Source organism: Erythrolamprus reginae, chromosome 9 (genome assembly GCF_031021105.1).
Source record: "Erythrolamprus reginae isolate rEryReg1 chromosome 9, rEryReg1.hap1, whole genome shotgun sequence".
Taxonomy (NCBI): domain Eukaryota; kingdom Metazoa; phylum Chordata; class Lepidosauria; order Squamata; family Dipsadidae; genus Erythrolamprus; species Erythrolamprus reginae.
In genome coordinates this window covers 3,345,986-3,459,283 of record NC_091958.1, presented here as the reverse complement: position 1 = coordinate 3,459,283, position 113,298 = coordinate 3,345,986, and the positions used below count along the sequence as shown (strand labels likewise).

The following is a 113,298-nucleotide window of genomic DNA, read 5'->3' as shown; positions in this document are numbered from 1 at the left end:
CCTGATACGTTTTATGCTTAAGACCTTCCACCATTCTTGTAGCCCGTCTTTGGACCCGTTCAATTTTGTCAATATCTTTTTGTAGGTGAGGTCTCCAGAACTGAACACAGTATTCCAAATGTGGTCTCACCAGCGCTCTATACAGCGGGATCACAATCTCCCTCTTCCTGCTTGTTATACCTCTAGCTATGCAGCCAAGCATCCTACTTGCTTTTCCTATTGCCCAACCACACTGCAGCCTCTATGCTGCTTGAGGCAGGCAGGATTCCCTTGAGTACCATTTGTTGAGGGCCCAGGGAAAGGGAGGGTTTTGCCTTCTCTTTCTGCTTAAGATCCCCATGGACAATTGGTGGGCCACTGGGTGACACAGAATGCTGGACTCGATGGGCCTTGGCCTGATTCAGCAGGGCTCTTCCTAGGTTCTTAGGTTCGTATTTCATCCTCCAAGGTTTCCCTGGAGCCAGGGGAGGGTAAAAACACCCTCTCCCATCCCTCTGGAGCTTCTCTGGAAGCCAAAAACACCCTCCCAGATCCTCTGTACAAGCCAAAAATCAGCTGGCTGGCACACACATGCATATTGGAGCTGAGTGAGGGCAACAGCTTGTGTGCCCGCAGATATAGCTCTGTGTGCCACCTGTGGTGTCCAGGCCATAGGTTCGCCATCACTGATCTAGAGTATCTGCCCATAAATCGAAGATCCAGACCAAATTTCTCACACGTGCTGGAGAACAATATCTTAAAATGCAATCTTCCGCCCTCCTTTCCAATTAAGCGTATGCCGCCATCTGCTTTCATTATAACAAGCTGTGTCTTCTTCTTTGTGCATTATTTGCCGAACAAAGTTGATTGGGGGTGGGGGGGAAATTCAAACAGTTATCTGGTGCAGGAGATAATTTTTCTTTTCTTTTTTTGGTTCTCAACATTTGCGGGAAAAAGAACACAAATGCCTTTCCGCGAAAGGTTTTGTGTATTTTAAAAGCCGCCTGCTATTGAGATTGTCGGCTTTTGAAAGGTCAAAAAAATGTTTTTCTGCATTGGTTTCCCATTTTTAGATATTTTTTTCCCCACTGCCTTCTGTCACTCGGAGAATTGCAAATTTTGATTTGACGGCAGGTATTGGCCAACGTGCGTTGGGAGTCACAGAGACAGCCATAATGGGGGAACAAAAATGAGAATGCATTGAACCAGAAAAATGTGGTTTTGGGGGATGCCACCACCTAGCATTCATTTGCACAGGTACTCCTTCGCCCTCCCCAGGCTCTAAAGGCTTCCCTGGAGCCGGGAAGAGTAAAAACGCCTTCTCCCATCCCTTTTGACTCTCTGGAAGCCAAAAACGCCCTTCCAGAACCTCTGGCTGGCACATTGGAGCTGAGCTAGGGCAACGGCTTGTGTGCCAGCAGAAATGGCTTCGCGTGCCACCTGTAGCACCCATGCCATAGATTCACCATCACTGATCTAGTAGAAGAAAAGCAACATCTGTTTTGGAGGACCAGGAGTCACTGCTCACAGTCACTCATGCCCTCATCACCTCGAGGCTCGACTACTGTAACGCTCTCTACATGGGGCTACCTTTGAAAAGTGTTCAGAAACTTCAGATCATGCAGAATGCAGCTGCGAGAGCAATCATGGGCTTCCCTAAATATGCCCATGTTACACCAACACTCCGCAGTCTGCATTGGTTGCTGATCAGTTTCCGGTCACAATTCAAAGTGTTGGTTATGACCTTTAAAGTCCTTCATGGCATTGGACCAGATTACCTCAGGGACCGCCTTCTGCCCCACGAATCCCAGAGACCAGTTAGGTCCCACAGAGTGAGTCTTCTCCGGGTCCCGTCAACTAAACAATGTCGCTTGGCGGGACCCAGGGGAAAAGCCTTCTCTGTGGCGGCCCCAGCCCTCTGGAACCAACTCCCCCCAGAGATTAGAATTGCCCCCACCCTCCTTGCCTTTTGTAAACTACTTAAATCCCACCTCTGCCGCCAAGCATGGGGAAATTAAGATTTCTTCTCCCCCTAGGCCGTTACAATGATATGCATGGTATGTTTGTATGTGTGTTTGGTTTTGTATATTAAGGGGTTTTAATTTGCTTTTAGTATTGGATTATTATTGTATACTGTCTATGATTGCTGTTAGCCGCCCCGAGTTTTCGGAGAGGGGCGGCATATAAATCCAATAAAACTTGAAACTTGAAACTTGAAGAACGTTTCCCTGGCAAGCGCCTGGCCTTCTGTGTCCTCTCAACTAAGCAATCTGGAGGGACCCAGGTGAAGAGCCTTCTCTGTGGCGGCCCCGGTCCTCTGGAATCAGCTCCCCCCCGGAGATCAGGACTGCCCCCACCTATGTCCCCAGGCATGGGGAAACTGATATACCCCTTAGCTACTATGGTTTTATGTATGTTTTGTTTGGATTGTGTGATTATTTTTATAATAAGTGTTTTTAAAATTGTTTTTTACACATTGGATTTGTACACTGTGTATGGTTGTTGTGAGCTGCTCTGAGTCCTCGAAGAGGGGAAGCATACAAATCTAATAAATTATTATTCTGTAGAGCTGGAGCCGCCACAGATATGTACTTTTTAACCATTAGATTTGTACTATGAATTTTTGTTGTAAGCCGCTCCGAGTCTCTGGAGAGGGGCGGCATACAAATCTAATTAATAATAATAATAATAATAATAATAATAATAATAATAATAATAATAATAATAATAATAAATTATTAAGCCCACAGCTAGCATAAAGCTGCCTGTCAAAACAATAGTGGAAACTTCGCGTGGGAACCTACAACCTTAGAGCTTTTCTCCCGGGCATTCATATAAATTGTTGCTATTATCCAAAATGACAGGTTTTTTAATACCGTTAATCCAAATTACCTCCTGCGTGAACCAGCAGGGCCCAACCTTCATTGCTGAGCTTCCAAAGACGCCGTCCCCAGCTTCCTCCCTTGTAAACAGCCACCTTTGCACCAGCCCTGCAAAATCCCCGTAATTAAGAAAGCCCAAATTAAAAAGTAATAAAGATTAAACAGTTTTGTCCCCCCCTCTCCACCCTAATCCATCTACACTAATGCCAAAACAGCTCAGCGGAGTGGCCCGTAATCAATTCCGTATCTACAACGGGAGTTGCAAGCTGTGTATTTTTAGACTTCGTCCCTACTCTAGGAGGACATTGAAGCTCCTTCGGGGATGCCTTGATCTCCTCGGGCACCGTCTCCAGATGTGAAACACAATAAACCTGACACACATTTGTTGTTGATAATTAGCCCCACTCTGTGGAGGGCGAAACTAATTTTCTCCCCACTTTATTTCTCATCAAAGGGCACCAATTCTGGGATGCCTGGGGTTGATTTGTAGCCTGGCGTGTTGCGTGCCATATGGGGAGAAACTTGACATCCAGGCAAATCGGAAACCCGGCTGCGTAAATTGGATTGTCCTTGTAGACAGCTAAAAAAGAGGTTTGCAAGTGAGGTTGGCCCCTCTGGATTTAGGGATAGTGATTTCTGACAGTCTCAAAATGGGAGAGCAGTGTGGTCGGGCAGTAGGAAAAGCAAGTAGGATGCTTGGCTGCATAGCTAGAGGTATAACAAGAAGGAAGAGGGAGATTGTGATCCCCTTATATAGAGCGCTCGTGAGGCCACATTTGGAATAATACTGTGTTCAGTTCTGGAGACCTCACCTACAAAAAGATATTGACAAAATTGAAGGGGTCCAAAGACGGGCTACAAGAATGGTGGAAGGTCTTAAGCATAAAACGTATCAGGAAAGACTTCATGAACTCCATCTGTATAGTCTGGAGGACAGAAGGAAAAGAGAGGACATGATCGAAACATTTAAATATATTAAAGGGTTAAATAAGGTTCAGGAGGGAAGTGTTTTTAATAGGAAAGTGAACACAAGAACAAGGGGACACAATCTGAAGTTAGTTGGGGGAAAGATCAAAAGCAAAGTGAGAAAATATTATTTTACTGAAAGAGTAGTAGATCCTTGGAACAAACTTCCAGCAGACGTGGTTGGTCAATCCACAGTCACTGAATTTAAACATGCCTGGGATAAACACAGATCCATGCTAAGATAAAATACGAAAAATAGTATAAGGGCAGACTACATGGACCAGGAGGTCTTTTTCTGCTGTCAGTCTTCTATGTTTCTATGAATGGTGGAGAGAAAATCAGAATTCTTAAATTTAAGCCGCAGGGGAAGAGAGCAGCTAATTTGTTGGAAATCAAAGCAAGCCAAGATTTCTGCTTTGTTTATAGAAGGGGCCCAAATCCAGATGTAGCTGGACATTAGTGGAAGAAAAATCTGTATTTTAGACTAGAAAACTACAGGCCTGGGTCTTTTTCTGCTTTTAAATTAGGACTCCCCTTCCACCAAAATCAATTAATTAAGAAAATTAAGGGTGCCAGAAGCACTCATGGGAAGATCTACTTCCTCTGTGAACAATTTTCAGCTTTTTTTTTTGTTTCCTTGGGTAAAATAAAACTCAAATGCAAACTTGGAGAATGGTATCAAGCCAGCCTCTCAGCTGGATGTGCAGTTTTAACATTTAAGCTATCAATACCTTAAAATTACAAGCGTAAACTTTGTTGCTTTTTATATTTTCAACCTGAAAATATATAACTAATGCATTCCAGAAGTTATTTTTATAAGCAATGATAACACTCTGCGTGGCAAATGTGATTTCAAATGAATGAATGAATGAATGAATGAATGAATGAATAAATAAATAAATACTGCATCTCAGTCATTAACACCCTTGAAAATGTCCAAAGATACTTCACAAGAAGAGCCCTTCACTCCTCCACTCGAAACAGAATACCGTATAAAACTAGATTCACAATCCTGGGCCTAGAAAGCTTATAGCTAGGACGCCTCAAACATGACCTAAGCATTGCCCACAATATCATGTGCTGCAACGTCCTCCCTGTCAACGACTACTTCAGCTTCAATCACAACAACATAAGAGCACACAACAGATTCAAACTTAATATTAACCGCTCCAAACTTGACTGTAAACATACGACTTGAGTAATCAAGTTGTTGACGCATGGAACTCATTACCTGACTCTGTAGTATCATCCCCTAACCCCCAAAATTTTACTCCTAGAGTATCCACGGTTGACCTCTCCCGATTCCTAAGAGGTCACTAGTGTGCCTTCTGTCCCCTGTCCTAATATTTCTCTTATATTTCTACTAGCTACATGTATATGTTTATGAACTATTATTTCTTCCATATTATTCCTATGTCTTTTTTTCTATTCTCCATTGATATATTTTTACGATGATTATATCCTCTGAAAGCTACATAGAAACATAGAAACATAGAAGACTGACGGCAGAAAAAGACCTCATGGTCCATCTAGTCTGCCCTTATACTATTTCCTGTATTTTATCTTAGGATGGATATATGTTTATCCCAGGCATGTTTAAATTCAGTTACTGTGGATTTACCAACCACGTCTGCTGGAAGTTTGTTCCAAGGATCTACTACTCTTTCAGTGAAATAATATTTCCTCACGTTGCTTTTGATCTTTCCCCCAACTAACTTCAGATTGTGCCCCCTTGTTCTTGTCTTCACTTTCCTATTAAAAACACTTCCCTCCTGGACCTTATTTAACCCTTTAACATATTGAAATCTTTCGATCATGTCCCCCCTTTTCCTTCTGTCCTCCAGACTATACAGATGGAGTTCATTAAGTCTTTCCTGATACGTCTTATGCTTAAGACCTTCCACCATTCTTGTAGCCCGTCTTTGGACCCGTTCAATTAATTCATAATGTATTGAAAGTAAGTAAGTAAGTAAGTAAGTAAGTAAGTAAGTAAGTAAGTAAGTAAGTAAGTAAGTAAGTAAATAAATATAAAAATAAAATAAATAAGATAAATAAGATAAATAAATTGACAAACAAACAAACAAATAAATAAATAAATAAATAAATGTTCCCTAGTTGCGTCATGAAACTTCTACAAGGAACCAGCCAAGCTCGGAGAGCACCAAGGACCCACATTACAACCCCGAGGTAGTAATATTCTCTCCCGTTAGTACACAAGATAAATGAGTGAACTTGATAGCGTCTTTCAATTTTGCATCCTTGCCCTGGAGATACTTCTTCCAGCAGAGGGAGCTCAGCAACAATCCACTTTTGAGCTGTCATCACTCAGTAAGCCTGCATTGCATAAATATTTAAGAAAAAGCAACGTGTTTAATTCCTAGCAGAGCTCTGCGGTCCAAAGGAGTTTAGAATGTTTTCCTTACGCCCTGGATTAAATCCACCCTTCAGATGCAAAATGAAAACAGGAGATTTGCTTCGGCTGAACTCGTGTAAATCCCAATGGTTTGCAAAACACAGTTTAATGGCAAACCGGGTTTTTCTTGTTACGGTCTCATCTCAATATTCCCCTGAGGACCTCAACATGGCAATCCAGAAGGATACTCCTCATTTTATTCTACCAATGGCTGTGATCAGAAACACAGATAAAGACTTACACTTCAGAAAACATAGTTTTAACTTTTTACTGTTTAGCATATTAAGGGAATTCAGACTTTTTGACCAATGTTTTAATGTACTGTGTGAAGCCAGAACATGGGTTAAACTAATGAAGTATGGAATCTATAAAGTTGACAAAAATACGATTGATGGAGAGTTGCTTTACGATCTCAATAATCAAGAAGGAATTTGAACCTGGGTCTCCTCAGGTTGACTACACACTCTTCTTATTTACTCATCCTTGCTAAGATTTGGTCCAAAAAAAGCTTTGGCCATATGTGAAACCATTCATTCTTTGCATCATTATCTGGATGCTTGTGAACTAGCTGATATCTTGGCAGAATAGAATATAAAATATAATGGAATAGAATAGAATAGAAAAGAATAGAATATTTATTCGACTTCTGTACCGCCCAATCCCAAAGGACTATTGGCCAAGTATGATGGGACACACAAGGAATTTGTCTTTGGTGCATATGCTCTGAGAGTATATAAAAAGACAAGATACATTCATCCAAAGACGGGCTACAAGAATGGTGGAAGGTTTTAAGCATAAAACGTATCAGGAAAGACTTCATGAACTCAATCTGTATAGTCTGGAGGACAGAAGGGAAAGGGGGGACATGATCGAAACATTTAAATATATTAAAGGGTTAAATAAGGTCCAGGAGGGAAGTGTTTTTAATAGGAAAGTGAACACAAGAACAAGGGGACACAATCTGAGGTTAGTTGGGGGAAAGATTAAAAGCAACATGAGAAAATATTATTTTACTGAAAGAGTAGTAGATCCTTGGAACAAACTTCCAGCAGACGTGGTTGGTAAATCCACAGTAACTGAATTTAAACATGCCTGGGATAAACATATATCCATCCTAAGATAAAATACAAAAAATAGTATAAGGGCAGACTACATGGATAATGAGGTCTTTTTCTGCCGTCAGAAAAAGAATCATAAGGGACAATACTTAATAACGGTCATTATTAGAACATCAATAAACAATCTAATCATACTAGGAAACGATCAGTGTAAATCATAAGCATACAAACCACAAAATTACAGTCGTACAGTCAAAAGTGGGAGGAGATGGGTGATAGGAACAATGGGAAGATTAATAGTAATAGCCATGCAGATTTGTGAATAGTGTTGTCAGTGTTGAGGAAATTTTTTGTTTAGCAGAGTGATGGCGTTCGGGGAAAAACTGTTCTTGTGTCCAGTTGTGTTGGTGTGCAGTGTTCTATAGCGTCGTTTTGAGGGTAGGAGTTGAAACAATTTATGTCCAGGATGCGAGGGGCCAGTAAATATTTTCATGGGCCTCTTTTTTAATCCAATGGAAGGCAGGTTGGCAGTAATTGTTTTTCTGCAGTTCTGATTATCCTATGAAGCCTGTATCTGTCTCGTTTGGTTTCAGACCAGACAGTTATAGAGGCACATGATATCAAAGATATGGCCTCAATGGTTAAAGAGTTTGGGGAAAGGAGTGGGTTCACCCAGTTTTAAGCCATGGAAACTCCAATGTGGGACTTTGGGCCCATCACGTCTTGAGCACACCCAACTTCAGAAGTTGTCTGTGTTTGGAATAAAATGCAGAGGGATTCTTATACTAACCTTCTTGAGCTCTAGCAGGAAAGCTGAATTATAAACTGACCAACTAAATCAATCATTCAGTCAAGGAACAATTGAGAAGGCTGGTTCTTCTCCATTCCCCAGAGGGACGTGATGTAGCTGGAAGTCTTTATCATGGATCAGAAAACAAGCCATGACACAGTTCATTTTGTGCTGACCTCGTTATTATCTGCAGCTTTCTCAAGGCTGTGCCTTGAATGGCATTGGCGGTTGATTGACGCTTCTCTACACAAAAGCTAGGGTCACAGTGAGAGCACCCCAAGGAGAGGCAACGCCAAATGGACATCTCCATCATTTCGGGTGATGAGAAAAGCTGAACTCTGTTCTGCAGCTTTGAGGCCAACCTGTTTTGGCAGTTCATAACCTTGAATGGCAAAGACTTTTGAGTTGGGTTTAAGCAGACAAAAGAGCCAGACACTCGTCTGAAGGCCCCCAACTCTTAGATGGATGAAGACTGTGGGGATGAAGAATCACTTAACATTTGGTTTCTGGTGCCAACTGGAAAATTATTTTCATAAATGAAAACCCACACACCCTTGAGAAGAGGTCACCCTTCTCCTATGCAACTTTCAGCTCACGGATTGGGTGAGAATCAATGGGGGCAAAGCGCTAATGAACCTTTTCTTATTTGGTTTCTAAGGGATATAATGGTGGCTGTAACTCAGAGCAGTCCTTTGGCTCCAAATTTCCCCAAATGCAAATAACAATAATTGTTGTCCTCAAAGGTTCCAAATCCACATGGAAGAACGTAGGCAGTGGGGTACCACAGGGTTCTGTCCTGGGCCCTGTGCTCTTCAACATTTTCATCAATGACTTGGACGAGGGAATAGAAGGGCAACTGATCAAATTCGCAGATGACACCAAGCTGGCGGGGGTAGCCAATACCCTAGAAGACAGGCTCAAATTACAGAAAGACCTAGACAGGCTAACACAGTGGGCCCACACCAACAAAATGATGTTTAACATTGACAAGAGCAAAGTCCTTCACCTAGGCAGAAAAAACCCTGGACACACATACAACCTGGGAGAAACCCCTCTTAGCAGTAGCGACTGCGAAAGAGACCTTGGAGTCTTGGTGGATAATCAACTAAACATGAGCCAACAATGTGCAGCAGCAGCTAAAAAAGCCAACACAATCCTAAACTGCATCAACAGGGGAATACACTCCAAGACCCAGGGGAGTCTTAATACCACTTTACTACGCCCTGGTTCGACCACACCTGGAGTACTGCATTCAGTTCTGGTCACCACACTTCAAAAGAGCCGCCCTGAGTCTGCGGAGAGGGGCGGCATACAAATCTGATTAAACTTGAAACTTGAAAACTTGAAACTCTGGAGAAGGTGCAGAAAAGAGCAACCAAGATGATTAAGGGACTGGAAACCAAGACTTACGAAGAGAGACTGAGGGAACTGGGCATGGATAGCCTAGAGAAAAGGAGGGCCAGAGCGGACATGATAGCAGTCTACAAGTATACGAGGGGATGTCACAGAGAGGAGGGGATCACTTTATTCTCCAGGGCACCAAAGGGCCGGACGAGGAACAACGGCTGGAAGCTGACCAAGGAGAGATTCAACATGGAGATAAGGAGGAACTTCCTGACGGTCAGAGCGATCAACCAATGGAACAACCTACCAGCGGACGTTGTGAACTCCAACACTCTGGACATTTTTAAGAGAAGATTGAACTGCCACTTGACTGGTGTGCTATAGGGTTCCTGCTTGGGCAGGGGGTTGAACTTGATGGCCTTCATGGTCCCTTTCAACTCTTAACAATAAACAAACAAATAAATAAATAATAATGACTACATACGTTGTTAGTCTCTTCTGAAAAAAGAAAGAAGAAGTATGCAGGCCACACTTGTTATATTCTTCCAGCGTACAGCTGTTGGTGCACCATACCATGTGTTCCTTGGCTCAACTATAGGAAACACAACAGGAATGTGTTTTGTGCAGACTCTCTGTCTCCTTATACTTCACAAAATGTGTTGCAGGACTGGATGTAAGTTCCCTGCCAAGCCGCTGTATGTAACAATGCAACTGGATGGATGAATTTACCAACAGTTGCACGAAATCTCAACTCTGCATAAAACAGAACTCCAGATAGCTTTCATTTGTGCTTCCTAGGAACTAATATTATCTTGCCTATCCATATTGTTGGAGATAATATATAGTGCGGTGGTATCTTGTTTCTCAATTTCTTTGAAACTAATTGAATTTGGCACACACACACCAAATTTGTGTTGGTACTCGTTTGTTTAGTACTCAATGCACATGCTTGGACTTGTCGTTGCCTTGTGACTCATTATATTATTCCTTATGGGAACACATTGTTTGATAATCATCAGTTTTGTGAATGCTTTTGTGAAGTTGTGAAGGCTCCAACACTGGAAGTTTTTAAGATGTTGGATAATCATCTGTCTGAAGTAGTGTAGGGTTTCCTGCCTAGGCAGGGGGTTGGACTAGAAGACCTCCAAGGTCCTTCCAACTCTGTTGTTGTTCTTGTTGTTGTTGTTATTGGTAGTCATCAAGCCTCCCAGAATCGCAATAACACAAGAGCACGCAACAGATTCAAACTTAATGCGAACCGCGCCAAACTTGACTGTAAAAAATATGATTTCAACAATCAAGTTATCGAAGCGTGGAACTCACTACCAGACTCAATTGTGTCAACCCCTAACCCCCAACACTTCTCCCTTAGACTCTCCACGATTGACCTCTCCAGGTTCCTAAGAGGCCAGTAAGGGGCGTACATAAGTGCACTGGTGTGCCTTTCGTCCCCTGTCCAATTGTCTTTCCTTTCTTTCACCCATCTTATATATTTTCTTCCTGTCATATATCCTCTCCTCTAAGTTCACTTTCACCCTCTTTTATATTATCACATGTCTATTTTTCTTCCTATGTATTTATGTATTGGACAAATGAATAAAATAAAAAAAAAATAATAATCAATTAACAATGAGTACTGTACAGAGGTACCACTGTAGTAACCACTGATATGTGTTCGTCTGTACTTGGGCTACTTTATCTGCAGTACACAAATTAGGACAGATGGCACCTGATTGTCCACATTAGGCCTCTCTAAAGGATCCAAGTCTCACACCTTTTTCATGGGTGTTGCACACATTTAAAATGGGTCCAGTTTACTTTACAGTATTCCATTCCGGTCATGCAATGCCATATATTCACTGCTCTCAGGGCCTCTTTGCTGAAACGTGGAGGACAAAGTACTACGGACGAAAGGAAAATATAAAAATGATAAATCACCAGCCTTGTCAAGTGGCTACTTCTGCGAAAGATGACCTATCTCCAAGAAATTAATTAAGGAGCTTCGATAATGCTACCCGTGCAATGTTTTCCCTTGTTTATCTATTTCATTATATTTGTTATGGACACTAACTCCAGCGTCTCACAGAATCCAAAGCAGCTAAAAAACCAATAAGAAAATGAGATAGCTTGGACTCAAAATGAGAACAATAATAATAATAATAATAATAATAATAATAATAATAATAATAATAATAATAATAATAATCGGGCCTGGAGTCCATTAAACAGAGGTGTGGGAACCTGGGAAGATCTTAAGGACCTTCTGGAAGTCCCAGAAAATGGACACCAACTGTATCTCCAGGGAGATGCTCTTCCAGAGGATGGAGACTGCGACAAAGGAGGTCCCATTTCTTGGACCCTCAATATGATAGCCCAGAATAGAATTGAATGGAATTGAATGGAGTGGAGTGGAGTGGAGTAGAGTAGAGTAGAGTAGAGTAGAGTTCTTTCTTGGCCAAGGGTGATTGGACACACAACGGATTTGTCTTTGGTGCAGATGCTCTCAGTGCATATAAAAGAAAATATACATTTGTCAAGAATCAAAAGGTGCAACATTTAATGATTGTCAATAGTGTGCAAATAAGCAATCAGAAAACAATCAATATTAATATAAATCGTAAGGATACAAGTTACTGTCACATAAGTCAGGATTAGACAGATTCATGGATGCCAAGTGTATTGGTGGTTATTGAAACAGATGACCAAGTGCCACCTCTATGTTGGTTGAGGCAGGCAGGGTTCCCTTGGGTCCCATTTGTTGGGGGTCAGGGGAAAGGGAGGGTTTTGCCTTCTCTTTCTGCTCAAGATCCCCATGGACAATTGGTGGGCCACTGTGGGACACAGAATTTTTATTTATTTATTTATTTATTTTGTCCAATACATAATACACATTGAAGAGAAAGATATGTAATAATATAAGTAAAGAAAAGAATAGAAGAAAAGAACATACTTGAAAGGAAGAAAAGATAAATGAGATAAGGAGAGACAATTGGACAGGGGACGGAAGGCACACTGGTGCATGTATGCACGCCCCTTACTGACCTCTAAGGAACCTGGAGAGGTCAATCGTGGATAGTCTAAGGGAAAAATGTTTGGGGTTAGGGGTTGACACTACTGAGTCTGGTAATGAGTTCCACGCTTCGACAACTCGGTTGCTGAAGTCATATTTTTTACAGTCAAGTTTGGAGCGGTTAATATTAAGTTTGAATCTGTTGCGTGCTCTTGTGTTGTTGCGATTGAAGCTGAAATAGTCATTGACAGGTAGAATGTTGTAGCATGTGATCTTGTGGGCAATACTTAGATCGTGTTTTAGGTGATGTAGTTCTAAGCTTTCTAGACCTAGGACTGATAGTCTGCTCTTCTTATGTTCTTATGTTCTTATAAGTGGAGGAGATGGGTGATAAGAATGATGAGATGACTAATATGTCTCCGAGTCTTCGGAGAGGGGCGGCATACAAATCTAAGTAATAAAATAAATAAATAAATAAATAAATAATAGTAATGGTAATGCAGTCTTAATGAATAGTTTGACAGTGTTGAAGGAATTATTTGTGTAGCAGAGTGATGGCATTTAGCAAAAAACTGTTCTTGTGTCTAGTTGTCTTGGTGTGCAGGGCTTTATAGCATCGTTTTGAAGGTAGGAATTGAAACAATTTATGTCCAGGATGCCAGGGGTCAGCAAATATTTTCACGGCCCTCTTTTTCGCTCTCTTTGAAAGGAGCATCCTGTTCTTCCCAAATATATCAAGCCAACAGAAACAAACTGGGGTTGGTTGGACCTTCAGATAATCAGGCCATAGGCCATGGTTTATTCTGCAATGTAGGAAAAGGGATAAATTCATTTGGAGAGAAGTTCCTCTCTTCGAAAGACCACTCTTCCCATTTCATTAGACAAGGATCATGGGCGGTCTTTGAACAAATCCCCAACAGGCGTCAGTGTCCAAAATGCTTTGTCTTTGGTTACGGGTGACTGACTTGTGTGATGTTGTGAAGTCCTGACAGCAACGGTCTTCCTGTGGTGCTGCTGCTACTGCTGCTTTCTACACGAGGTGCCCAGAACAAGATGATGTTGGTGGATATCTTTGTGTTCTTTGCCGGGCATCCATATTTGGAGCCTGCTCGTGCTCCAACTATCACAACCAACCTAAATCCAGACATCAGGGTAACATGCCAAGGAAGAGTGGAAGCACCTGGAGGTGGAGTTAAATGAGGGACCAGCCTAGAATCCCTACATAGCCATAAACAAAATAAGTCCAAAGTCCCTTGAATTATGTAGGTCCATATCTAACACCAAGCAGATGCCAACTGTTAGTTGAGAATATTTCTATGCACAGACATCAGTGGTGGACCAGGTCTTCCCCATGTGATACAAATAGAAATCCAGCACAAAAAGATATTTTCCACTAGCTATTTATATGGGACCAAAATGCATGTTCTTCATCCACACCATGTTGCTTTGACGGGTAGATAGATAGATAGATAGATAGATAGATAGATAGATAGATAGATAGATAGATAGATAGATAGATAGATAGATAGATAAACAGTGAGAAGCAGAGAGGTAGACATAAATAGCAATAGCACTTATATACCGCATCACAGGGCTTTATGGCCCTTTCTAAATGGTTTTACAGAGTCATCCTCTTACCACCAACAATCTGGGTCCTCATTTCACCAACCTTGGAAGGATGGACGGCTGAGTCAACCTTGACCTGGTTAGGATCGAACTCCTGGCAGTGAGCAGTGCGAAAAACCGCAGTGATTCACTTAACAACCATGGCAAAAAAATGGTCCTAAATCTGGCATGACTCACATAAGAATTGCTTTGCTAAGCAACAAAAATACTGGTCCCCATGCAGGACTTCCTGAATTTTCCTTTTTTCAGATGTAAGAATCCTTTTTGTATTTCTATGCCAATTTATCCTTCCTGTAGGGTGCCTTCCTTAATAAGACACACATGGTTCGTTTCATGCAGTGCACAGTTGTGCAAAAAAAACCCTCTCAAATAAGGCCTTCAGTTTTCCTTTAAGTTTCAAATAATGTGAACAGTCGTTGTTTGAGAAAGAAAAGGCTATCAAGTTTATTAAACTGACTTCTATAGTGACCTATCTCCCCAGTTGGAGACAAGCAAAAGATTGCAGATCAACCAAAGGAAAACAACAAAAATAAGCAACAACACAAGAGCACGCAACAAATTCAAACTTAATATTAATCGCTCCAAGCTTGACTGTAAAAAATATGACTTTAGCAATCGAGTTGTCGAAGCGTGGAACTCATTACCAGACTCAGTAGTGTCAACCCCTAACCCCCAACATTTCTCCCTTAGACTATCCACGATTGACCTTTCCAGGTTCCTAAGAGGTCAGTAAGGGGTGTACATAAGTGCACTAGTGTGCCTTTCGTCCCCTGTTCAATTGTCTCTCCTTATCTCATATATCATATATCTTTTCTTCCCTTCATATATCTTCTCTATTTTTATACCTTTTCTTTATATATAATACTTCATGTCTATTCTCTTCAATATGTATTGTGTATTGGACAAAAATAAATAAATAAATAAATAAAAAGAAAGAAAGAAGGAAGGGAGGGAGGGAGGGAGGGAGGAAAGATAGAGAAAGAAAGAAAGAAAGAAAAGAGAGAAAGGAATAAAGAAAGAAGGAAGGAAGGATAGATAGATAGAGAAAGAAAGAAAGAAAAGAGAAAGAGAAAGAAAGAAAGAAAGAAAGAAAGAAAGAAAGAAAGAAAGAAAGAAAGAAAGAAAGAAAGAAAGAAAGAATACAATAACTCACTGATTAATAATGCAGGGAGTTCACACTAAGTGACCAAACTGGATTGTGACCAACAATTAGATTGTTAAGCTAAGTCATTGTTAAGTGAAAACGTGACAGTTCTTAGGATCTTACTACAGTTTTCTTTCACTTTATAGACCTGCCAAAGTTGTAAATCTGAGGATCGGTCACAAAAGGGGGGGAGGGATATTCCTCAGCGTCATCATAAACAGTTGCTACATAAGAATTGTCTGTATAAGGGAGACTTGTCCCTTGCCTGTCTAAGATATAGAGTTCCCATGACTCCTAGGAGGCATTAGTAAAAACACATCAGAAGTGCAAATAAAAAATACAGAAATCAACACAGTGCTGTTTGGTTTTAGCTAGGTTTGAATTTATCCCTGATTTTTTTTTTTTAGAATTGGTTATTCCAAACATTGCAGATTCTCTGGTGTTTTGTGGCCCAGTGAATGTAAAAATGAAATGTTACACATCTTGGTTGGACACCAGAAAGAAAGGAGGGAGAAGACTGGAAAGAAAGAAAGAAAGAAGGAAGGAAGGAAGGAAGGAAAGGAAGGAAGGAAGGAAGGAAGGAAGGAAGGAAGAAAGAAAGAAAGAAAGAAAGAAAGAAAGAAAGAAAGAAATAGGGAGGTAGAAAGGAAGGAAGGAGGGAGGAAGAAGGAAAGCAAGGAAGGAATGAAGAAAGGAAGAAGAGGAGGAGGAGGAGGAGGAAAGGAAGAAAGGAAGATTGGAAGGAAGAAGGAAGGGAGGAAGGATGGAGGGAGGGAAGAATAGAGGGAGGGAGGAAAGAAAAGAAAATTAGCAAGAAGAAAAGACCCTTCACAGCTGTGACAGACTTGCCTGGAAAGGCTGTTTGCTCCAACGTGTCTTTCCTATTCCTTGGAGAGCTTTATTTTTCTTCTTTCAATCACCTCCTTATTATTATTTTCCCAGCTTTCTCCTTTGCCTCCGCTCCCAGCGGCTGACATCCGATCCTTTCTTCCCCTCCTAATTTGAATGACCTCCCACCACCATCACCTCCTCTCGCTCTTGCTCTCATTCTCCTGCAGGCCGGTTTTAGGAGAGCCAGATGTGGAGACAAAGGTCTAAAAATAATCTTTTCGTCTATCTTCCCTTGGAAAGCCGGGTGGCCTGTGCGAGAGGTGGGGAATCCTCCACTTGGAAGCAATCGCAAGATCAGGAGCAAAGGCTCCAACTTGGAGCAAGGAACTTGTTGGCAACGCCGCAGCCTCCTTTCTGGACTCAAACTTGAACCCTTTTAAGGACAAACCGTCTGGGAGAGAGAACAGAATTTGACTTTGGACGGATTAGCTAACTTCCATTCCTGCCGCCTTCTTTCCTCCTGCAAAGAAATCTGAAGCAACTTCCATCTTCCACGGGGTTTGCAATTTTCATTTTCATTTTTTTGTTGCTGTTCTTCGTAGGCGCCCACAAAAACAGCTGGAGGAGGAGGTGGAAATGGGGAGCAAGCTGCATTTTTGCACCAGGTTCTTTACAACGACTTTATGCCTGGTGTTTCTACTCTACCCGTCCTGGAACTACGCCAGAAGGCGCTGGAGGAGACAACTGAAGGCTTCGCCATTGAAGATGGTGGAGAATTACGATGTAAGTAACAGCTGCAGTCGAGAAAAGGGTAGGGTAGAACTGCAACGTGTTGCAGGAATCTTTGGAGGTCACTTAGTCTGACCTTCTGCTGAAGGTGTAACAACGTGTATGGGATGTAGGGTTTATCGTTAGGCTTCAGGGTGGTTTGCTGGTCTTTGAAGGAAAGAAAACTCACAAGTCTTTCGGTTTTCTCTCCAGAGAATCCAGTTGGCTACGTTCTATCAACATCTGTCTTCAAAAGTTCAGATTCTTGTCATGGTTTCAATAGCGTTTCCATCCCCGTTTTCAAGGCTTTGCTCATCGTACATTTTCTCTGTGCTAAATTCCCCAAACCCAGAAAGTTTAAACAAAACTTAAATGCTTCTGGCTTGTGTTGAGTTTTGTTGCTTGGCACACAACTGGAGAAATATTCTCTGCCAAATGGGATGCGGTCTAATCAAGCAAAGACCCCCTTAAAAAGTGATTTCCCCCCCTTTTTCTTTCTATTCCATATTATATTCCCTATTCTATTCTATTCTATTTATTCCATTCTATTCCATTTTATTCTTCATTCTAATATTCTTTCTATTCTATTCTTTATTCTATTCCCTATTCTATTCTATTTCATTCCATTCCATTTTATTCTTCATTCTAATATTCTATTCTATTCTATTCTTTATTCTATTCCCTATTCTATTCTATTCTTTCTATTCTATTTCATTCCATTCCATTTTATTCTTCATTCTAATATTCTATTCTATTCTATTCTATTCTTTATTCTATTCTATTCTATTCTTTCTATTCTATTTCATTCAATTCCATTTTATTCTTCATTCTAATATTCTATTCTTTATTCTATTCTTTATTCTATTCCCTATTCTATTCTATTTCATTTCATTCCATTTTATTCTTCATTCTAATATTCTATTCTATTCTTTATTCTATTCTATTCTATTCTTTCTATTCTATTTCATTTCATTCCATTCCATTCCATTTTATTCTTCAAATATTCTATTCTATTCTATTCTTTATTCTATTCCCTATTCTATTCTATTTCATTTCATTCCATTTTATTCTTCATTCTAATATTCTATTCTATTCTTTATTCTATTCTATTCTTTCTATTCTATTTCATTCCATTCCATTCCATTTTATTCTTCATTCTAATATTCTATTCTATTCTTTATTCTATTCCCTATTCTATTCCCTATCCTATCCTATCCTTATCCTATTCTGTTCTATTCTATTCCTTATTCTATTCTATTCCCTATTCTATTCTATTCCATTCCATTGCATTCTATTCTATTCTATTCCACCACACCACACACCACTCCATTCTGCCATAGCCCGCTTTCATGTCTGCCGATAAAATTGTACTAAAAAGTAACAACTTTCCCAAATGCTGTTCTGAACACATGCAGGGATTTCATCTTGGAATTTCCCCAGCAATTTATTTTGGCCGTGGCCAAATAAATCTAATCTCCTTGGTGGGTTCCAGGCCAGTTGCTCTCATGGTGTGTTGAGATACAACTCAGCTCCTTTTCCAAACAGGCTCGGTGGTGTGTTCTTCACACGTCTTCTTAAAAGACCCTCCAACCAGATTCTGGAGGAACCACAAAGGAAGCCGTGGCCGCAAGCCAGAACTGTGGAATGTTGGGTGGAGGAGTTGGCTTCCCAAGAGAGGAAACCAACTCTGGGGCAGGTGGAAGTTGCAAAGGGCCTGGAGAATTGTTTCGAGGTAAAAATGTTTGCCAAAGTGTTTTTATCGCTGTTTCTTGGAAAGACCGTTTCCTCTCTTTGTACCAGGAAGTCCGGAGTGAGAAAGATTAGGATCTATTATTATTTTTTCTCTTCTCTCTCCCTTTCCCTGTAAATAATGATGAATATGGGATTTATAGAATGTTAGCTAGTGAGGATATATTTGGGAGTTTTGTCTCTTTTTCTTTGTTTCTGTTTGCAAAAGTTTAGTACTACTTATAATGTTGGCGAGATGGAGTTATGGGAGGGGAGGTAGGAAGTAAAGAAACTCCTTAAGGCACATTAATGATATGGACATTTGGCATATGTCTACGGTTGGATATTGATATTGTGTTTTGTTCTTTACATATGTTTTACCTTAAGGTGGAAAAAAATATTTAAAAAATATATTCTCCCTCTCCCCCCCCCCAAAAAAAAGGAATGAAAACTTTAAAAATAAGAAGGGTGGAAAGTGCAGAAATGGGTGTTTTCCACTAAACTAATGTGTGTCTTTAGATCAGCGGTTCTCAACCTGTGGGTCACGACCCCTTTGGCTGGCCAAACGACCCTTTCCTAGGGGTCACCTAAGACCATCGGAAAACACATATTTCTGATGGTCTTAGGAACTATGACACTTCCACTCCATCCATCTCCAGATGGGTTCACCCACAGGCAAAGAGATAGAGAAAAAAATAATTCTGTACTATGGGAACTTCTGAGCATGCGCAGAAGCTGAATTTACGACACTGCGCATGCGTCACCATCTTGTTTTGGGAGTTTTTTTCTTTTTGCAATTTTTCTTTAAAAAAAATTGGCACTGCTCCTGCGCACAGCACAGGAGGCAGCGAACAGGAGGTAAGTTAGAACCCACCCCTGAGTTTCCCAGTAATTGTATTATTTTGCGGTTGGGGGGCAGTGAAGGGCTGCAAAATTTCTAACCACCATGCTGTGGACGTGGCTTATTTTGTGGGTGTGGCTTGCCAGCCATGTGGCCAGGTGGGAGTGGTTTGACGATCATGTGACTGGGGGGGCGGCTTAAAAGTCATGTGACTGGCTTAAAGGTGGCCAACTTGACATCATTCACATCAAGGGTTAGGGTCAGGATGCCTGGCTTCTCCTCGCCTCAAAGAGATAAAATTCCCCCATTATTTACTATTACTGAAAATCCAAAATATTCTGTTTAATTCTATGTATATATGTCATATGTGTATATCCATATTACACACAGGCACACAAAAATATACATTGTCTAGTATATAAACTGTATGTGTATGTACACACACATACATACACAGCTCTTCTAAAATTATACACATTCAACCTCATTGGAAAAACAGACCCAGAGCCCAGAAGGGGAAAAAAAGAAAAAAAATTCAAAATTTTTCTACCGGTTCTGCGTACTTGACTGCATCTATAGGAGCCCAACACTGGTTGAGGGTCACCACAACATGTGGAACTGTATTAAAGGGTCGAGGCATTAGAAAAGTTGAGAACCACTGTTTTTAAATGGTTTATGGTTTAAACCTGGTTATTCTTCCCCTGCTTGTTTTCCCCAATATTAACAAATATGCAAAGGGAGACCCCTAGTGGCAGACTGTTGGGTTACCTCTCATAAATTAATCAAGTAGTTGGTTGGTTGGTTGGTTGGTTGGTTGGTTGGTTGGTTGGTTGGTTGGTTGGTTGGTTGGTTGGTTGGTTGGTTGGTTGGTTGGCTGGCTGGTTGGCTGGCTGGCAGGCAGGCAGGCTGGCAGGCTGGCTGGCTGGCTGGCTGGCTGGCTGGCTGGCTGGCTGGCTGGCTGGCTGGCTGGCTGGCTGGCTGGCTGGCTGGCTGGCTGGCTGGCTGGCTGGCTGGCTGGCTGGCTGGCTGGCTGGCTGGCTGGCTGGCTGGCTGGCTGGCTGGCTGGCTGGCAGGCCAGCCGGCCGGCTGGCTGGCTGGCTTCTTTCTTTCTTTCTTTCTTTCTTTCTTTCTTAGACTTCTTTGCCCTTCTTCTCAAAGGACTGTTTAGTTTACTTTATGGTCATTGCACCTGGTACAATGAAATTACCATATTTTTCAGAGTATAAGACACCTAGATTTTACAGGTGGAAAACAAGGAAAAAAGTATTCTGAACCAAATGGTGTAGTAATATACTATTTAATAAAATACCACTTCTCCAGCCTGTTTTACTCCAGGACAATGAGTTATAGGAAATTCACCCGAAGGGAAACATAGAAACATAGAAGACTGACGGCAGAAAAAGACCTCATGGTCCATCTAGTCTGCCCTTATACTATTTCCTGTATTTTATCTTACAATGGATATATGTTTATCCCAGGCATGTTTAAATTCGGTTACTGTGGATTTATCTACCACGTCTGCTGGAAGTTTGTTCCAAGGATCTACTACTCTTTCAGTCAAATAATATTTTCTCATGTTGCTTCTGATCTTTCCCCCAACTAACTTCAGATTGTGTCCCCTTGTTCTTGTGTTCACTTTCCTATTAAAAACACTTCCCTCCTGGACCTTATTTAACCCTTTAATATATTTAAATGTTTCGATCATGTCCCCCCTTTTCCTTCTGTCCTCCAGACTATACAGATTGAGTTCATTTAGTCTTTCCTGATACGTTTTATGCTTAAGACCTTCCACCATTCTTGTAGCCCGTCTTTGGACACATTCAATTTTGTCAATTGAACTTTGTCAAAGCACAGCGAGTGTGAAAACACTGTGTTATTTTGGATCTTACCTATATGTGCTGGGTAAAAAAAAACATCTGCTCACCTCACTTGGAGGAATGAGCCAATCTAATAGGAAAACTGTCCTTCTAAATTGGGTTTGTGTCCAGGCTGTGTAGGATATAATCTTTCTCATCTGAAAAGATTAGCAATAATCCTTTTGAAAGGATTTTTATTCCTAGTGGCGTGTCATCTGTGTATCCCCTGAGCTAGCAAAAAATTCTCAGAATGCCTCTGATTAATTAGAAGAGAATCTGGGCCAAAGTAGGAGAAGCTGGGAAGTCAAATTTAGTGACTTGACCTTGAAGATATGAGTGCCAAAGGATTTAACTTAGCATGACCTTTTTGCCACAAAAGAGGCCGGCGGACAAGTAAAAACTGACTGACTATCCATAGAACATCTGTAGCTGAAGGTTGAACTTAGGGGTTCCTTGGTGCTCTTTGGTTTTCTTGCTGACTCGTGACCCAGCTTGGTAACCCCATCAGTGATAGCAGGGAGTGTTAGCAGTGTTTGCATCTGGGAACAATGCAACTTGGTGGTTTTCCTACAGGTGTTTCTGCAATAAAATGTTACCAACTACGTAACATTATCAGCCCTTCGAGGGAATGGGGTTTGCTATGGATTTCCTTCACGTAAGCATATATAGGTGCTTCCTTGCTTTTAAAAAAAATAATCTTCATTAAATATATACTTTTAACAAACACAACAAAAGCAAGACATAACAAAGGTACATATAATGCTTAATATCATGATCATATGTGTCATATTAAAACAGAGACAGAAGAAAAGAAAGAAGAGGAAAGAAATAAAAAAAGATGTAGTGAAATGACATCATAGAGAAAGAAAGAAAGAAGGAAGGAAGGAAGAAAGAAAGAAAGAAGGAAGGAAGGAAGAAAAGGAAGGAAGGAAGAAAGAAGGAAGGAAGGAAGGAAGGAAGGAAGGAAGGAAGGAAGGAAGGAAGGAAGGAAGAGGTTATAGAAAGGAGACGGGGAGAAGGAGAGGATGCCGGCTATTTAGGATGCCAATTCAGTAATATACGACCTGTGATTTAAATGTGTAGTTGGAATAAGTTTCCCTTTGCTTTTATTTGCTTGTAGTGTAATGGTTCATTGCTTTATTGCATGTTAGCTTTCCTTTTTATTTTCTAATAAAAGAGGTGGAAGAGAAGAAAGAAGAGAAATGTGGGGTCCTTGGAGCTCTCTGGGCTTGGTGACCACGTATTTGTTACAAAGACATTTGCACCGGTAAATTCTTGTGGATTTTTGTGAGTGCTTGGTGCTCTCTGAGCTTGGTGGTTGGCTTGCAGACATTTTATTACCCAGCTCGGCAAAAACATCAGTGCTAGTGAGTGTGGAGTTTGCTCTATGTTTCGATATAACAACTTTTTCTGCCTGCATTAGTTGGGAGTTTGCAGATCATGTTCCATCTGTTTATTTGTTCCCAAATGCAAATACTGGTAAAAATGCATACATTTCCATTATCTCCTTCGGCAAACATATGAAATTTAATCGGCATCATATTCTGGTGTTTTTTCATTGCTCAAAACTGGTGGAGCCACCCTCAAGTAGAGGACTCTGCAGAATTGTCCTGGCCAGCCAGTGCCACCTTGTGGAACATCTAGGTATAATACACAATTCTCGAAAACTTTGAGAAGAAAAACATTGTCTCCTTGCAAGCTTTCCATTTCTCAGTGCGTGGAAACATTGAACCAGCAGCGGGTTGCAAACTGGTAGCAGCGGCAGTGATGGAGTCTCTGGCCACCTGTCCGGGATGCTTCTGCACACACACGAAACAGAATATCCTACGAGAATAGACTAACAATCCTGGGCCTAGATAGTCTAGAACTACGGCGCCTAAAACACGACTTGAGTATTGCCCACAAGATCATATGCTGCAACGTCCTACCGGTCAATGACTACTTCAGCTTCAACCGCAACAACACAAGAGCACGCGACAGATTCAAACTTAATACGAACCGCTCCAAACTTGACTGTAAAAAATATGATTTCAACAATCGAGTTATCAAAGCGTGGAACTCATTACCGGACTCAATTGTGTCAACCCCTAACCCCCAACACTTCTCCCTTAGACTCTCCACGATTGACCTCTCCAGGTTCCTAAGAGGCCAGTAAGGGGCATACATAAGTGCACTGGTGTGCCTTTCGTCCCCTGTCCAATTCTCTTTCCTTTCTCTCACTTATCATATATATTTTCTTTCTTTCATATATCTTCTCCTCTAAGTTCACTTTACCCTTATATATATTACTACATGTCTATTTTTCTTCCTATGTATTTGTGTATTGGACAAATGAATAAATAAAATAAATGATTGAATAAATAAATAAATAAATAAACACACGAGCACATGCACGAACTGGTAGCAACGGGTTTTAGAACCCACTACTGAGTTGAACTGTAGGTCAAGTTACAAAGGTGAACAGGTGGGTTAGTACGTTCGATAGAAAAGGATGGGAGAAGGTGTTTGAAAGATGCTAAAGGGGGATTGAGTAAATACGATCTACTTTCTTCCAGGATTATGAGGATTCTCTTCATCCCCATAGTGCACACTACCAGAAGAATGACCGGTGCCCACCTCCATCACAAACTTTACCAGAACGAGCGTGTGAGACGCCCAGCTGTCGATCAGACTCTGAATGCGAGAAACACAAACGTTGTTGCTATAATGGATGCATCTACGCCTGCTTGGAATCGGTGCCCCCTCCCCCAGGTAAACCAGCCCTATAATATCTCATTTATTTGTTTATTTATTTATTTATTAAATTTGCATGCCGCCCCTCTCCGCAGACTCGGGGCGGCTCACAACAGTAACAGAAAACAATATATAATACAAATTTAATAATTAGAAAGCTAAAAACCCATAGTTTAAAAAAAAACCATGCACACAACATACCATACATAAACAGTGTAGGCCTGGGGATGTTATCTCAGTTCCCCCATGCCTGACGGCAGAGGTGGGTTTTAAGGAGTTTGGGGAAGGCAAGGAGGATGGGGGCAGTTCTAATCTCAGGGGGGAGCTGGTTCCAGAGGGTAGGGGCCACCACAGAGAAGGATCTTCCCCTGGGACCCACCAAACGACATTGTTTAGTCGGCGGGACACGGAGAAGGCCAACTCTGTGGGACCTAATCGGTCGCTGGGATTCGTGCGGCAGAAGGCGGTCTCGGAGATATTCTGGTCCGATGCCATGAAGGGCTTTATAGGTCAAGACCAACACTTTGAATTGTGACCAGAAACTGATCGGCAACCAATGCAGACTGCGGAGTGTTGGTGTAACATGGGCATATTTGGGAAAGCCCATGATTGCTCTCGCAGCTGCATTCTGCACGATCTGAAGTTTCCAAACACTTTTCAAAGGTCGCCCCATGTAGAGAGCGTTACAGTAGTCGAGATGGAGATGGCCCATCCCTGCAACAGTTGTTGTATTCCCCAAACAAATGTCTTTAATGCAGTGTGATTTTTAAGATGGTCCTTTAAGACCTTCACAAGGATGGGTGTCAGATAAATGGAAGCGTCTCTTTAAGGTGGTAGACCTGGTTGATTCTCAAGATGCTATTATGGGATTCTACAACCAAGGATGAAAGGACAGGAAGCATTCATGTGGCATGGATTGTCGAACCATGGTTATGGCATGGTGGGACCCATTGGCATAGTCTCTTCTGTTCATCTTGAAGAGGCTTCTTCTTCCTTAGTGCTCTCTGAACTTGGTTGCTTTGCCCAAACTAGATAACATAGTAATAGCATCTGATATAATGCCTAATAAGAATAGTTCTGGCTTAAACTCTATATGTTGTCCAATCATTTTTTCTAGTATGTGAATTTGTATCCAAAATTTCCTTGCCTTTATACAGATCCACCACATGTGATAATATGTGCCAGGTACTTTGTTTGCATTTCCAACAGTTTGGGAACATATTGCCAGGCACAGATGCCACCTATAGAACATTGTATAGAGATTTCCCTTATATGATGTGACCATTGTCAGTTTCCGATTTCTCTCCCAAAGCTTTTGCCATTTATCCAAACCTATCTTATATCCAAAAAATTTGGCCCATGCTGTTATCATCTCTTTAACTTGCTTCTCCTTCATAATAAGAAATATTATTATTATTATGTCAGTACAACACAGCAAACGAGATCACTATGCTGGATTTCGTATTTCATCACCAGTCGGGCGCTTCCCAAGCACCTAGGACTGCGTGATGTAGCGGCGAATTATGTTTGCCGATCCCAGTAAAGCGGCCTTTTGCAATTGACAGATGGAGATTTTGTCAATTCCGATGGTTTTCAAATGTCCGCTGAGATCCTTTGGCCCTGCGCCCAGCGTGCCAAGGACCACTGGGACCACTTTCACTGGCTTATGCCAGAGTCGTTGCAGCTCGATTTTTAGATCTTCGTATTTCACTAATTTCTCTAGCTGCTTCTCCTCAATTCTGCTGTCTCCTGGGATGAAGATGATGATGATGATGATGATTATTATTATTATTATTATTATTATTATTATTATTAATAATTAAATTTGTATGCCACCTCTCTCTGTAGACTCGGGGTGGCTTACAACAATGATAAAAACAATATATAATAACAAATCTAATAGTTAGAGTCTAAAATAACAATAATACATTTAAAAAGTCTAAAAAACAAACATATTCTGTCTCCTTTTTTAAAAAAAGTTTTAGACTGGCTGATTCAGCCTAAACCTCGCTGGTTGGGGGGCAACGGCTGGCTCCTGGATGGACCCGAAGAAGTCCTACAAGGTACAGTAATTTAACTTAATTTATTAGACCTCTAAGCTGCCCAACTCCTTGTGGACTCTGGGGGGCGTAAAGTAATAAAAATAATATTGTACAATAATATACACAATAATAAAAAGACATAATAAAACAATGGTAATTTAAAAGTTTTAAAAAACCAAATAAAAACCAAATAAAAATAAAAACAGTAGCAGAACTACAGCAGTAATAGCTCCAAGGTGCCTTGAGGGGCTTTCGTTGAGCTCGAGATATTTGTTTTCGCAGCTGAAACATGCAGTACCACTGAGGATGGAGATGACCCACTTCATTGTCCAACGGGATTTGAATGCCACATCATTCACCCTGGCAATGCCGCTGAAGGCATCCCCAACCAGGGCCAGTGCATCAAGCTACGTGGCAATTCAGGTGAGTTACTGGTAGGAATGTGAAGCATTCGAGTTCATAAGTCATGGCTAGTGAAATCTACTTATCTTCGCTTACCGGTTTGGAAATGAATGCTTCATGTGCTTTCTCACTCACTTTCTTTCACCATGCTCTGCTCATTTGTGTGCTTTTTTACCCTCTATGCACGCGCATGTGCAGAGGGTTTTTAAAAAGAAAATGGCACCATCCAGGGAGGTGGGCCGAGCCTCGCGCTGCCACCGCTCATGGTTCTCCAAACCATTGGATGATGACGCTACCAGTACACTTGAACTGGCCCGAACCGGTAGCATTTCAGCCCTGGTCATGGCCATACGAGATAATATGTTAAAGTCACAGATAATGACAGCGCACTTCCCGCATGCACACATCCAGTGTGATTTGGCTTCTGCACATGTGCGGAAGCAAAAAAATCATCGAAATCTCTCTTGCACACATGTTCCTTCCCAAGACCAAAACACTCTGGGACGTGCATGCAACATGGTCATTTGTGAAGATGCTTAAGCTTAAGCTCTGATATTTCTTTTTCCTTCTCCAGATGGATGGAATCTAAGACCCAAGTACTACAAGGACTATTTTGGTAAGTTTCAGCACTCAAATAAAAGAATAAGAGATTGGAAGAGACCTTGGAGGTTTTCCATTTATAACTATTCATTGAATGTTTGACATCGAAAGTTATAACAATTTTTTGCTGAAAAAAAGTCCACATTGTGATTGGTCCTCTCATTTATGACCATCAATCATCCCCACGGTCAGTCACAAGTTGGGGGGGTTGGCAAATACGTCACATTTTTGACCCACCGCAGTGTCACTGGGTCACATGATCACGATTCGGCACCTTTCCTGGCAATTTTTGGCAGAAAAATCTTGTGAAAGGCGAGGAGGGTGGGGACAGTGCAAATCTCCAGAGGGAGCTGATTCCAGAGGGCCGGGGCCACCACAAAGAAGGCTCTTCCCCTAGGCCCTGCCAGACAGCATTGTCTGGTCGACGGGACCTGGAGAAGGCCGACTCTGTGGGACCTGATCGGAAATGGGGATTTTGCAGTAACCTCTCCCTGCCACGCCCACCAAGCCATGCCACACCCACTAAGCCATGCCCACAGAACTGGTAATAAAAAAAATGGAATCCCACCACTGCCCTTAATGACTGTCATAAAAATGATCCTAAGATTGTGTCCGACTCAACTTATGACCGCAACAACTTACAACAGAAACTTTGGTCCCAATTGTAATCATAAGTCGAGGCTCATCCTCCGGCATTCCATGTTGCCCTAATAAACAGGAAAAAGATTTTTGGGTAATGCAGAATACAGTAGTACCCCTAGATACGAGCATAATTGGTTCCATAGGGGAGCTTGTATCTCGAGGCAACTCGTATTCTGGAACAAATAACTTATTTCCCCTCCGAGATAACCAAAAGCAAGGATTCTAACCAAAAGCAAGGATTCTTGCGCCACCTAGTGGACGCTCGGCTCGTATCCCGAATTTCAGCTTGGGAGTAGAACAGAAATGTCTCTCCCCTCTTAGTTCGTATCTGGAAATACTTGCATGTAGAGCAGCTCGTATCTAGAGGTACTACTGTATAGGAAAAGATGAGCCGGGGTGGCGCAGCAGGTAGAGTGCTGTACTGGAGGCCACTGAAGCTGACTTGTAGATCTGAAGGTCAGCGGTTCAAATCTCATCACCGGCTCAAGGTTGACTCAGCCTTCCATGCTTCCGAGGTGGGTAAAATGAGGACCCGGATTGTGGGGGCAATAGCCTAGCTCTGTTTAAAAAAGTGCTATTGCTAACATGTTGTAAGCTGCCCTGAGTCTAAGGAGAAGGGCGGCATAAAAATTGAATGAATGAATGAATGAATGAATGAATGAATGAATGAATGAATGAATGAATAAACAAACAAACAAACAAACAAATAAATAAATAAATAAATGGTCTGGAAACAAGAAGCCAAACAAAAATGTGACAGGAAGCGAGATTATTTTCGTGGAAACAAGTGAGTTCGTCTTGCCATTTCCTAAAAAAATAATAATAATCTTAAAATTAATTTAGGTATACTATTTTTACTGCTCGTTTTTCCACCATTGTCTTGCAGGGCGCAGCTCCAGCAGCGTGGTGGGTTATGTGAAGCAAACGCAGAGACATCTTGGTTAGCTCAAGGAGGATTCTGCCGACCGGCCACGTGTGATGTCAAAGGGAAAAATGATAAATAATGTTGGACAGGCAAAGGAGAACCATAACCGAGGGAAAATAAACCAGGAGGACAAACGTTGTTAATCTGTTGGTGTCAGGCTAGTTTGAATTTATTTTCAATGCGCCTCATATAAACCTACTGCCAGAGAAAGGATGAGTCTTCAACTCTTATAATTAAAACCAGGATGGACAAGAATGGCCTCTTCTAATAATGCTACACTATAGAATAGAGTAGAGTAGAGTAGAGTAAATAATAGAGTAGAGTAGAGTGGATTGGAGTAAAGAATAGAATAGAATAGAGCAGATAGTAGAGTAAAGAGTAGAGTAAAGAATAGAATAGAGTAGAGTAGAGAGTAGAGTAAAGAATAGAATAGAATAGAGTAGAGAGTAGAGTAAAGAATAGAATAGAATAGAGAGTAGAGTAGAGTAGAGTAAAGAATAGAATAGAATAGAGTAAAGAGTAGAGTAGAGTAAAGAATATAATAGAATAGAATAGAGTAGAGAGTAGAGTAGAGTAGAGTAAAGAATAGAATAGAATAGATAGTAGAGTAGATAGTACAGTAGAGTAGAGTAGAGTAGAATAAAGAATAGAATAGAATAGAATAGAATAGTTGGAAGGGACCGTGGAGGTCTTCTAGTCTTCTAGTCCGCTTAGGCAGGAAACCCTACACTACTTCAGACAAATGGTTATCCAACATCTTCTTAAAAAATTCCAATATGGGAGCATTCACAACTTCTGGAGGCAAGCTGTTCCGCTGATTAATTGTTCTAACCATCAGGAAATTTCTCCTTAGTTCTAAGAAATCCTCCAGTGATGGTGCACCCAGAACTTCTGGCAAATTATTCCATTGTCAGGAAATTTATGAAACACTAGAGAAGTCTTGTCTTCAAGCATAGATTACCCTCCATAAAGCTGCTATTTTATCCCACATCTGGGCCAAGAATTCATCAACCGTACAATTTTCACACACGGATCTATGGACTGTGACACAACAATATTTGTTACAATTCGGAGGAAAGCCGTGTGAGGTTTTCGCTCTTTGAATTGAAGAAACCAATCGACCCAAGTCAATTTGATTTAGGAGGGTTGGGGAAAAAAGCACCGTTGGTTTAGCCATTGTATAAAGCTCCTGACGGAGCCTTTCCCATGGGGTAATTATGACCTCTAATTGTTCTGCGGAATTTTAGCCATGTGTGTTCTGCAAATACACATTGCTCGTGTAAACAGAGGAAATCTCTATGCAACAACTAACGAAAGGCAGAGTCATTGAACTTTTTCCTAAATGTTAGGTCAGCGTAGACTGGAATTTTTTGAAGGTCTTTTTTTTTTTAAGGTCTTCTCAAACGTGGCCACTTTAACTCAGGTGAACTTCAATTCCCAGCCAACATTGTTGGAAACATAGAAACATTGACGGCAGAAAAAGACCTCCTAGTCCATCTAGTCTGCCCTTATACTATTTCCTGTATTTTATCTTAGGGTGGATCTATGTTTATCTCAGGCATGTTTAAATTCAGCCACTGTGGATTTACCCACCACGTCTCCTGGAAGTTTGTTCCAAGCATCGACTACTCTTTCAGTCAAATATTCAGGAAACACTGGGAACATATAACAGCAACTGTATAAGGGCAGACTAGATGGACCATGAGGTCTTTTTCTGCCGTCAATCTTCTATGTTTCTATGTTTCAACTTCACAAACTCACAAAGGTTGAATCACCCACTTAATTTAGATGCTGGGGGTTTTTTTCATTTCTGAATTGATCCAATCCCAAATCATAAAATAACTTACATTGGGCTTAGAATAGACTAGACTAGAATTCTTTATTGACCAGGTGTGATTGAGCACATGAGGATCTTGTCTTAGGTGTATATGCTCTCAGTGTACATAAGGAGAATAAAATACATTAATCAACAATTAAAAAATTACAACCACTTAATGATAGTCAAGGCTACTTATAAGGTATCAAATTGTACTAGGAAACAATATAAATTGAAAGATACAAGCAACATGGTTATAGTAATAAGTGGGGAGAGTTAGATACTAGAAGAGTAATAGTAATGAAGTCTTAGTAAATTATTTAACAGTGTTGTGGGAATTAGCTATTAAGCAGAGTGACTCCATTTGAGTGATTGTATTAGAAACATAGGAACATAGAAGATTGACAGCCAAAAAAGATCTCATGGTCCATCGAGTCTGCCCTTATATACTATTTCCTGTATTTTATCTTAGGATGGATCTATGTTTATCCCAGGCATGTTTCAATTCAGTTCCTGTGGATTTACCAACCACGTCTGCTGGAAGTTTGTTCCAAGCATCTACTACTCTTTCAGTCAAATAATATTTTCTCACATCACTTCTAATCATTCCCCCACCTAACCTCAGATTGTGCCCCCTTGTTCTTGGGTTCACCTTCCCATTAAAAACACTTCTCTCCTGGACCTTATTGAACCCTTTCACATATTTAAATGTTTCGATCGTGTCCCCCTTTTCCCTTCTGTCCTCCAGACCAGTGTTTCCCAACCTTGGCAACTTGAAGATATCTGGACCTCAACTCCCAGAATTCCCCAACCAGCATTCACTGGCTGGGGAATTCTGGGAGTTGAAATCCAAATATCTTCAAAATGCCAAGGTTGGGAAACACTGCTCCAGACTATACAGATTGAGTTCATGAAGTCTTTCCTGGTAGGTTTTATGCTTAAGACCTTCCACTATTTTTCTATAAATTGAAAGATATAAGCAACATGGTTACAGTAATAGTGAGAAGAGTTAGATGCTAGTAAGAATGAGAAGAACAATAGTAATGCAGTCTTAGTCAATTATTTGACAGTGTTGTGGGAATTAGTTGTTAAGCAGAGTGACTCCATTGGATTGATTGCATTACTTGAAACAAGACCACCCCCCTTTATGCAGGCACACAAACACATATAAAAATACACCAACCACAAGAGTTTTGTCTGCAATTCCCTCACTACAGCCAAGAGTTGCAGAAGCTGGCTAGGATTACAATGACGCCAGGGTTGGAATTCAGCCCAAATTGTGACCTAGGGCAACGGAGAGGACTTTTATCCCCTTTGCAAACATACGCCGAGTTTCCCAGGACTTGGAGGAAGGCTCAGCCTCCACAGACCACACCTGCCCAGGTAGGTCTGCTGTTCTGAGCACTAATTTGGCCCCTCCCAGGGGCGGGCGGGGCATTGGCTGTGTGTCGGGATCAGGTAACACCCATCGGATCACCTTCCTTTGCACCTCCTGGGCTTAGGAGAGTATGTGTGCCTTTCAGCCAGGGGGCAGAAAAACAATAAGACCATTTGCAGAAGCAGCAGCTGTATCTGTAGTAGCTTGAGGTGCTGCCCCCCCCCTTGACCTGTGCTTGCCTAACCCTCACCAAGATGGGAGCAAAGCACTCCTTTGCTAAGTTCTTCCAGAATGGGTCCTCCTTCCTCCATCTGGGTCGGAAATACCAGTCTCTGGGCACCAAGGAGACAGGAGAACAGGTCAGGAGGTTTGCTATGGGGGGAATGTTGGGTTGGAATTGACCGTCTGACTTTTGTTAATCTCCAGGGAGAGGTTGTAGAGCAGGGGTCCCCAAACTTGGCCACTTTAAGACTTGTGGACTTCAACTCCCAGAATTCTGGGAGTTGAAGTCCACAAGGTCTTAAAGTGGCCAAGTTTGAAGACCTCCGCTATAGAGTTGCTCCGCCTTTCAGATCCTACTTGTCTGGTTTTGTTTTTGAAAGTGTTCCGCTTCACATCCAAGCTGCTTCTTTCAGCTCTGACCGGAGAGTGGGGAATGGAAAGATTTATAATAAAAAGAGGGGGGGAAGTCCAGTTGAAGCACCTTTGGGACTCCCAGGAGAGAGAGTTAAATGTGAGTCTTGCAAAACAGGGAGACGAGCCGGTGGGGTGGATCAGACCTGAGTTTGTAACTGGCTGCAAGGCTGGAGAGGGGCACAAAAGTGTTATTGTTCGGCTGATCCACCCACCTTTATATGGCTGGTTACGTCTGGAGTGGCTCTCCCTGTTTTCGCCCCCATTCAAAGTCTCTTAAAAGTAAACTTTTATCGTTCTGATGGCATTTGCACAGCCCTTGTTAGACCCTGGGAGTGTTCTTTCAACATCACCGCATGGAACGTCCTGGGAAAGTTCTTTCCGCCGCTGGTGTAAGAATGGGAAAGGGGGAGGATTGATGTAGGCAGAGAAGGACAGGATGAATGTTCAACTCACTTCAGTACTCTCAAACTTACTCCTACCTTCTGTTGCTGGGCTCACATACAAGGGGTGGACAAAAAAATGGAAACCTTGCAGCTCTTCCATGAAATCCAGATTTGTGAAGCTCCCTTCCAACAATTTTTGTGGAAACTGGGTTCTGTACGTGTCTATTGAGCTCTGCAGTGATTTTAGGAGCTGCGGTCCTGCGATCCGCTCTAACAATTCACTTTAGAGTCCGACGGTCTCTCTCAGACAACTTCGACTTTTGACCAGACCTGTGCTTGGCTGAGGATATTTTCTCTTCTCTTCCAAAAGCAGTCATGACTTTTGAGACGTTATCTCTTGAAGTGCCCAACATTCGGGCACTTTCTGTTACAGTAGTGCCTCCATTCAAGCCCCAAAAATTTGGCCTCTTTGAAAGTCTGAGAGGTCTGCCATTTCTAGGAGGTCATAACCAATTTCCTTAAATTGCTGTAAAAAGAAAAAAGGGAGTTTAAAAAAACATATCAAATAACAGAAATTTAAAAAATTAAAATGTGCCAAGTTTTGATTGATTTGAACATGTTTAAGCATTATGATGCCAAAAAAGTCAAGTATTTCCATTTTCCCCCCAACCCCTGTAACTCTCTAAGTTGCCCAAACCTGGCAACTCTAAGTCTTTGAGACTTCAACTGGGTCAATATTAAAGGGGGGAAATGACATTGCCATGGGCCACCCAACCAAACAGAGGAAGTAGATGAACTTTTTGCAGATACGTTTGTTACCCAAAAAGTAAAGAAGGGAACAAGGGGATCAGCGAAGTTGGACATAATTCTCACTAACAGAGATAGAAGGTGTTGAAGCTACAGGAAACTTTGGGGAAAGTGATTATGCAATATTGGAATTCAGCATTATGCAAACTACAAGCAGTAGAACAAAGTCAAACTAGAGTCTCTCTTTAAGAGAGCTAATTTCAACAAATTTAGAGAGAGCTTGGGAAGGATTCCATGGAGGAGAATCCTCAAGAAGAAAACAACTCAAGAAGACAAAGAATAAACAATTATAATAAATAATAATAATAATAAAGCTTGGAAAATTTTGAAATTTTTGATCCTACGCAGCTTCTGCTCAGGCAATCTCACACTTCTCACAAGAGCCTACAAAACTTTTGCCAGACCCATCCTAGACTACTGCTCATCTGTCTGGAACCCATACCACATCTCAGACATCAACACCCTTGAAAATGTCCAAAGATATTTCACCAGAAGAGCCCTTCACTCCTCCACTCGAAACAGAATATCCTACGAAAATAGACTAACAATCCTGGGTCTAGAAAGCCTAGAACTACGGCGCCTAAAACACGATTTGAGTATTGCCCACAAGATCATATGCTGCAATGTCCTACCGATCAATGACTACTTCAGCTTCAACCGCAATAACACAAGAGCACACAACAGATTCAAACTTAATACGAACCGCTCCAAACTTGACTGTAAAAAATATGATTTCATTTTCAACAATCGAGTTATCAAAGCGTGGAACTCATTACCGGACTCAATTGTGTCAACCCCTAACCCCCAACACTTCTCCCTTAGACTCTCCACGATTGACCTCTCCAGGTTCCTAAGAGGCCAGTAAGGGGCGTGCATAAGTGCACTGGTGTGCCTTTCTTCCCCTGTCCAATTGTCTTTCCTTTCTTTCACCTATCTTATATATTCTCTTCCTGTCATATATCCTCTCCTCTAAGTTCACTTTCACCCTCTTTTATATTATCACAGGTCTATCTTTCTTCCTATGTATTTTTGTATTGGACAAATGAATAAATAAAATAAATAAATAAATAAATAACGATATTATAAAAGCCCAATCTAGCACAATACTACTGAAGAAGAAAAATAATAGGTCTGAAAACAAACCAGCATGGCTGCATAAAGAACTCTCTGACACATTAAAAGGCAAAAAGGACAAGTATAAAAAGTAGAAAGAGGAGAAATGTGGCATTCAGTTTTGGTCACCACAATGTTAAAAAAAAGATGTTGAAACTCTAGAAAGATTGTAGAGAAGAGCAACAAAGATGACTAGGGGACTGGAGACTAAAACATATGAAGAATGGTTGCAGGAACCGGGCATGGCTAGTTTAATGAAAAGGGGAGACATGATATCAGTGCTCCAATATCTCAGGGGTTGCCACAAAGAAGAGGGAGTCAAGCTATTGTCCAAAGCACCCAAGGGTAGAACAAGAAGCAATGTATGGAAACTAAACCAGGAGGGAAGTAACTTAGAACTAAGGAGAAATTTCTTGACAGAACAATTAACCAGTGGAACAGCTTGCCTCCAGAAGTTGTGAATGCTCCAACACTGGAAGTTTTTAAGAAGATGTAGGATAACCATTTGTCTGAAGTAGTGTAGGGTTTCCTGCCTAAGCAGAGAGTTGGACCAGAAACCTCCAAGGTTGTTGTTGTTGATGTTGTTGTTAACTCCTAGAATTCTCCGGTCAGCTTTGCTTGCTGGAAGTTGAATTCCACAAGTCTTAAAGTTGCCAAGTTTGAAGCCCTCTACTCTAAGCCCACATTCTGGTGTAGCAAAACATGGTGGCCGGGTTGACCCCAACATTACCCCTAAACCAATGGTGGTTTCCTATTACACATTCACCCATAACCTACTCATCACCCAGTTCCCTATCCATGTGAGAATGCAATAACTGTTTCACAGGCTCAAATGAAAATTCTTCAGCACCTCCCAGCTAATTTACCAAAGGAGGGAAGTTAAACGGTCTTGTGCTTTTTCTCTCCAAATTTTCCTCATTTCCAAGGTGGGTCCTCATTTGACCCACCTCGGAAGGGTGGAAGGCTGAGTCAACCTTGAGCCGGTCAAGATCGAACTGCTGGCACTGGGAAGAATATACCTACAATATGACATTCTAACCAGAGGGAGGGAGGGAGAGAGGGAAAGAAGGAAGGAAGGAAGGAAGGAAGGAAGGAAGGAAGGAAGAAAGGAAGGAAGGAAGAGCAATAGCATTTAGACTTATATACCACTTCATAGTGCTTTTTTTATTATTATTATTATTATTATTATTATTATTATTATTATTATTATTAATTAGATTTGTATGCTGCCCCTCTCCGCAGACTCGGGGCAGCATACAGCCCTCTCTAAGCGGTTTACAGAATCAATCTCTTGCCCCCAACATTCTGGGTCCTCATTTGACCCACCTCGGAAGGGTGGAAGGCTGAGTCAACCTTGAGCCGGTAGTGAGATTTGAACTGCTGGACTACAGCTAGAAGTTAGCTGAAGGAGCCAGCAGTGTTACACTCTAACCACTGCACCAAAGGAGGGAAGTTAAATGGTCTGTGCATTTTCTCTCCAAATTTTCCTTTCCCAGTTTGTTCTTTTCCAATAAGATTTACACACGCCACCTCTGCAAGAAACTACGCTAATAAAACTCAGGGCAAACATATTTTCTTTTTGTTATGGGGAAACTCTTAAAAGTGCTTAATCCTCCAGTGCACCTGATTGCTGTCCTGATAAAATAGCTACAAGGGATACTTTTAGCATTGTGTGCCATTTCAAAAGCCATTAAAGGGGCAGGAAAGTTTCAGGCTGGTTACGTGTTTATTTAGATATTCAATACCTAAGAAATGAAATTTGGCATGGTACTTTTTTAAAAACAAGCGAACTGAGAAATAATGGTCCCTTCTTTTCCTTCCCCTTCGGGGCTGGAAATAGCCAGCTGGAAACCAGTAATAAGATTATTATTATTATTATTTATTAGATTTGTATGCTGCCCCTCTCTGTAGACTGGGGCGGCTGACAGCAGTAATAAAAACAATGTATAACAAATTTAATATTTAAAATATCTAAAAAAAACCTTATTTAAAAGCAAAACATACACACAAACATACCATGCATAAACTATATAGGCCTGGGGGAGATGTTTTGAGGAGTTTATGAAAGGCAAGGAGGGTGGGGGCAATCCTAATCTCTGGGGGAAGTTGGTTCCAGAGGATCGGGGCCACCACAGAGAAGGCTCTTCCCCTGGGTCCCACCAGACGACATTGTTTAGTCGACGGGACCCGGAGAAGGCCAACTCTGTGGGACCTAACCCGTTGCTGGGATTCGTGTGGCAGAAGACGGTCCCGGGGATATTCTGGTCCGATGCCATGAAGGGCTTTAGATGTAAGAAAATCAGAGAATAAAGGAAACCGTTGCAGTTTAAATCTCAACCCTTTTAAGAAAGTGTTCTCCACACCCTTCCCTGCACTAAATATTTCCTAGAAAGAAAGCAAGGGAAGGACAAAGTATTATTTAAAAATGGACATACTTTTTTTTGCCTAAAAGAGGGTGGAAATGTTGGTGTGTCTTATACACCAAACACAGCCACTTTTGACCACCTAAAGCCCTTCTCTGCATGAAAACAGGGCGCGCAGAGGGCTTTGGAGGTCTGCAGAGTGCTACTGGGGGGCCAGGAGAGGGCAAAAGTTATTTTTTTCTAACTGACATCTTCGAAATTTTGGTGCACCTTATAGTCTGAAAAATACGGTAATCTCAACAGCTCCTGGAAAATCCAATAAGCAAGGAATTTAATGCATCTCTTTCATTGGAATGCTGGTTTTTCTCAGCAAAAACCTACATCTGTTAGAATGGATGTTGATTAATGGTCACTAACCAGGAAAGGGAACTATTCTTTTTTTTTCTTACTTGAACTGTTCTTTTTTTTTTCTTACTTCTGCCAGAAAACAGAAGATTGTTCAAAGACCATACAAATAATCCTTGTCTTACTGCCAGCAACTGAGCCCAAAATTTATCTTATTAAGCGAGACACTTGTTAAGTGAGTTTTGCCTCGTTTTATGACCTGGCTGGCCACAGTTGTTTAAGGCAATCCCTGCAGCTCTTCAGTTAGTAATGTGGTTCTGAAGTGAATGGGGCTTCCCCGTTGGCTTTGCTGGTCAGAAGGTCACAAAAGGTGATAGAAACATAGAAGATTGACAGCAGAAAAAGACCTCCTGGTCCATCTAGTTTACCCTTATACTATTTCCTGCATTTTATCTTAGGATGGATCTATGTTTATCCCAGGCAAGTTTAAATTCAGTTCCTGTGGATTTACCAACCACGTCTGCTGAAAGTTTGTTCCAAGCATCTACTACTCTTTCAGTCAAATAATATTTTCTCACATTACTTCTAATCTTTCCCCCAACTAATCTCAGATAGTCCCCCTTGTTCTTGTGTTCACTTTCTTATTAAAAACACTTCCCTCCTAAACCTTATTGAACCCTTTAACATATTTAAATGCTTCGATCGTGTCCCCCCTTTCCCTTCTGTCCTCCAGACTATACAGATTGAGTTCATTAAGTCTTTCCTGATACGTTTTATGCTTAAGACCTTCCACCATTTGTGTAGCCCGTCTTTGGACCCGTTCAATTTGATCCATATCTTTTTGTAGGTGAGGTCTCTAGAACTGGACACAGTATTATTCGAAATATGGTCTCACCAGTGCTCTATACAGCGGGATCACAATCTCCCTCTTCCTGCTTGTTATACCTCTAGCTATGCAGCCAAGCATCCTACTTGATTTCCCTACCGCCTGACTGCACTGTTCACCCATTTTGGGACTGTCAGAAATCACTATGTGATCACATAACCCTGGGACATTGCAACCCTTCATAAATATGAGTCAGTTGCCAAATTTTAAACATATAAACATGGGAATCGCTGCCACCATTGTTAAGTGGGCAACACTTTTTTTTCAGTGTCGTCGTAACTTTTGTAAATTCATTCAAATTCTAGTGCTTACATGACTATAGCATTTAGCAATAGCATTTACACTTATATACCGCTTCATAGTGCTTTTACAGCCCTCTCTAAGCAGTTTACAGAGTCCACATATTTGCCCCCAACAATCTGGGTCCTCATTTGACCCACCTGGGAAGGATGGAAGGCTGAGTCAACCTTGAGCCGGTGGTGAGATTTGAACTGCTGAACTACAGCGAGCAGTTAGCTGAAGGAGCCGACAGTGCTGCACTCTAAGTACTGCACCACCCTGGCTCTTGAACCATAGCCAGGTTCTTGGCCGTGTTAGCAGAAATAGTTTGCTAATGTCTTGTAAAAATAGCCAGATGGCAGGCAATAAATTCTCTATCTTGGCTGTTATTTTTTTTTTTTGACCACACCCTGTGCATCACACCTCATTCCCATGGATTGATTGATGGGTTCTGTGGGCGTGGCTTGGTGGACATGGCAGGGGAAGGATTTCCAGTCACAATTCAAAGTGTTGGTTATGACCTTTAAAGCCCTACATGGCATTGGACCAGATTACCTGCGGAACCGCCTGCTACCGCACGAATCCTAGCGACCGATGAGGTCCCACAGAGTTGGCGTTCTCCGGCTCCCGTCGACTAAATAATGTCGTTTGACAGGCCCCAGGGGAAGAGCCTTCTCTGTGGCGGCTCCGGCCCTCTGGAACCAACTCCCCCCGGAGATTAGAACTGCCCCCACCCTCCCTGTCTTTCGTAAACTACTCAAGACTCATTTATACCGCCAGGCATGGGGGAGTTGAGATAGCCCTTCCCCCTAGGCCATTACAAGTTATGCATGGTATGTTTGTGTGTATGTCTGGTTTTATAATAGGGGTTTTTAGTTGTTTTTATTATTGGATTGTACATGTTGTGTTTATTATTGTTGTTAGCCGCCCCGAGTGCGGAGAGGGGCGGCATACAAATCCAATAAATTATTATTATTATTATTATTATTATTATTATTATTATTATTATTATTATACTGCAAAATCCCCCTTTGCTCCCCACTCCTGGGGGAAGGTTATTGCGAAATCTCCATTACCCACTCCACTCTGGGGCCAGCCAGAGGTGGTATTTGCCGATTTTCCAAACTACTCAAAATTTCTACCGGTTCTCCAGAACCTGTAAGAACCAGCTGATATGCAGTAGTGCTGGGATTCACATATTTTTACTACCACTTCTGTGGGCGTGGCTTAGTGGGCGTGGCAGGGGAAGGATACTGCAAAATCCCCATTTCCTCCCGATTGGCTGGGACTCAGGAGGCAGAGAAAAGATGGGGCCAATCAGAGGTGGTATTTATCAGTTCTCCCAAATACTTAAATTTTTCACTACCGGTTCTCCAGAACTGGTCAGAACCTGCTCAAAGGCCTGGACCATCCTGTGGTTGTAGCACTCCTTCAGAACTTGTGAAAACCTGAGTTGGGTTTTATCTCGTATCCCAAATATTGTCCAGTTCAGGATCATTTGTCTCCCCATCTGAATGGGTGAGTGAGTTTGACATTTTGGCTTTTAGTTCTGTGAAGTTGCTAACCTGTAGTAGACTCTGGTTTGAAAACGTATAGGTATTTGCAATAGTAAATGATGGGTGTGCCTAACTATAGTATGACATTTCCCATACTGCTTTTTCTGTTTCCTTCTTTGGGATATTTAAACTGCCTTCCTGGAAAGATCTTCTTTCTTTCTTTCTTTCTTTCTTTCTTTCTTTCTTTCTTTCTTTCTTTCTCTTTCTTTCATTCTTTCTTTCTTTTTCTTTCTTTCTTTATTTAATTCATATATATATATACCAGGGTGATCCAAAAAATTCAGCAAAAACATGTGATACACACACATATATATATATACATTGTATATGATGTCGTTTGGCGGAAGAGCCTTCTCTGTGGCGGCCCCAGCCCTCTGGAATCAACTCCCCCCCCCGGAGATTAGAACTGTCCCCACCCTCCTTGTCTTTCGTAAGCTACTCAAGACCCACCTATACCGCCAGGCATGGGGGAACTGAGACACCTTCCCCAGGCTTTTATACTTTATGTTTGGTATGTATGTTGTTCCCAAGGCGGAACAAAACTTTTTTAAAAATGAAAAAAAAAAAGGCACCCAGGACCAGTGTTCCCTCTAATTTTTTTTGGGGGGGGGCGGAAAAGTATAGTGTCTGAGCGGCAGTCCCTTCGGGACTGGGCAGCACAGAAATAATAAACAAACAAACAAACAAACAAATAAAAAACCCACCCTGTTTTGCCTCAGAGAATTTCAAAATAAAATACTGTACTGTGTGTCTATAACAGTGAGCTCATAATAGGGCAACTCTATCAATATCAAAATGCCTCTTAAATAGTTGAGCTAGTTTCAAACTAGATTTTGATATTTTTTTCTCTCTTCCTTACTCCCATTCTTTTTCTTTCTCTTTTCCTTCCTCTCTTTTTTCTATCTGTTTCTCTCTCTTCCTCTCTTCCTCTCTCTCTCCTTCCCTCTCACTCTTTCCCTCTCGGCTTCTGGGCAGGTTTGGAAAACTCTGAGTTGATGGTGATTTTTAAGTGAGCGATTGCTCACTGCTCAGCTTAGAGCTAACTATGCCCAGGACAGAAGATTTTAAAAAGGACCATTTCCCTAAATGAAAGAAAGCCGTACCTGGTTCACATCTGGCGTCTACGATTGCATTGCTCAAAGGTTTACAAGATTTCCGTCGCACCCATGAAGTCTATAAACCTGGTTTATTTGAACGGGGAAAAGCTGTAAAACACCTTGTGTCAGCGGTGTGCAACATTGCCACTTTACAACTTGAGGATTTCAGCTTCCAGAATTCTATATTGGCTGCGGAATTCTGAGAGCTGATGTCCCCAATCTTAAAGATAGCCAAAGCTGGACCAAAAGCCTTTGATTCTGATGTCTATGAACCTGAGTCAAATCTAATCCTACATAGCTTCTGCTCTGGCAATCTCACAATACTTACCAGAGCTTACAAAACTTTTGCCAGACCCATCCTCAAATACAGCTCATCTGTTTGGAACCCATACCGCATCTCAGACATTAACACCCTTTCAAATGTCCAAAGATACTTCACCAGAAGAGCCCTTCACTCCTCCACTCGAAACAGAATCCCCTATGAGACTAGACTTTCAATCCTGGGCCTAGAAAGCTTAGAACTAAGACGCCTTAAACAAGATCTAAGTATTGCCCACAAGATCATATGCTGCAACGTCCTGCCTGTCGGCGACTACTTCAGCTTCAACCACAGCAACACAAGAGCACACAACAAATTTAAACTTAATATTAACCGCTCCAAACTTGACTGTAAAAAATACGACTTCAGTAACCGAGTTGTCGAAGCGTGGAACTCATTACCGGACTCCATAGTGTCATCCCCAAACCCCCAACACTTTACCCTTAGATTATCTACATTTGACCTATCCAGATTCCTAAGAGGTCAGTAAGGGGCGAGTACAAGTGCACTAGAGCAGTGGTCCCCAACGTTTTTTCCACCAGGGACCAGTTTCAGCAAGACAATTTTTCTATGGCCCAGTGGGGGCGGAAAGGGGTGTGGTTGGGGGCGGGATTAAGCATGGGGGTGCTGGTCCTCCCCGCCCCTCTTTCCCACCATCGTCCTGTGGCCGGCAGAACCTGCCTCCCAAGCCCTCTTGCCCAGCGGGAGCTAAGCGCTGGAGAGAGGGGGTCAGGCTGGCCGTCCTGCCTCCCCCCAGCCAAAAACGCAAAAGCGCCCCGCGGCAGAAGCCAAAAGAGGCTTGAGCCTCTCGGTCCTTCCCGCCCCTCTGTCCCATCCATTGTCCTGTGGCCGGCAGAACCTGCCTCCCGAGGCCTCTTGCCCGGCGGGAGGCGAAGCGCTGGAGGGAGGGGGTGGCGGCATGAGGGCCGGCAGCTGCTGACTCCACGGACCGGTGCAACATGCCCCGCGGCCCGGTACTGGTCCACGGCCCGGTGGTTGGGGACCCCTGCACTAGAGTGCCTTCCGTCCCCTGTCCTATTGCTCTCCTATATCTCCTATATCTTTCCTCTATTCCTATATCTCTTCTTCTATTCTTTCATTGATATGTTCTATTACTATACCTTCTTTTCTATTATTTCTTAGATATATTTTACTATGAGTATCTCCTCTATAACCTTCATCATGTATTTGACTATGTGTATATAGATATACTGTATACCCACTAAAACCCTCACTGTGTATTGGACAAAATAAATAAATAAATAAAAATAAAATAAATAATCCTTCCAAGACTGGCCCCAAACAAAACATGTTTAACCCATTTGGTGTCCTTGTCGGCTTGATTAAAACTAATAATTCTGTTTCCTCAAGGAAAAAAAACAACCAACTTGTGATAGATGACCTGCCTGGTTTATTTATTTAGCTCGCCAAGGGTAAAGTTTTGCCCCTTGGCACCAGAAGTCGAATGCAAACACAAAAGTATTTCCATTAGATTTCCTGATGTGGGTCTAGTCTGGATCGCTTCTGTTAACAAAAAAAAAAAGGCATTTATTTGCTTCCCAGAGATTAAAGGGCAGTGTTTATTTTAATTCCTAAACTTGAAGTCAGAATGAACTTAATCAAAAGAGCAAAAAATAGAAGGCGGAAAAAAAAACATCTTAGAACCATCGCAAACAATCAGAGTGCTCATGTTCACAACTCAGGGCTTATGAAACTCCTGGCCAGGGATATTAATTACCATGAACAAAGAAAAGCCACATATCTGGAAGCTGCCTAGCTAGAGCCCACTGGAGCATATTTCACAACCTTGGTAGCTTTGTGATGATGGATTTCCAGCTCCCAGAATTCCCCACTAGCATGGTCTAGCGTTTGCCCAGGTTCGCCTGGTGCACCAGTTGCGGCCCTATTTGGATCGGGAGTCACTGCTCACAGTCACTCATTCCCTCATCACCTCGAGGCTCGACTACTCTAATGCTCTCTACATGGGGCTACCTTTGAAAAGTGTTCGGAAACTTCAGATCGTGCAGAATGCAGCTGCGAGAGCAGTCATGGGCTTCCCTAAATATGCCCATGTCACACCAACATTCCTCTGCAGTCTGCATTGGTTGCCGATCAGTTTCCGGTCACAATTCAAAGTGTTGGTTATGACCTATAAATCCCTTCATGGCACCGGGCCAGGTTATCTCAGGGACCGCCTTCTGCCGCACGAATCCCAGCGACTGGTTAGGTCCCACAGAGTTGGCCTTCTCCGGGTCCCGTCAACTAAACAATGCCGTTTGGCGGGACCCAGGGGAAGAGCCTTCTCTGTGATGGCCCCAACCCTCTGGAACCAACTCCCCCCAGAGATTAGAATAGCCCCCACCCTTCTTGCCTTTCGTAAGCTTCTTAAAACCCACCTCTGTCGTCAGGCATGGGGGAATTAAGATATTCTTTCCCCCTAGGCTTCTACAATTTATGTATGGTATGTTTGTATGTATGATTGGTTTTAAAATAAGGGTTTTTAGCTACTTTAGTATTGGATTGTGGCATGTTGTTTTTAGCACTGTTGTTAGCCGCCCCGAGTCTACAGAGAGGGGCGGCATACAAATCCAATAAAATGAAATGAAATGAAAACAGGCAAAGTTGGCTCTTCTATGACTTGTGGATTTCAACTCCCACAATTCCTGAGCCAACCATGCTAGCCCACATATCATAAAAGAGCCAACTTTGCCTACCGCTGCTCTAAGATACGTGGACTTCAACAACTCCCCAAAATCCCCAGCCAGCATGCTTTGAGATGTATGGATTTCAACTCCCTGAAGAATTCAGCTAACTGCTAGCTGTAGTTCAGAAGTTCAAATCTCACCACCGGCTCCAGGTTGACTCAGCCTTCCATCCTTCCGAGGTGGGTCAAATGAGGACCCAGATTGTTGGGGGCAAGAGGCTGATTCGGTAAACTGCTTAGAGAGAGATGTAAAAGCACTAGGAAGCTTTTACATCTTAGGTTTACCATGGTTGAGAAACACTACTCTATGGAGCAATGGAAAGAAACATGAGTGTATCCATAATCAATCCATAGCCCCATGAACCTCTACACCAGACCTGGGCAAGATGCGGCCCGGATGCGGCCCGGATGCGGGTCACCCGCTGTCTGTGACCGGCCTGCAGAGGGCAGACCAACTTTTCTAGATAAGAACCAGGTGTTCAAAATATAAGATATAATTATATATATAATAATGTATGATATGATATATGATATATATGATATATGATATATGATATATGATATATGATATATGATATATGATATATGATATATGATATATGATACATGATACATGACACATGACACATGATACATGATACATGATACATGATACATGATACATAATTATAATTTATAATTTATAATTTATAATTTATAATTTATAATTATAATATAATTAACTTAGTTCTACCCAATAATATACAGTATTGGGTAGAACTGTATTAGTCTGGCCCTCTAAAACCATCCCAATTTCTCATGCGGTCCTATGGCAAAATTAATTGCCCACCCCTGCCCTACACAATTTCCAAAAATGGAAGTGTGTTTTCTTGCTGTCTTAAACACAGAATGAATTGTCCTAGGGCACTTCATGAGAGGTGTAACCAACCAACGACCCATAATTTTACGGATCGGGTTTGAAAGGCCCAACCCTGATCAAGAGGGGGAACCTACAATGCCTTCCTCTTTGTCAAAGTGCATGTGATGTTTGTTAGCAGTGACAAAAGTATTGGCGTTTGGGGGTGAGACTGGGAATGTGGCCATCTCTCTACCCCAAGCAGTAATTTATGACAAGGAGAATCTTAACTGTTACCCCCCGACTAATGTTCCTCAATTTATCGCTTGCTTGGTGCAGTCGGAAGATGAATCTGAACTGAAGCTACTTCATCAAGAGAAAGAAATTGAGGCCATCCCACCCAAAACAGCTTGCCAATGTCAAGTAGAAGAGCTGTCCAAAACCTTGCAGGTAAATATCACCAAACTCTTAAAGGAAATGCTTTAGTATTAATGAAAGGATAACCATCCACGGCTTAAAAAGATCTGTTCAGAATAAGGTACATATTGTCTATCTGAAGAATTTTTTTTTATAAAGTGCAGGAATGTTTGCTAACCAGCTTAATAAGGTTCAAGTGAAAAATGTCAGCCAAAGAGGACTTGAAAGATAATATGGGGTTGTTTTTTCCCCACCAGGACACAATGTTTTCTCGCATAAGAAGACAATCTTCCTTTGCAAAGATTCAAGCTGGCGCAACTTTTGTGTGAATAAGGAAGTTTATAGGAATAAATACAGACTGTGGTTTTCCCCCCCTTAGTCAGTTGCTACAAACATTAAAAGGGTGTCCAGGAACTGAGAAGCCAACATTTTGATTCATCGCCTCTTTCTCATTTATCGTGCCGGGAAAAGAAAAGCAGTTTTAATTAACGGCACTCTTTTCTTTTGAATGTACGGGGAAAATAGCAAATGTGGAAAAAAAATGGCATTTCAAATCTCATTGCACACACAAACACACACACAATCAGCTCAGCTTGCAAGCTGGCCAAGTGATTTATCTAGGGCAAGGGTAGGCAACTTAAACACTCAAAGAGCCCTAACCGGAAGCCCCCCGTTCAATTCTGGAGCCGACCGGAAATCTGGTCACCCCCCCACCACCACCATAGTCATTTTCTAGCATAGCATCCTTTTTCCTCTGCCTGTCTTAACCAAAAGCCCTAACAATTGTGGAGCTGAGCGGCCACAGGGAGTTGCAGCAGAGGGATGAAAGAGCCACATGTGGCTCCCGCGCAGCAGGTTGGTGACTCCTGATTTAGGGTATCTCAGTTCAAGTGTTGGAATGAAGAGGCACCCATTGGCCCCAATCAGAATTATGTTAAGACACTAACAGATCAGATCTCCATTTACTTATCTCCCCTGCCTTCAGTGGGGTGGAAGGAGAAGGCCTCTTCTGTAGGATGCTATTTGCTTTGAATGTCTGATCCTCTGGGTCCCTAATTCCTGGAAGACGTTACTTGAAAAGCAAAAGTTCCTCATCTTGAAAAGTTCTCAACCTTTTTAATAATAATAATTAATAATAATTTATTAGATTTGCATGCCGCCCCTCTCCGAAGAATCCGGGTGGAGTCTTCCTACAGTTCCTCATGTTGTGGTGGACCCCAACCATAAGTCTAGCGCCAATTCTCCCAACAGAACTTTAAGATGATTGGCAGGAAGGTCAGAGGGACACCCCCATTGTAAACGCCTGATTGGTCGGATTGTAAAAAATATGTTCCAAGGCACCAGAATAGAAGCTTTAGTTCCTAACACCAGGGGAAATTTGTCTTTTCCCATGGACTTAGGTAACCCTGTGAAATGGTCCTTTGACCCCCCCCAAAGGGGTCCCAATTCCCAAGTTGAGAACCACTGTGAAGATCAGTGTTTTTCAACCTTGTCACCATTAAGATGGACGTCATCTTCAACTCGCAGAATTGGACGTCAACTCCCAGAATTCCCCAGCCAGCCAAGGTTGAGTAACACCCTTCTAGGTGACTGTTAATGGTGGTGGGGCCAAGCACTAGGAAACCCAAGTGTCAAAAAAGAGGATAACTGTCTAATCAAAGTCAGTTTCTTTATTGACAGAGATGTTCAGCTCCATTACGCCAACCCAAAGTCTTGACCCTACTCCTTTACTCGTTGGTGTCTCTCCCAGGTTGACTTAGACACGGGACTTTCGGAGTTCTCGGTGCTGCACCGCCGGGTCAAGCATGGCTGGAATGAACTTGTGGCAGATAATACTGAACCGGTGTGGAAGAAATACCTTGACCAGGTAGCACATTTTAGCAGAAGAAAAGGTGTAATTTCTGATGGCAAAGTGGTATAGACACTGTTCTGTCGGGCTCTCTGGTAGAATCCTCCCAAAAATTCACAGGTACAAATTTCAGACACACACACGTTTGAAAATTCAAAACAATGTTCTTTATAATGAAAAGTCACTTAAACCAAGCCCTCTTTTGGTATAGCAAAGAGCACTCGTCTCCAAACAAACTGGTAATTTGTACAAGTCCCTTATCAGTTCTGTGATACTTAGCTTGCAGCTGGGAGGCAATTCACAGTCCTTCTTTCACAAAGTGAAACACACTTAGCTCTGGTTTAGTTTCAAAGCGGGGAAAAATCAGCACACAAAAGGTCAAAGTCAGTAAAGCAGTCACGAAACACAACGACCAGATAATCCTCCAGGATGGCCAAACCCACAGGCTGCTCTTTATAGCAGCCTCACTAATGACCACAGCCCCACCCAACCACAGGTGGCCTCATTTTCTTTGATAATAATCTCTCAGTTGTTGCTGCCTATGCATCGCTCTCCACATGCGTGGCTGTATCATTAACTCTTTTTCTGAATCCCAGGAGGAGCTAGAGAATTGATCTCCTTCTGAGCTGTCTGCCCCACTCTCCTCCTCTCTGTCACTCATGTCTTCTTGGTCAGAGGAGTCTTCATCAGCAGATTCCACCAGTGGGGAGGGGGGCAAAACAATCCTTGGGGCAGGAGCTGGGCCAGAGCTAACCACAACAGACACAATATTTAATTTTATTATTGATTAGTTGATGAGGGACAATCAAGACTTTGTGGACTCTTGTCATCTTCTCTGTGATGACCTACCCCTAAACTGGTCCTTCAGCTCTTACAATGATGCACTCCTAACCCCTGGAATTGAATCCCTCTACCTTTCCTGTGGTTGTCCTCTTGTCCTTTTTTCTTCTACCATGCCCAGCATTACAACCTCTTTCAGAGAGCTGGCTCTTCACACAATACATCTAAAGTAGGATATTTTGAGCCTAAGTCTCGCAATAAACTGTTAAACCAAAGAAAACAAGAATGCCCTTCATCAACATCAACTCTTTCTTTCACCGTAGTTTAAGAATCCTCTCATCCTTTTGCTACTGGCTTCTGCCGTGGTTAGTCTGATTACTAAAGAGTACGAAGATGCCGTGAGTATTACTATGGTACGTGACTTCTCTCCAATGGAACATTGCCAAAGTACAGGTAGAAAAATCCAAAGGTTTCTTGTTAAATCTTTCCACCTTTTGCTTGTTAGATGGGTTGTGGGAATGATTTAAACACACGTGTATAGGGGGCGAATTGAGAATGTTTGCCACCCTTTTAAAAAAAACTGCAGTTAATTATTAGATCCAGATAGTTGAGATGGGATTTGCCTGAACAGTTTTCTGCAATTAAAAATGCTTCTGATTTATCTACCACCTTCATCTTTTCTTCCCCATTAGGCTGTCGTTATTGTTGTCACAGTAGCTTTTGTTCAGGTACTATGATTATTAATTATTTATTTATTTACTTACTTACTTACTTACTTACTTACTTACTTACTTACTTACTTACTTACTTACTTACTCACTTATTTATTGGATTTGTATGCCGCCCCTCTCCGGAGACTTGGGGCGGCTAACAGCAACAATAAAGCAGTGTACAATAGTAGTCTGATGTTAGAAACAATTAAAAAACCCTTCATATAAAAAACCAAACATACATACATACATACCATGCATAGAATTGTAAAGGCCTAGGGGGAAGAGGGTCTCAATTCCCCCATGCCTGATGGCAGAGGTGGGTTTTAAGCAGCTTATGAAAGGCAAGGAGGGTGGGGGCAATTCTAATCTTTGGGGGGAGTTGGTTCCAGAGGGCCGGGGCCACCACAGAGAAGGCTCTTTCCCTGGGTTCTGCCAAGCGACATTGTTTAGTTGAAGGGACCCGGAGAAGACCCACTCTGTGGGACCTAACTGGTCGCTGGGATTCGTGCAGCAGAAGGCGGTCCCTGAGATAATCTTATTACCTTGGATTATTATTATTAGTAGTAGTAGTAGTAGTAGCAGCAGCAACCACCATCAGTGAAGTCACATGAATTGTCCTTCTTTTCCTGCAGGAGTATCGCTCGGAAAAATCGCTAGAAGAACTTAACAAGTTAGTTCCACCAGAGTGCAACTGGTAAGTAGCATCCTTGGAAGTTATCTCAGTCATTGTGGTGTGAACTTCTTCCTTTCTGCTTTGGAAGTCTTCTGGCCACCACCTTTGTAGCAAAAAAATTCTGGATTCTGCTCCAGGAACTACCATATCAGCAAGAGAGCTTCTTGTCTTTAGCTGGCCAGCTACTCCAACTTCTTAACTTTGGATCATCCTCCCTGCTGGCTTTGTGCAACTAATGATGAAAAACTCCTACTTCCTTATCAGTATTGGTAATTTGTTTATGTAACCTGCATGTTGCTTACAGCATTACTTATCAGTTCTTGGATGGATTTCTATTACTGTGCTCAGTACAAGGAAAAACAACTTTGCCAGGGCAAATATTTAATTTATTTAACTTCTAAGCTGCCCAGTTCCTAGTAGACTCTGGGCGGTGTACAGAGTCAAAATCTATTTGAAGGTGTACATTTGGTCCAATCTGAGGTTGGCGTATGTGTGTGTATATATGTAATGAATATATAGTCCTGAGTCCTTTGGGATTGGGCGGCATAGAAGTTGAATGAATGAATGAATGAATGAATGAATGAATGAATGAATGAATGAATGTATGTATGTATGTATGTATGTATGTATGTATGTATGAATGAATGAATGAATGAATGAATGAATGAATGAATGAATGAATGAATGAATGTATGGATGGATGGATGGATGGATGGATGGATGGATGGATGGATGTATGAATGAATGTATGAACGAATGAATGAATGAATGAATGAATGTATGAATGAATGAATGAATGAATGAATGAATGAATGAATGAATGAATGAATGAATTCCATCTGTATCCAGATTCAGACCTTAGACATAGGATAACTATCTGTTTGGCTATACAGTAGTTCCATGAAGTTGAATTCCACCCAACAGATTCCCAGTGGCTCAATGGGATCATCCCTACAGAATCCCTTCCATCTTTCCTTCCCATCTTCCTCCACATTCCATTCACAAATGTGCTTTGCCATATGTAACACCTAGTATTTGTCTCTCTGAAAAATCCAGCTTGAGGGAAGGAAAAATGCAACACCTGCTCGCTCGAGAACTCGTGCCTGGAGATGTCGTCTGCCTCTCCATCGGAGATCGAATCCCTGCAGACATAAGGCTCACAGAGGTAATGCCTGAGGTCCCGAATCCCCCCTGCGCATAAGATCACACGAGACAATCAGCAGTGAAATACAACAGATAGGCCTATATTACTGATCCACTAAGAGTAGGTGAATTGAGAAAGTCCATGCGAACCTCTTGGATCTGTGTATCTGAGAAGCACCTTCAGAGTCCTGACTTCAAGATTTTTTTCTGTGGTTGGAAATGTAGCACATCATGGCCAAGGAAATGAGCTTCAAGGAAAAGGGACCCAGTTGTAGATTCCTTGATCGCAACCCGTTTGCTTGGGCATGGAAATTCTGGTGCCAAATGTGGCTCTAATTTGAAGATCACCTGTATGCAAGCTCACTTATTTATTTAGCTAATTTCTGTAGTCACCCATCTCATGCGCAAGTGACTGTGGGCGATTCTCCTAGTTTAAGGAAAAGAGCAATGTGGACTCAAATGATGTGGGGATCAAGTTTAGTTTAGTTTGGCTTGGTTTAGTTTAGTTTTAGTTTTAGTTTTAGTTTTAGTTTAGTTTAGTTTAGTTTTAGTTTTAGTTTTAGTTTTAGTTTTAGTTTTAGTTTTAGTTTAGTTTAGTTTAGGTTTAGTTTAGTTTAGTTTAGTTTAGTTTAGTTTAGTTTATGTTTATGTTTATGTTTATGTTTAGTTTAGTTATTAGACTTCTCATCCTGCACTCATCCTGATTTCCTTTGAAGGTGATAGATCTTCTGGTGGACGAGTCCAGCTTGACTGGTGAAGTGGAACCCTGCAGCAAGAACGATGGCATCTTAGCCACTTCGGGAGACATAATGACTCTCACCAACGTGGTCTTCATGGGAACCCTTGTGAGATACGGCAAGGCTAAAGTGAGTGGCTTTCCAGCTGTTAAATAAGAACGTAAGAACCTAAGAAGAGCCATGCTGAATCAGGCCAAAGCCCATCGAGTCCAGCATTCTGTGTCCCAGAGTGGCCCCCCAATTGTCCATGGGGATCTTGAGCAGAAAGAGAAGGCAAGACCCTCCCTTTCCCTGGACCCCTGACAAATGGGATCCAAGGGAACCCTGCCTGTCTCAACCAACATAGAGGCGGCACATGGACATCGTTTCAATAACCGCTGATACTTTGGCATCCATGAATCTGCCTAATCCTGCCTTGAAGCTATCAAGGCTGACAGCTGTCACGACCTCATTCCATAAACCAACAACCCTCTGGGTGAAGAGATATCTCCCTTTATTTGTCCTCACTTTCTTACCTATGAGCTTTAGGGAGGGCCCCCTCGTCCTAGGATTGTGTGATAGAGAAAGGGATTTTTCTCTATCCACCTTTTCTATCCCATGCATGATTTTATACACTTCGATCAAGTCACCCCTTAAACGCCATATTTCAAGGCTGAAGAGACTAAGGCATTGCAACCTGGTTTTATAGGCGCTGTTTGAGATCTCTCCTGTTGGACATCCATCCTAGCCTCATCATTCCATCGAGCCTTTGAGAGGTGGGATGACATCTGTTTGGTGGCTCTGCCATCTGAATCAGCTCTTCCTATCTTGAACCAAGAGAGCTGTCAAACAAGTTGAGCGTTCTTTCATTGCAATCATTCTTCTCTAACATGGTTGGGCTCCCTCTTGCTGTTGGGAATGTTGGTCTTTCCCCTGTCTCTGGCTTCTGGGATCTTTGCTGCTCTGAAGGGTGGGAACGCGGTCTTTTCTGGTTTTAAGACCATGGACGCGTTTCTGGACACAAAGGATGGCTCCAGCTTCGCCAGGTCCTGAGAGAACCCTCCAAAATAGTTGTCTGTTGAGGATGCTACATGGTTTCATGCTCTTGGGCTCGATGCCTTATTTATTTATTTATTTATTTATTTATTTATTTATTTATTTATTTATTCATTCATTCATTCATTCATTCATTCATTCCATTCATTCATTCGTCCAATACACAAATACATAGGAAGAAAAATAGACATGTGATAATATAAAAGAGGGTGAAAGTGAACTTAGAGGAGAGGATATATGACAGGAAGAGAATATATAAGATAGGTGGAAGAAAGGAAAGACAATTGGACAGGGGACAAAAGGCACACCACTTATGTGCGCCCCTTACTGGCCTCTTAGGAACCTGGAGAGGTCAATCGTGGAGAGTTTAAGGGAGAAATGTTGGGGGTTAGGGGTTGACACAACTGAGTCCGGCAATGAGTTCCACGCTTCGATAACTCGATTGTTGAAATCATATTTTTTACAGTCAAGTTTGGAGCAGTTCGTATTAAGTTTGAATCTGTTGCAGGCTCTTGTGTTGTTGCGGTTGAAGCTGAAGTAGTCATTGACTGGTAGGACGTTGCAGCATATGATCTTGTGGGTAATACTTAAATCGTGTTTTAGGCGCCGTAGTTCTAGGCTTTCTAGACCCAGGATTGTTAGTCTATTTTCGTAGGATATTCTGTTTCGAGTGGAGGAGTGAAGGGCTCTTCTGGTGAAATATCTTTGGACATTTTCAAGGGTGTTGATGTCTGAGATGTGGTATGGGTTCCAGACAGATGAGCAGTAGTCTAGGATGGGTCTGGCAAAAGTTTTGTAGGCTCTTGTGAGTAGTGTGAAAAGAAAATCCTTTCTGATCCATCCTTCTATCAACTGTAGGACCTACACATGGTGAAGAGATGGGCTTACTTCCTTCTCATAACAGAGCCTGACTAAATCAGCCAGAACTAAACCTATAAAACTAGAAGAGAATGAACGCACTAGAAATGGATCTCTCCATGTTCCAAAATTTATTCATTAGATGTTAGGTTGGTGGGTAGCGCTCCCAAGTGGTGAACCATGGAATTGCGTGCTTTTACAGCCCTCTCTAAACAGTTTACAGACTCAGCCTCTTGCCCCCCAACAATCTGGGTCCTCATTTTACCCACCTCGGAAGGACGGAAGGCTGAGTCAACCTTGAGCCGGTGGTGAGATTTGAACTGCTGAACTACAGCTAGCAGTTAGCTGAAGGAGCCTGCAGTCTGAAGTAGCTTGCACTCTAACCACCTGGCTCTTACTATAAATTCAATTTCAATTTTCAATTCAGTTTATTAGATTTGTATGCCGCCCCTCTCCAAAGACTCGGGGCGGCTCACAACCATGGTAAAAACAATATTATAATGGCACAAATCTAATATTAAAAGAAATAACTAAAACTAAAATTACATTTATAGTTGTTGCAGAACTTATATAGTTGCCCCCCAAATATTTTAAAAGTATACAAGGCGCTGGGGAAAATAGGATGTAAGGAATTCTCTACATTATTTCAGAAAAGTGTCTGCAACTTTGGACTGTGAATTTCCAGAATGCAAGCAAAAAGTCAGCTTTGGATGTACCGTTTTCTAACCTCTTTTTATTCTGCAGGGGATTGTTATTGGAACCGGTGAAAACTCACAGTTTGGGGAAGTCTTCAAAATGATGCAAGAGGAAGAGGTAAGATGACAAAGGCAGAGAAACAGACTCGGAGCATGTCGTGCTCAACTGAAGACCAAGACGTTCCTTTGAGAACCTGCCTTAATTGGTCCTGGGTATTAGACATCAGATGCCATTCAGGATGACCCGGTTGGGGAAACATTCATTGACATAGTTAGCAACAACACATGACAAAACATAAAAGGAAGCTAAAGCAATGTGGTGTAAATCTACTATAATATAGCCACAATCAAATAGAGTTTGCAAAGATTCAGGGTAGAGTGTTTGATTTCTGTGGGATCTAGAATTCCAGGTTCAATTTATTATTATTATTATTATTATTATTATTATTATTATTATTATTATTATTATTATTATTATTTATTGGATTTGTATGCCGCCCCTCTCCATAGACTCGGGGCGGCTAACTACAGTAACAAAAAACAGCATGTAAATCCAATACTAAAACAACTAAAAACCCTTATTGTAAAACCAAACATCCATACATGCAAACATACTATACATGAATTGTAAAGGCCTAAGGGGAAAGAGTATCTCAGTTCCCCCATGCCTGACGACAGAGGTGGGTTTTAAGAAGCTTACGAAAGGCAAGGAGGGTGGGGGCAATTCTAATCTTTGGGGGGAGTTGGTTCCAGAGGGCTGGGGCCACCACAGAGAAGGCTTTTCCCCTGGGCCCCGCCAAACAAGATTGTTTTGTTGACGGGACCCGGAGGAGGCCCACTCTATGGGACCTAACCGGTCGCTGTGATTCGTGCGGCAGAAGGCGGTCTCGTAGATACCCTGGTCCGGTGCCATGAAGGGCTTTATAGGTGATGACCAACACTTTGAATTGTGACCGGAAACTGATCGACAAAACCAATGCAGACTGCGGAGTGTTGGTGTTACATGGGCATACTTGGGAAAGCCCATGATTGCTCTCGCAGCTGCATTCTGCACGATCTGAAGTTTCCGAACACTTTTCAAAGGTAGCCCCATGTAGAGAGCATTACAGTAGTCGAGCCTCAAGGTGATGAGGGCATGAGTGACTGTGACCAGTGACTCCCGGTCCAAATAGGGCCGCAACTGGTGCACCAGGCGAACCTGGGCAAACACCCCCCTCGCCACAGCTGAAAGATGTTTCTCTAATGTGAGCTGTGGATCGAGGAGGATGCCCAAGTTGCGGACCCTCTCCGAGGGGGTCAATAATTCCCCCCCACCAGGGTGATGGACGGAGATATGGAATTGTCCTTGGGAGGCAAAACCCACAGCCACTCCGTCTTATCAGGGTTGAGTTTCAGTCTGTTTTAAGATGTTTGTTCTTGATGGACATACAGGTCTACTTTTAATAGACAGTTGTAATAACTGAATCTTGCAACTCTTGAATGTGCTTCCTGAGCGCTGATGATGTTGCCTAGTTGGTTAAAGAAACATCTACAAGGAAACAACCAAAGAGAGCACCAAGTATCCCACAGTTCAACCATGAGCTATAAATATCCTCTTCTATTGATACCGTCATCTCATTTAATGTAAATTAAAGAAGAGAATTCTCAAATTTCCCCAATTTAAAGTACTTCTATCTGATCTTTGCCTTGGTAGCAAGTCTTCCTCCTGCTCTTCAAGATATCCCCTCTACATTGACCCTGGTAGGACTTCAGAGATGACTTTGAGTTCCTCTTGGAAGCTGACTAGTAGCCAGTGATATTCTTATTGTGTGGCCAATTGGTTTGATAGATTTATTTCAAGTCTTGTCTCCCTCCATTTCTTCCTTCTTCCTGGTTTCACGCTTCAAGACTCCAAAGACACCTTTGCAGAGAAACATGGATAAATTGGGGAAACAACTTACTATAGCTTCCTTTGGAATCATTGGTAAGTTCTACTTTTTCTTTTTACTTTTCAAAAGCTTTGGAGATAGTGATGGGCTCCTAAGGATACTGTCAAGAACAACGTACCGGTAGCAAAATTTGAAGCTCCACCCCAGAGCACCCAATTTGCACTGAAAGAGGTTGAAACAAAATGCATAAGCCATGGCCAGAGTGTGGTAGTAAAAATGTTGGTAGCCCATCACTGTTTGGAGACCAAAGACCATATGGGTTGTTTCAGTCTTCCACTGTCCTCATTGATGTTTCTCAAACTCATCAACGTGAAGATATGTGGACTTCAACAAGGTTTTCTAGGGAATTCTGACAGTTGAAGGCCACACATCTTTAAGTAGCTTAGGTTAAGAAATGTCTGCATGAAATGTGGCCAACATAAAATACCTTGATACCCTCTTACAGATACTCATATGCATGGATATGAACAGGAAGTTGAGAAATGGTGGTCTACAGAAAATGAGGGGTCTTCCCCTCTTCAGATACTTATGTTTATGGGTATAATCGGAAAAATAAGTGATTTTATGAGCATGCAGAAGGCTTCGGTTACTTTGCCCGATCTGTGATGCAATGGAGTAAATAATACGGTGTCTATGTTTTTCAAGGTTTACTCATGCTGATTGGCTGGCTGCAAGGGAAACATCTCCTTGACATGTTCACCATTGGAGTGAGGTAGGTTTGAGGGAGATTTCTTCTGCATGTAGACATAGCATGTTGAACTATCAAAGAACGTGAAGTTGAGTTGCCATATCATGCCGAGACTTGGTTTATTGAACTATGATTAGTTTTTTAAAAAATTGTGATACTTGATTCTGACTTCAGCTAACCCATAATAGTTGGGATCACTGATCATGCTAGGTCAAAGCCAGATATACCACATCATTCATCCATCCATCCATCCATCCATTCCACTTCCATAATGCCCAATTCCAATGGGATTCAGGGCGGTTTACAGCAATATAAAAAGTACAGTACAATAATAAAAAGAAGTCAAATATTAAAATAATAAAACCCCATTATAAAAACCTACAAGGCAAGGAGTCCAATTAACCCACCTGCATACACAGTTGAGTCAATTATGAATCAGTATGATATGCACACTTTCTCATAGAGTCAAAAAGGGACATATCTTTTTTAAAAAAATATTATTGATTTTTAATTTCAAGACAAAACAAAAAGACAGACAAAACACACAACATAAAAAAGGAGCCAAAAGTGCTCCATTCTTCTCAGAAGTCTCGGAGGATTTTATAAGTCATATTAAGAAAGAGAAAGAAAGAAAGAAAGAAAGAAAGAAAGAAAGAAAGAAAGAAAGAGAGAGAAAAAGGTAAATCGAAAGGAAGAAAAATATAAACTATATGTGTTAATTACTATTTACATAATTTACATAATTTTATACCATCTGATATAAAATATACTGTTGCATAAGTATTCTTTTGTTCAATCAATCATAAAACTTATACCAAATTTTATTATATTCTGATTCTTCTTGTCCTATTTAATGGACTTCCTGCTCAGTGGAAGGAATTCCAGTGCTATCCAGTTTCTAATTTAAGACCAATGCAGAGAATAGAAGTTCTCAGAGGTCTTCTCACCATTGATAAATTACAATAGAATTCTTCTATCTGGCTTCCCCTGTATATGTTGTATGACAATTCCCAACACCCTAGATGTCAACTGTGAAGTGGACCTGGCTGAGGCCATCTTTGTGGCTTCAAGGTTGCTGCAAGACAGGAAAGTGGACAGGGAGAGGGGAATAGGTTAGCTGGGGTTTTGCAGTCAAAACAAAAAGTTTTCTTGTGAGAACCAAGGTCATTCCAACAGGTGGTTGGGAGAGGGGGAGCAAAGTAACCAAGCAAACAGCCAGCACCTCTATTGGACAATGTGACTGATGACTTGGGGAAAAGGGGAAACTTTCAGCTTTAACAGCAGGAATTTTCAGAGTCGGTTTTCACCAATATGTGCCAATATGATGTATCCAAATAAATGGTTCTTTGAGGAATCTATCTGCCTCAAAGTTCTGACTTCAGTGGGCGCATTACTTGGAACCCTGACACTTGAGATCATCAGGTCAACCAGTAGAACTAGAAGTCTTCTTGAAAAGTCAACTTTGACCTAACAGTCTAATAGACATTCCACAAAATTCTGCATTCCTGGGTCATTTACCCATGTCCAATCTTCTGTCTGTACTCTAGAATGAGGGTTCTGGAGCAAGTTGATGCTTGGGTGTATACTTCCTTGCAGGAAGAGGTAGTGGTGTGTAACATCAGTGGTAAATGATTGTGTGTGCGCAGCTTGGCGGTGGCTGCCATCCCCGAAGGCCTGCCCATCGTAGTCACGGTGACGCTAGTATTGGGTGTCTTGAGAATGGCCAAGAAGCAAGTCATTGTGAAGAAGTTGCCTATAGTGGAAACTTTAGGTGAGTCGGAAAAATTCCATGTTGGGGGGGAAGCTGGTAATAATAGTGAATATTCCACAACTGAATTTACTAATACCAAAGTTAATTCAACTACAAAAGTTTCTATTCTTTCAATTACATTGATTCCATAAGCGCTGATATTTATTTTAAAGTTTCTCTTCATCTTCTGGGTCCTCATTATGCATAGACTGCATGTAGCTATTTTTGAAACCAGTATTCATTTAAGATTATCATATTGGCTTAAGTTTCTGTGTGGGATATGTTAAAATACTTCTTGGTAAAATATGGAGCAAATTTTTCATTTGCAAAAAAAAATACTAAAGACCTTTAAAGCTTGGCAGTACATTTCTCCAAAGACTTGAATTTGCAAAGGGAGGGTAAAAAAAAAAAGGATATGCCAATAAATAATCTGAAAAAGGAGAAATGATCAGATTTAATCTCTTCCTTCAAAATTAAGTTCAGCTGCATTCGTGTATTCTTTTAAAAATTGCACAATCTTTTCTGCTTCCTTAATTTTTCTACTTTCCTTTAATCCTCCCTTCCACCTTTCCTTCCTTCCTTCCCTCCCCCTCCCTCCCTCCTTCCTTCCTCACCTTCCTTCCTTCCTTCCTTCCTTCCTTCCTTCCTTCTACAGAAAAAAGAGGTTAAATGCAGCATTTTCCATAATTCCCAACTGTTTGTATGGCACAATTTGAGGAATGATCACTGGATTTCAGGAATGCTGGAGAGAACAATGACCAGAGGACATTAATTCCAGTTAGAGAGAAGAGTTAATGATTCCTCCTGATTTATCCCCGAGAAGATATTTTTTTATTAGTTTAAGCAATCTGAAAAATGCAAACGATATAAGTCTTCCTGAAGGTAATAGCCCTTCAGAATCCCGTTGGAGAAGGTTAGATGAAGGAGATAAAATTAATAACATTTCCTAGCACAAGACAGAATTGATGGCTGCTGGCTTAGTGTTTTTTAAATGGTGGCAGACATATAGGATAAATCTTTTAGATGGCCTCTGATATGTGAAGTGGCCACCTTTTCTGGTGGACCTCCTGATGTTACCTAAATTGCCACCCTAAGACAGAAAAGACTGGGTCAAATAGATAACAGAATAAGAGACTTAGAAGGGCTTTGGAGGTCTTCCAATACAACCCCCCATTTAAGCAAGGATCCTGCTTCGGGCAAATGTTGTCCATTCTCTTCTTAAAAACCTCCAAGGTTGAAGCATCCATAACATCAGGAGGTAAGCTTTTCCACTGAGTAATTTTTCAGGAAATTTCTCATTAGTTCTCAGTTGCTTCTCTCCCATATTACTTTCTATCGATTGCTACTTGTCTTGCCATCAGGTAATTTGTTGAAAAAGTCGACCCCCCTCTTCTTTGTGGCAGCCCCTCAAATATTTTACATGGCACCGAAGGCCAGATACTGCATTTCTCCAAATTGATAGACCAGAGAAACGCAGTGGACATAGTATACTTAGACTTCAGCAAAGCATTTGACAAAGTAGACCACAACCTACTTCTTCACAAGCTAAAGAAATGTGGGATAGACAGCTACACAACCAGATGGATTAACAACTGGCGATCAACCAGTGGAACAGCTTGCCTCTGGTGGTTGTGAGTGCTCCAACACTTGAAACTTTCAAGGGGAGATTGGACTACTATTTGTCCGAATTGTACAGGGACTTCTGCCTGAGCAGAGGGTTGGACTAGATCAATGTTTCCCAACCTTGGTAACTTGAAGATATCTGGATTTCAACTCCCAGAATTCTGGGAGTTAAAAGTCCAAATATCTTCAAGTTGCCAAGGTTGGGAAACACTGGAATAGATGACCTATACGGTACCTTCCAACTCGAATGAATGAATGAATGAATGAATGAATGAATGAATAATAGAGGGAAACTGATCAAGGAGTGATTCAACCTAGAAATAAAGAGGAATTTTCTGACAATGAAAGCAATCAATCCATGGAACAGAAGTTGCCTTCAGAAGTGGTGGGATGACCCATAAAATCCCTTCCAACTCTGTTAATCTAATCTAATCTAGTCTAGTCCTCCTTTTCATCGAATTAGACAACTAAATCGTTGGTATTTGGAGGGACCATACTACTAATTTACTAACTTACTAACATAAGACCCAGTTTGGACAAATCCTTTCTTCTCAGGCTGTTGCAATGTGATTTGCTCTGATAAGACTGGAACTCTGACTACCAACGAGATGACCGTGACTCAACTTGTGACCTCCGATGGATTTAAGGCAGAGGTACTCCAGATGTTTCCTCAGCACTAATGGGTTGAATCTTAGCCATTCTTATCTAAGGTCTTAGACTTGATTTCTGTTTAATTGTGGTTCATACTTATCTTATCTCATGGACTCTTAATTATTCATTTCCATCCCAAATTTCCTTGCTTTATGACTGTTGCCCAATTCTTTAAAACGAGAGAATTGCCTTGCAATCAAGATTGTCTTTGTAATGTAGATAGAAGCGGTTGACTTTTCCTTGGGATATTTCTTTACATTCCTTCTTCCTGATTTATATACTTCCAGGTGAGTGGAGTTGGATATAACAGAGAAGGAAACGTCTGCCTTTTACCATCTCAAGAAGTCATCAAAGGATTTTCAAACATCTCAGTGGGAAAACTTGTGGCGGTAAATTATTTGATTACTTCAAATAACAGTGCCTTGAAGGATGGAAACAAATGCTTCATTTTCAGACTATTGGAATGCTGCTTGTGAGGTTTCATTTCCAGGCCTGAGGCACCCATAAATATGTTTATTTACTTGTAAAATCATTTCTGAGGCCTCTGGGACAGCAGTTTCCAAAAATCTTGAAGTATCTTTAACAATAAGAATAGGATAGAAACTCTAAGAAGGAACATAAGTCATGAACTCTGCATCTTTGAAAAATCTACGCTGAACAGAAAAGCTGTACCAACTAAATCTCAATAAAGGGGAAATTCGTATTTCAAAAAAAATTCCGTCCACAAGAATGGTTTGTCCCATTAACGATGACATATTTGCAGGGGGCAACATATTGCTGGAAGGATGCTGTTGTTCTCAATCTGAACTCAATCTGTATAGTCTGGAGGACAGAAGGAAAAGGGGGGGCATGATCGAAACATTTAAATATGTGAAAGGGTTAAATAAGGTTCAGGAGGGAAGTGTTTTTAATAGGAAAGTGAACACAAGAACAAGGGGACACAATCTGAGGTTAGTTGGGGGAAAGATCAAAAGCAACGTGAGAAAATATTATTTCACTGAAAGAGTAGTAGATGCTTGGAACAAACTTCCAGCAGACGTGGTAGATAAATCCACAGTAACTGAATTTAAACATGCCTGGGATAAACATATATCCATTGTAAGATAAAATACAGGAAATAGTATAAGGGCAGACTAGATGGACCATGAGGTCTTTTTCTGCCGTCAGTCTTCTATGTTTCTATGTTTCTTTTCTTACGAAGTTCATTTAAAGTAAAGCAAAATTTCCTGACACACAAAATGTTTATTTATTGGAGGTTAATTTTCAAGCACTGGCTCTTCGGCTTTGTAACAGAGATGAGTATCGCCCCCTAGAGTCGGGAACAATTAGCACATTTGTACAAGGGGAACCTTTACCATTTAACTTTCAAGACTGTAGACCTGGCTCATGATTTCAGAGCTTATCCTTGAATCAAGCTGAACGCCAGAGCTGATGTACAGGTGATTTGTTCACCTCTTTCTGCATTCCCTAAAAGCTGAAATGAAATATTTGCAGGCTGGTTGTGTCGCCAACAACGCCGTGATCCGGAAAGCAGCAGTAATGGGGCAGCCCACAGAAGGGGCCCTCCTTGCCTTGGCTATGAAGGTAAGGACCTTAACTGCGGTTCAAGGACTTATTCATTTTGTATTTTATTTGGTTTTGCTTAATCTAAAAATGCACAGAGGCAGCCTCTTGCTGTACTGTTATTGTCAAGATAGGAGATGTTCTGTCTGGGTCGCTCCGGAAGCTATGACCAACCCAAAAAGATAATCCAGACACACAGGTAGAATCCAAACACAGTTTTATAATGGTAAAGAGAAAAGAAGCCAACAGAAAATGTCCTTACAGATCAGGAAAACACTGGAACTCCAAATAGATACACGAAGGTAATTGTTCGTACAGAAACACAGGATCCTTGATGCCAAGACGAGGCTGTTGAGATAACAGACATACACCTCCCACGGGTCTTCAAGACTGCTGGGCCACGAGCCAGGAACAGAAACGCTGAGAGACAAGGCAGATTACAGCAACTCCACTCTGACAACACTCCACGCTGCCGAAAGGGTTTGCCTGCCTTATAAACCCTTCCCTGCTAATGAGGACCACACCCAACCCCCTGGTGTTCCTCATTCAATGCTGATAATATTTCTTCAATTGATTCCTCCTTTGATCTATGCGTCTCTGTTGCCTACTAATGATATCTTGTGCTTCGTCATCCAATGACTCCAGAGACTCCAAGCTACTGGCTTGAGAGAGCCCCTCCCCAGGGCTCCCAGGCCGTTCTTCCTCGTCACGTTCCTGACTGTAATCTCCCCTGTCCGACTGCCCAGAACTCTCCTCTTCGCTCTCATCCTCCCCTGGGCATGGAGCCAGCAGAGATGCAGCTGGTCTTTCATCTGACTCAGGCTGAACCACAACAGGAGATAACTTTTTTTAATGCTCTGGTGCTTTTGCAATTAAACAATGAATCAATCCGGATATTTATACAGTAGTCTGCATATCATGGAGCCCTACCGTTTCTTCTTAATTGCCCTTCAAAGGTATAGAATTTAGTCAGTTAAAATTACACACAAGCATGGGCACACACAATATTAAATGAATTCAATGAATATATAAGAATTCAATGAATTGAATTCAATGAATAATGCCCGATAATCCCGACCCCATCCACCACTTCCATTAGATCGTGGACTGGAAAATATGATTCTGGGAAAGACAGAAGTCTTCTAATAAAGGAAAATTGTTTCCAGAACCAGCGTGGACATGTGCAAAAGTAGTAGTTTAGCACTGGAAAGATGGAGAAAGACAATGCTGGAACAAAAGAGGCCATAATTATCTAAGCACCTCCTTGGGGGAAGCTGGAGATTTAGAAAATTGCCAAACCCCCATTCTCCAGGAGTGGAAATTGTGCGTTGTCAAAGAATGGGATGAAATTGGAATGGGAATAGAAGAGGAAGAGGAAGAAGAGGAAGAAGAGGAGAAGGAAGAATTAGAATTAGAATAGAATTAGAAATAGAAAAGAAGAGATAGGAGGGGAGGGGAGGGGAGGGGAGAATAAAAGAGAAGAGAAGAAAAGAGAGGAGAGGAGAGAATAAAAGAGAGGAGAGGAGAGAAGAGGAGGAGAGGAGAAAAGAGAGAAGAGAAGAAAAGAGAGGAGAGGAGAGAATAAAAGAGAGGAGAGGAGAGAAGAGGAGGAGAGGAGAAAAGAGAGAAGAGAAGAAAAGAGAGGAGAGGAGAGAATAAAAGAGAGGAGAGGAGAGGAGAGGAGGAGAGGAGAAAAGAGAGAAGAGAAGAAAAGAGAGGAGAGAATAAAAGAGAGGAGAGGAGAGGAGAGGAGATCATCTAGTCCAACTCCCTGATCAAGAAGGGGACCTTGTACCATTTCAGGCAAATGGTTATCCAACCTCTTCTTTAAAACCTCCAGTGTTGGTACATTTACAACTTCTGGAGGCAAGTAATTGCACTGGTTAATTGTTCTGTCGGGAAATTTCTCCTTAGTTCTAGGTTGCTTCTCTTCTTAATTAGTTTCCACCCATTGTTCGGTCTTCTGGTGCTTTGGAGGATAGCTTAACTCCCTCTTCTTTGTGGCAACCCTTGAGATATTAACAGAAGTGAATCCAGTGACAGGAAGGTGACCTAACTGGGAATCCAGTTTGCAATAAAGTAAGGCTGGATGAAGAATCTGGACATTCAAAAGGAAACTCAGTCTAAACAGCCCTAGTTGGATAACTTTTCCAAAACTTGACATTGCTGTTCAAAAGCAACGTAGATACCCAGCACTGAAATATTCACCTTTTGACCGGAGGAATGTTGATGCAATTTTGAGTCGATCTACAGTGATCCCCCGCTCGTTGCGAGGGTTCCGTTCCAGGACCCCCCGCAACGAGCGGGTTTTCGTGAAGTAGCGCTGCGGAAGTAAAAACACCATCTGCGCATGTGCAGATGGTGTTTTTAACTTCCGCAGCGCTAGCGAGGAGCCGAAGATTGGGGGCGGCGCGGCTGTTTTAAAACGTCGCCGCCGGCATGGGGGGCTTCCTAGCAGCCTCCCAAACCCGGGTTGGGGGTCCGGGGGGTGCTGGCAAGCCCCCCATGCTGGCGGCGACGTTTTAAAACAGCCGCGCCGCCCCCAATCTTCGGCTCCTCGCTAGCGGGCTTTCGAGATGAGTCCTGAAGCGAATTCGCTTCAGGACTCAGCTCGAAAGCGGCGAGAGCTAGCGCCCAGCCCCATGACATTCGCTTTCCTGCCGCCCGCAGCCGAGTGATCGTGGGCTCCTTCGCAACCTCGGAGAGCTTCCTGGGCATGAAAGCTCACGAAAACCAGGAAGCTCTCTGAGGTTGCGAAGGAGCCCACGATCACTCGGCTGCGGGTGGCAGGAAAGCGAATGTCACGGGGCTGGGCTCGGCTCCCCCCCCCTTAGCAGCCCCGCCGCGGAACGCTCCATTCTGTTCCCTGAATGGAGACCGCCGGCCGCTCAATCGGGCCGGCAGGGAACAGAATGGAGCGTTCCGCGGCGGGGCTGGGGGAGCCGAGGCCAGCCCCGTGACATTCGCTTTCCTGCCACCCGCAGCCGAGTGATCGTGGGCTCCTTCGCAACCTCGGAGAGCTTCCTGGGCATGAAAGCTCACGAAAACCAGGAATCTCTCTGAGGTTGCGAAGGAGCCCACGATCACTCGGCTGCAGGCGGGAGGAAGGCGAATGCCACGGGGCTGGGCTCGGTTCCGTCCTCGGCTCCCCTCCTACCAGCCCCGCCGCGGAAGGCTCCATTCTGTTCCCTGAATGGAGACCGCCGGCCGCTCAATCGGGCCGGCAGGGAACAGAATGGAGCGTTCCGCGGCGGGGCTGGGGGAGCCGAGGCCAGCCCCGTGACATTCGCTTTCCTGCCACCCGCAGCCGAGTGATCCTGGGCTCCTTCGCAACCTCGGAGAGCTTCCTGGGCATGAAAGCTCACGAAAACCAGGAAGCTCTCTGAGGTTGCGAAGGAGCCCACGATCACTCGGCTGCGGGTGGCAGGAAAGCGAATGTCACGGGGCTGGGCTCGGCTCCCCCCCCTTAGCAGCCCCGCCGCGGAACGCTCCATTCTGTTCCCTGAATGGAGACCGCCGGCCGCTCAATCGGGCCGGCAGGGAACAGAATGGAGCGTTCCGCGGCGGGGCTGTTAAGGGGGGGGAGCCGAGCCCAGCCCCGTGACATTCGCTTTCCTGCCACCCACAGCCGAGTGATCGTGGGCTCCTTCGCAACCTCGGAGAGCTTCCTGGGCATGAAAGCTCACGAAAACCAGGAAGCTCTCTGAGGTTGCGAAGGAGCCCACGATCACTCGGCTGCAGGCGGGAGGAAGGCGAATGCCACGGGGCTGGGCTCGGTTATCCCCTCGGCTCCCCTCCTACCAGCCCCGCCGCGGAAGGCTCCATTCTGTTCCCTGAATCACTTTGAATCCAGCAGCTTCTGCTGGATACGGGCGGTGGGTGGGACGAGCGGTGAGGAAGCCAGGGGCTGTGGCAGCTCGCCCCCCCATCGCCCGTATCCAACAGAAGCGGCGGGATTCAAAGTGCTGGGGTGGGGGTGGGTGTCCCGACAGCCCCCCACCCCAGCACTTTGAATCCAGCAGCTTCTGCTGGATACGGGCGGTGGGTGGGACGAGCGGTGCGGAAGCCAGGGGTGTGGCAGCTCGCCCCCCCATCGCCCGTATCCAGCAGAAGCGGCGGGATTCAAAGGAATTCAAGGCTAACTTCTGCGCTTGGCTTGAGGACTCAGCTGGGAAGCGGCACGGGTGTTTTAAAAGGTCTCCGCCGGCATGGGGGGCTTCCTACCCCCCCCGAACCCCCAACCCGGGTTTGGGGGGGTGCTAAGAAGCCCCCCATGCCGGTGGAGACCTTTTAAAACACCCGTGCCGCTTCCCAACTGAGTCCCGAAGCCAAACGAACCCGGGTGGCTGGGCGAGCAGCGAGCAAATGGCGGGTGGCCGGGCGAAGGGCGGGCGAACGGAGGGCGAGCGGGTGCTGGGGGGGGCTTCTCGCCCTCCCGCCAGCAAGAGGGGAAAGACCCAGGGAAGCCGCCCAGCAGCTGATCTGCCCGGCGGGGAACACCATCTACGCATGTGTGGCCATAGGAAAAAAGGGCGCACATGCGCAGATGGTGTTTTTACTTCCGGGTTGAAAAATCGCGATGTAGCCCATTCGCAATGGTCGGGGACGCAATAACCGGGGGATCACTGTATTTCTAGCTCGACCGAGTTGTGGGTAATGAATTCATGTTGACATTCTGTGCTTCTCTTATCTGCTTTAGATGGACCTGGATGATATAAATGATACTTACGTGCGGACAAAAGAGATTCCCTTTAGCTCAGAGCAAAAATGGATGGCTGTGAAGTGCGCTTTGAAAAATCAGGTATATATAAGTGTTCTGCCAGCGTGTCACAACCGCCCGTAATTACAGGGTAATTAGTCCAGGAAGACACACACCACACAATAAAAGGAAAACCCAAAAGTTTTTATAAACAGAAAAACAGAAACAGCTCCCTTTTTAAATGTCAGGGATTTTCTGGTACACCCAAGGCACAGGTGAAATGCAATCCAATTGCTCACCCAATAACTGGGAAATTGAGTCCAATTCTAAAGTCCAGAGAGTCCACACACAATCTTGAACAGCACAAAAACCACGATCTTGACAAAACAATGAATCAGGTAAACTGCCATGAGGCTAAAACACCGGGTTGCACTTTTATCTGTAGCACTAATTACAGCAGCCCCACCCAACCACAGGTGGCCTCATTTTCTCTTGTAATAATCCTTCAGTTGTTGTCTCCTGTGCATCACTCTACGCATGCGTGGATGTGTCATTAATTCTTGTTCAGAATCCAAGGATGATACAGATGATTGATCTCCTCCTGGGCTGTCTGCCAAATTCCTCTCTTCCCTGTCACTCATGCTGCCTTGGTCAGAGGAGGCTTCGTCAGCAGATTCCATTGGGAGCAAAACAGGCCTGCGGCATGTGGATGTTTCCCCCACATCCACCTGCACATTCCTTGGGGCAGGAGCTGGGCCAGAGCTAACCACAACATATAAGAAAGCAACTGTGTGGGTTTTCAGCTGTCTCCAGAGCAAGCTTAGAAACTAAAAGAAGTAATTCATGTAGGAATCCATTCCAGTTAAAGGCATGTTATCACTTTTATATCCCATGGTTTTTCCTCTTTTTGATCCTCACAACTTTTAAGGAAAGCTCAGCAGAGTTGACCCAAGTTGACCTGATGGTCTTCAAGGCTGGGGGATATGGCAAATCCAGAGGGCTTTCCAAAGATGGTGCTTGTGTTCCTATACTCTTCTGGGATTCAAGCCACATCCTAAACCAGGGATAGGCAAAGTTGGCTCTTCTATGACATGTGGACTTCAACTCCCAGAATTCCTGAGCCAATCATGCTAGCTCAGGAATTCTGGGAGTTGAAGTCCACATGTCATAGAAGAGCCAACTTTGCCTACCCCTGTCCTAAACCAATGTCAAATAAACTATGCCATAGCTTAACATGAAGTTTCACTTCACTACCATCTCCGATTCACATGCTGAGTTGGAGAAACAAAATATCCCCTTTCTTAATATGGTACAGCATGCCATCATCATCATAATCCTTTAATGACCCTGTAATCCTTTGCGGGGTGGAGTCTGGGCAACTGAATGGAGCTATCAGAGTGTTTACTGGCCCACTGCCCTTCCTGTTGCAAATACGGAGTTTTGTTCAGCAGATATATTCTCATTGTGTCCAGAGAGAAATCTCTGCCTCTACCTAGGATCAAACTCACAGCCTCCTGATTGTGAGGCGAGAGCTCCACCTCTAGGCCACCACACCACTCATGATATCACATGCCATGTTTTAAAGATATTGTGTATGTAATAGAACCAAATCAATTTTACATCTAATTTAGTCAAAAGGTTCAACAGTTCTAAACGTTCTCCTGGTGGTATCTTCCACCTTCTCTTTTCCCAGGATCAAGAAGACATCTACTTCATGAAAGGCGCCTTTAAAGAAGTGATGCAGCATTGCACCATGTTCAACAATGGAGGGATTGCTCTGCCCTTGACGCCCCAACAGAAATCTTCTTATGCCCAAGAAGAAAAACGCATGGGGTCCCTTGGCTTGCGAGGTCAGTCCCTCCCTGTGCCTCATTTTACCCCAATCTTATGGGCTCAGCAGATAAAGGTTAGCAATAGCATGTAGACATATATACCGCTTTATGGGACTTTTACAGCCCTCTCTAAGCGGTTTACACTATCACCCTTTTGCCCCCAACAATCTGGGTCCTCATTTGACCCACCTGGGAAGGATGGAAGGCTGAGTCAACCGGTGGTGAGATTTGAACTGCTGAACTACAGCTAGCAGTTAGCTGAAGGAGCCTGCAGTGCTGCACTCTAACCACTGTGCCACTCCGGGTTCTTGAGCAAGGTTCTTGAGCAAGACCCAAGCCTTTAGCCATCTAAAGAAAACAGTTCCAAACTAGGTGTAGCATTATTGGAAAGATCCCACTATGCTCACAAAAGCTCAAAGAGCATTTGGAGACAGGAATGTGAGTGGTGGAAGTGATGGATGGCCATTATATTTTGATTATGAATGATGCTATGGATATGATGGACTATACGCAGCGATAGGCAAAGTTGGCTCTTCTATGACTTGTGGACTTCGACTCCCAGAATTCCTGAGCCAATCATGCTAGCTCAGGAATTCTGGGAGTTGAAGTCCCCATGTCATAGAAGAGCCAACTTTGCCTACCCCCTGGACTATAGTGAAGTGAGGGTTTCCTAGGAAGGAAGGAGTGTATTCCAAGCAGCGGGGTGAGACAAGAGGCACAACAGCCCAGAGGTGGGTCAGAGGAAGAGACTTAGAATAGCCTCTATAATCTCCAGGGTACTGGGGTACTGTCGGGTTCAAAAATGCCATTAATTTCTAATTAAGCTGATTTATTGCCCATGCCTGTGGACAGGAATGTAGTCATTTAAGCTAATGATTACAACTATCCTGACCTGGATTAATGGAATTTAAGAGGAGTTGGATTTAGAAGGTTTGTGGGTACGTTGAGACTTTAGACTGATTCCTCTCTTCACTCCTGTCCCAGGCTCTGCTATTCATTCTCATACAGGCATATATGTATATGTACAGTATACAGTGTTCCCTCGATTTTCACGGGTTCAAACTTCACGAAAAGTCTATACCACGGTTTTTCAAAAATATTAATTAAAAAATACTTCATGGGTTTTTTCCCTATACCACGGTTTTTCCTGCCCGATGACGTCATATGTCATCGCCAAACTTTCGTCTGCCTTTAATAAATATATTTTTAAATAAACTTTAATAAATAAACAGGGTGAGTAATAATCTAAATGGTTGCTAAGGGAATGGGAAATTTCAATTTAGGGGTTTAAAGTGTTAAGGGAAAGCTTGTGATACTGTTCATAGCCAAAAATAGTGTATTTACTTCCGCATCTCTACTTCGCGGAAATTCGACTTTCGCGGTGGTCTCGGAACGCATCCCCTGCGAAAATCAAGGGAACACTGTACTGCTCAAAAAAATAAAGGGAACACTCAAATAACACATCCTAGATCTGAATGAATGAAATAGTTGCACAACTATTCCATTTGCACAATAGCGTTTGAAATTGACTGTCAATCAGCGTTGCTTCCTAAGTGGACAGTTTATTTCACAGAAGTTTGATTTACTTGAAGTTATATTCTGTTTTTTTAAAGTATTCCCTTTTTTTTTTTTTGAGCAGTGTATATAAAGGCATATCTCTTTAACGTGAGAGTAGTAATAATTTAATCTGGCAAGATACTGTCTACAGTGTGTAAGCAAATAGAGAACTGAATTTTGGCTAAAACTTTGTTTTATGGTGTTCCTGGGCTAAGCCTGACAATTTGTTTACAATTGCTGGATGATGAATTACTATAGTCAGAGGCTTTATATGCTATTGTTTGATTACTATGGTGATTGTAATACAGCATTGACACTTTTGTTTATATTACTGCAAGTGTGTTTAGCGTCACGACTGAAGCAACCTAGAAGCATTTGAACTGAGTAAATAAATCAGCCCTAGCTTCTTTCAATAATGGGACGTAAAACAGCACCTCTTACAAACATTATAAATTAGTGGAAGGGCCTCATAAAAATTTAAATATCCTAGTCCTGAAGGTCTATACAGTGATATCTTGTCTTACAAACTTAATTGGTTCCAGGATGAGGTTCTTAAGGTGAAAAGTTTGTAAGACGAAACAATTTTCCCCATAGGAATCAATGGAAAAGCGATTAATGCGTGCAAGGCCAAAATTCACCCCTTTTGCCAGCCGAAGCGCCCGTTTTTGCGCTGCTGGGATTCCCCTGAGGCTCCCCTCCATGGAAAACCCCACCTCCGGACCTCTGTGTTTTTGCGATGCTGCGATTTCACTGAGGCTCCCCTCGCTGGGAAACTCCACCCCCAGACTTCCATTGCTAGCGAAGCACCCGTTTTTGTGCTGCTGGGATTCTCCTGCTGGGATTCCCCTGCAGCATCACAAAAACTCAGAAGTCCAGAAGTGGGGTTTCCCATGGAGGGGAGCCTCAGGGGAATCCCAGCAGCGCAAAAACGGATGCTCCGCTGGCAACGGAAGTCCAAAGGTGGGGCATCCCAGTGGCGGCGGTGGGTTTGTAAGGTGAAAATAGTTTGTAAGAAGAGACAAAAAAATCTTAAACCCTGGGTTTGCATCTCAAAAAGTTTGTATGACAAGGCGTTTGTAAGACGAGGTATCACTGTATCTTATAGGCAAGGGCCAAAATCTAGAATGTATTTTTTTTTAATTTGGATGGATAAACAAATTGGAAGCCAACCCAACTGAATTAATGTGGGTTAATGACCTGTTAGCAGAGAATCAAGTTCCACTGTTCTGCACCAATTGCATTTTTCTAAATTCTCCAGAGGCCCCTCCATGCCAGTAAAAGGAAAGTAATATGGTTCATCCTTTCCATTCCTCTTTTCTCATCTTAGTGCTTGCCTTGGCTTCTGGCCCAGAACTTGGCAGATTAACATTTCTGGGCCTGGTTGGAATCATTGATCCCCCACGAGAAGGCGTGAAAGAAGCCATTGAAGTTCTCAGCGGCTCAGGGGTAGCTGTGAAAATGATCACCGGAGATGCCTTTGAAACAGCTTTGGCCATTGGTAAGCGAGACATGAAATACAGCTGTTATAATTTATTTTTAAGAATGGGACCGTCCTATTTCCTTTGATCTTAGAAAGATAGAAGATTGGCGGCAGAAAAAGACCTCATGGTCCATCTAGTCGCAGAATCACAGAACACCCCCCCCCCCAAAAGGTCTAGAGGTGTCCAGATTGCCCCCATCACAGAAAGTCTCAGAGGAGGTCCAATTGCTAAAATGCTAAAAAATTATTTATTATTATTATTATTATTATTATTATTATTATTATTATTTATTGGATTTGTATGCCGCCCCTCTCCGCAGACTCGGGGCGACTAACAACAGTAATAAAACAGCATATAACAATAATCCAATACTAAAAACAGTTAAAAACCCATTATTATAAAAACCAATCATACATACAGACATACCATGCAAAAATTGTAAAGGCCTAGGGGGAAAGAATATCTCAGTTCCCCCATGCCTGGCGGCAGAGGTGGGTTTTAAGCAGTTTACGAAAGGCAAGGAGGGTGCAGGTAATTCTAATCTCTGGGGGAAGTTGGTTCCAGAGGGCCAGGGCCGCCACAGAGAAGGCTCTTCCCCTGGGCCCCGCCCCCTTTTGTATCATAATTACTATATTTTTGGAGTATAAGACACACCTTTTTCCTCCCTAAAAGAGGCTAAACATTTGGGTGCGTCTTGTACTTTGAATGTAACTTTTTTTTCAGCCCTAACTAGCTGCTGCTGATCTTCCCAGCTCTTACCTTGCAGGCTCTTTCATTGTTACTCTCTGCAAAGAATGTTTTCCAAGCCCTAGGTCTGTGCGGGCTTTTTTTCATTGCTCTACCTGCTCCCAATAAGTTTCTTTCCAGCCCTAACCAGGTGCTAACAACGTTCCCAGCTCTTACCAGTTTGCAAGCTCTTTCATTGTTACTCTCTCCGAATAATTTTTTTTTAAAACCTAACCAGGGGATCAAATAATGTGCTGAAGCTGACCAGAAAGGATGCTAGCCATCCAGATGAATATCTAATAGGCAGATTTTTTTCCCCCCATTTTCCTCCCCAAAAACTAAGGCACATCTTGTACTCTGGTGCATCTTATACTCCGAAAAATATGCTAGCCATTTCTTCTTGCATAAATTTATATTTGTATTTGTATTTGTATTTATTAGATTTGTATGCTGCCCCTCTCCGAAGACTCGGGGCGGCTAACAACAATATAAAAAAACAATGTAAACAAATCTAATATTAAAAACAATCTAAAAAACCCCAATTTAAAGAACCACTCATACATACAAACATACCATGTATAAATTCTATAAGCCTAGGGGGAAGGGAAATTTCAATTCCCCCATGCCTGACGACAGAGGTGGGTTTTAAGGAGCTTGCGAAAGGCAAGGAGGGTGGGGGCAACTCTGATATCTGGGGGGAGCTGATTCCAGAGGGTTGGGGCTTCCACAGAGAAGGCTCTTCCCCTGGGTCCCGCCAAACGACATTGCTTAGTCGACGGGACCCAGAGAAGGCCAACTCTGTGGGACCTAACCGGTCGCTGCGATTCGTGCGGCAGAAGGCGGTCCCAGAGATATTCTGGTCCAATGCCATGAAGGGCTTTATAGGTCATAACCAACACTTTGAATTGTGACCGGAAATTGATCGGCAACCAGTGCAGACTGCGGAGTGTTGGTGTATCATGGGCATATTTGGGGAAGCCCATGATTGCTCTCGCAGCTGCATTCTGCACGATCTGAAGTTTCCAAACACTTTTCAAAGGTAGCCCCATGTAGAACATTACAGTAGTCGAACCTCGAGGTGATGAGGGCATGAGTGACTGTGAGCAGTGAGTGTGAGCAGTGAGTCCCGGTCCAGATAGGGCCGCAACTGTATGAAATATAAGTTTAATCTGCCATTATGTCCTTAATGCATTTCTTTCATTGCAGGGAAGAGCATTGGTCTTTGTAATGGGAAAATGAACGCTATGTCTGGGGAAGAACTAGAGAATGTGGATGACTCAATACTGTCTTCAAGAGTCAAAAATGTAAATGGTGTTTGAAGGAGTCTTGAGAATATGGGGTTGGGCAACTCTTTTCAAAGCCACGGTCTCATGCACATCTCTTCTTCCTCTCCCCTTTCAGGTTTCCATCTTCTTCCGAACAAGCCCCAAGCACAAAGTTAAAATAATAAAGGTAACCTTTACACTGTAGACACTAGAGTGCCAAATTTTTGATAATCCTTGCAATGATTTTCTGCTGTTTGTTCCTCTGCCCTTAAGGCAGTGTTTCCCAACCTTGGCAACCTGAAGACATCTGGACTTCAACTCCCAGAATTCCCCAGCCAGTGAATTCTGGGAGTTGAAGTCCAGATGTCTTCAAGTTGCCAAGGTTGGGAAACACTGCCTTAAGGTATGAGTTAACTGCTGACTGCAAAATTTAAGGTGCATTCTTTTTTCTTCATTTGTCTTGCAACTTATTCTGAGAATAATTATCTATTCCAGGGGTCTCCAAACTTGGCAACTTTGAGGACTTGTGGACTTCAACTCCCAGAATTCTCCAGCCACCATAGCTGGGAGTTGAAGTCCCCAATTCTTAAAAGTTGCCAAGTTTGAAGACCTCTGATTTATTCAGTCTACACTGATTATCGGGACTGCCTAGCTATTCCGATAGTGAAGAATGCAATAATTCCAAACTAGGATGTTGTTGTGGGGGGTTTTTTTTGGGGGGGGGGGGTCACTAATTCACTTACAAATTTATTTATTTTTATCAGTAACAAAACCCAGCTGTTACTTTTTAGTTGAGCAAAGGAAATTTCCAACTCTGTTCTGCTTCCTTAATAGTGAATTAACAACAAACTGCAGGGGGAAAATAGACTGAACTTGTTACTAAAAATATACTGTGGCCTTTATTGAATTATTAGTGTTTTCTTTGTCTGTTTTATTTATTTTATTTTTTATTTATTTATTGGATTTGTATGCCACCCCTCTCCGCAGACTCGGGGCGGCTAACAACGATAAAAAACAACATGTAACAATCCAATTTAATAAAACAACTAAAAACCCTTATTATAAAAACCAAACATACACACAAACATACCATACATAACTTGTAATGGCCATGGGGAAGGAATATCCTAACTCCCCCATGCCTGGCGACAAAGTCTTGAGTAATTTGTGAAAGACAAGGAGGGTGGGGGCCGTTCTAATCTCTGGGGGGAGTTGATTCCAGAGGGCCGGAGCCGCCACAGAAAGGCTCTTCCCCTGGGGCCCGCCAAACGACATTGTTTGGTCGACGGGACCCGGAGAAGGCTAACTCTGTGGGACCTTATTGGCTGCTGGGATTCGTGTGGTAGAAGGCGGTTCCGGATGTATTCTAGCCCAATGCCATGTAGGGCTTTAAAGGTCATTACCAACACTTTGAATTGTGACCTGTTGGCTGCACCAAGGTGCAAATAGCTTTTGTTGTTGATTTGAGACTTGTGGCTTCCTGTGGGTTAAAAACAGGCAGAGGTACTTAGCTCAAAAATATCTCAGCCGTTAATCCCCAATCACCTTGTTCTAGTTTATGGCAATCTTGAAGGGACAATCAGATAATCATTTAAATAGGCCTGGATAAAAACACCCATTTGGCTAATGTGGGATTAAAGCATCAATATGAGTGTGATTTCGTTGGAGTCTAGCAGTTGTCTTTGCACGGACATTTATCCTTGGGTCTGTGGACAAAGTAATCTGATAAAGAGATTTCAATAGATCACCAATCATCCTTTTTTTAATTGGAAAAATTAATGCTTACGGTTTCTAACAGCTGACTTAACATCGGTGTACATTTTAGCATCAATAACTTAAGATTCCTACTTTGAAAATTTAGCTCTTCTATGTCTAAGGTCCTTGACCTGTGACCATTGTTATCGACCATTCAAAAGTTGCGACAGCACTGAAAAAAAATGACTTATGACCAATCTTCACTCCCGGGGTCACGATCACTATCAGTTAACTTTCCAGGGGCACTAAACTGGATTTAATTTCATTTTTTAATTTAATTTATTAGATTTGTATGCCGCCCCTCTCTGAAGACTCGGGGCGGCTCACAACAACAATAAATGCAGTAAAGAATAATACAAATCAAATTAATAGAAGTAGGATTAAAACCCCTTAATATTATAAACCATCAATGCGACACAGTCATACCATTCTCAAGTGCTATAGTCAGAAGAGAGGGGGAAGTTGCCTGGCGGCATAGGTGAGTCTTTAACATCTTGCGGAAGGCGGGGAGGATGGGGGCAATTCGAATCTCCGGGGGGGAGTTGATTCCAGAGGGCTGGGGCCGCCACAGAGAGGGCTCTTCCCCTGAGTCCCGCAAGACGACATTGTTTAGTTGACGGGACCCAGAGAAGGCCAACTCTGTGGTACCAAATCGGCCGCTGGGATTCATGCGGCAGAAGGCAGTCCCGGATTTGCTTAATGACTTAATGTGAATCATTTAATAGCATATTCATTCATTCATTCATTCATTCATTCATTCATTTATTGGATTTGTATGCCGCCCCTCTCCGCAGACTCGGGGCAGCTAACAACAGCAATAAAACAGCATATAATAATAATCCAATACTAAAACAGTTAAAAACCCTTATTATAAAACCAAGCATACATACAGACATACCATGCATAAAATTGTAAAGGCCTAGGGGGAAAGCGTATCTCAGTTCCCCCATGCCTGATGACAGAGATGGGTTTTAAGCAGCTTACAAAAGGCAAGGAGGGTGGGGGCAATTCTAATCTCTGGGGGGAGTTGGTTCCAGAGGGCCGGGGCCGCCACAGAGAAGGCTCTTTCCCTGGGTCCCGCCAAGCGACATTGTTTAGTTGATGGGACCTGGAGAAGATCCACTCTGTGGGACCTAACTAGTCGCTGGGATTCGTGCAGCAGAAAGCGGTCCCTGAGATAATCTGGTCCGGTGCCATGAAGGGCTTTATAGGTCATAACCAACACTTTGAATTGTGACCGGAAACTGATTGGCAACCAATGCAGACTGCAAAGTGTTGGTGTAACATGGGCATATTTGGAAAAGTAGAAGGTCATAACATTTGGCGTGACTTACTTAACGACTGCATTGCTTAGCAAAACATTCCGGTTCGAATTGTGGTCGTAAGTCAGGACTGCCTACGATTTAAATCGGTTTCCTTCCCCCACCTACCTAAGAAATCCCCTTAAAGCAGGTGAACGCCGAGGTTTAAACTCATCTGCAACTTCCGTAGGCTTTGCAAAAGTCTGGGGCCATCGTGGGAATGACCGGGGACGGAGTGAACGACGCCGTGGCTTTGAAGTCCGCCGACATTGGGATCGCGATGGGCCGGGCGGGCACGGACGTCAGCAAAGAGGCTGCGAACATGATCCTGGTGGACGACAATTTCTCAGCCATCATGTAAGTGGATCGTGCTGAAAGTGCTTCGGCGACACACACACACGTACATTCCTAAGTCCTTTGATGTTCCCATGCGTCACCGCACAGCCCACTGAGCACTCCTGAGTGTACATTGCGCTTTTTCCACCGGAAATGAAGAGGGTAGAATTTGTGTATGTGTGTGGGGAGATGAAATAAGGAGGCCAACTGCTGATATTAAACTGCCCACTGGTTCTTGGATGACGGTAGTAAAACCGAGACAGTAATAAATATCAGAACAGGTCTATGGAGATTCTTAGCCCTCCAAGAAACAGAAACATAGAAGACTGACGGCAGAAAAAGACCTCCTGGTCCATCTAGTTTGCCCTTATACTATTTCCTGTATTTTATCTAAGGATGGATATATGTTTATCCCAGGCATATTTAAATTCAGTCACTGTGGATTTAGCAACCGCGTCTGCTGGAAGTTTGTTCCAAGCATCTACCACTCTTTCAGTCAAATAATATTTTCTCACGTTGCTTCTGATCTTTCCCCCAACTAACCTCAGATTGTGACCCCTTGTTCTTGTGTTCACTTTCCTATTAAAAGCACTTCTCTCCTGGAACTTATTTAACACTCTAACATATTTAAATGTTTCGATCGTGTCCCCGCTTTTCCTTCTGTCCTCCAGACTATACAGATTGAGTTCATTGAGTCTTTCCTGATACGTTTTATGCTTAAGACCTTCCACCATTCTTGTAGCCCGTCTTTGGACCCGTTCAATTTGATCAATATCTTTTTGTAGGTGAGGTCTCCAGAACTGGACACAGTATTATTCCAAATGGGGTCTCACCAGTGCTCTATACAGCGGGATCACAATCTCCCTCTTCCTGCTTGTTATACTTTTAGCTATGCATGGTTGTCCCAAAGGTGCTTTTTCTAGAGGCAACTGGACTTTCTTGGTTTTTCTCTTGAAGATGTTTCGCTTCTCATCCAAGCAGCTGAGCCGCCCCTCTCCGAGTCTGCGGAGAGGGGCGGCATACAAATCCAATAAATTATTATTATTATTATTATTACTATTATTAGTTTCCTCATGGTGTTCAGAGTCGAAGAAGCTTCTTGGGTGAGGAGTGAAATTTTATTTATTTATTTGAGTTGGAAGGGACATCTAGGTCATCTAGTCCAACCCCCTGCACAGGCAGGAGTCCCTATAGCATTTCGGACAAATAGCTGTCCAATCTCCCCTTGAAAGTCTCAAGTATTGGAGCGCTCACAACCTCCGCAGACAACTTCTGGTTGATCGCTCTCACCGTCAGAAAGTTCCTCCTTATTTCCAGGTTGAATCTCTCTTTGGTCAACTTCCATCCATTATTCCTTGTCTGGCCTTCTGGTGCTCTGTAAAACAGCCCGACCCCCTCCTCTCTGTGGCAGCCCCTCAAATATTGGAACACTGCTATCCTGTCTCCCCTGGTCCTTCATTTTTTTTTTTCAAAGAAATGTCTTTGAAGAAAAAAAAATAACCCAGAAACATAGAAACATAGAAGTCTGACGGCAGAAAAAGACCTCATGGTCCATCTAGTCTGCTGTTTAAATTCAGTTCCTGTGGATTTATCTACCACGTCTGCTGGAAGTTTTTTCCAAGGATCTACTACTCTTTCAGTAAAATAATATTTTCTCATTTTGCTTTTGATCTTTCCCCCAACTAACTTCAGATTGTGCCCCCTTGTTCTTGTGTTCACTTTCCTATTAAAAACACTTCCCTCCTCAACCTTATTTAATCCTTTAACATATTTAAATGTTTCAATCCTGTCCCCCCCTTTTCCTTCTGTCCTCCAAACTATACAGACTGAGTTCATTAAGTCTTTCCTGATAAATTATATGCCTAAGCTGATGCCTCTTGAAAAAGCATCTTTGGTTGAGATGATTCTCAGAATAATGTGTAAAATGACTTCAGGGTTATTTAAATATATAAATAAAAATGGTTTTACCAAAAAAAAAAAGGAGGTAATGTCTTTCTATGTTTAACTATTTAGATCCGAATATGGAATTTGTGTGGTTTTTTCCCCAACAGACCCGCTATAGAAGAAGGGAAGGGCATATTTTACAACATTAAGAACTTTGTTCGGTTTCAACTCAGCACGTAAGTCATGACTGGATCCCAAGAATGGAACCGAGGCTGTTTTTCCAAGAGGGTGGAGAACGTTGGTTAATTTTCGCCTGTTTTTCCTCCTTTTAGGAGCATCTCCGCTCTAAGTTTAATAACTCTGTCCACCATATTCAATTTGCCAAATCCACTCAACGCTATGCAGATCTTGTGGATCAATATCATCATGGATGGTCCTCCAGCTCAAAGGTGAGGACCCCAGTATGGACATTAGAGCCTTCCCATCCCAAAATCCAGATCTGATTCCTTTCCACTTCTTCCATAAAGACTTGAATATACAATTAAAATTGAAGTTGAAAATTCTCGTTTGAAACTGGATAAGAAAAGTGATTTTGAGGGAAAGCCGGTTGACGCCCATCCTTTCACCAAGCTACAAATAGACCAAATACTGCACTCAATATTTGTACAACCAATCCATTCTTTTGAAATGAGTTTATAAAACTATTATTGACTCTTTGACTTCATCCCCTTCTCTTTTTCCCAAGAATTCAGATTATACCGGATGAAGAGCATATTTGTATCTGAAGATTGAATTGAGGGGTTCTTGGGGGTCTCTGAGTTTGGTTGTTTTTCTTGTGGACATTTCATGACCCAAATACGTAACATCATCAGCGTTAGGACTGTGCTTGAACTGGATATTACCTGGTTTAGTCATCAAACCTCTGCAAGAAACCCACCAAACTCACAGAGCACCGAGGGCCCCATGATTAAGACAATACTACAACTTATGCTCTTCATAACTAGTATTTCAGTATCCCTATTTACTGTTCAAATTTGGCACTGTCTATAATATCTCCGGGACCACCTTCTGCCGCACGAATCCTAGCGACCGGTTAGGTCCCACAGTCGGCCTTCTCCGGGTCCCATCGACGAAACAATGTTGCCTGGCGGGACCCAGGGGAAGAGCCTTCTCTGTGGCGGCCCCAACCCTCTGGAACCAACTCCCCCCGGAGATTAGGACTGCCCCCACCCTCCTTGCCTTTCGCAAACTCCTCAAAACCCATCTCTGCTGTCAGGCATGGGGAAATTGATTCCCCTGGGCTGTTTCCACTTTATGTACGGTCTGTATGAGATGTATGATTGTTTTTATGTTAAGGGTTTTAAACTGTTTTTTAAATATTGGATTTGTACTGGGTTTTTTTTTCTTGTTGTGAGCCGCTCTGAGTCCTCGGAGAGGGGCGGCATACAAATCTAATAAATAATAATAATAATAATACTTTGGTCTGCTGCGGTAGTCCAGCATGTCTTAGAAACTCAAAATCTATCCATGGCAATTTCCAAAGTAAATATGCACAACCAGTTAGTCTGTGTTTGTAAAAGAATGTTGTTGTTATTATTATTATTATTATTATTATTATTATTATTATTATCATCATTATTATTATTATCATCATTATCATCATCATCATTATTATTATTATCATTATTATTATTATTATCATCATCATCATTATTATCATCATCATCATTATTATTATTATTATCATTATTATTATTATCATCTTCATCTTGGGACCGGAAACAGTTTGGGTGTTGAGCCAGTAGACAAAGATGCTATCAAAAAGCCACCCAGGAACACCACGGATACAATTCTCAGCAAGTCCCTGATTCTAAAAATTATCCTTTCGGCCATCGTTATCATCACGGGGACCATCTACGTCTTTTGGAAGGAGGTGAGGTAGTAGATGATCATCCTAAGACCATCTCTGGTTTTGTTACTCTTTGGGGACACAGTTCCTGTACCTTCCTTAATGACTGTTTTTTATAATGGGTTTTTTATAATTGTTTTTAATATGAGATTTGTGCTTTGTATTTTTTTGTGAGCCGCTCCGAGTCTTCGGAGAGGGGCGGCATACAAGTCTAATAAATTATTATTATTATTGTTGTTGTTGTTATTATGTCAATACAACACAGCAAACGAGATCACTATGCTGGATTTCATATTTCATCACCAGTCGGGCGCTTCCCAAGCACCTAGGACTGCGTGATGTAGAGGCCAATTATGTTTGCCAATCCCAGTAAAGGGGCCTTTTGCAATTGACAGATGGAGATGTTGTCAATTCCAATGGTTTTCAAATGTCCGCTGAGATCCTTTGGCCCTGCGCCCAGTGTGCCAAGGACCACTGGGACCACTTTCACGGACTTATGCCAGAGTTGTTTATTATTATTATTATTGTTGTTGTTGTTGTTGTTGTTGTTATTAATTATTATTCCTTTATCCGCATATTATGTTGATATGATTTTTTTCCACCCCTCCTTTAATGCAACCCAATGCAAGAGAATGAGCCTTCACTACTTAGCTCTGGATTTCTGTTCACATTGGTTGAACTTGAAAGAAACTCCAGACCAAAGTGTTTTGTGTTTTTCTTTTTTTAAGACACAAAATGTAAAGTTTTTTGCAGGCGTCAGAACTGAAGATGCTTCTTGGATGAGAAGCGAAACATCTTCAAGAGAAAAAAAACAAATTAAGTCCAGTTGCCTTTAAAAAAAAGGAAAGCACGGTTTGCACTTTTTGCAGGTGGAAATTGCCAGAGTGGCAAAACTGGCACATTTTTATTTTTATTTATTTTTTGCATTAGTTTTTAATCCATCTTCTGGCAGCTCGTCTGTCAGCAGGTGTGGATTTACACCCGTGATAGATTTACATGCTTTGGCACTGCCGCCTTCCTTCTAAATCTTTTTTTCTAAAAAAGGGCATCCCGTTTTCAAGGGGATTTGTGACTTTAAACCAACAAAAGGTTCACTGTGCGGTTGGAAGGGCTTCGGTATTGACGTTGACGCTCTGCTTTCTCCCCTTCCTCCTTTACAAAGTATTTTTCCGCCTTGCTTTTCCAGATTCCGGAAAGTGGCATCACGCCCAGGACGACAACAATGACTTTCACTTGTTTTGTTTTCTTTGACCTCTTCAACGCCCTGACCTGTCGTTCTCAGGTGAGAAGGGAAGCAAATCCAGCAGAGTCCATTGATTTTTTTAAAAAAATGGAGCTTTGCACGCGAGGAACTTGCATAACCTCTTAGAAACATAGAAGACTGACGGCAGAAAAAGACCCCATGGTCCATCTAGTCTGCCCTTATGCTATTTTGTGTATTTTAACACCCAAATTCCGAGCGTTTATTTCTTTCCTAATGGGTTTGCACGCATTATTTGCTTTTACATTGATTCCTACGGGAAAAATTCCTTCTACTTAAGAACTTTTCTACTTAAGAACCTGGTCACTGAACGAATCAAGTTCTTAAGTAGAGGTACCACTGTACATAAAACATAGAAACATAGAAGATTGACAGCAGAAAAAAGACCTCCTGGTCCATCTGGTCTGCCCTTATACTATTTCCTGCATTTTATCTTAGGATGGATCTATGTTTATCCCAGGCATGTTTCATTTCAGTTACTGTGGATTTATCTACCACGTCTGCTGGAAGTTTGTTCCAAGCATCTACTACTTTCAGTCAAATAATATTTTCTCATGTTATTTCTGATCTTTCCCCCAACTAACCTCAGATTGTGCCCCCTTGTTCTTGTGTTCACTTTCCTATTAAAAACACTTCCCTCCTGAACCTTATTTAACCCTTGAACATATTTAAAGGCTTCGATCACATCCCCCCTTTCCCTTCTGTCCTCCAGACTATACAAGAGCCAGCATAATTTTGATTTTCCTTGGAGAGAGAGAAGGTGGGAGGAACTGTGCTTCCCCCTTAAATTGCTCCTCTCTTAGCTTAGCCCTGGTGGTGCAGCGCTTTGAATGCAGAATTGCAGACCAGTTCTGCTGCCGGCAGTTCGATCCTGACGAGCTCAAGGTTGACTCAGCCTTCCATCCCTCCAAAGTTGGTAAATGAGGACCCAGATTTTTTGGGGCCAGAAGCTGACTTAGAGAGGGCTGTAAGGCACTGTGAAGTAGTATATAAGTCTAAGTGCTAAGGCTATTACGAAAATCCTGTCCAAACTGAAATACTTTGGCAGTAGTCTATGTGCAAAGTATTCAATCCAGACAGGAGGCTACTACATACTCCCACTGAACAAATCCCTGACTGCGGTGCGATCCAGGAAAACAATTCCTTTCTTTTCTACGGGGCAAATCTTACTGCACCTAAAATACTGTGTGGTGTGAATGTATAAGTGCACAAGCATGCATGCGTATAGATCCACATACATATAAGTTTAAATTCAACAACGAGAAAATTACAGCATGAAAATGCATGTTTTAAGGCTGTAACTATAGGAATCCTCGGAGAGGGGGCGGCATACAAATCCAATTAATAAATAAGTAATAAATAAGATATTTGTGCCCATGCAACAGCCAACTTTAAAGTAAGAATTCCATTTGTGTGTGTGTGTATTTGCCTGTCGGTCTCCAACATCTTATAAAACTGTTTTTGCTAGAAATGCCATTATGGCACACAGGTTATAACCCTGTTTTCGGTAAATGGAAGGTTGCTGATTGAAAAAGTAGGAAAGCTGTATTATTTGCAGAGAGGGGAGGAGAGAAAGAGAGATAGAAGTGGGGAGAGAGGGAGAGAGAGGGAGAGATAGAAGGGGAGAGAGAAGGAAAGGGAGAGATGGAAAGAGAGAGAGAAATAGATATTTCTCTGAGCTACTTATTTACCCAGTCCTGTCGTTTGAGGCAGAAGATTTCTGGGCATGAAATAAAACTCTGGGGTGAATCTGTAGCAAAGCATTAGTCAAACTGGACAAGAACATTCAAAACAAGGTATTGAAGGTGGGGGAATACTTTAAAATCAAAGCAAGAACAATTTAGCAGGAGAACAGAGTGATTTCATACCTTGCTACCCTCAACCAAGAGTCACTGCATCTTTGAAAGAATTTAAACAGGGAAGTGCTAATTTTATTTTGTCTCAGTAAAAAAAAAAGGTTAAAGGCTAATTTCATGCATGATTCGCTTCAAGTTAAGATTTGTTTTATCTCAGTTGCTAAAGAAACCATAATTTACTACATCCCTATATTGTACCAAGCCATACACCGTGGTTAAACAAGCATGCTTAACTTCATATTACAAAGTAAACCAAGCAGATTCTGGTCTGTTACATTATGACCCAGGCTATGCACATTACATGTCTATGCATTTAAAGATATGAAAGGTTTCCCCACCACCACCCTTTCTAAATACAAAACAGCAAATTGGCACTTGCAGGAGAAATACTAAATTCACTCAAAATTCACTTATTGGCGCCAATAATAGTAAGGACCTGTTTTAAAAAAAATACCTGCATTGATGTTGCATTGATCTGCTGTTGAATACCTGATTTCATTAATCATTTGATTTGCTTAAAGATAAATCTATTTTGGAAAAAAAAATAGGCTGGAGGGGAAAAAAGCAAACCTAACCAAATGACTTATTGAATGATCCAATCTTCTTTTTTCTCCTTCATCAGACGAAACTGATACTGGAAATTGGTCTTTTCCGAAACCGGATGTTCCTTTATTCAGCACTAGGATCTATTTTGGGTCAGATGGCTGTTATATACATCCCTCCCCTGCAAAAGGTCTTCCAGACAGAGAATTTAGGAGCGTTGGGTAAGTCTCGGAACTACACTTTTGAAGGAGGATTTCAATCTTTCCAAAGAAAATATTGTTTGGTTATATAGACTGTGAGGACTCTAATGACACAGTCTGCAAAATTCATCTCCTAACCAGTCAGGGACAGAAGAGAGAAGCTCATTTTCAAAAGTGTACGTGTCTTTTCGACAGATCTAAAAGGCAACCTTCAAAAATCATGAACCGTGAAAATTACGAGGTTCAGAGGTCGTGTTACCCTCCTCTTTATTTTCATGTCAGCATCCTTACAGCTCCCATGAATTGTAAGAAAATAGTCCTCCAAAATGCAGTTTCAACGGAAATGGTATAAGGAGATGATTCTTAAGTTGCCAAACTGATGCCCCAGGTTGCAACGCCTTGGTGTCTTCAGCCTTGAAAGACGCCGTTGAAGGGGTGACTTGATCGAAGTGTATAAAATCACACATGGGATAGAAAAGGTGGATGGAGAAAAATTCTTTTCTCCATCACACAATACTAGGACGAGGGGGCCCTCCCTAAAGCTCACAGGTAAGAAAGTGAGGACAAATCAAGGGAAACATTTCTTCACCCAGAGGGTCCTTGGTTGATGGAATTCCCTTCCAGAAGATGTCATGACAGCTGTCAGCCTTGATAGCTTCAAGGCTGGATTAGACACATTCATGGATGCCAAGTGTATCATAGGTGGTTATTGAAAGGGATGTCCAAGTGCCGCCTCTATGTTGGTTGAGGCAGGGAGAGTTCCCTTGGGTCCCATTTATTGGTGGTCAAGGGAAAGGGAGGGTCTTGCCTTCTCGTTCTGCTCAAGGACAATTGGTAGGTCCACTGCGTGACACAGAATGCTGGACTCGATGGGCTTTGGCCCGATTCAGCAGGGCTCTTCTGAAGTTCTTATGATGCCTTAAACTGTCCGTTTTAGTAACCCTTCCATTTCCTTCTCTCGACAGACCTGTTGTTCCTCACCGCCCTGGCGTCTTCGGTCTTCATCCTTTCGGAACTGGTCAAAGTGTGCGAGAAATATTTTTGCAGGCCAAAGGCAGATCACAAACCACTGGAAATGGTTTGACGAACAGGACACGCCTTGTGTCAACGGCGTGAGGGCAAAAGACCATGGCGCAGCGGGCAAAGGAACGGTCAAATAAAGAGACCACGTAGCCCTCAGCTGCATGATGGATTGGGAAAGACCTTCAGAAGAGACCCTCCCTAGTTTTCTCAGGCTGTAAAGGTGAGGGCAGGAGACCTATATTTCCAGACTTGAAAGGTTCTGCCTCCTGCAATGGAATTAGCTCATCGGATCGTGAAGGATTCCTATCGGGTTCTCCTGGTGTGGTTGGAACCTTGCCCTCCAATTGGGTGCAGAAGAAATGTACGATTCTGCAAATCCCTTGGGAGTAATTTGAGTCTCTTCTAATCCCCAACTCTTATCACAGGTTGATCCGGTTTTCCGGTCGCTGGCCATCCGGTTCTGCAAATCTTATAATGGATTCCATCTAATCATCTGACAATTGTGTCCCCCTTGAAAACAGCCCCCCCCCCCCCCCAAATTGAGGAATTGCCTGCTTTTATTTATTTAAGATGTAATAAAGACACTTGTTAATAAAGTCTGCTGTGGTGTTTTCTGGGTTTGGGTCAATGGAGTATTGCATTCTTGGTGTTCAATTAGGATTTAAAAACAGTGGCTAGATTTACACATTAATAGTCTGCTTTGTTGCTACTCCACAAAGCTGGACATTCACAGTCAACATTTGTCCAGTCTCTTAAAAAAGACTCGGGCTGAACCTGATCCAATCGTTTATACCGCTGAGATGAATTCAGATATGAAATCCTGATTTCTGGATATGGAACCTCAACAGACCCCAAATACATTTTTATGGAACATTTAAATTCCCCCCCCCAAAATACGGATTGATTTGCACGGAAGACCTTGAGTTTTGAGAGCTCTTGTGAGTGAACTGGGTCCCTCCAAGGAATACTTTTGCACCAGAAATCTGGAACTCCCCTTAGGTGGGTTTACACCCGAAATAAATGTGAATACGGTGAAAAAAAAGGAGGCCCTGAATTTAAAACAATACACATGCCTGGGGGAAAAAAACTGCGTACAATACGTCCAAAGTTCGTAAAGACACCAATTGTTATTTAGCCGAATCTCATCACTCTTAATTAAGAGATTGGACATTGGATTGGATACTGATGTGTGAAAAACAGAAATCTCGGCAGGTGTTCCAGCAAAAACCCCGTAAGACATGGAGAGGAAAAAGCTTCCGAGATGAGACCTCAGTTGTCTTCTTCTTCACCATCAGGAGGTTCCCGAAACCCATCACTCTGGCGGCTTTTCCCCATCATCTCCAGCAAAGCTTGGGCCGCTGGGTCGGTGTCCAAAATGCTCTTCTCGCCTTTCCCCTAAAGCCAAATGCGGAAGAGAGGTTGGGGAAACAAAATAAAATAACCACCGCAGCCAAAGGTGGGCAGACCGGGGCTGCAACCGGCTCTAACTGACTTTCTTTGTTCCTGAAACCTGAGCCAAGAAAATTGGGTGGATTCCTCGCCCGTCCTACCGCTTGGCAAACACTGCTGTGACCTGAGCAGAGAAACAGGTTAGATCGGATGACGGAGCTGCCAGGAAAAGCAAATTGATGTCAGTTTCTGACTGGCGAGTTTGTTGGCCCTGGGGCGCCACGGGGGGAGGGAGGAATCAAGGAGCACTAGGAGGGGGTTGTTTTTTCTAAATTGTTCAAAAGAAAGGGAGAATGCAGCTGCTAGAACTTAAATCAAGATACGCAAAGCCTCCCACACTTGCGTTAAGATATTGGAAACGAAACACAGTGGTACCTCATGATACGAACCCCTCGCCACACAAACAACCCGAGATACGAACCCGGGGTTCGGATATTTTTTGCCTCTTCTTACAAACGTTTTCCGTCTTACGAACCCGCCCCCGCCGCCCGGCTGTCGCTTTTTGAAACAGCCAGGGGGCTTCTCGGCGTCCTCCTGAACCCAAACGCCAAACCCGAACTTCCGGGTTCGGCGTTTGGGAGGCCGCCAAGAAGCCCCCTGGCTGTTTCAAAAGATGACAGCAGGGCGGCGGGGCATCTCGGCGGCCTCCCGAACGCCAAACTTTTGCCAAACTTCCGGGTTCGGCATTGGGAGAACACTGAAAAGCGCCCAGCTGTTTCAATTGAAACAGCTGGGCGACAGCGGTTTTTTCCGGGGTTTTTTTTCGTTGCACGCATTAATTCATTTTTAATTGTTTCTTATGGGAAACAATGTTTCGCCTTACGAACTTTTCGCCTTACGAACCTCCCCCGGTAACCAATTAGGTTCATAAGACGAGGTATTACTGTACCTGAGAATTTAAGAGTCACTGTCCTGCAGTAACCTATGGAGCTCCATGGATGGGAAGGGACTGAATGTGCACAACCTACTAAGCCCAGGTTAACAAAACATCTCAACGGGGCCAAGCAAATCAACCCTGTGATGATTGAATGGACTGGTTCACATTACGAGCCAAAGGCTAGGTCAGGGGTCCCCAAATTTGACCACTTTAAGTCTTGTGGACTTCAACTCCCTGAATTCTCCACCCAGGATGGAGAATTCTGGGAGTTGAAGTCCACAAAGTTGCCAAGTTTGAAGCTAGGTAAACCTGATACGTTCAACCACAAACCACCATTCCCCTTTAATCTAGTCTATGGATGAGGTACCCAATTAGGAAGCAGCTAAATGAGGCTTGGATCTGGTTTGCAGGTAAATAGGAAGCAACCAGGATATCTCCAGCCTTTAAATCCATTCTGATGGGGGAGTAGAACTTAAATAAATCAATCCCGCTTGTTGTTGGCCAAAATGTTCCCTAACCTAGGATAGAAAATTGTTTCCCTGTTCAAGAGTTGTTTTCATCCTGGAAAAAGCCAATTGGAGCTTATATCCTCATGGCTACTACAATCCCATCAAAAACAGGCCCGGGTTGAAGTCAGACATGCTTAAGGAGACCTCTCTGATCCTCACTTCCTCCATTCCCTGTCAATCATTCTTCACCCTGCTCCCCCTCTTCTTCTTCTCTTCATAGCTTGGCCATGTGTTGACTTCCACGCTACCCAATCTTGGGGAACTTTTCCATCTTTGGCTACAGGATCTCTTTGGCTTCTACCCAGGTACAAACGAGAAGTCTAAGCCAACTTTGATCTCATGGATTTCAAGCACCACTCTGGAGCAGGCAACTCCTAACCAAACAAGGAGTTTACATCACCTCCTAAGGTGGCTTTGCTCGGAGTGGCAAGACTTACGTTTTTGGCTTCCAGGAGGTCTCCCACAGCCCACACCTCCATAGAATGCAGGAAGAAGTTCTCCTTGGCCGACAGCTGAGGGCTGTTGTACGTGGTGCACCGAGGCTTGGCTTTGCTGTGGCCTTGCCCAAAGTTACTGTCCACCCAGAGGCCAAAGTATTCATGCTGACCTCCCATGCCCTGAAAGGGGAAAAAAAAAAGGCAGGCATATGATCCTGTTCTGTATTGATATAGGAAAAAGTTAGAGAATGCAAGAATTAACTTCCAACCGATGGACACTCATGCAAAGATTACAGGTAGCCCTTGACTGACTATCACAGTTGGGGCCAAAGTTTCTGTTGCTAAGTTACCATATTTTTAGGAGAATAAGACACACTGGAGTATAAGACGCACTTTAGTTTTGGGGGAGAAAAATAGGGGGGGGGGATCTCCCTATTGGGTATTCACCTGGCTAGCATCCTTAGCCTGGTCAGCTTCAGCACATTATTTTATCCCCTGGTTAGGGCTTTAAAAAAAATATTTGGAGAGAGTAACAAAGTTGTCCATGTGCTGGTTGAGGAATTCTGGGAGTTGAAGTCTACCTCTTGGCTGAAGGATTCTGGGAGTTGAAGTTCACAAGTCATAAAGTTACCATGATTAGAGACCCCTGTTTTGACATATTTTCAAGGCATGTGCAGCTGTACAAGCCATCGTGGTTAAAAGCCTCGCAGCCAAAGCAAACTCAAAGGTCCCACTGTTTGTTACTCACCAGTCCGTTCGGCATGGTCTGCTGCCCGTGATTGAGGTACATGTAATGGTCATTGTAGCCACTGCAGGTGAACACGGCCAGCGATGGACAAATGGAGAATAAAAAACATGTGTTGTCTCCTGTGAAAAATAAATCAATGAAAAGTTATGGACCAGAAAGAGGAAAACAGAAAAGATTCATTCCAGCAGAGCCTAATTGGAAAAAGTGAAGGGGCTAGTCCTCATTCATTTCCCATTTTGACGGGAGAGCGGAAGTTTCTTTCAAGAGAAGTCTGCCACCTAGTGGATAGCAACAGCTATCACACACTGCACATGCATGGGCGTAAAACACTCATTTTGTGGTTATCCGTTTGTGTCCTCAAAAGAGCCCAAATGGTGCATTGCGTGGCAACAATTTTTAAACCAACATACATATTTTTCTGAGTGTAAGATGCACCTAAAAGAGGGTGGAAATGTCGGTGCGTCTTATACACCGAATACAGTCATTTTAAGCCTCCCAAAGCTCTACCCCACCACCCATTTTTGGGGGGAAAAATGGGCTCGTTTTTTGGCAAAAATGGGGCGCACAAAGGGTTTTGGCGGCTTGCAGAGTGCTTCTGGGGCCAATTTTTTTTCCTTACTTACCTCTTTGAAATCTTGGTGCGTTTTAGGCACTGGTACATTTTATAATCTGAAAAATACAGTACAGTGATACCTTGTCTTACGAACTTAATTGGTTCCGGGATGAGGTTTGCAAGGTGAAAAGTTTGTAAGACGAAACAATGTTTCCCATAGGAATCAATGGAAACGCGATTAATGCGTGCAAGCCCAAAACTCACCCCTTTTGCCAGCCGAAGCTCCCGTTTTTGCACTGCTGGGATTGCCCTGAGGCTCCCCTCCATGGGAAACCCCACCTCCGGACTTCCGTGTTCTTGTGATGCTACAGGGGAATCCCAGCAGCGCAAAAACAGGTGCTTTTCTGGCAACGGAAGTCCGGAGGTGGGGTTTTCCAGCGAGGGGAGCCTCAGCGAAATCACAGCATCACAAAAACACGGAAGTCCTCGAAACCCCACCTCCGGATTTCCGTTGCCAGCAAAGCACCTGTTTTTACGCTGCTGGGTTTCCCCTGTAGCATCACAAAAACACGGAAGTCCGGAGGTGGTGCTTCCCATGGAGCGGAGCCTCAGGGGAATCTCAGCAGCGCAAAAACGGGCGCTTCGCTGGCAACAGGAGTCCGGAGGCGGGGCATCCCAGTGGCGGCGGCTTGGGTTTGTAAGGTGAAAATAGTTTGGAAGAAGAGGCAAAAAAATCTTAAGCCCCGTGTTTGTATCTGGAAAAGTTTGTATGACGAGGGGTTTGTAAGACGAGGTATCACTGTACTTAAAATACTCTTAACTTAAAGAATGCAAGAAACATTTGGGACAATTGTTTATAGAAACATAGAAACATAGAAGACTGACGGCAGAAAAAGACCCCATGGTCCATCTAGTTTATCCCTTTATATGTGTAATTTATGCACAATTCTGCAGATGGCGGGTGGGTGGGTTTGGCCCCCTTTCCTCTCACCTTGGAACTGAGGCTTCACCTCCCAGGAACAAGAGGAGAACCCGCCAAAGATGTAGCCATCGACGTCCTTCAGGACCAGGAGACAGGGCCCTTGGTTGACAATATGTCCGCACAGCTGGGAGAAGCTCTCGCCGTGAATCCTGGAGGCGAAGAGCAGACGCCACTTATCCTGAAGTTCAGAAGGCAGGTGGGAATTGAGGTAGGTGATGGAGGGGATGTCGAGCAGGCTGGCCCCTTGCAAGCCCCTGCATTCCGGCAGGAGACGGAGGGTCTCGTCGGCTTCGTCAGAGGGAGGCAGCAGGAGGAGCAGGCCCTGCTGAAGCACCACTTTGAGGAAGGTGGAGACCTGTGGGACGCGGAAAAGCCAATCCTCCAGGCTGTCTTGGTCACACATGGCATCCAGGACGGAGTCTCCTTCCATCTTCTTCCCCTCTGAACCAACAGAGATGGGTTTGACCAGGGCCAAATCAGAACTCGGAAAGACAAAACCCACATACTATACTTCTGCCGCACGAATCCCAGCGACCGGTGAGGTCCCACAGAGTTGGCCTTCTCCAGGTCCCGTTGACTAAACAATGCCGTTTGGCGGGATCCAGGGGAAGAGCCTTCTCTGTGGCGGCCCCGACCCTCTGGAACCAGCTACCCCCAGAGATTAGAATTGCCCCCACCCTCCTCGCCTTTTGTAAACTCCTTAAAACCCACCTCTGCCATCATGCATGGGAGAATTGAAACATCTCCCCCGGCCCTATACAGTTTATGTATGGTATGTTTGTGTGTATGTTTGCTTTTAATAATGGGTTTTTTAGCTTTTCTCTTAAATTATCAGATTTGTTATATATTGTTTATTATTGCTGTGAGCTGCCCTGAGTCTGCAGAGAGGGGCGGCATACAAATCTAATAAATAAATAAATAAATATTCACCAAGGCTGCATTACTACTACTATTTGTGTTGTTATGATACTTCTGCTGATCACCGTCTGCTAGCAATTGGGCAGATCGAACCTCACCAGGCTCAAGGTTGACTCAGCCTTCCCTCCTTCCGAGGTCGATAAAATGAGGACCCAGATTGTTGAGGGCAAAAGGCTGACTCTGTAAAACTGCTTAGAGAGGGCTGCAAAGCACTATGAAGCGGTATAGAAACATAGAAGACTGACGGCAGAAAAAGACCTCCTGGTCCACCTAGTCTGCCCTTATACTATTTCCTGTATTTTATCTTAGGATGGATATATGTTTATCCCAGGCAGGTTTCAATTCAGTGACTGTGGATTTATCTACCAAAGTATAGAATAAAAGTATAGAAGTCTAAGTGCTATTTCTATTGCTATATGAAGAATGTTAAGTCAGAAAATTGTGTGAAACGTTTGATACCGGCTCTTTCAACTCTTCCCACGATAGGTTTTGTTTTATGTCCCCGTTGCCGCCTCTAAACATGAGCTCTTGCAACTCACCTGCAGATTTCAGTTCAGAGGTCAGCTGAGTAGCCAAGGCTTTGATCCCAGTGCCTGAATTATTCAGCTTCTTCGGATTCCATCCTTTCAGTAGCTTCCTGTAGCTTAGCACCTGAACCACGGAGCTGATCAGATTCCCTGCAAACTTAAAGGAGGCAATGAGTTGGGTTTTTTTAAATGGTCTTGGGTGGTTTTGCTTCTAGAAACAAGTCCTCTCGTAAGTACCAAGAAAGTGCTTCTCTGAAAAGGTTTTGGAGTCTTTATTATGTTTTGACCTTAATACAATATTTTACCTTACCTATTATACTAGTAGCTGGATATCCGTGCTTCGCTACAAAGCTATGAGATCAGGCTTGATCAATTTTGACAGTTAAATCTTGAAAATTAATGAGTAGTTATGATTGGCCTTGATACTTTATTTATTTATTATTTATTTATTATTTAGATTTGTATGCCGCCCCTCTCCGCAGACTCGGGGCGGCTCACAACAGAATGCAACAATTCATGACAAATCTAAATTATAGTTTAAAATATTTTAAAAACTCCATTTACTAAGCAAACATACACTCAAACTTACCATGCATAAATTGTACATGCCCGGGGGAGATGTCTCAGTTCCCCCATGCCTGATGACAAAGGTGGGTTTTAAGGAGCTTATGAAAGGCAAGGAGAGTAGGGACAGTTCTAAACTCTACGTTGACACTTAAAGCTTGAAATTTTATGTAGCATCACAGCGTGTTAATATAAGGTAACTGGCAGTTGGAACAGAGGTCTTTTCAAGTGGGGAGGGGGAGTAGAAGTAGCATCAGAACATGTTAATATAATACTGTATGAAAAATAAATGATCTGAGTTTGTAGGCTTTACAGTTCTGGAAATTTTGTGATGAGTGAGTGGTATTTGGTTTTTATAGAGAGAGATTTTAGCATTTGAAATGTGGATTTACAAGCGGCTGCTACGTATAAACTGGGTTGACAAAATCAGAAATGAAGAGGTAATAGGCCACTTGGGAAAGCCAAGGGAAATCATCAAAACTATAAAAAAGCAAAAGCTAGAATATTTTGGATATGTGATGCGACACCAGAAAAAATACACCACACTTCACTTAATCCTCTCCAGGAAAAAACTGAAGGCAAACGAGATCCAGGCAGAAGAATATAATCATCTCAAAATCTAAGGAACTGATTTGAACAAAACTCAGCAGCACAACTCGCCAACGTCCAAAGAAGGATATGGCACGAGAAGAAGAATTACAATTTCACAAACTTTATATAAACTCTATATCTTCCGACACTTTATTTCAATGTATATTTGTGTCTGTATGTATAACGTTTTTTATTAGGGTTTTGTATCAGGGACTGTGTGAGAGATGACATGTGCTAAATCAGTGTTTCCCAACCTTGGCCACTGGAAGATATCTGGACTTCAACTCCCAGCATTCGCTGGCTGGGGAATTCTGGGAGTTGAAGTCCAAAGATCTTCAAGTTGCCAAGGTTGGGAAACACTGTGCTGAGTAAATAAATGCAAATGAGATGTTTGTCTACTTACCTCTAGGATTTGGCTTCCCTTGACGGTCTGCTGACCACCTGAGACCATCTTCAGGACAACCCCACTTTTTTCCTGAGCGTTGCCCTTGAAGAGGGTGGACGCAAAGACCAGGAACTGCTCCTTCGTCACCCAGGGGATGGGACTGGGGGAATTGTGGGTCTCCTCGATGCTTCCCATCCCATTGTATAGTCTCGTGACCATTGATGGAGGCAAGGCATCCTTGACATAAGCCTAGGAAAGAAACCAAAGGCTTCAAGAAAAATGCAACTCTTTCGTGACAATTTCAAAGTTACAAAAAAGGGATTTATGACCGCAAGCAAAGTCACGGGGAAGCCAGATTCACTTAACGACCGGCTTACTAATTTAACCACTGCAGTGATTCGCTTAACCAGCTGTGTTCAACCAAGGTGGTAACATGGGACAAAAATTCCATCTCAATTACCAGCAGAAATTTGGGGCTCAATTGCAGCCGTAAGTTGAAGACCACCAGTAAGAACAAAACCCTAGAACGGCTCCTCGGACATGTGCCACAAGTCAAGTTACAGCCTCACAGGGCTGTTGTTTTGGGGGCGGGAAAGAGTTATTGTAAGGAAAAAGAGGAAGAGGAGGAGGAGGAAGGGGTATTATGTACATTTTGCTGCCTTGAGCCACTTTTAAGCTAATAATTTAAAAATTATTTACTAAAATAATAATATTAACTGATCCCTTGCATCCTGGACATAAACTGTTTTAACTCCGACCCTCAAAATGTCGCTACAGAGCCCTGCACACCAAGACAACTAGACACAAGAACAGTTTTTTCCCCAACGCCATCACTCTGCTAAACAAATAATTCCATCAACTCTGTCAAACTTTTTACTAAGTCTTCACTTCTATTTCTACTAGTTTTTCTCATCATTCCTATCATCCTTTTCCTCCCACTTAGGACTGTATGACTGTAACTTATTGCTTGTATTCTTAAGATTTTTATTAATATTGATTGTTTCTTCATTGCTTATTTGACCCCTATGACAATCATTAAGTGTTGTACCACATGATTCTTGACAAATGTATCTTTTTCTTTTATGTACACTGAGAGCATCTGCAGCAAAGACAAATTGCTTATGTGTCCAATCACACTTGGCCAATAATTCTATTCTATTCTATTCTATTCTATTCTAGATAGATAGATAGATAAGTAGGTAGGTAGGTAGGTAGATTGGTAGATAGACTGGTAGATAGACTGGTAGATAGGTAGGTAGGTAGGTAGGTAGGTAGGTAGGTAGGTAGGTAGGTAGGTAGATAGATAGATAGATAGATAGATAGATAGATAGATAGATAGATAGATAGATAGATAGATAGATAGATTACCATGATTCTTGACAAATGTATCTTTTTCTTTTATGTACGCTGAGAGAATTTGTACCAAAGTCAAATTCCTTGTGTGTCCAATCACACTTGGCCAATAAAATTCTATTCTATTCTATTCTATTCTATTCATAAAGGCAAGGATAAAAAAATATATAATAAATGAAAAATTCTAGGCAGTGGTCAACTTACGACCCAAAGGGAGCCTTCCCATTGCTTACTCACCTTGAGGCCTTCGAGGGTCACCCCAGGCTGTGCCTTTTTCCCCGCCTTCGCAGTGACGGCCTCGTCTGCTCGAGATAAGGCACTAAAAACGCCTTCGATGTCAGCGAGCTCTTCGGGAAGAAACCTGGACAGGTGCTTCTGATAAGAGCCGTGGCTTTCCACATTGCCCATTTTCCTTCAGCCGGGAGGTGGGGGTGTGAAATCCTGCAAGCAATCGGAAAAAAATTAAATAAAAATAAATAGGAGGGGGCAGGAAGTTTACAGGAGGGAGTCAACCCTGCGAGAATGTGGGGGGGGGGTGTGGAATAAGCAGAGGAAGGAAGCAGCTGGTTGCAGAGAGACTCCGACACGGCCTTGAAAAAGGTGTTCAGTAGCCATTCGGTCAACACCAGCTGAGTCTTCCAAGGGAGGAGGAAGTAAAAGAAGAAAACCTGAGGTTGATGTGCCCTGGGGAGGGGAAGGGAGGGGAGGGAAAAAAACCAAGGTCAGGCATTGAGGAGTCCAGTCTAGGGAAGAGAAGAACCAGGGGAGACACAGCGTTCCAGTACAGTGGTCACTCTACCTAAGAAGGCCTCTACTTAAGAACTTTTTTTTTCCTAACTGACATCTTCGAAATTTTGGTGCATCTTATACTCTGAAACATACGGTAATCTCCACAGCTCCTGGAAAATTCAATAAGCATCTATTTTTAGAGCAAGGAATTTAATGCATCTTTCATTGGAATGCTGGTTTTTCTCAGCAAAAGCCTGCATCTGTTAGAGTGGATGTTGATTAATGGTCACTAATCAGGAAAGGGACCTGTTCTTTTTTTTTCTTACTTCTGCCTCTGAGTGCCAGAAAACAGGCGGCATACAAATCCAATCAATCAATAAATAAATAAATAAATAAATAAATGTTATGAGCCTGTTGTTAAACCCAGCAACAAAAACACAACCACATAAGTGTCTTTGTGCAACCCGTTTCCTTAACCTGAAGCACCTCAAAGGGCCAAATGAGAAATTGGAGGAGGACAAAGGGACGTTACAAAACGCGGGGACTTCTCGAAAGCTTCTTTTCTGCAAACATGGACAGCACCAGAAACAGCAACACAAAAAACCAGGAAAGCTGGGTTTTTTTAAAGAACTGGCACTCTACAGGGGGTCCTCGACTTGTAACCAAGATTAGGACCAGAACCTCTGCGACAAAGCAAGGTTTTTGTCCAGTGAAGCCCTCGAGGTTGTTGTGCAATTGAACTCACAGCTTCCTGATTGTGAGGTGAGAGCTCCACCTCTGGGCCACCACAACACCAATCCTTCTGTCTCACACATAATGCAGAATAAAAGACTGGAAGGGAGGGGGGAGAGAAAAAAAGTTGGGTAAAAAGCATGACGCACAAGTTTTTTTTTTTTTTTTTAAAAAGAAAATCGAATTCCAGTGACCGATATACAGGGGGTGGACAAAAAAACGGAAACACTTGACTTTTTGGCATGTTTGAACATGTTTCAAATCAATCAAAACTTGACATATTTTAATGGTTTTTTAAAAATTCTGTTATTTGATATGTTTTTTAAAACTACCTTTTTTTTTTTTTACAGAAATTTAAGGAAATTGGTTATAACCTTCTAGAAATGGCCGACCTCTCAGACTTTCATCAAAGAGGCCAAATTGTTGGTGCTCGAATGGCAGGCGCTAGTGTAGCAGAAAGTGCCCGGATGTTTGGCGTTTCAAGAGGTCATGTCTCAAAAGTCATGACTGCTTTTGAAAGAGTTGGGAAAACGTCCTCAGCCAAGCACAGGTCTGGTCAAAAGTCGAAGTTGTCCGAGAGAGACCATCAGACTCTAAAGCGAAGTGTTAGAGCGGATCGCAAGACGGCAGCTCCTAAAATCACTGCAGAGCTCAATAGACACCGTACAGAACCCAGTTTCCACAAAAACTGTTCAAAGGGAGCTTCACAAATCTGGATTCCACGGAAGAGCTGCAAGGGGTTTCTATTTTTTTTTGTCCACTGCCTGTGCAAAGTTTAAACCATCAAAGCCTCCCCAAAATGAATTATTCAGCAGCCAAAAAAACATATCAAAGATTTAAAACACACACACACACACACATGGGAAATATCAAGAATAAATAATATATCACGCACAATAGCCTACTTCTTTGCTTAGCATAATGAAACCAATCAGAAAGAAGCTGGCATTTACCTCTCTTTTTTATAAACAAGGGCTTCCCCAAAAGGTAATCGCTTCTTCTTCGTCTTCTTCTTGATGTGACTCCGGTCAATGTTCGCCCAGAATGTGCAGGAATTTAACGGATGAAATACGGGTCCTTTATTTTCGCATCTCGTCAAACAACCGTGTCTTGGCTGGTGGTAGACCGATGTTCATGGGGCAGGAACCTGGTTAAAGAAAAAGAAAGACAAAACAAACCAGCGTTTTTTAAACACATCGTAAGACACCAAGCTTCGCTTTCTGATTTTCGGTAATATATAACTAAAGGGCTTGCTGGTGTTCCAGCCATTTATGTTTCCCTTGGGTGGCTGTACCAATTTTCTAACCGGTGTGGAACCGATTATCTGGAACGGAGCATGTGAGAGGCGGAGAAAGCAGAGGTTTTTCAACTTGGCAACTTTTAAGATGGGTGGATCCCAATGTATTTATGATGGGGATCATGTGCTCGCCATTTTCGACTTTTACAGCCGTCTTCCAACAAGCAAGAAGGAAGGAAACTGAATGCACTTAATGATGGCACAATTCATTAAAAAACTGGAGCAATTCACTTAATTGTGGCAAAAAAAAAATCATCATAAAATCAGATGCAATTCATTTAACAATTACTTGTCTATCATCTGTCTACATATCATAAACATAATAATGAATAAAAATAGATGTTCAGCCTTTTTTTTCTTTCTTATATTTTAATAAGGGAAAGAGAGAGCATGTTGCCTCTCTAATGTTTTGTTGTTGTTTTTTATTATATTTTTTTGTTTTGCTCTTTTTCTAAGTGCTATTTTTTCATTTGATATTGGTTGGTGGATGTTTACTTTCTGTACTATATATTTTTCAATAAAAAGTTTAAAAAAAATAGACGTTCAGAATACTGTATACGCAAAAACATTTTTTTTTTAAGAGGAACAGGGCTACCTAACGTCTTCCAAACTTTAGGTTCCCACAAACCAAGCCAGCTTTTCGGGCAAAAAGAAAAGAAATGTTACATTTTACATGTTTTAAATCAAGTCAAGTTTATTATTACAGTCATAGGCCAAAACAAATGAAAACACTTAGTAAATACACAACCAAATCATTTTTCACCGTTTTATCGCTGGCACTTTTGCCCCGTAGCGAAACGGGGCAGCAAATAAATTTGTCAAACGAATAAAATGCAAAAGGAGAGGAAGCCCAGGAGGGAAGGGGAGCCTCAAGCAAACAGCCCAAAGTGCATTGGAGAAGCAGGAAAATTGAATGAGTTGCCCAGGACTTAGGCAAGGAATGCAGGCTGGCCTACCTTGCAAGGTGGTTGTGCAAAGAAAAAAAAATAGATGGCATCTTACTTTTTATTAATTATTAAAAACATGCAGAGAAAACATACCTATTTGGGCTGACCCAGCTGGAAAACGTGATAAAGGAAACAAGAAAGAATGGGGAAAGAAACCCAAAGCTCCACCCCTTTTATATTCACGGTATATTAATATTCATGAGACTCGTCAATGAGGGTCAGCCACTTTCTATAGTCATGATATATTAATATTCATGAGGCTCATGAATATCAATGAGGGCTACCCACCATGCCTTGCGCAGCGTATGGATATTAAAGACGGCCCCAGGCGGACTCCGCCCCCCTCCGTCAAGGCTGAATGTTCACGGCAGCCGCCGCCTTGCTTTGTAGGTCACTGCCGGAGGCCCGGAGGGATCCCCGCCGCTCGGTTTTCCTCAGCGGCTTCGCTGTTCCGCGGCGCCGCCCCCCGCCCCGTCGCGCCGCGCCGCCCGCCTCAGCCCCAAGAAGCCGCCGGCCTGCGGCTCCGCCCCTAGACCCGCTTGAGCAACAGAGTATTCAGCCAATGGGAGCCTTAGAGGACAGGGGAGGGCTGTTCTAAGCATGGCGTCACAGCCTCGCTCATTGATCTGGCTTTAAAGCGCCTCAGAAGCGGGATTCCTGTGCGTGCATCCGTGCCATTCTAGGCATCGGCAGCTCAGTGGTAAGAAAGTCTCCTGGGAGTTTTGTGCAGTCATGCCAGAAGGGAAGTACACTTTCTAGATTCTGCACTCTATGATCAGGAGGTTGAGATGCGTGCAGAAGCGTGCGCCCTCATGCGGGAAAGAGCGTCTTCCATTTCAAGCTGTCGTAGCCAATGAGAACCCTCCTAGGGGAGAGACGGGCGAAAGCCTCAAAGCAAAAGTGTCTTGAAGTCGAGAGTTCGAATCCCGGGGGTGCCCAGAAGAACCTTTTTTCCCACCAGTATCACAACTTGGCAGGTGCAGAGAGCTAAAGCAGATTATTTTATTAAGTCTCTGTCCCTCTGGATCATGCCCAATTTTATGCTTCCACAATAAGGCCAATAGGAGAGCTGGTTGCAAAAACACAAACTGCATCTTAAAGACACTTTTCCAACTAGCTGAACTACCAATGCAAAAACATCCAAGTCCTTCCAAATAGAAAGATTTAGACTTTGCCATTGGAACTGCAGAAAAACCAATGGCTGCCAACCTGCCTTCCATTGAAGACCTGGATACTGACCGAGTCAAAAAGAGGGCGGGGAAAATATTTCCTGACTCCTCACATCCTGGACACAAACTGTTTCAACTCCTACCCTCAAAATGTCGCTACAGAGCCCTGCACACCAAGACAACTAGACACAAGGACAGTTTTTTCCCGAACGCCATCACTCTGCTAAACAAATAATTCCCTCAACACTGTCAAACTTTCTACTAAATCTGCACTTCTATTTCTACTAGGTTTTCTCATCATTCCTATCATCCTTTTCCTCCCACTTAGGACTGTATGACTGTAACCTGTTGCTTGTATCCTAAGATTTTTATTAATATTGTTTCTTCATTGCTTATTTGACCCCTATGACAATCATTAAGTGTTTATACATCATGATTCTTGACAAATGTCTCTTTTTCTTTTATGTACGCTGAGAGCATCTGCACCACAGAGACATTCCTTGTGTGTCCAATCACAGTTGGCCAACAAAATTCTATTCTATTCTATTCTAGATGGATAGATTTAGATAGGTAGGCAGGTAGGTAGGTAGGTAGGTAGATGATGGATGGATGGATGGATGGATGGATGGATGGATGGATGGATGGATAGACAGACAGACAGACAGACAGACAGACAGACAGATATAGAGAGTTAGATAGATAGATAGATAGATAGATAGATAGATAGATAGATAGATAGATAGATAGATAATTTGATTCCTATAACAATCATGAAGTGTTGTACCTCATGATTCTTGATAAATCTATATTTTCTTGTATGTCCACTGAGAGCATCTGCATCAAAGACAAATTCCTTGTGTGTCCAATCAAAATTGGCCAATAAAGAATTCTATTCTATTCTAAGTCAATTCTAATTCAACTTCTATTCTATTGTATTCTACTCTACTCTACTCTACTCTACTGTACTGTACTCTACGTTATGTTATGTTATGTTATGTTCTATTCTTTGCTCCAGATCAGCCTCCCCTGCCTTTAGCAAAGCTCCCATGCAGTAGGGGGGCAGCTTGGCTGGGCGTGAATAAAAAGTGCCCAGGATGGTGCCAACCGCCTTGTGCTTTTTGGGTGGATGCCCACACGATGGCAGTGGGGTGTTTATTAACGCACAACATGTTCCAGGAGGAAGAAAACGAGCCTTTTCATGGTGCGCCCAGCTGTTCGGGAGGGATGAAAGGAGGATTGTGCAAGAAACAAGGGCCGTTGCGCTGTTTCCCCTCCGAGTTCCACATTGATCTGCGATTTCGGCCGTCAGAATCAACGCCTTCCACATTTTTTCATTGTTGTGCAATGCTGCAAAGATGCAGGCTGTGTATTCTGCACGATGCCACTGATTGTCAAGGAGAACAAAATCGGGCTGGGTTTACACCACAATCCCATTTGTGCGTCGCCTTCGGAAGAACTGCAGCTGGAGCTGGGTGGGGAATCGGGCTGGAACCCGCGGGAGAATGAGATCAGAACTGGACAAGTTTTTATCTGAACCTAATTTTTCCACCCCTTTTTTGGGGAGTGGAAGAGAGGTGAACGAACTAAATTAGTTGAGCATGGCCTGAATCTGCAGCTGAAATGCAAACCATTTCTCCGATATTCCAAATTTACTGGATTCGCTATATAGTGGTACCTCTACTTTCACGGGGAACCCACCCCCCGTGAAAAATGAGGGATTACTGTATCTATGTGCAGTATTGAAACATAGAAACATAGAAGTCTGACGGCAGAAAAAGACCTCATGGTCCATCTAGTCTGCCCTTATACTATTTTCTGTATTTTATCTTAGGATGGATATATGTTTATCCCAGTGCAGTGTGGTCGGGCAGTAGGAAAAGCAAGTAGGATGCTTGGCTGCATAGCTAGAGGTATAACAAGCAGGAAGAGGGAGATTGTGATCCCCTTATATAGAGCGCTGGTGAGACCACATTTGGAATAATACTGTGTCCAGTTCTGGAGACCTCACCTACAAAAAGATATTGACAAAATTGAATGGGTCCAAAGACGGGCTACAAGAATGGTGGAAGGCCTTAAGCATAAAACATATCAGGAAAGACTTCATGAACTCAACCTGTGTAGTCTGGAGGACAGAAGGGAAAGGGGGGACATGATCGAAATATTTAAATATGTTAAAGGGTTAAATAAGGTTCAGGAGGGAAGTGTTTTTAATAGGAAAGTGAGCACAAGAACAAGGGGGCACAATCTGAAGTTAGTTGGGGGAAAGATCAAAAGCAACGTGAGAAAATATTACTTCACTGAAAGAGTAGTAGATCCTTGGAACAAACTTCCAGCAGACGTGGTTGGTAAATCCACAGCAACTGAATTTAAACCTGCCTGGGATAAACATAGATCCATCCTAAGATAAAATACAGGAAATAGTATAAGGGCAGAGTAGATGGACCATGAGGTCTTTTTCTGCCGTCAGTCTTCTATGTTTCTATGTTTCTATATAGGAGAGACTCTAGGACAGAGGATGGAAGGCATTCTAGTGTGCTTATATATGCCCCTTACTGCTTTTTTAACCTTTGGCTTATAAACCATTTGACTTAACCGCTGGCTAAAGTTGACTTAAGGATTGCAGCAAAGGTTCTTTTATTATTGCTAATTCCCCCCTCCTTTTTTTTTTAACCATAAAAGGCAACCTTGGTTGCTGCTTCTCTCCCACTGGCCCAGTTCTCGCCTCTTCTGCACAGTCATCTTCCTGTGGCTTTGTTTGCTGCCCAGTGAGGTTCCTTTGACTGACAGCTCACCTGATTCGCTGACATTCCTTGCGTGAATGTGTTGACCATATATGGCTAGGAAGCCGAAGCTGCTTTAGAAAAGCTGAATCAGAAACTGGTTGTCCACCCACCCACCCACCCACCCCCAAGCGTCAGACGGTCCTGGGAGAATAAATGTCAGTTTTGGGGGTTTGTTTTTTTTAAATCACAAGGTTGTATTTGGTTTTGCAGATGAGCAAAAAAAAAACCTGAGGCCACAGAAAAGCATAGGCAGCCCATCTCTTTTCTCTTGTCTGCCTTTTATTTTTATTTTACTTATTTTTATTTATTCATTTGTCCAATACACAAATACATAGGAAGAAAGATAGACATGTGATAATATAAAAGAGGGTGAAAGTGAACTTAGAGGAGAAACACGATCTGAGTATTGCCCACAAGATCATACACTGCAACGTCCTTCCGGTCAACAACTACTTCAGCTTCAACGGCAACAACACAAGAGCACACAACAGATTCAAACTTAATACGAACCGCTCCAAACTTGACTGTAAAAAATATGATTTCAACAATCGTGTTATTGAAGCGTGGAACTCATTACCGGACTCAGTAGTGTCAACCCCTAACCCCCAACATTTCTCCCTTAGACTCTCCACGATTGATCTCTCTAGATTCCTAAGAGGCCAGTAAGGGGCAGACATAAGTGCACTGATGTGCCTATCGTCCCCTGTCCAATTGTCTTTCCTTATCCCTTTTATCATATATATTCTCTCCTTCCCATCTCCTTCTCTTCTTTCTTACTTCCTATCTTTATATATATACAGTATTACTTAATGTCTATTCTCTTTCATATGTATTGTATATTGGACAAAGAATAAATAAATAAATAAATAAATAAATAAATAAATAAATAAATAAATAAATAAATAAATAAATAAATAAATAAATAAAAGAGTGCCTTCCGTCCCCTGTCCTATTGCTCTCCTATATCTCCTATACCTTTCTTCTATTCCTATATCTCCTCTTCTATTCTTTCATTGATATGTTCTATTACTATACCTTCTTTTCTATTCTTTCTTAGATATATTTTACTGTGAGTATCTCCTCTATAACCTTCATCATGTATTTTACTATGTGTATATAGATATATACCCACTAAAACCCTCATTGTGTATTGGACAAAATAAATAAAATAAATAAATAAATAAATAAATAAAGGATATATGAAAGGAAGAGAATATATATGACAAGTAAGAGAAAGGAAAGACAATTGGACAGGGGACGAAAGGCACATGAGTGCACTTATGTACGCCCCTTACTGGCCTCTTAGGAACCTGGAGAGGTCAATCGTGGAGAGTCTAAGGGAGAAGTGTTGGGGGTTAGGGGTTGACACAATTGAGTCCAGTAATGAGTTCCACGCTTCGATAGCTCGATTGTTGAAATCATATTTTTTACAGTCAAGTTTGGAGCGGTTCGTATTAAGTTTGAATCTATTGCGTGCTCTTGTGTTGTTGCGGTTGAAGCTGAAGTAGTCATTGACTGGTAAGACATTGCAGCGTATGACCTTGTGGGCAATACTCAAATTGTGTTTTAGGCGTCGTAGTTCTAGGCTTTCTAGGCCCAGGATTGTAAGTCTATTTTCGTAGGATATTCTGTTTCGAGTGGAGGAGTGAAGGGCTCTTCTGGTGAAATACCTTTGGATGTTTTCGAGAGTGTTGATGTCTGAGATGTGGTATGGGTTCCAGACAGATGAGCAGTAGTCTAGGATGGGTCTGGCAAACGTTTTGTAGGCACTTGTGGGTAGTGTGAGATTGCCTGAGCAGAAGCTGCGTAGGATCAGGTTAACAACTCTAGAGGCTTTTTTAAAACGGCCAAAACAGGAGAACATTTCAGGCTTTTGAAATGGAAAACCGGGGAGAGAAGGATTGCTGATCTCAAAATTTGTTTGTTTGCTTAATTTATTTATTTATTAGATTTCAACCACTCCCCGTTTCTAAGAGGTCTGTAAGGGGCGTGCATAAGTGCACCATCCTGCCTATACCATCCCTGCCCTACTGTCCTATTGTTCCCTTTTATCATTATTTTTTATTTCTCCTACTCCTCCCCCAAAAATTCATAGAAACACAGAAGACTGATGGCAGAAAAAGATCTCATGATCTATCTAGGCTGCCCTTATACTGTTTCTTGTATTTTGTCTTAGGATATTTTTCTGTTTATCCCAGGCATGCTTAAATTCAGTTCCTGTGGATTGACCAGCCACGTCTGCTGGAAGTTTGTTCCAAGCATCTACTACTGTTTCAGTCAAATAATATTTCCTCACGTTGCTTCTGATCTTTCCCCCAGCTAAGCTCAGATTGTGTCCCCTTGTTCTTCTGTTCACTTTCCTATTAAAAACACTTCCCTCCTGAACCTTATTTAACCCTTGAACATATTTAAATGTTTCGATCATGTCCCCCCCTTTTCCTTCTGTCCTCCAGACTATACAGATGGAGTTCATGAAGTCTTTCCTGATACGTTTTATGCTTAAGACCTTCCACCATTCTTGTAGCCCGTCTTTGGACCCCTTCAATTTTGTCAATGTCTTTTTGTAAGTGAGGTCTCCAGAACTGAGCACAATATTCCAAATGTGGTCTCACTAGAGCTCAATGTAGTGGGATCACAATCTCCCTCTTCCTGCTTGTTATACCTGCTTGCAGCCAAGCATCCTACTCGCTTTTCCTACCACCCGACCACACTGCTCACCCATTTTGAGACTGTCAGAAAGTTTTTTCCGAGCTTTTATTTCTTTCTTAATGGGTTTGCATGCATTATTTGCTTTTGCATTGATTCCTATGGGAAAAATTGCTTCTACTTACAAACCTTTCTACTTAAGAACCTGGTCACGGAACGAATTAAGTTCTTAACTAGAGGACATGAAGGACTATCGGTGACATCCCACGATGATGCCCACAGCAGTGTGTTGTCCACAGTGTGTTGCCCACCCCGCAACCTGAATGCTTCGTGTGCAAAAACAGCCCTTGTGCCTTAAAAGGAATAGAAAATTTTAAGATCCAAAACTTCAATTCCCCCAACGGAGATATTAATGGCCAGCTCTAAATGCATCTCCCAACAGCAACGAAAGAGCCTATTAATTTATAGCACACCGCAGCAGCGAAGGCTGAATCAATAGCAGATTGAAGAGGGGGTGGGGGAGGCAGGGAAATAAGAACAGACCAGACCAGCTGCTTTAAATAACTTGGTGTCTTGAGGGGTTTCCGCTGTTTAATCAGGGCCTGGAGCAAACTGACATCCTTTCCTTGGTGATGAAGTCGAATGTGTTGCACTTTCGTTCTCACTGGATAGAAAAAGCAGAACCCAAACCCGGATGAGATCTCAGCCTTGGCAGGGAAGATAAATCCTTACCAAGCTATATAAACTTGGGAGGGGTTGATAGCCCCTGGACAACCTAGCTTTAATGCTAGAGCACTGCAGCTTAATCCCAAAGATGTTTTTTTAAAAAAGCAGTTGGACTTTCTTCTTAGTGTTTCCATTGCTCCATTTCTCTCCATTCATCCATTGCTTCTGGTTTTCTTGCAGAGAAATTGCAGAAAATGCAATGGCTGCCAAACTGCCTTCCATTGAGGACCTGTAGACTGCACAAGTCAAAAAGAGGGTGGGGAAAATATTGACTGACCCCTCGCATCCTGGACATAAACTGTTTCAACTCCTACCCTCAAAACGACGCTATAAAGCACTGCACAACAAGACAACTAGACACAAGGACAGGTTTTTTCCTTGAACGCCATCACTCTGCTAAACAAATAATTCCCTCAATAGATCTATTTCGGCCTTATTTTAGCCTCATCAGCTAGCCATACCCACTGGGACTTGAACCTGCAACCTTTGCCTTGTAAGGCAGAGAATTATCCTCTAGGCTACAGTATCCAATCCCTTCAGCTCTGCACATATATATAATTGTGGATGGAGAAAAGACCACGTTGAAAAGACTAGGGCTGTGCAGCTGGATCCTTTCATCTGCTGAAAGAATAAATCCCAGGATTAAGTAGAAATGAAACATTGATTATGCCGGGATCTGTTTCTCAGTAGCTTTGAAGCCTCATAGCGTGAAATATCCTGGTATTATATTAATAGAACACAAATGGTGTCCTTTCCTTTCCTCTCTCTCTTTTCTTCCTCCCTTTCATCCTAGTCATTTTCTTCTTTCTTTTCCTATTTTTCCTCCTTCCTATTTCCTCCTTCCTCTCCTTTCTCTTCCTCCCTTCCTTCTTTTCATTTTTCTTTCCTTTTCTTTTTCCTTTCCACTGTGCCCAAAATTGAAAATTTCCTTGTCTAGAAAAAAGAACTCTGGAGCCAAGAGCGGAAATCGAAGCAAACGTTCTGTTCTTCTCAGGATTCTACTATATTTTGGTGAAATTTGCCTTCCGCTGTCCAAAAGATTGTTTTCACTGGTTATTCTGCCTTTTTATTTTCCTTCTTCTTTTTCAAGTCTACCATGTGCTTTGATGGCTGGCCTTGTTTTCTCTTGCGTGCCATTCTGCCAAATGGAAGGCTTTCTAGATATCTACCCTTATCTCAAAATGCCTTGTAGAGTAGGACTTGGGTCCACTTGTCATTTTGACTTCCCCCCTCAAGGATAGGACCCATATGAAGGATCTTTTTTTGAGAAGCTTTTGTATATTATACTTTTAGGAAAGGAGTTCTGGAATCCGTATCATTGCTTTTGGCAGCCACCCTAAGTCTTGAACCATATCTGACATCAAAAAGCAAGATCCTTTTGTTGTCTCCTAAACCTACTAGAATTCAGCACTTTGGATAATGTTGTATCCTGAAATGGCTACCTTGTAACGCTGTAAATAGTTTGTTCCTCTTTCCCAGCGCTGTCTGAGCCCAAGCAGGAAGTCGCTCCTGATTGGCTCAGACGCGGCCGGCTCTCGCTTTGGCGGGAACCGCAAAAGTATAAAAGAAGCGGCTTCTCCCTGCAGAGCCAGTCGGTACTCGCTGAATTGTCACTTTACCTTGCTGAGCTGTCACTTATTCTCTGAGCTGAATAAAAGTACCGATTGCTCAAACCCTGTCTCTGGGTCTACTTCACTGGCGACGAACGAACGGAAGAACTTCGCGTGCAACATGGACAAAATCCAGATCGGCCAGGCTCCAGAACTTTTCGATGCCGAGAAAATGACTTGGGACGAATACATGGCCACCTTCGAGATATTCCTCGAGGCGGCGGGAATGCAGGACGCCGGAGCCGATCGCAGACGGGCTATTTTTCTAAACTACTGCGGCGCAGAGATCCGTAGACTTGCCCAAACTCTCACCGAACCAGAACAAGCAAGAGCCACAGCGTGGGACGTCCTTCAACAGAAACTAGCGAGCCATTTCAAACCAACCAAACCAGCCGTGGTTTACCGGCATCAATTTCACATGATGGCTCAGAGAGAAACCGAGTCGATAAGCCAATTCACAACGCGGCTTCGAACGGTACTCGCTCAATGCAAGTTTCAAGATCCGGAAGCTCGCCTCACCGACGCCTTGATTTTCGGCATGAAGAACCACACAGTGAGAAGTAAACTCCTCACCGAAGATGAGCCGACTCTACAAACCGTAATCAAATTAGCGCAAACCGCGGAAGCAGCCGACGCAGCGGCAAGAGAATTAAAAGAGCACGGAAGGCGAGAAACCATTGCCAAAATCGACGCCGAGTCTCCCAGCGCCATGGGAACAGACGTCCGCGGCCAGCTAACTAGCAACGGGGACGACTGCCTCCTCCTGCAAGACCAACCGAGACACCCTAGAGCTACTCATCCAGCCCCCTGCGCGGGCTGCCGGGGAAATCACCAGCGCCATCGATGCCCGTTCCGCGACACCATTTGCCGCCGTTGCAACCGGAGAGGCCACATCGCCATCGCATGCAGGGCAACGGCACCAGAAGAAACTTTTGCCACACAACAATACCAGCGACCCCAAAACCACCCCCCCCAATCGCGAGAAAGGAGACCGTTCCGCAACTCGGGTCAAAGGAATTACCCCACCGCTAACCGAGACTACAATAGAGGTAACTCTCAATATTCCGTGAATAACACGGCAACCAAAAAGGGGGCTAAAATTGTTATCTCGTTGTTGCTAAATAACCAGCCTTGCTCAATGGAGCTAGATACGGGTTCGAGATATACCATCATGCCCTGGGAAAAATTTAAGCTATATATGCCTAATGTGTCTGAGGCTGACCTAATTCAAACCTCTTTGGTGATCAGAGACTTCCAAGGGGGGGTAATCTCGGTCCTGGGAACTGCAAATGTACCTATTGTATTTAAGAATGTCAAATGTACCCTTCCCATGCTTATTGTGACGGGGGCCAAACACTCCCTGCTAGGGCTAGCATGGATGGAACCGTTGGGGATTGAAATTTCGGGTGTGTGTAATGTAAACTGTGATATTATGCCTAACTTTGTGAAAGAGTTCCCTGAAGTGTTCAGCCCCACCTTAGGATCGTATAAGGGAACCCCCATATCTTTCTCTATTGACCCCAAGGTCCCACCAGTTAGACTGAAACCTCGCAGGGTTCCCCTCCCGCTTCTCCCCAAGCTAGACTTACAGCTGGACAAACTCATTAGTCAAGGTATCTTGGTCCCTGTGGAACAGGGGCCATGGGAAACTCCCATAGTGACACCCCTGAAGCCAGATGGCTCCTTAAGAGTTTGCGCTGATTACAAATCAACCCTGAATAAGGCACTCCAACACCACCCCTACCCCATTCCGGTTGTGCAACAACTCTTACACTCCCTGGGGGAAGGGAAAAGGTTCGCAAAGATCGACCTGGCGCAGGCTTACCAGCAACTTCCGGTCGATGAACAAACAGCAAACGCTCAAACAATTGTAACGCACAGGGGGGCTTTCAAATGCACGAGGTTACAGTTTGGGGTGAGCATAGCCCCAGGGATATTCCAGAGCATCATGGAACGCCTATTGTCAGGGGTAGATGGGGCCATCCCATATTTTGATGACATCTTAATTGCAGGGGAAAACCAGGAACAAGTGAACAAAAGAATAAGGGAAGTACTTAAGAGGCTACAGGACAAAGGGTTACGAATCAAGCCTGATAAATGTGTCTGGGGAACTAACAGTATTGAATTCCTAGGATATAAAATAGATAAGGAAGGTATCCACCCCACAACTGAGAAGCTGAGAGCAATTAGAGAAGCCCCAGAGCCACGAGATAAGAGTGAGTTGCAAGCATTTTTGGGCCTCCTTAATTTTTATTCCGTTTTTTTAAAGCAGAAGGCAACAGTAGCAGAGCCTCTCCATCGTTTACTCCAGAAGGAAGCCCGCTGGACATGGGGGAAAATTGAACGTGAAGCCTTTGCTCAAATAAAAAATTTACTAACTTCTAAAAGTGTAGTAGTCCAATATAGTGCCTCACTACCCATTAGGCTCACGTGCGACGCTTCGCCGTACGGCATAGGAGGAGTCCTAGCTCACGTTCTACCTAATCAGACAGAGGCCCCAATAGCATTTTTTTCAAGAACCATGACCAGCACGGAGAGAAATTATAGCCAGTTAGACAAGGAGGCTCTGGCATTAGTGGCAGGAGTAAAGAAGTTTCACAATTACATTTTTGGAAGAAACTTTGAGCTAGTCACTGACCACAAACCCCTACTAGGCCTGCTAGCCCCCAACAAGCCCACTCCACCTTTTATGTCTCCAAGACTAATCAGATGGGCCCTTTTCCTCTCTGGGTATCAGTATGAGCTCACCCACAAGGGGGGGAAGGAAATCAATCATGCAGACGGCCTCAGCAGATGCCCCATAGCAGACTTGGTAGAAGACCCTGTTCCAACCACAGACGTGCTAATGATAGAACTCGAGGAAAACCCACTAACCACAGCAAAAGAGGTAGCTGCACACACGCAGCAAGACCAAATCCTGAAACAAGTAGTGAACTGTGTTCTAAAGGGATGGCAAAATGATATTGTTAAACCTGAATTGTGTGATTTTAAGAACAAAAGGCTTGAATTGTCATATGTAAAAGGTTGTTTGCTGTGGGGGGATAGAGTGATCATCCCCAAACGCCTAAGGGAAAAGGTACTCAGAATGTTACACGTGGGCCATCCTGGGATTGTCAGGATGAAGAGCCTAGCAAGGGGGCATTTATGGTGGCCAGGGCTTGATGCTGATATTGAAAGTTGGGTTTCAAAGTGTGACCCGTGCCAAGAGTCTAGGCCCAATCCCCCCAAAACAACTCCGGCTGAGTGGGAACAGCCTGCTGGCCCTTGGTCTAGGATCCACATTGATTTTGCTGGCCCAGTGGGGTCTCAGTATTTCCTAATAGTGGTTGATGCTTTCTCCAAATGGTTGGAAATAATAGCAATGAACAACATAACCACAAGTGCCACTATCAAGGTATTGAGCAGACTGTTTGCATCCCATGGTTGCCCTGATCTATTGGTATCTGACAATGGACCACAACTAACAGCCAGGCAATTCGAATTATTCCTAGATGGCCTGGGGGTCAGACATGCCCTCATCTCGCCTTACTCGCCCTGGGCTAACGGGTTGGCAGAACGTTACGTAAGGGTGGCAAAAGAGGCATTGCACAGGTCAGGCCCTGGAGATGTGCAACAGAACTTGGACCAATTCTTATTAACCCAGCACATTACCCCTAACTCGCACACACATGTAAGCCCTGCAGAGTTATTGATGGGGAGAAAGTTGAGGTCACCACTAGACAGGTTAAACCCAAGGTTCTGTTTGAATAATAACCAAATGTGCATAAAACCAGAAAGAGAAATGTATTTGGGTCAAAATGTATATGTAAAATGTTTTGATGGAAATGTAAACTGGATGAAGGGAATTATTGTTAAGCAAAATGCACCCAAAACTTATATTGTTAAACTGGAGGATGGTCGTTTGTGGAAACGACACATAGACCACATTCGGAAACGAACTGAAAACCAATTACAACAACCCGCTGACTCGGACTCTCCCCCTTCAACAGACTTTTATACATTGCCCGAACTAAAAAACACGCAGAGAGACTTATCGGGCCCGGGGGAACCATCCAGCGACGCCGAGCCATCCTCGTCCTCCGAGGCCTTCGTTGGGCCCGCCAGGCCTAGTCCGCCGCACCGGGAGAGCAGCGGCGAGCCATCCTCCACAGTCAGTGGCGAAGGAGAAAATGGACTGCGCAGGTCAGCGCGAGAGTCTCGAAGGCCTCACCGATTGGACGACTTCGTCACGTGGCTTTCTTGATGGATGGGTCCAACTATGAGGGGAGGGGTGTTGTATCCTGAAATGGCTACCTTGTAACGCTGTAAATAGTTTGTTCCTCTTTCCCAGCGCTGTCTGAGCCCAAGCAGGAAGTCGCTCCTGATTGGCTCAGACGCGGCCGGCTCTCGCTTTGGCGGGAACCGCAAAAGTATAAAAGAAGCGGCTTCTCCCTGCAGAGCCAGTCGGTACTCGCTGAATTGTCACTTTACCTTGCTGAGCTGTCACTTATTCTCTGAGCTGAATAAAAGTACCGATTGCTCAAACCCTGTCTCTGGGTCTACTTCAGATAAGAACCTCAGAAGAGCCCTGCTGAATCAGGCCAAAGCCCATTGAGTCCAGCATTCTGTGGCCCACAGTGGCCCACCAATTGTCCATGGGGATCTTGAGCAGGAAGAGAAGGCAAGACCCTCCCTTTCCCATGACCCCCAACAAATGGGACCCAAGGGAACTCTGCCTGTCTCAACCAGCATAGAGGCGGCACATGGACATCCGTTTCAATAACCACCTATGATACACTTGGCATCCCTGAATCTGTCTAATCCTGCCTTGAAGCTCTCCAGGTTGACAGCTGTCACGACCGCTTCTGGAAGTGAATTCCATAAAACAACGACCCTCTGGGTGAAGAAATATCTTCCTTTATTTGTCCTCACTTTCTTACCTATGAGCTTTAAGGAGGG

General features: G+C 42.9%; 3 protein-coding genes across 5 annotated transcripts; 2 read left to right on the top strand and 1 right to left on the bottom strand.

Moving 5' to 3' along the window:
- Positions 1 to 16,283: 16,283 nt before the first annotated feature.
- Positions 16,284 to 28,730, top strand: WFDC1 (WAP four-disulfide core domain 1). The gene is made up of 6 exons (XM_070761614.1): positions 16,284 to 16,826; positions 23,792 to 23,987; positions 25,949 to 26,032; positions 26,294 to 26,434; positions 26,988 to 27,029; positions 28,542 to 28,730. The coding sequence occupies exons 1-6, from the start codon at positions 16,680 to 16,682 to the stop codon at positions 28,598 to 28,600; spliced, it is 669 nt and encodes a 222-aa protein (XP_070617715.1). The 5' UTR covers positions 16,284 to 16,679; the 3' UTR covers positions 28,601 to 28,730.
- A 2,561-nt stretch (positions 28,731 to 31,291) lies between these two features.
- ATP2C2 (ATPase secretory pathway Ca2+ transporting 2) lies at positions 31,292 to 86,424 on the top strand. 2 transcript variants are annotated; one of them, XM_070761888.1, is made up of 27 exons: positions 31,292 to 31,779; positions 45,437 to 45,547; positions 47,265 to 47,381; positions 48,467 to 48,556; positions 48,836 to 48,871; positions 49,489 to 49,550; positions 50,586 to 50,694; positions 51,389 to 51,538; positions 54,047 to 54,115; positions 55,885 to 55,960; positions 56,571 to 56,637; positions 58,260 to 58,384; positions 60,542 to 60,639; positions 60,925 to 61,026; positions 62,132 to 62,221; positions 66,900 to 67,001; positions 68,593 to 68,749; positions 71,616 to 71,786; positions 73,702 to 73,799; positions 73,897 to 73,947; positions 77,007 to 77,173; positions 79,204 to 79,272; positions 79,369 to 79,485; positions 80,822 to 80,969; positions 82,132 to 82,227; positions 84,685 to 84,826; positions 85,771 to 86,424. In XM_070761888.1, the coding sequence occupies exons 1-27, from the start codon at positions 31,645 to 31,647 to the stop codon at positions 85,887 to 85,889; spliced, it is 2,874 nt and encodes a 957-aa protein (XP_070617989.1). In that variant the 5' UTR covers positions 31,292 to 31,644; the 3' UTR covers positions 85,890 to 86,424. The 2 variants fall into 2 exon arrangements, with proteins under 2 accessions (XP_070617989.1, XP_070617990.1); XM_070761889.1 differs by lacking the exon at positions 31,292 to 31,779 and adding an exon at positions 31,820 to 32,133.
- On the bottom strand, positions 84,116 to 99,974 carry MEAK7 (MTOR associated protein, eak-7 homolog). 2 transcript variants are annotated; one of them, XM_070761891.1, is made up of 9 exons: positions 99,715 to 99,974; positions 98,136 to 98,329; positions 95,959 to 96,162; positions 94,387 to 94,617; positions 92,841 to 92,985; positions 91,393 to 91,824; positions 89,849 to 89,967; positions 89,101 to 89,280; positions 84,116 to 87,223 (listed from the first exon to the last, which is right to left on the bottom strand). In XM_070761891.1, exons 3-9 carry the CDS (start codon positions 96,127 to 96,129, stop codon positions 87,098 to 87,100), a joined length of 1,404 nt encoding a protein of 467 aa, XP_070617992.1. In that variant the 5' UTR covers positions 96,130 to 96,162; positions 98,136 to 98,329; positions 99,715 to 99,974; the 3' UTR covers positions 84,116 to 87,097. The 2 variants fall into 2 exon arrangements, with proteins under 2 accessions (XP_070617992.1, XP_070617994.1); XM_070761893.1 differs by lacking the exon at positions 99,715 to 99,974 and adding an exon at positions 99,520 to 99,617.
- Between the last annotated feature and the right edge of the window lie 13,324 nt (positions 99,975 to 113,298).

What these genes read in the sequence shown, in the direction of transcription:
- WFDC1 (XM_070761614.1), top strand. Translation starts at nt 16,680, where the DNA reads ATGGGGAGCAAGCTGCATTTTTGCACCAGGTTCTTTACAACGACTTTA. An exon ending in ATCGGTGCCCCCTCCCCCAG is followed by an intron (nt 23,988 to 25,948) that starts GTAAACCAGCCC and finishes TTTTAAAAAAAG; the next exon opens with TTTTAGACTGGCTGATTCAG. An exon ending in ACCCGAAGAAGTCCTACAAG is followed by an intron (nt 26,033 to 26,293) that starts GTACAGTAATTT and finishes TTGTTTTCGCAG; the next exon opens with CTGAAACATGCAGTACCACT.
- ATP2C2 (XM_070761888.1), top strand. Translation starts at nt 31,645, where the DNA reads ATGACGCCAGGGTTGGAATTCAGCCCAAATTGTGACCTAGGGCAACGG. An exon ending in AGCTTCCTTTGGAATCATTG is followed by an intron (nt 55,961 to 56,570) that starts GTAAGTTCTACT and finishes ATGTTTTTCAAG; the next exon opens with GTTTACTCATGCTGATTGGC. An exon ending in TCTACGTCTTTTGGAAGGAG is followed by an intron (nt 80,970 to 82,131) that starts GTGAGGTAGTAG and finishes TTGCTTTTCCAG; the next exon opens with ATTCCGGAAAGTGGCATCAC.
- MEAK7 (XM_070761891.1), bottom strand. Translation starts at nt 96,129, where the DNA reads ATGGGCAATGTGGAAAGCCACGGCTCTTATCAGAAGCACCTGTCCAGG. An exon ending in CTCTGAACTGAAATCTGCAG is followed by an intron (nt 91,825 to 92,840) that starts GTGAGTTGCAAG and finishes CTGTTGGTTCAG; the next exon opens with AGGGGAAGAAGATGGAAGGA. An exon ending in ACCTCCTGGAAGCCAAAAAC is followed by an intron (nt 87,224 to 89,100) that starts GTAAGTCTTGCC and finishes ATTTGGCTTTAG; the next exon opens with GGGAAAGGCGAGAAGAGCAT.